The sequence below is a fragment of the Lytechinus pictus genome, chromosome 3 (assembly GCF_037042905.1).
Source record: "Lytechinus pictus isolate F3 Inbred chromosome 3, Lp3.0, whole genome shotgun sequence".
In the NCBI taxonomy this organism is placed as follows: Eukaryota; Metazoa; Echinodermata; class Echinoidea; order Temnopleuroida; family Toxopneustidae; genus Lytechinus; species Lytechinus pictus.
The window spans coordinates 6,227,140-6,371,318 of NC_087247.1; the positions used below are offsets into that span (position 1 = coordinate 6,227,140).

General features: G+C 36.4%; 5 protein-coding genes and 3 non-coding genes across 9 annotated transcripts in view; 5 read left to right on the forward strand and 3 right to left on the reverse strand.

Moving 5' to 3' along the window:
• The first annotated feature begins 20,205 nt into the window (after positions 1–20,205).
• LOC129255983 (small conductance calcium-activated potassium channel protein-like) lies at positions 20,206–34,525 on the forward strand. Its single transcript, XM_064097924.1, has 5 exons — positions 20,206–21,105; positions 21,717–21,918; positions 24,747–24,959; positions 30,220–30,434; positions 31,521–34,525. The coding sequence occupies exons 1-5, from the start codon at positions 20,206–20,208 to the stop codon at positions 31,815–31,817; spliced, it is 1,827 nt and encodes a 608-aa protein (XP_063953994.1). The 3' UTR covers positions 31,818–34,525.
• A 3,191-nt stretch (positions 34,526–37,716) lies between these two features.
• Positions 37,717–51,600, reverse strand: LOC129257935 (protein cereblon-like). 2 transcript variants are annotated; one of them, XM_054896376.2, is made up of 10 exons: positions 51,461–51,600; positions 49,850–49,965; positions 48,504–48,706; positions 47,810–47,977; positions 46,986–47,208; positions 46,263–46,350; positions 45,522–45,637; positions 44,318–44,379; positions 42,693–42,824; positions 37,717–41,195 (listed from the first exon to the last, which is right to left on the reverse strand). In XM_054896376.2, the coding sequence occupies exons 1-10, from the start codon at positions 51,561–51,563 to the stop codon at positions 41,048–41,050; spliced, it is 1,359 nt and encodes a 452-aa protein (XP_054752351.2). In that variant the 5' UTR covers positions 51,564–51,600; the 3' UTR covers positions 37,717–41,047. The 2 variants fall into 2 exon arrangements, with proteins under 2 accessions (XP_054752351.2, XP_063952293.1); XM_064096223.1 differs by having other exon boundaries at positions 40,168–41,387; positions 51,461–51,594.
• Positions 51,601–62,360: 10,760 nt separating this feature from the next.
• On the forward strand, positions 62,361–62,433 carry TRNAI-GAU (transfer RNA isoleucine (anticodon GAU)). Its single transcript has one exon. It is a non-coding gene; the product is annotated as a tRNA-Ile (tRNA).
• A 345-nt stretch (positions 62,434–62,778) lies between these two features.
• TRNAI-GAU (transfer RNA isoleucine (anticodon GAU)) lies at positions 62,779–62,851 on the forward strand. Its single transcript has one exon. It is a non-coding gene; the product is annotated as a tRNA-Ile (tRNA).
• A 1,298-nt stretch (positions 62,852–64,149) lies between these two features.
• On the forward strand, positions 64,150–64,222 carry TRNAI-GAU (transfer RNA isoleucine (anticodon GAU)). The gene has a single exon. It is a non-coding gene; the product is annotated as a tRNA-Ile (tRNA).
• Positions 64,223–65,218: 996 nt separating this feature from the next.
• On the forward strand, positions 65,219–80,226 carry LOC129257934 (ileal sodium/bile acid cotransporter-like). The gene is made up of 6 exons (XM_054896375.2): positions 65,219–66,145; positions 68,723–68,934; positions 75,116–75,320; positions 75,579–75,802; positions 77,378–77,571; positions 78,206–80,226. The coding sequence occupies exons 1-6, from the start codon at positions 65,666–65,668 to the stop codon at positions 78,322–78,324; spliced, it is 1,434 nt and encodes a 477-aa protein (XP_054752350.2). The 5' UTR covers positions 65,219–65,665; the 3' UTR covers positions 78,325–80,226.
• Positions 80,227–85,796: 5,570 nt separating this feature from the next.
• On the reverse strand, positions 85,797–101,858 carry LOC129257932 (daxx-like protein). Its single transcript, XM_054896373.2, has 6 exons — positions 101,747–101,858; positions 100,952–101,153; positions 99,140–99,388; positions 95,097–97,472; positions 94,544–94,611; positions 85,797–92,040 (listed from the first exon to the last, which is right to left on the reverse strand). The coding sequence occupies exons 3-6, from the start codon at positions 99,323–99,325 to the stop codon at positions 90,693–90,695; spliced, it is 3,978 nt and encodes a 1,325-aa protein (XP_054752348.2). The 5' UTR covers positions 99,326–99,388; positions 100,952–101,153; positions 101,747–101,858; the 3' UTR covers positions 85,797–90,692.
• Positions 101,859–108,896: 7,038 nt separating this feature from the next.
• LOC129257931 (putative uncharacterized protein DDB_G0271606) overlaps positions 108,897–144,179 on the reverse strand; it is a 42,228-nt gene continuing 6,945 nt past the window's right edge. The window contains exons 2-9 of the mRNA XM_054896371.2: positions 140,599–140,809; positions 131,739–131,886; positions 130,743–131,296; positions 127,030–127,278; positions 120,190–120,267; positions 114,412–114,771; positions 113,839–113,985; positions 108,897–113,289 (exon numbers count right to left, since the gene is read on the reverse strand). Of these exons, the coding sequence (XP_054752346.2) occupies positions 113,044–113,289; positions 113,839–113,985; positions 114,412–114,771; positions 120,190–120,267; positions 127,030–127,278; positions 130,743–131,296; positions 131,739–131,886; positions 140,599–140,809 (1,993 nt within the window). The 3' untranslated portion in view covers positions 108,897–113,043. The remainder of the gene's footprint in view (positions 113,290–113,838; positions 113,986–114,411; positions 114,772–120,189; positions 120,268–127,029; positions 127,279–130,742; positions 131,297–131,738; positions 131,887–140,598; positions 140,810–144,179) is intronic.

Genomic DNA, 144,179 nt, shown 5'->3' on the forward strand with positions numbered 1-144,179 from the left:
TTTTTGACATAAGCATTTAATTGCCATAAAATTAGTGTCATATGAAAGCCAAATAAATTTTCTACAATTTGGTACTATTTATAGGGGATAAGTAGGTCATTTGGCTGAGATTTTAAGTAAAAAACTGTATTTTTTTGTAATTTTTTCCCCAAAATTAAAAATTTTACAAATACATGATTTTACATAATTCTATGAAAAATTATTCAATTACCTTGAATGTTCCTGAAAACTTTATTGATATACTATTATCATGTGGATGAAATTCCAACTCTGTATCATTCTTTTTAGCAAATTTATAAGGTATCAAACTTGAATACTTCAATTTCAGAAATGTCGCTTTTTTTATGCATTTCCATAGATTATTACGTGTAACATGTATAATACATGTATGTATAATGTATTTGTTAAAACTTAAATGCAATTATGTCCGCTAGTTAATCACTTGCAGAGTTAAGAGTAGGCTTTTCTCTATCAGCTACATGAAACAAAATGTTGGCACATCGAAGCCTAACATTTTTAGGGGGTGGGGGTGTCGAAGTCCCCCCCCCCCTATGCTATGCTATATCATGTTGTTGTATATTGCCTATTTGTTAGAAAAATAACTGTTTTTTGGAGCACCCATTGAGGCAAAAGGCATTTCTGTTATACAGTACATCCACTTTAATTACTTTAAAACCACTTGGAGAGGAAAAGAGTAGGCTTTGTTCTACCAGCTACATAAAAATAAGTAGCACATCGAAGCCTACCCCTCTCGGGGGGGGGGGGGTGTGGAAGTCACCCCTCCCCCTTTTGCTTATTGCTAATTTATTTGGAAATTCACCATTTTGGACCCAACATTGCGGCAAAAAAGCGTTTGTGCTTTATTATTTATTTTATTGATTTGAAAGAGTAGAGTTCGTTCTACCAGCTACATAATAAGCGCTGGCACGTCGAACCCTAGCCCTCTCAGGGGCTGTCTAAGTCAACCCCCCCCCTCCTCTATATCATGTATATTGCCTATTTTATTGGATATTTCAATATTTTGGATCACCCATTGAGGCAAAAGTGCGTTTCTACTATATAGTACAGCCAATTTTATTTTCTTGCAATGACTCGGAGAAGAAAGAGTAGGCTTTGCTCTATCAGCTGTAAAGAAGTGTTGGCAAATCGAAGTCTATCCCCTTCAGAATGTTCGAGGGCTGTAGAATTTACCTCACCAATTTTCGGTATTTGACTATCTATTGGACATTCACAATTTTGGATCACTCATTAAGGCAAAAGGGCGTTTTTACTATACAGTGCGTCCCAGAAAAAACGAAACCGAGATTTAGCGATGATTTATCATAACTTAATCACAAATAAAACAGACAAATTACCTATCAATGTAAAGCTTAGAATCTCTTCTTTCATCTGATATTAATTAGATTATTTCTCCTTCACGCATGAGTGAGCAAAAACAATTTGAAGAGGGGATACCAAAAAGTCATTTGGCGGGTTGTATCTAGCTTTCAAAAGGAAAACCACATTTTTAAAAAGTTCAATATCTGCTCTTTAATTTGATACCTCAATTACAGAAAATGGTCAGTAGGGGCTCTTCATTTATAACCTTCAAATGGCTGTATAACGCCCGCCCCCCCGTTCAGTCACGTTCAATCACTGGAAGGGGGGAAATAAAAGAAATTTTATACAGGTGACAACGTATAATGAAATGAATGGAAACAATGAAATGCGTTATTTGCTGAATATAATGGAAAAATCTATCACATAATTAGAATTTAATTTTAATAGGCATTTTAAACAATTTTCCCACATTGCTATGTTTTGCCCCGTCAAAATATTTGGTTCATTACGCAACTGGGTTGAATAAATGTGTTGTGTAAAAGCTGTATTCTGTATATGACCGCGATTTGACTAACATTGCGGAAATCTGCGAGGTTTAAATGGCTTTGATATCCGAAGTTCCGGGGACCCCAAACGCACAGCACTGCGTATGGAAGAGTTGGGCCATGGCCCAAAAAGTTCTACAGACAAGAACAACATAAAAGGAAGAAAGAAAAGCAAAGGAAAATTGTAGGGTATGATTTTAATTACTGAATATAATGTCAAAAATAGCTCAGTTAGATTCTCATGAAAAGTTGATTTTTTTCTCGCTCGCTTCGCTCGCTCGTGACTTATATATAAAGCAGCTTTTTAGCACATGTGCTATACTGCGCCCCTCGTTGTTATTTTTTATTTGTTTTTTATTGTTTTTTTTTTTACTATTCACGCTACTGCCGCAAAGAATCCTTTTCACAGTGGCGTACAAGACCACCGTGACAAAAAAGGAGTCTAAAGAGAGAAAAGTTATATATATTATTCTCTGGATATTATGTCAAAATATATCACAAAACTGGATTTTTGTATTAAAAGGGTCAAAAATTTTGCTCGCTCGCTTCGCTCGCTCGCAACTTTTTTAAAGATAAATTCTGGCCTTCTCAAAATAGTCACCTCTTTACACCATTACGCCTGTTCATACCATGATATGACCGAGAAATTTTTGGCTCTTGCCCCCCCCCTGGCCACCGACCCCTGTTACGCCGCTGCACATAACAGACCATAGAGATCATAGAGATGTATTATACGGTGCGTATCAAAAAAATTGTACTCTTAGAAAAAATCCTGTATAATTATACATTTGTAATATCCTGAAGATTTTTCCATATTTCAACATTGGTACAGATCCATTTGAGCAAATGACGATATAACTGTCGAAAAATATTTCCGCTTGAGTGAGCACCGCTTACTTTTGAAAAGTTAGTTAAAAAATGATTTGCGCAGAACTGTGAAATATGCGAATAACAGTAGACCTTAATCATGAAGAACACATGGAATTTAGCTAGTAAAATTTATTTGAAGATATCTTTAACCTTTTTTTAACTTGTTTCCTTGCCCAAAACACTTCCAAGAGTGCATGGCGCCCCACTCCACTCCCCCACACACCGAGGCCATCGTGACGATATTTGCTTTACACTGAGCTGTGATTTACATGAAATGGCTAAGACTTGATTTTCATTTTGTTAATCATTGTCAAGCTTTGGAAAAGTGTGGAGAAACATGTATTAAATGAAAAATGAAATTTAAACCCACTTTAAATGATAAAAAGTTAGTGAAAAAATGCTTGAAATGTCTGATATAAACTTTAGTTCAGATTCAGTTATGTCCTCAGATCCAGCTGGCACAAAAAAGGTAAAGGTTGTGTTGAAATTTCAATTTGGGTGTCAAAATTTTTACAAAAATAATGCTTGAATGTATCCGCTTTATTGACTAATTGACTAAAAGTGGAAGGGAAATGTATGAGAAATGTTTCGCAGGGTAAGTTTGATTTCGCCCTTTCCCCTTGATATATGACACAGCGTGAAAGCGAGCATTCCTGCGCGAACAGATATCTGCTAGCTTTATAAAAATGGACAGTGCTCACACAAGTGTAACATTCTGTCAAAACTTTTACTTTCATTGGATAGAAGAGACCCAAACCCAAGAATACATGTGAACAAATTACCCACATGTTGTATATTTTTAAATTCCCATCAGGGCTTTTTCAAAGTGTAAACTTTTTTTATACGCACTGTATAGGCCAGGGGCGGCGATCGGAAGCCATATCTCGTATCAGTGCCAAATTTTGAAGCACTGAACTTTTTGAAGCACTAAAAACGCAAGAAAAATGTACCCTTACATATCAGGTGTTACCAAGTGCCCTTTTTCATAAGTGCATTTTCCCCAAAAATGCCCCCTCACAAACATTTTCTGTGCCCTTTTCACCTGAGAAGGACCCGTTTTATGTTGTGTGAGCAAGTGCCATATCTCGTATCGGTGCCAAATTTTGAAGCACTGAACTTTTTGTAGCACTGAAAACGCAAGAAAAATGCCCGCTCACGAAACGTGTATACTGTGCCCCTTTAATCGGAAGAGGACCCGTTTTAGGTGTTACCAAGTGCCCTTTTTTCATATAAGTGCCATTTTCCCCAAAAAATGCCCCCTCACAGACATGTTCTGTGCCCTTTTCACCTGAGAAGGACCCGTTTTATATGTGAGCAAGTGCCATATCTCGTATGAGTGCCAAAATTTACCAAAAAATGAGTCCCCCTCACAAACGTGTTCTGTGCCCCTTTCACCTGAGAAGGACCCGTTTTAGGTTGTTAGCAAGTGCTCCTTTGCCTTCTCGTTAGTGCCCTTTTTTACCCAAGAGAAGTGCCCCTCACGAACATGTCCTGTTTCCCCTGCACCTGAGAAGGATCCCTTTTATGCCATAAGTGCCCCTTTGTCTTCTTATACATGCCCTTTCTTGTATTAGTGCCCTTTTTTACCTAAGAAAAGTGTCCCCCATGAACATGTTCTAAGCCCCTGTGACCAGAAAATAACCTTGCTTATGTGTTAAAGAGTGCCCCTTTGCCTTCTCATAGGTGCCTGTTCTTCGTATCAGACAAGATGTCATGAAAAACCATTCTTTTTGTGCCCAATATATGAGCACCCGGTTCTTTATTTAGCGCCGTTCTGCTTCCTTCTGCAAGTGCATATTGAATGAATAAAACTTGTAAAAATAATCCAATGTGCCTCAAGTTTGAAGAGTCATGTGAGTGGGGTAGAAAAGTAATTTTGTCTTTGTTTAAGTTATGGCCGTATGCCAGGGGAGGGGCAGTTCCCCCCCCCCCCCGAAATTTTGAAAACTCACCTTTTTTTTTACTGCAGATTTTCACAAAATCCACCAATAGTATGCACAAAATCTATCAGTTTCACTCAACAAAATGCAAAAGCGCCTCAATGATAAGCTTTAAGATGTTTTTTTTTTCAAAAAAATTTACGCATGCAGCCCGCCCCCCCCCCCCCCCCGGCAAAAAAAAAATCTGCATACAGCCATGTTTAAGATAGTGCCCATTTCGAAAGAAAATGTGCCCTTTTTCCCCTTTCAACTTCGCTCAGCCGCCCCTGATATATATGCCTAACTTGTTACTTATAACTGTGTAACAGACATGCCTTGGTCCCTTGGTCACGTCCTTGGGCTACTGCATTTGACTGATATTTTGACGCCCTCTACGGTACGTTCGTTGTATGCGCTATGCCTGAAAAACGAATTTTGCACATTATTTCGTCGCGGAAAAAAGTAAGAAAAGCAAAAGGGAAAACAGCTGCTAAAACTAGCAAGTTTCTACAACAGTATTTCCAAAGAAGTATAATTTGGGAGGTGCAATTGGTGAGTAGCAATCCTAGGCTAAAGTTACTGGGTGTGAATTCTCAACATTAAATGTGCATAGAAATAGATTTGGAATAAGTTAGCCTAGGCCTAGGCCTAAGTTAAAATAAATAAAAGGTTTATCATGTTGCAAAAGTGACTTCTTGTAGTCTTGACTTACCGTACATGTAGCCTAGGCTAACGTTAGGCGGGGATCGGAGGGACATGAGTGACACTTTCTGATTTTTTTCAGATGTCATTAAACGTCAGTTTCTACGACTACGGTAACAAGTTAGATGGAGTAGATTTCTAGACACCAGGGCCTATAAAATATTGATCTATCCTAACTAAGTCTAAGACTAGTCTAGACTAGGTCTAACGTTGATCTAGACTAGCCTTACTCCTGCGGCAGCCGAAGACGTGTCGAGGTCCCGGGGGCGGGGCAATCCAAAGACTAGCGCTAGCCTAACATACCGTACCGTATACTGTAGCCGCCTAGCCCTGGCCTAGGCTAGGGCTAGGCTTAGGCTTAGCCCTTGCCCCGGGGACCTCGACGCGTCTTCATTAAGCCTAACGTTAGATTTAGCCCTAACAGTTAGATCTAACGTTAGATCTAATCTAGTCGGGCACCAGTAACCAGTGCCAGTGGCATTCCTCACTCAAGCAGTTTTCAAAATTTCTGGGAGGCATTTGCACCCCCCCCCCCCTCCGGCAGCGCTCCGCTGCTTACGAGTTACGGCCATGCTATTGCTAGTGCCTATACGTTCTCGGACGTTAGGTTGTATCATTCGACAGATAAAGTTAGTTGACTAAAATTAAAAGTAAGGTCTATTGCGTGTATGCCGTGTTGAATCTAGATCTAACGTTAGTTAGGGCCTACGTACGGGTGCAGAATGACACTGACAATGAATTTATTTGACCCATGACAGGTCACCCTGGTTCGGGTATTAGTATTAGAGCCACTTTCATGAAAACGTTACAATATTATCGTCTTTTGCATTTTGCTAAAATACAAAGTTTCAGACTAACAAATATCGTGTATGGCAGTGTATGTGTATCCTATTGCCGGACACCTTTATTTCAGTGCTTTAAAAATGACAACTAGAGGAAATACAATCAAGAAAAATTCACACTTGCTATTCCAAATATTATGAAAATTATTAATATGATAAAATTATTTTATATTTGCCAACCATTTACTTTGCATCGCACTTGCCGCATACCGGTACGGTACCCCTCCACGAAAAACAATTATTTTCGTGCGCGACAAATTACATCATGATTCCGGACGCGCGCCGGACGGGGAAAGATATCCTTGATTTAAAATCTATTTATTTTTTTTTATTTTTTTTTTTTTTTTCAAATTAGCAACTTTTTATTAGAAACTGGGAAAATCATTTTTTTATGACAATACATGAAATCTCAATGAGCGAGCAAATTCAGAGAGATGCAGGTTATTTGATTCACATCTGTTCATTGCATCCGTTTCGATACCAATCATATTAAGTATTGTTTCATTATTTTCGCTGATTTCAAATAAAGTATTATGGTGCCTGCATCTTTCAATTCTAACGAATGTCGTATAAATTTCACCGAATTTCGTTATGACTTTAATCAAAGACTCTCTCAGTTGCCGATTGCTGTTGTAAAAATATATACACTTTCGGGGGAATTCCATGTTCATTATTTCTCCTATAGTATGGTAATACCAGGTCGTTTTGGGGTATTCCATTGATGTCGGCTAATTGAAGAAGTTTGTTTCCTTGTGTTACATTTCATCTACATTTAGAACATCCCATCTGAAAGTGAAAGAGTTAGGGTATAGATGTATTCTTTTGCATTCTTTTTGTTGTTTTTCATTATTGTTTAGCTCAATTATTTCTAATGTATAATTCTATTTTATATAATATACAGTAACTGTTGTTATGTTATGTTATGTACAGTAACTGTTGTTACGTATTCTCTGGACCCCAGGGAAGAACAGTTTTGTTATATTAACAAAGCTGAGTGGGTTTATCCAGCCATCTCACTATACTTTTGATTTTATTATGTACATACATTTACCTTGTATTGTTTTTAACATTGTGATATGGAAAATAAATACCAATACCAATACCAATACCAAAAAAAGAGGAAACCAACTTTCCCCGGAAACCGTTCGGGATATGGACAAGATATCATTTCCGCTTTCTCAACATTCTCGGAGAATGAACATGAAATAACAATAATAGAAAGGACATCCTGGATCCTGCAAAAAATGTTTCAGGACTTTCAACTTGATTCCAATTTGATTGTTCAAACAGTAACTCAAGAGCTCACGAGAGGTTTGAATGGGAAACGCGAGCACGATTCATGAGACCTTTTGGAGGGATGGGGAACTGGGCAATAATTTGCGATAATACGAAATCAATAATCACATGATACTTTGAAATCAATGAATTTAATATTAAGATTGAATAGTAATATTAATGAAATAACAATAATAGAAAGGACATCCTGGATCCTGCAAAAAATGTTTCAGGACTTTCAACTTGATTCCAATTTGATTGTTCAAACAGTAACTCAAGAGCTCACGAGAGGTTTGAATGGGAAACGCGAGCACGATTCATGAGACCTTTTGGAGGGATGGGGAACTGGGCAATAATTTGCGATAATACGAAATCAATAATCACATGATACTTTGAAATCAATGAATTTAATATTAAGATTGAATAGTAATATTAATAATATTTCCCAACAAAACATCCTTTGTATCCTCGGGCTAAAAGCACTATATAAATCCAGCTATTGTTGTTATTGTTATTATAATACATTTACAAATCTTGAACTAATAGGGAAATAAGGCAACATGCTTTTATTATATCTAATTATTCTTTTACACATTTTTTTTTCTTTTATCGTCTTAATCGAGGTATTTATTCACAATAACATGTACATATATATACAAACATTTAAAAAAAATAATTCACTTCAATAATGCAATAATTTTTTGAATATCACATTTTTTCAAAATTCCGAACTTGCTTTTTTGTTTACATAAACTTTCTAAATAAATAATCATAGTAAGCTTGAATTCAATCCATAAAGAATTCGCATCATATCTTTTTCCTTTAAATATGCTTTTTATGTAATTTCGATAAATAACAAATTGAGCAATAACACAAAATAAATTACACATAACATTGCTGGAACTTTGCAGATCATAACCTATGATTAATGTTTTTTCATCTATAGAAATAGTAATCTTGAAAATATGAAATACCAACCTTTCTATAATTTTCCAAAAAAATCGAACATATTTACAATACAGTATGAAATGAAAAGTGGTATCAACTTCTCCGCAAATGTTACATGAGTTGTTTTCTACTACATGCCACTTAAATAAATTGTCTCTTGAGGGTAAAATCTTGTTCAAAAATTTAAAACTAAATTGTCTAATTCTATTATCCACAATTAAATGCAACTTAAAATAAAATACATGGTTCCAACTAAAGGAAACTGGTAATGAAAAAAGATTAGACCAAAAAGAAACAATGCCTGGTTTTTCCGATACCTCCGAACATAATAAAGAATATATCTTTCTTGTTGGTAAATAATCTAGAGTTATTTGTTCTCCACTTTTTAATGAAATTACGATTCGTTCACTTTTTTTTAATTTGAGTGGATAATTTTCCTTAAACAACTTATTCAACCAATAAACAGGAAAAGACTTTTTTAATTTAGCATATTCTAAATCAAATAAAAGCTGAGAAGAATAGACAGATTTATTTAAAATATTTGGTGCTAACCACTGACGATTTCTTATAACATCTTTTACCCTAATTATACCTGCATGCTTTCATTTCTTAAATACCAACATACGTTTATTAAAAGTAATATTGCTGTTATTCCAAATGATTTCATTTTCAATGTTTTTTACTCCAAATATACCAATATATATTGCCGGACACCTTTATTTCAGTGCTTTAAAAATTACAACTAGAGGAAATACAATCAAGAAAAATTCACACTTGCTATTCCAAATATTATGAAAATTATTAATATGATAAAATTATTTTATATTTGCCAACCATTTACTTTGCATCGCACTTGCCGCATACCGGTACCCCTCCACGAAAAACAATTATTTTCGTGCGCGACAAATTACATCATGATTCCGGACGCGCGCCGGACGGGGAAAGATATCCTTGATTTAAAATATAATGATGTAAGAACAAATTTGTGTGATTTTTTTCTTCTTATATCATATCATGAGTAAATTCTAAGTTTTCATTAGCTTTGTTATATCAAATCTGAGCAGATGTTGGTAATATATTTGTGTTTGATAACTTATTTTATTTTTCTTGTTAGCTGCATGTTCCATGACACCACTGGCGTAAATCCGTGTTGATGGGTGGGGGGGATGACTGACATATTTTGGCTTTTTTTTGCAGTCATGTTTTTAGATATGCAAGGAATTGTCTTGATATGTACCGTGGGTCACGGCATTGGGGAGGGGGCACCAGCAAAATGTTTGAATCACTGAGTGAGCGCGCTCAGTTGCCAGTTATTCTGACCTAATAGAGACATTTTCTGGACAATGTCATTAAACGGATATGCATCTCACTGATCAAATAATGCGAGCGCGAAGCGCGAGCTGAATTTTTTTATATTCACACCTAAAAAGAGACATTATAATCAAATTTGTGTAATCATGATATGTACCTGTCTCGCTAAACAATACGAGCGCGAAGCGCGAGCTGAAGTTTTCGTATATTTTTACCCCAAACAGCGAGATTTTGAGGAATATATTTTAGGAATCCATTAAGAGTATGCATATCTCACCATAGTCATCTAATGCGAGTGCCAAGCGCTTGCTGGTTTATAAGAATTACATCTGAACACATGAAACACTTTTTGTAGTCATTTCAATCATGATTATCACAGATACGCATCTCACTAATCAAATATTGCGAGCGCGAAGCGCGAGCTGAAAATTTAGATAATTCAGACCTGAAGTGGGGCATTCTAAGGTTTCTTTGTAGGAATTAACTAGGACCATCCGTAATTCAATATCCAAATGATGCGAGCGCGAAGCGCGAGCTGAAAATTTTTGATATTCAGATCAGAAGGGACATTTTAAGGACTGATTTTGGGAATTCATGAAGAGCAGACATATTTCACCAATCCACTAATGCGAACGTAATCACGGACAGGAAATGTTTCATATATAAGAAGACCTTAACATGGGGCAATCAATTTTTGAGTCATGAAAAAGAAGCATATGTCACTACATAAAACAATGATAACTCAAGTGCTAGGAAATATATTTTGTTTATATTGACTTGAAAACGGGATGTTTCAGTACAACAGGATTATATATCTCGTTAGCAGACAATACAAGCACCAGGAACAATGAAGACGTAGGCCCTGGGCAAATTATGTTTCATGAAGTTATGATAAAAAAATTTCTTATGTAATGCAACATAACATAATTATAATATAACATTATAATGAATAATATTTTCTTCTTTCCCACTATACGCTTCTCTTCCTTTCTCCCTCTTTTCTCCTTTCCCCCTTTTCCCCGTTTTTTTTTGGTCAGCCGATTGGGAGGGCACGTGCCCCCCATGCCCCCCCGTAGTTACGCCACTGTATGTCCATATGGCAAATACCCCTCCAATATTATCATCTTTTTTACCCCATGATGGTTTAATGGTTTTATTAGAGATTACATTAAAAACAAATTGACATTCCAACTTAATCCCTTCCCAAAGACACCAACATTGATGAATTGGAAGAAACGGGAGTTTCTCTTCAATGTTATGATAAGGACAGAAGTATTTCGTTTGGAAATGGTGAACTGGCTCTTTTTTTGCATGTTATGATTCAATAATATTGTTTTATTTGTTAAGCGGTATTTCAGGAAGAATTTTCACCAATAAAACAATTATCTCTTGTGATGTTTTTTTTTTCATTTCTTTCGTAAAAAGTGGGGGGGGGGGGATGTTTGTACAGGCCATCCCCCCTTCCTCGAAAAGTGGGGGGGATATTTACGCCAGTGCATGACACTTTCCAATAATAATATGCTCGCGTTCGTATCGTGACGCTCATCAAGTTCTATCGCCGATCGACGGCTCTACTCACGCTAAACCGCGCGCACGGGTACCTTGAGAACTAGCCGTCGACGATCACCCAAATACACCACACCTCATCATTCGATCGAAGGAGTGGACGAGATTGAAATTCGGCAAATCAGGCCCATATTTCCGTTAGAAAATATATCAATTGTTAATGCAAAACTACATGTATGTTATATGATATTTTAAGCATTTTCTGTCATTTTAGAGATAAATAAGGTAAATGTTTGATTTTTTCGCCTTGTTTTTGCAATCTTGTTCTATGTATTGCTCTGTGAAATTGAATTGCGGAAGTCATACGGTACGAAATTGTTTTCGAACGCAGTAATATGCGCGTCCGGAATCATAATAGTGTCCGGTAATACAATAAGTGACTATATCATATGTCTAGATCTATTTATGTACTGGAAAACGAAAGAAGAAAAAACGGAGAAGAAAAGGAAGAATGAGATAAAGAAGTAGGTCTAGATCTAGAACTAGTAGAAGATGATGATGATGAAGAAGAAGACCCAAAAAATAAGACAACAAGGGCACCGATATATCTGAATACGTAACAAATATATACCGTAAATATTTTCTAAAAGGCCCAAAAAAAATAGAAACGCAAGAAAAGTTAGTTTGATTATCTTAAATACCGGTAACGTATTTACGTTAATGAATCAAGTCGACAGACAGGTGAAATATTTCCATGAAATATGAAAACAAAAAGGTTTTAAATAGCGAAGATACGCAACGACAAACAACAAATTTAAACCTGAAAAATACAAAAACAAAAAGTAAGTCCCCCTTAAATAAACATCCATAATTTCCGAACCACTGGGAGTAAACAAATTTCTACATGAGCGTGTAGGCAATTTTATAAGCTACCCTCTGAGTGAATGTTACGGACGTATTTGCCATGATTCAGTGAGCACCACCAGAAGGCAAAATTTTACATTTTTTTTAAAGTCACAAACCAAATATCATGACTTTGATTCCATTTAATTGGAACTAATTCCACATTCTCATCATGAAAAATCGTCAGAAGGCTTGTAAAAGTTACTTTCTAAAAGACGATACATTTTTTGGCTAAATTTCACGGTTGAATAAACACAAGTCAAAGTTTTCTCAAATTTGATTCTTTACACATCGATAAAAATGATCGAATATGATGACAGTTATTTTTAGGAAGAGTATCGTTAACAATAGTCATCATTACACGGTTCAATGAACATTTAATGAAAACAAAACAAACGATTTTCAAATATCATAGGCAAGTATTGTTTCATTTTGGGACCTGAAATTATCCTATCAACCTTTTTTCGTTATTTTTATTACCAATTTACATGCTTCGATGATTCAAAGGCGTTTAATTAAACACTCACGCTTGAATGAACATGTGAAATGTGAAAAGCTCCTTTTTACGTTATTGAAAAAAAAACCGCAATATCTACGGTAACTAAAAATATCTGTCAAAAACCTTGCATAGTTCATTTTATTTTTATGAAAATCCCGATGTCTGATGCTTCAGTGAGCACACAATATTCGAAAATTAGGCAAATGAGAAGAAAGTTCAAAGCCTTGGCCCCACTCTGCCGTATCGAATGATTATTTTAGTGTGCGTGCCTTTTGGATAGTGTCACTCTGAAGCCATGTGCGAAGTTTCATGAAAAACTGCTGGCAGAAGCAACAAAAACCGTCCTTAAAACGAACCTTCATTTCACTTTTGATAAAATTTTGATTTCCTCTCTCATAGACATTGTGTACGCTATGGATGCGTAAGAATAAGTAACCCCTATGTCGTGGAACTTTTTTTCGAAACTGTCTTTAGCAATGTCATTAGGCAGTTATGTTTATCAACCTATATTTGGAGAATTCTGTGCAAAAAAGTAATCGATTTGGTTATTCATTTGTTGATGAGTGAGCACGCATCAAAGGGAGAAAACTGGCATTTTCAATGTCACAGACTCATTTTGAGGGGTTATTAAGTTAATAATGGGGGCAAATTCAGTTTCAAATGTGACTTAGTTGCTGGTGTTTTTATCATCCATCATTTTATTACCTCACACTTTCCGGACTTTTTACACTTTCATGGTTGAGCGAGCACACTTGAAAACTTAGGAATCAATAAATGCATTATTTTCCTAACAATTTCTCAGGATCAGTTGAATTTATGGAGAAATCAGTGGTGGATCCAGAATTTGAAGAAAAAAAAAATTCATACTTTTGCCCCAATGGGCAAGTTTATTTACAAAAAAAGAACACGTTTACAGAAGTCAAATTATAAACATTATTCAAACAAATGTTTCAACATACTCCATTTCAAATTAAAATCTTTCCTTTTTCCATTCAGATCATAAATGTAACATTCATCTAAATAATAATTTTGTATTACCTTCTTAATCTTCTTAAAATCAGGTCTTGTTCAACCTCGAGAAATATAATTGTTGTTTTACTAAAATGATAATACAATTCAGGGCATCATTTCGCTTTTCTTTATATCCAAACAAAATATTCTGTGGAGTAAATGTAAGAATAAACATAGGAGATGATATCCACGTTTCTATTTTACTCCAAATATTTCTACTAAAATTACAGAAGTAAAAGAAGTGTTCAATTGTTTCCTTTACAGTATAACAAAATGTACAGCACTCAGTATTGGTGATATTTAGTTTGAATAAAATATCATTTAAAAACACAATTCTATTGAAAACTTTGTATTGGAAATACTTTATCCGAATGTCAGTTGTAAATCTGAAAATCATCCTATTAAATTCCGGTATTTTAGTGTGATCCAAAAGAATATTTGAATTTTTTCCCCATTTTGCTGCAATAGTTTTGGCTGAATCTTTATTTCCTATCAAAAGTTTATATATACTTTTACACCCTTTTTTATCACTCATTATAGGAGAAATATAAGGCATAACAAATGGTTCACATATTCTATGGTCTAGATTTTGAAATTTTCGATTAAACACACATCTTAGAGCCTGAGAAATTGAAAAATATTCCAAAACAGTGACTTTTAAACCAAACTTAGATTCACATTCAGTTAAAGATATAATATTTCCTTCTCGATCTATTAAATCATTAATAAATCTTATACCCTTTTCTTGCCAGTATTTAAAATAAACAGACTTTCCATCTATTTGTATTTTACTATTTTTCCATAAAGGTTGCGCTAACCAATTGATATTTTCAGATTTTTGAAATATCGAAAATAGCATGGCAAAAAACTCTTTCCAAAATGGATTACTAATCTTTTCCGATATGTTATAAAAATATTAATCTCCATAAAACAGATGGAAAGGCTGTCCTAAAGAAAATCCTAATAGACTTTCTACGTCATCACATTTTCTCAATAGAATTCTTCTCAACCATGTCAATTTTAATGCTTTGTTCAAACAATCTATATCTATCATTTTCAATCCCCCTTCTTCGTATGAACCAAGTATTTGTTCCCTACTAATTTTGTCTGGTTTTCCATTCCATACAAATTGAAAAAATTTAACTTTAATATTTTTCATTAGTTGAGCCGATGGACTGGGGATTGAAAGAAAAAGGTGATTGAATTGAGGCAATAAAAGGGATTTGGCCACTGTAATTCTACCCAAAGGTGTAATATTTATCTTCGACCATGAAATCATCTGTCTTTTCAATTTATCAAAAATCCTATCGTAATTGAAATCTGGGATCTTGTTAATATTCACATGAAAATCTGTACCAAGATAGCAAAAATAAGTATCCTTTATCAAGTTTACTTCTAATTCAATGTCTAAACTTGTCTTTTTCAGGTTACCCAAAAAAATAATTTGCGTCTTTTGTGAATTGAGTTTAAGTCCAGTAAATTGAGTAAAAAAAGAAATCATCTCCAACACTTTTTGAAAAGACTTATTTGAGCCAGAAATGAATAAAGCCGTATCATCGGCATATTGAAGTATTTTGAATTCTCTTTTGTTTACGCTGATTCCCTCAAACTGGTTTGAATTTCTTATCCACAATGCAAGAATTTCCACGCACATAATGAAAAGGTAAGGAGAAATTGGATCCCCTTGTTTACAGCCTCTTTGGATATTAAATCTGTGTGACAATTGAGAATTGCTTGAGTAAGCATTACTGTGCAAGACATCCACCCATCTCTGAAATGACGGACCCACCCCAAAAAACGAAAGAACCTTTTGAATGAATTCATGGGAAATACTATCGAACGCCTTTTCGAAATCTAATAGCATTAAAGTACAAGGTAAATTTTGCTTTTCCGCTAAAGCAATGATATCGTATATTATTATAATATTTTCCCCAATAAAACGACCAGGTAAAAATCCTTTCTGATCTGTGTGAATGACTACTGATAATACCTTTCGTAACCTATTTGCAAGACATGTAGATAAAATTTTGTATACAACATTAAGAAGAGATATCGGTCTCCAATTTTTAATAAAATGACGGGGCTTATTACCTTTAGGAATTAAAGTTATAATACCTAAGTTTTGTGAAGGAGATAATTCACCAGTCAAATAAGCATTTTGACACTTCGCCACAAATAAATTCCTATATCATTAATAAAATACTTTAAAAATTCTGCTGGAAAGCCGTCTTGACCGGGCGATTTACCAATTTTAATCTGTTTAACTGCATCAAGTATTTCTGAATAACGTATATCCCCTTCTAAAACCTCACTTTCTTGTGGTGTAAATATCCTTACTTTATTCAAAGGAATCATAGCAAACAATCTTTCGGCCTCTGATACTGGTTGAAATGTATATAAATCCTTAAAATAAAGATATACTTCTTGTAAAATATCTTCTTGTTGATCAATTAAACAGTTGTTTTTATCGATCAATCTTATAATTGTCTTTTCCACTGATCTCTGTTTTTCTAAATTCAAAAAATATTTTGAAGGCTTTTCTCCAAATTGCATTTCTTGTATCCTGTTATACTTAATCGAATTATGCTGCTCATTTTCAATAATGCTTTCTAATTGTTCTTTCAAAATACGTATCTTTTCAATAGTTGAAGTTCTTTCCTCTGATATCATATTGGTTTCTAATTTAAAAATTTCCTTCTCAATCTTGTTTTTTTCTTCCTTATTCTCTCTTTTTCTTCTCACCGAATATAGAATAGTAGAACTTCTCAACTCCATGAGAAGAGTATAAAAAAACAACTGTTCATTGATAGAAAACAAAATATCTTCCTTTCTCATCTCTTCATATTCTTTACCTTGTATAGATTCTTCGTCTGCATATTGTAATACTACTTTTCTTATCTTTCTTTTAATAACGTCCACATATTCCTCATCTTTCAACAAAACATTGTTAAATTTCCAATAAGTAAAACATTTTTGGTACTTATCTAATTCAAATTCTAAGCTGATTATAGAATGATCAGATTTATATCCAAACAAATGTTCTGTTTTTGTGATTAAAGAAAAGAGATCTGGGGAAACCAAAAAATAATCAAGCCTACTCTGTTTTAATGGAGTAGGCTGTCTCCATGTATAACTTCGAATCCCTACATTATGTTCACGCCAAACGTCTACCAAATCCAAATCATTTTTCAATTCTATCACCTTCTTCCTTGCTTCTTTGTTGTTCAATCTAATGTAATTTAAAGTATCCAGATCAAAATCTTGCACCAGATTCCAATCCCCACAAATTATTATGTGCGGGTCATCAAACTCAATGGTATATCTTTTTAGATCATCAAAAAAACCAGGAGTATCGTCATTTGGACCATATAATGAAATTAATGTTACTTGCAACGTTCCAATACAAAGACTCAGTATAATAAAATTACCTTTCTCATCTATTTTTTCCTTTTTTACTTCTACAACAAAATTTTTGTCAAACATAACAGCTACTCCTCTCGAGCGAGAATTGTTACAGGAAAAATAACATTTACCCAACCACTCCCTCTTCACTGAAAGACGTATTTCAGGAACAAAATGAGTATCTTATAAACAATATATCTGTGCTCCTTTAGATTTTATATATGCAAGGATGTCTCTTCGTTTCGTAGCATTTCCTAGTCCACGGCAGTTAAAAGCTAATACTTTCACAGTCATAGAATCACTCGTAAATAGCTACAGTCAACAAATGACAACAACATTATGAAGACACCCATACAAAATCTATCATAAAAGAGAGTGGTTGGATAATTCATTTGATTCATTTTGAATTGAGTAAGGGAGCAAGGCATGTTAACACAGATGTTTCGCGGCTCCAAATATTTCAGAATGTCAATTTCACAAGGACTTTGCAAAACAAAGGCAGCTTTAATGTTCAACAACCAGGCAGGCATACCAGTGCATTGGAAATGGCTACAGCTAAACTTCATCACATAATGTAGGGATACACGTATTCCAATTGTAAATACTAGAACATGGTTGTGTACAGAAAAGTGTATGGTTATTCCTAGAGTCAAAATGTTCACTTCAAAATTTCCGTACAACTTAGAAAAATATATTGTTCTGGTTGTAATTTCACAAGCATACCTTTTTAAGTATACATTTTCTAATAAAAGGTTACTCTCAATCCTTTCAAAATAAAAAAAAATTCACATTTTGAAGAAAAACTTTGAATATTGCTTGAAGGCATGACTTCAATGAAAGCCTTGAAAAGTAATTTTGAAACTCCTCCATTATATTTGTTTCTGATTCCGAGCATAGAATATGACATTGAGATTTTGAACCCTGACTCTGAAAGAGTAATATCAACATTACTTGGAACCATGACTTTAAAAAATATCTGAAATGGCAGATGTGAGATTTCTCAATCTTCCTTGCTTTTAACTCCAAATATTGAACAAAACATTGACGTTCTGAAACCTGACTTGTAAAGTAAATTTGTACTAAGCTACTGTATTCCAGGTATAAATGAATAATTAGAGTACATGTATTACTATCCATTCCTTTGAAATAAAAACATTTAACATCATGAATCAATATTGTTTGGAAGTATAAATTAAAGAGATAGTATTGAGATATCTCTGTTGTTGCTGCTTGTAATAGCCACAATTGGATATAATATTGATCCTGACTTACATGTAACCATACTAACTGCAATGAGCAAATGTATCCATGAAAAAATATTGGAGACAATTGTTTGGAACATATGTATAAACTAACCTCAGCAACCTGTTCCATCAGAAAATCTTTATATGCATGTTTATCACATTTAACACATATGATATGGAAAAGAAATATCAAGATGTATAGAGCATGACTGCTTAACATAAAGACTTCATTCGAATCTTTCGAAATGTAGCTTGGTAAACGTGTTCTCTCGCCTGTCCTTTGGAGTATTTATAAATTGTCATGAAGGAAAGCAAAATGCAGTCTCACAGGCAAAATAAAATCTTTTAACGATGACATTTGACTCCCAATCAGCACATGTATTCATTGAGTTTCAACATATAATGCCATATAATTTTCATCCACATTTTATGGTGATGATTTTTCTACTCACTAATCCTTTTTACTCTCACTGAACTTGGGATGGCTCAGCATGAATCTCCGCTGTAATCCGGCGAGCGCTCGAAGTCGAAGGCTTCGTTTTGAAAGAATTTGAAAATGGGGAGGGGGCCACTAACATTTTCCAATTTTAACATGTTTTTTAAGCTATAGAGGATGCTACCATTAACCCCTATGACGATACGTCACAAAAAATTGTGCTCACTCAACCATGAACATACGTTATTAAAATTTTGTGTGGAGGGGCTTAAAACAGCATTAGCACCGTGACATTCATCAAAAAAAAAAATCTTCGTCCAACTTTGTATTTACACAATCTGAAAAACGACTCTTTGTGACTTTCAAAAAAATTATCATTTTTAATTCAATCTTTGATTACTCATGCATGACTCAACCTATCAATCTCATTTTTTTTTCTCAGGAGTTGCTTAATGAGTGAACCATCAACCATCTAAGAAATATATCTCAAAATTATTCCGTTCAAAAGTTACAGCATTTTGATAAAGAGGGGACTAACTCTTTTGTTGTGTACAGTATACAGATATTCATTATGAAAAAAATCCGACTCAAAATGGTAGGGAATTATTTATTTTCAGGCATGACATGTGACAGCCTCGAAATTCTCATCAAAATGCCCAAATTGTGAAGTGGCGCGCAGACTAGGGGCATCTTTTTTTTTTTTTGTTCAATCTGGAGATGACTGGCCGAGGTTTTTTCCAAGAAAATCATATAAATCTATTTCTTTCGATTTTTAATAAGAATTTTGGCACACTTGTTCATAAAATATATATTGAACATTATCAACTGATTTCATTTTCATCATACAGTAGATCTACATGTATATTTGATTTGATTTGATTTATTGTTTACTTCTGCATCCATGGAACATTCGTATAATACATTTTCCATAACATAATAAACATAATATGTTAGCATTTTTGGCATGAATCATAAATAAAGTGTACTAAAAAAAATAAAAATAATTCCAGACAAAAATGATTAACTACCAAATTATTATATGATATTCACAATTTGCAGGAGACAGATGTTCATTAAAAAAAAAATCCGACTCAAAATGGTGGGGAATTATTTATTTTCAGGCATGACATGTGACAGCCTCGAAATTCTCATCAAAATGCCCAAATTGTGAAGTGACGAGCAGACTAGGGGCATCATTTATATATTGCGATGTCTATTTTTATCTATAATTGCTGACTATCATATACTTGTATGACATATTTGTGTTTTTAACCTGTTGCATCAGAACCATGATAAAAAAAAATGTCTTACTGATTTTATCCTGTTTTTATCCTGTATAAAAGTTGACATACGCGGTCACGGATTACTCTCAATTCATTCTGCTTTTTTTATAGGTTTACAAGGAGAATCAACAAGATACGTTTATAACTGAAAGTGAAGAAATCACGCTTAAAACGCGCTATAAGCTCAAGATGCCTACCGAAGAAGCCACATTCAACGAAGGTCAGCACTTACCGGTTGGGAGCTATCAAACTCTTCGGAAACTTTCAACTGCAGCAGTGAAGTTCTCTCCATCGGTTCAAATCATTGAAAATGAAGATGACATATACAAGCTAGATGAGGTCGATTTAAACCCATCCTTCGAAACCTTGAAGAAGCGCAGGCTGACTGCCTTCCAGTCACAACTTGAGGATTTCAAAAAAGTGGAGATTGCCAAATCATCTGTGCGGAGAACCCTTGGTCGCCTATCAAGTCTTCTTTGCGGTCTCTCGATCTTGATTACTTTATTTACTATTTTTGATGTAGAAATGAGCTACAAGTGCGGCATGTCATTCAGAACAGGAGAAATGCTCAATACGACATGTTCTGCAATCCTGGCGATTAGATCCCCCATCTTCTTCAAATCTCTCATTTCACTGTGTTCGATCGGGATGTGCGTTGGTCTTTACGTTCACTATCACTTCCAGTGTCAGTATCTCATCGTAGTGCATCAGCTCCCTGTGAACTCGACAGTTCTGAGTTCTCCTCTCCGCAACAGTTTCCTGGCTGAACTGTTCCTCTGCTTCCTGCATATTCCACCATTGCTTGATAGGTTCCTTCCAACTGAGCTACAACTGATATCTGTTCTGCGTCTCTATCTTACCGGGCGGTATATGAAAGAACATAATGCCACCATGAGGAGTAGATCGACCCGATTCCTGGCATCAGTGCTAAAGATAGAACTGACATCCAGCTATCTTGTCAAGACATTCTTCTTAAGACATCCTTTGGTCATGATCGTCCTCTGCTATCTGCTCAATATGTTTGGTTCTGGTTACCTAGTATTTGCAATGGATCGGTACAACAATCCACTTCATCACAACACATTCGAGGTAAAACTGTTTTTCCCTTTCCTGAGTTAATACCTGTCGCCATGACCAGGTTCTCACGTTCCTTGTGTCATTTTCCTTTTCGCGATTATGAATTATACATGTATATGTAATCATATATGTATATAATTAGAACGATATCAATCCTTTATGTAGCTGTTAAACCAACAGAATCGATTCTGAACCGATTGATAATAGCTTTGATGTGTCTAGGATCCGTCCATTAGTTGGTATAACTGCGCAAAGTACTTTTTCATAACTGTGCAACTTTACTCTCGCTTTGACTGAGCACAAGTGCGTGCCTGCGCACTAATGCGTGAATTTCTGAAGTTCAAACGCTTTTAAATCTTCGTAAAATAAACATGTGTATCAGATAACATCAAATATACATAGAATTAGTTAAAAGTGATTGATTTAGTAAGAAGCAGTTTTATACTGTTTTTAATACCTGTGCCTCGTAACTATGAAGTGATACACCCTTAAAACGAAATAGGAATATAATGCCAAGTTGCCAACATAATGGAATTTCATATCATACCATCAGGCATTTCTTCCCTATTATATTGTACAGCAAATAATTCCATCATTTTCTCTGGCACATTTTTCCCGACAAGGACACATTATGGATGCAAGCAGTTACCATGACAACACTTGGCTTTGGTGATGTGACTCCCGACTCTTTGTTAGGTAGAGCCGTAGTGGCCTTTTCAGCAGTCTGTGGTATATTCCTTATGGCCCTCCTTATCAGCGTCATCCACGACGGATTGCATCTTACTCAACAAGAAAAACGGATAATGGCGTACGTGGAGAGAATAGGTATAGCTCACTGGTTTAAAGGGCTCCTGTAACCGAAAATTCAAGTTGATTTGATACATAGTGCTAAATAAAGCTGAAATGTTGCTATGCTATGTATATATCAAATTATAATAGATTTTTTTTTCATTAAATGTTTATCGAATTGATAAGGTCCAACCCTGAAGAAGAGCGTCAAATATTATTCGTGCAGTGACATCATTAGCCAATTGTTAGTGAGCTAACAAAAGGCTTTTGGAGTGTAGCTTTGCCAGACCTGGGGGCGTTTCATCAACATAGTCATGATTCCGAAATTTTCGCATTTACTACGGAGAAACTCTACAACGCACCAATTCCCTTGAACTGTTGAAAATGCCAGTCAAATCACAATGGAGAGCTGGGAGGCTTTTGTCGAATGTTGATGGACCGGGACAGCATCGGAATCTCTTGACTCTGGACAACGACATATGTGCAATTGTTCGTCCGGTGCATATCTTAGGATGATCTGCTGTCCCAGTCCACCAACTTTCGACAAAAGCCTCTCAGCTCTTCATTGTGATTTTACTTGTATTTTCAAAGGAATCGATGCGTTGTAGAGAGTTTCCCCGTAGTAAATGCGAAAACCGTCATCCGACAACTTGTCAGACCTGACTACTTTCTTTGATTTTGATTGACTGATAAGCAATGTCACTATCAGGGCCTGTGGAAGATTTTTTTTTCGACAGGGTGCTGGTTTATTTTGAGAAGCAAAACAAAAAGGTTTTCAATACAAAATGAAGGTCCTTTTGGTCACGAGAAATCTGACAAGCAAAACAAATTGAGGGGGGGGTTGCTACAAAATAAAGGGACTTTGGTCAAGGAAAAATTGGACAATCAACAAAATAAAAATGGTTCTCGGAAAAAAAAAAGTAGGTCACTTTTTTGTACATTTCTGCCATTTAGCATAAGTACTAGATTTGCAGGGGGTGCTGCCTATGGAAAGTACCCCCAAGGAAAATTTTGGGGATGCTTCAGCACAACAACCCCCGCTTCCCAGGGCATGTTTACTATGGGGACACTCAGTCGGATAAAACGTCCGACAAATTCTTTCATAAAACGCTCTCCAGGGCCCTGTCTCGTGTTAGACCAGACCACCTGTTAACAAGTATAACACTGAAAATTTCATCAGAATCGGATGTAATATAAGAAAGTTATTATATTTTTAAATTTTCGCTCAAGTTCACAAACAGTCATAGGCATATTCTGGGCGGGATGTGTAAATGAGATGATCGATAACATCACCCACTAACTTGTGTTTTATTAAATAAAATATGAAATACTCTAATTTCCTCTTCGCCAGGTTAAACACAATTTCATTCCTCCTTGAACATGTACATGTTTCGATCAAGAGGGTCCTTAATTATTGTCAAATTTGAAATATTGTATATGTAATTCAAACAGAAGATATAGTGAGCACTGGTGAGTGAGTGGCATCACCAACTCTCTTATTTGCAGATCACCGAGTTGTGCAAAGGCCCCCTATAACTGCTTCGTAACAAATAATTTATTATTTATTCACAATTGTTTAAAAAAAACAGGGTTGTCCCGCGTTCGAGCCAATTGGCCTGCTTTTCAAGGGCGCCCTGTCGAATGAAAGTACATATAAAATGAGAAAACAATGATGAATAGTGGTAAAGGTGTTTATAGAAAAATCATGTGAACTAAGTATGAAAATTTAAAAATTATATGGTATTTGATACAAAGACAAAAACGTATTGGACAAAATTCATTACTACAAATAAAGAAAAATAGAACACAAAGTACATGATAAGACGGGTCATTTATATGGTTAAAAGCGAAACTTTAGAATGTCCTAATTTCCTATTACATCTGATTTTGATGAAATTTTATTTATTCAAACGATATTATTTTGAGGTGGACTTGACCTTAAATGAGAACATGCATGGTTATTCCATGTGTTGTTAATCAATGGGATTCAAATTGAATTTTGATTGCAGGCCAGGTATATCTTTAAAGAAAGGGTGGGTGCATTGGCTCTTCAATTTTCCTATTGATGTTAGAAGCTATCCTTTATCAAGAGGTAACTAATCAAGTGTTGAGCTGGTAGTAAAAAATATGTTTTTATGGATTTTCACCAAACCATCTCCGAGAAGTTTCTTTCCCTCAGCTTTATTTTGATAAAATATCTTGACGCCAATGTGAATGTCCCCTTTTACATTTAATTGCATATGAGAGGACTCGCATCGCAGCATAACATGTCAAAGAGCACTCGGCGGGCATCGATTTTCAGGAAGTTAATGTGATTATTCGGAAGTGATTATCATAAAATCAAGGGTGCATATTCCAACAGTATTTTTCTGTATTTTTATATTTTATACATGAACATTAAGAGGGATAATTAGTGTGTTTTTTTTATTAGATCCTAGACGGAGCAGCAGTTGGTTCAAGACATATATATCTCTATGGTTCAAGTTAGTAATAGTAGTAGCCCAGGAAACCCAGCTAAAAGCCCATCACTGATGTTAAGACTAATAACTCTGCATGTCGTACAAGCAGATGATCTGAAGTCAAACGATGCATTTCATGTTAATATAGGTAGTTGAAATATTTTTTTCCAAACCACTTGAGACCGATGATAGCGTGGAACGAAAGCGTGTAAGGTCATCATGGTCACAAGAGTCACCATGAGAGTCATACTACATGGGCAGAAGGTATGCAGTCTATTGTTCTAGTATATATCCGAACATTTATCCCTCTTAATGCATCTCTTCTTTTCTATTCGTATTATCACCCCCACCCCCTCCCCGTCCTCTCTCTTCCCCTCCCATCCTTTTTTTTTTAAATTCCTCTAGACCACAGCAAACGATATAAAGAAATGGCTGCTCGATGTATCCAGGCGACCTGGCGTTTGTATCGTTGGCATAGATACGACGACAAAGCTACCCTTACCAAGTTTCAGTTTTGCCTTTCAAAGCTAGGTCTCGTTCATCCTAAAACACACCTCACCAACCAACTCTACGCGGCTCTGTTCCACTGGCGAGAGATCAAAAAAAGCAAGACACCGGGTACGGAAAAAAAGAAATATGTCTGATAATCTTGTCAATGAATATCTTAATTCAATGTTTTCTCTACTCACAGTCAAGACTGGACATGATGCTCCACCCTGTTCTGGACATATTGAACATGATTAAGATGCAATGACGAGTCATGTTCATGATTCCAACTCTTACGATGTGTAAATCCTACTTTGTCGATATCAACATTCTACATGTACAGTACTAGTTTTAGCTTGAAGACTCTGAATTTCATACCCGGATTTCCTAATCTGAAATAGCATTTTTGTTTTCAGAGCGTTGTAGTTCTTGAATAGTGATTGATATAAGAGTTTTCTTTTAACATGTTTAATTATCCATTATTATTTTGTTTATTCCTAGGCAACTTGTTTTAGCTAGGCATGCTTATCATAGACTGATTTATGATGACTTCATTGACAAATATTTAACCTACTTGGCAGGATTCAAATCACTATATCGAAATGTCATCGGAAATTTGATCCTCTGGTGATTGGTGAAAAAAATGTTCAGAAAATGGTACAAGCATGAAAATCGGCACAAAGGTAGAGTAAGTTATTCTAAACATTTTTATCAGGGGGTGCCAACGTGAGTTCACCAAACATAGCAACGGTTGCTAGGTAACATATTTACCTTAGTAACTGAGCTTAATTGGGCTTAAGTTACATTTTCACAGGCGATATGTCATACAAATTTTAATCTAAAGCATGTTCCTTTGTATCACAATAGTTTTGATCCATTTATTCATAACAACGGTTGCTAAGTGACCCTCTTCCGTAGCAACAAATTCTTTGTCTTAGTTCACTTCATTATAATTTACTCAGAATAGCTCAGAAATTAAATCTGGCCCATAGATTCCTCATGTGATGAATGTTTCCAGAGGTAGACAAAATGAGCACCATAGCAACCGATGCTAAGTAACATTTTCCACGGTAACCATTTATTAAAGGGTATCTTTTTTATGATTATAATTTCTATGAATCGCATCTTTTTTATCAGCGCATTAATACATTAATCACAACAACCCAAGAACAATTATACCATGTATACAAGCCCATGCGAAGTACCAGTTGGTAAGTAATGTTTTTTGTAGCAACCAATGGTTAAAGGCCGTAAGGTAAGATTATTGATGTGTGTAAATCATAGAGGTACTAATAGATGCTTAAAAAGTAAAACCTTGCACAACTTCCAAAGACGATGTCTATGGGTTCCATATTATTGGTATAATAATATCTATTGCATGTGAAAAGAACCTCACCCATATTTATCCATTTGGAAACCATATTTATTCTAGATTAATATAAACATTATGTAAAAGATCGACCCTAGGAAATAATTCCACAATATCAACATTTAGCAAGAGGCCACTCTTGTAGAAGAACGGTTACAAGAGCTCCCCAGGAGGTCATGGCTACTTACAACCTAAATATCTCTGATCTTGGAGAGATTAAAGAATGACCACCAAAAATTGATTGAGTCAACTAAGTTTAGAATTATTTCAAACACCAAAAACTTGCCAGAAGTTAATTTTCAATTGAGTTTTAGAATACCACTTTATCCTTTGCTAACAGTAGTCGGCCTCTTGAAAGCCAACACATTTTGCCTTGGTTTACCCACTCCCTTCCGTACCCTGCGATGAAGATCATATTAGTTCTCCATGCCGTTCCCAAACCGGATGCCACGAGCAGGAGTTCATTTTGACCAGGCGTTTTCACTTAGATCAATCCTGCGCAGCTGCGGGATCTATCATGACGTGAAAGATCTGTTAGAATCGACTGGGACCATTCAGTGCCATTCCTTGCCTGTTGGCCTGGTTACTGCAGCTACATGATCTATCATGACTTCTGCAGAAGTTGATTTGGACCTGTTAGTTCAGACTCCATGGTGTTTTGACCTGGAACAATCCTGCAGCTCCAAGTACGATCTATCATGACGTGACAGATCTTGCTAGAGTTGATTTGGACCCGTCAGTTCCGTTTCTATATATTATATAGGCATGCTGGCTTGGATTCTGGAGCTAAATGACTTGTTCCTGCTGAAGTGGATTTGGACCTGTCCGTTCTTTTTCCAGGTGTTTTGACATGGAACAATCCTGCAGCTCTAGGATTTGTCATCACGTGAAACATTTTACAACAGTTGATTTGGACTAGCAAGTTCTGTTTTCAGGCGTGTTGGCCTGTATCCTGCAGCTCGGGGATTTATCATGACTTGAAAGCTTGTGCAGAAGTTGATTTGGACTTGTCCGTTATTTTTCTAGGTGTTTTGACCTGGATCAATCCTGCAGCTCCAGGACTTAGCATCACTTGAAAGATCTGTTAGATTCGATTTAAACCATTCATTTCCGTTTTCAGGCATGTCGGTCTGGATCCTGCAGCTACATGATCCATTGTGACTTCTGCAGAGGTTGATTTGGACCTGTCAGTTCCTATTCAAAGTGTTTTGACCTGGATTAGTAATGTAGCTCTGGGATCTATCATGACGTGAAAGATCTTGCTAGAGTTGATTTGGACCTGTCAGTTCCGTTTCTAGGCATGCTGGCCTGGATCCTGCAGCTATGTCATTGATCTAACATGACTCGATCCTGCAGAAGTTGATTTGGACCTGTCCATTCTGTTTCCAGGTGTTTTGACCTGGATCAATCATGCAGCTCCAGGATACATGACTTGAAAGCTCGTGCAGAAGTTGACTTGACCTGTTAATTCCAATTGCAGGTATTTCGGCCAGGATCCTGCAGCTTCAAGATCGATCATGACTTGATAGATCTATGCGCATCTGACTTTCTCACCTACGTATGTGAAGCACTTGTGATATCAGGTTGACTGGACGCGATCCATACTCGGCCACAGAACAGTAGCATTAAGTTCTGATATGCTTCTTCCTTCCATATACCTCCAATACTTCTTGGCATGTCCAACTCAGATGGAAATGATTCTGCTGATGGCACTACCACCTTGTCTCGCAATATAATTTCCTTATGGAGAGAAATGTTTCTTACACTTTGATTGATGAACAATTAATTGTCCCACCGAAGAGGATGATGACTGTAACTTTGTTGATGTATTCCTCTGTTGCCTCTGATATTCTTTGTCGGGCATACTGCATGCTTCACAGTAGTCTTGCTTTCCCGTATTTATGATTAACCCAGTCTTAACTTAAATTTTGGAATAAATATATGCCCTACTTTCAGAAGGCATGTGCGACACATAAAATGTACGTTCGATTAATTCGCTAGAATTGTACCCAAGCTATTGGAAACTTACAGTGTAAATACAAATCATTTATTTTCCTTCATCATCTAGAAACTGTTGCAAAATATCATGTAAATGATATAAATGACTCAAGTGCCCAGCTTTATGATCATATAAAAGAGATACATACAGTGGCAATTGCTTCTAGTAAACTTGGGATTAGAATAATTAGTCTTTTTTAAAAGATGCTCAAATATAATGGGCAAGAATGATGAAAGAAGTCATTTCAAGCAGGTTGCAAAGCTCTGTAACAACACCTTTACATTGCTTTCCATTTTCCAACCTTACTTTTGGATGACCTGGTTCAACATACAATATCTTGCATTTTACCGCTTCATCTTCATGATTTGTAGGATGCGGCGTTAATGATTAGTGTCAATTACAGAGATAACAATTTCTCTTAAAAGATTTTGATGTATAATCGACAAATGTACTGCTTCGTGACATATTCACAAGTGGTACATGTACAGTCGATGCTTGAAGCTGTTTCAGGTCTACTGCAGTGCCTATGCTATACAGTGAACATACAGTCAATGATGCTTGAGACTGTTTCAGGTCTACTGTACATGCTATTCAAGTCAGACAATGATATCAAAACTTTACTGACAAGTAAGTGTGTGGGCATTATTCGCCATTGCTTCCCAATGAAGCTTTGTCATTTGGGAGCGATTAGTCTAATTATCAATCAAATTTTAGCTTCCCCTAAAATTTCAGTGTCTTTCCCAGTGTTCTATGTACATCCACCAGAATACCCTGTCACATTTTCATAACAGGCGAGATGCTAATAATTATTAGCACAGTAAGCACATTTAATGACCCAGTGATGAGTTTGTCGGTGTGTTAGCTTTGTCATGTATGAATAAAAAGTATGAAGAAATATAATCAAATACTGTAGATCAAAATTAGGTTTATTACCTAGATACGATTATTATGCAGATATTATAATTATTTGGACTGCTTCTGATTTTTTCAGGCTTATAAGATAGTTTTTACTCCCAGGTTTCATACTTTGACCAATTTTCTAACAATTTTCATTCAAATATTATGACCAGATGTGGTATTCAGGATTATTATCTGTAGTTGCTATGGAAAACGTGTTGCTTAGCAACTGTTGCTGTACATGGTTGGAACGTTGCTTGATATGTGATTGTAAATTTGGCGCTTAGAAGTCAAAATATAGTTTTTAAATTGAAGATAACACCCCCAAATGATGGTTGCTAGGGTAAATATGTTACCTAGCATCTGTTGCTATACGAAGAGAGATCAGGTTGGCACCCCTTGCTAAAAATGTTCAGCACTGTTTACTCTACCTGTTAGCCAAATTTCATACTTGTACCATAATCTGAACAATTCTTGCTATTTTTTGCATCGATCATCCAGACTACTTGGTCTTAGCTCAACTCTCTTTTTTTAGAAATTTATTTGCCATAAGTTATAAATAATTGTAACGCAGATCTAACTGCAGAAATTGAACTTGGCATGCTTGGGGTATGTCGGCAAAGACTCGGTAGTATTCTTCACTTTATACAGGTACATGTACACAATAAAAATGTAGGGCAACAAATCTGTCCACTGTGTTGGGTACTTGGTAAAAATATATATTCTGGGCAATCATCAAAATGAGCAAATTTATTACCCAATTATTAGTTTTTATTACCCTATTTGGGCAGATTTTAACTATAGCTGGGTTGGTTAAAGGTTGGGCATTTTTTGCCCAACTATTTAAAGAGTGCAGGTACATGTAGGAAAGCACAAGACATGAGGAAACGACCAGGAATGAAGTTTCACATGAAATTAGTAAAGTCCATCAACGAATAAAAGAGTAATGGATTATCACATTTCTATATTGTGACGTCTGATGCATTTTGTCCTCACCAACAAAAAAAAGGATATTTCATAAATCCATCAGTGATAAATGCCATCACTCACCTTGAACCAGTAATTGATCTTAGTGGCATTCATATTAATGCATGATATTCGGGGCATCTTTTCTCATCCTATCTTAGATGAAACGTGGGTGAAGGATTTTGTAGCCGACAATACCGCTCTCATGTTGACCGATGTACTCAGGAAAATGGATAATATTGAGGACATGTTGATGGATCCTTCATCGGAGGAGAAGCCGAACGAAGATTATCAGGATGATGACGATGATGATGATGATGGTGGTGGTGGGAACACCTTACAGGTATTCACCAATGATGATGATGACGAACCAGTTGTAAGTTATTTCACAATCAAATCAAACTAAATATTTTATAAGGTGTCAATGCATAGAAAAGTATATTCTGGTCCCCGTGTCATGAAGGCTTGCAACTACGGTAACTTTTTCATTATCGCAACTTTCATGGAATCCTGGATTGCGATTGCTAGCTGCTGAGTCCTGTCACCATGGTAGTTGCAATAGTTGTAAGTTGGTTAGGGCTTCCACCAGGAAATAGCGGACAAGGGGGTACCTTTTCCATGTGAAACAAAAAAAAAAGAGAAAAGGGGTAGGAAAGAATGATAGAATAGTGTACATTAAAAAGAGGGGTCTGGTTCGAATAACCCCATATTTACCATTGCATGTCAATTGAGGGGAAACAATGCCATTGCTTTGTGATCGTCACCCCCCCCCCCCCCCAAAAAAAAAAAAAAAAAAAAAAAAAAAACTTGCAGTCACACATATCTCCAAATAGTTACTGTTTAGAAGTAAAGCATTGCTTGAATTATGATAACATTCAAATTGAGTAATTTCCCGCGAAATTCCCTGATTATAGCATGGTTGTCTTGCAAATATTGTCTTGATTATATCTCCATTTCTTTTCACACAATGTACGAGAATTTTTTATAAGAGTAAACTTGACTTAAAAAGTAAGTTAGTTCGCTGACACAAGATTTAATCAATAAGCTAAGAACCTTGTTATGTTTACCAGAACTATGTCAATTTTCATACATTTATATTTGTACAATTAAGACGTTTGTTACTAAAATCATCTTTACAGGTTTTTTTCCTATTATTGTGTTTAATACTTTTTTCCCGAATCACAACCGTAGCGCTTTAAATGCACCTTAAATTAATCATGGTGACTTTGAAGCCTTAGTATCGATAAACCACAAGATTAAAATAGTAGCAAAATAACCATAAATTAAACTATTTGTTTTTCTATATCAAACATGCCCCAAGAAATTAATCACTTTTCCTGTCATAAGTTTCTCAAAGACATTGAGATAACTCCACCTTGAAATAAAATGATCGTGATCGGTAATTTGGTGAAAGAAATTCAGGTAACCCATTTGCTTTTTTGTTTTATTTATATCAATTCAGAAAAAGACTGGATCTGAAATATATGACGACACAGTAGACGTCCCGTCTTCTCGTAAGATAATAACTGCATGGGCAGAACCATCACCTTGTCCGCACCTACCCTACTCCCTCCCACACCCTGTCATCACTGTCCAAGGACCGGACGAACCATCTGAAACTGCACATCCTAGAGCAATGACCGGTTCAAAGACCACATCCTCAGCGGTTCTTCGCCGCATCACAGAAGCAGAACTGAAAGTAGACAAAATGTATCGGGATATGCGGAAAGAACTCTCAGATATAAAGACACTCCTTTAAAGAGCAGACGTTGTTCGCGTTGATGATGATAACGGTTGATACGATTGACTTGTCGTCCGATTGCCACCTATTGTTGGCGAATTATGTCTGAAAATGGTTTTAAATTTTATTCAGCTAATGCAAGCTAGTAGGCCTGTTGGATCTAAGTGTCCGATAACACTGTCGTCTAAAACTCGCATCCTGGGGAGCGTTTCATCAACATTTTCGTCCGACAAGTTGTCAGATCTGACATCTTTCCTGGAATCTGATTGGCTAAGAAGCACTGTTACTATGGTAACTGTCGGATAAAAATGGGACTTGTCGGATAAAACATCCGAAAAGTCCTTTCATGACACGCTCTCCTGTAATCAAATGCAGTAGGCCCTACCTCTACCATCAGGAATTGCATATGTTGTACTAATAAACTGCGAGGAATAAAAATTGTTCCGTCGACAGTTGTTTCAACCACAATAGGAGATTTCGTTCCGCACGACGGGTGCTTTTACGATGATGAAACTGACGATTGGGGACGAAGTATCTGTGCTTGCGTCAATCCTAAAGTTTCGGCCGTCCTCGGCGTCGTGCTGAAAATGACAACATGGCATAGAGATTTGTTACAAGATACCTTTTTCCAATACGTCAACGCGAGTACGTCATTTCCTAACAATCGAAATTATTAATTAGCTGGACGGAACACTATAACACCCAACTGGTCAGCCGTCGTCGTCGTCGCAGTATCCGTCGTCCAATATGAAAACTCTTGATTATACCGTTGCTCCGACGAAATATATCTTTAATCTTGACGTTTTCGTTATAGAGTGTTGGTTAACACGGGGGGGGGGGGGGAAATGATAATTGCCGTGTTTTCAGGTGTAAGTATCTTATACCTGAAGTTCGTCTTGGCATTTAGGGTGTAATCAATATAATGTCGAGATATAATACATAATCAGCATCGCATCGGGACCAGGAACTGTAACATGATATCATTAGATCAGGATATTTTTTAGCAACACAACCGTCTACCGAACGGGGGCGATTGGATTACCTTCGAACTCGGCCAATTCATCAGCATACTAGTTTGTGACGTCAGCACAATTTTCATGCTCAAGTCGCAATTCAATAATATGCCCCATCTATTCATTACCGCGTCTGTATTTTATTAAGACAAAAGGTTAATTAACATATTTCTTATTTGTTCATTATTTGCAAGGTTTTAAAAATCAGGGAAACGACTCCATGTGATCAAAATATAATCAAATTTTCTTTATTGAAATAGAATGAACTACTTCTATTGAAATCTCAGTTCTGTACTTCAAAGATTGCAAGCCTGTCTAAATGGTATTGCAGATTTGATATTCATTGACTTGTTAAAGCCAAATCAGATGCAGGGACTAAGTTTATAGGAGGTGAATATCATCGATTGTGCTTATGCAACGCTCGAAAGTTGTACTTTATAAAATGAATTCAAGTTTCAAACAATAATATTATCAATAAAAAAAATGTACTGTCCATTCTTTGTGTTACATTTCGGTTATTGTTATATTTTTTTCAAATTACCTTACAATGATATGAAATCTTGTTATCCATAGAATGAACCCAAAAAATGTTAATGTATTTCATCAATAATGTATTAAAATTGTAGGTTTTTGCACTGTAAAACAAAAAATGAAGAATCAATTGTATCAGTATATAAATTAACCGAGATGGAAGTCGGAACTAGTCAATACAAACAAGAAGGCAAAAAGAAATATAGGGAATGGGGGTCTGGTGGTAAATATGACACGACAGAGAGCTTCGGTCTGCGTTCGTTATCTTTTATTTGCGACTTTAGTTCCAGATATTAATCTGTCATTTGTATTCATAACCAAATGCTTATAACACATCTTTGTGGTCGACCACAGCGAATTGTCGAACCGCCATGATTCCCATTCTATTTTGGCGAATTTGTAGAAGAGCTATTTTGGGGTCACATGATATGACTCTTCCCTCATTTCGATAATCAAAAGCCCTCTTTCTCTCTCTCTCTCAAGGTTCTGTAATGATGTTTGGCATTCTTATTATCATTGCTAACGGGCATGGTTGCTCAGTGGTAGATCGTCCGGCTGCCTCATGAACGGTAGGTTGTGGGTTCGATCCCTGGCCAAGTCATACCAAAGACTAAATGAGACCTTCTTGCTAGGCGCTCAGCATTTAGATTGGAGAAGGGTGATAATTACATCTTAAGCCCGCTGGTAAAGCAGTTTTCTAACTGAAGTGGCTACCCTGGGTAAATAAAACGTTATCATTAATATTATTATTTGAGACCTTTCTCCGTAATTCAAAATATGCGACAGTGCTAAACATCTCTTCATCCACCCACTCTCCCTTCCCTTCTCTCTCTTTCTCCCCTTGTTTACCCGTCTTTTTGAAGAATAACACCATTTTGGGTAAAATAGTTGCATTTGTTCATTTATTAAGTCTTTTTAAATACAAAAGACAACTTCATCCTCGATCATAAATACCATGGTAGGAAGGACCTGTTGACCACATGATACATAAAAAAAAAAAAATTGAAACAAAATATACAAAGGTAGGCCCTTAATCATTGTCCGGGTTCTAAGAAAATCATAAACATTAATATTTTTGAAGAAATAAGACCTGTCCTGAAAATACGTACAACGCAGATCATATTGTTACCTAATCATCATAACATTTGTTGGAGCAATAAATCACCTTCTTTCGGTTCGAGAACGTTTTGTATTGGCTTCTTAAAAAGTAGTATTTTGTCTCTGTGTTGGTACATGATGGGTGTCAGGCGCGGATCCAGGATTTTTTGTAGGGGTGCTATCCCCCCCCCCAAAAAAAAAAGGGGGGGGGGGTCATCACTAAAAAATCGAGGGTATTTGGATTCAAGGCAAATATGACAAGCAAAAAAAAAAGGGCTGGTTATTTCTCATTTTCACGGGGTGCACCCACGTCTTTCACCCCCCCCCCCTCCCCGATCCGCGCATGAGTATAGACCAGCTTGTCCAATGGTGCAACTCCCAGTTGTTCTACATCTACTCCTGATGTCTTGAACCGAGATCTCGTGCTTTGCTGAGGCTTATTCCTAACGACAAGGGCTACCAACGGTTCGACAGTCATGATCATCAAGATATTTTCTCGTTTACGGAACTTAAAGGGGAATCCAGCCTTGGTCATAAAATGTTGTGTAAGAAAGGAGAAAATAAATAAAACAGAATGGTAAAAGTTTAAAGGAAATCAGACAAGCAATAAGAAATTTATGGCTCCTTTAAAATTGAGATCCCCAAGACTATGTAGATTTCAAATTGGCAACTGGGTAAGTAAATTATGACAAGGAGCAAGGACAACTTCCCATAGGCCATGTACTTAATTATCAGGGATTTGTGGTTTTCTCACAAGTACCCATTCACCTGGGGCAATAATCTAAATATAACGCAGGTAGTACTAGTTTATTGTTTTATGTCCTCATGAAAGAAAAAAATAGTTTGAAGTAAAAGGTATGAAAAAAAGAAATTTTAGCCATTTTATGTATTGGAGAACATGGAAGAGTATTCCTTGCCTTACATCACTATGACATCACATATGCGGCCAATTTGAACTCTCCATTGGTACACTGATTACCAATATTTACAACTTTTTAAAATTCATAACTTTCTTATCGTTTGTCCGATACTGTTCAAACTTTCAGCTATCAACTTGTCTGACTTTTCTTTTCCCTCTAAAAACAAGTTTTTATTTGCGTTGGATTCCCCTTTAAAGAATGGGAAATATATATATATTGAACGAACTGGCTTACAGATGGGCGGAGACTTCAGGTTTCCTCACAACCCCCTCCCCCCAAAAAAAGGAGAGAGGAGTGAAAAAAACAGAAAGAATGAAAATGGAAAGGGAAACGAAAATCAAGAAGGGAGAGAGAATCATAATGAAATCATAGCAATGCACGATTAGCTACGATTTTTAGCTAATTTGGCTACTGCTGCGAAATTAAGACTTGCGAGTATTCCATATGTTGAAATTACTATACTGATAGTTATCCTGAACCTCAAATACGATAATTCTACGTTTACATTAGAAAATGTTTTAAATGCAATTTCTTTCAAGATAGACCAGTAAGAAGCTGTGCAGTGGAATTTGCAGACAGATTTATGAGATAATTTTACTCATCAACTCGATCACAACAGAAAAAAAGGCTTTACACATTAAGTATAACATCAAAGCACATAGAAACATGCCTCATTTAATATACAATATCTATACAGTAATACATTCGAAATGACAAAATTATTGCAAAATATACTGTTACCTTAAGATAATTTTCACAACCTTTACTAACTTTCATCATACATTTGACAACCTTAGATATTTAGAAAATTGTCATGTTTCACCCCTTTCCTATTCTGATTTAACACTTCGGATATTAGAGTCTGGAGCGTATGTCTAAATTTCTTTAATAATTTGGTTCATTCATGTACATTCACCAGAGATTAAACCTTTCTTGCCTCTTTTTATATATCAATGAGCTTCATTTGTGTTAGTTTATCTATCAAATTATTTGTTATTAGCAAGAATACTAATAATAATAATAAAACTGATGATTATAATAATAATAATAATTAATAAAAATTATGAAATAAATGTAGAAAGAAAGAAGAACATAATTTGGGGAAAGTATGCTCGGTCAGCAGATTAGAACAACATGCTGATAACGCAAAGGTCATGAGTTCAAGCCTCAAATACTATACATAGTCAGTTATTCAGGCCATCACCACATGAGGCTCTAATAATACACGCCACTATCCTTCATGGTACCACATATTTACCTGGGTAGAGAGTGGCAAATTACAGTTAAGTTTATTTATGCTCTATGTGTATGTTATTTTATCAAGTTATGTATATGTATTTCTGCAATCGTATTCTTTAACTGGGAATAACCCCTTTCAAGCTCCTTGTAGCTTTTTGGTTTTTCCCATATTTCTCTTATAAGTTTTTTATAATCTCAAATTCATGTACCTGATTACTATATATGTAATTCAATTATTAACGTTTTATATTTTGAATGTATATATTTTGTATTGTTTTTTTATCATGAGAAATAAAATCACTCAATCAAATATCAATCAATGTCATAATTCCTTGGTCCCTGAATACAAGCACCTTATTCAGACATTGATTACATATATATACCCCTTCAAGCAATCAAACATGATCAGAGAGATGCCCTTTCTTCTATTGCTCCACACCTTTGGAACTCCCTCCCTTCTTCACTTCGTAAACTGACAGCATAGAACTCTTTAATCCGTCTCTCAAAACTCACTTATTTCGGCAGGTGGAGATCATTTTAGACTAACCTATCAGACAACCCGGAGCAAGGCCGGTGAACGTAGTTTTACTGTTGCTGCGGCAAAAGAATGGAACAAGCTTCCCACTAAATTAAGATCTGAAACTTCTCTTCTTAGATTTAAGAAACAGTTGAAAACGTACTTGTATCTAGGATAGATGTAGCTTTTTTAAGTGTTGTAAATTGATCTACAGTGTAAACGCTATGATATAGTGTACTATGTATAGCGTTCCTAAATGCCTTATTATTATTATTAGATGTGTAGAATTAACTCATTGGATGAGCCTGCGCCTATGAATGTTTTAAACAGATATATGGCGCAATATAAATGCTGTGGATCATCAGAGAAATCCCTTTAAGTTTCCAGTTGTTCAGAGCAGATCTCTATGGCAACAGGTCATGCTGTTATCCCGAGCTTAAACATTGGAACATCAAGGGAGCATCCACATGCCATACATTCAAAAGTCGCCTTAAAACTTGTTGGCTTAAAGCAGTAATTTGATTAAGAAACCTCTCGCTTGATTCCATCATTCCTCAGCGCATTGAGACACCAAGAATTCATATAATATGCTTTAAAAACACTTTTGTATCATTTTTATTGATATCTTGTCAAAGGACACTAGTAATTGGTGATTTCAAGTTCAGTGTTGACCTTATGGATGATGGTGTAGGTCAATTTTACACGAGCACAACACCAAACTCAAAATGCAGCTCGTCCTGGGATGAATCTCACTCGGTGTCAAGTCCTCTTCCTAATTACACCTCCTGCAAAATCAAGTCAATGGATGAATTCAAGTTGGTGTTGACCTTTTGGATGTTGGTGATAGGTCCATTGTTACACCAGCTGCCCACCAAATTCAAAATGAAGTTGGTCCTGGGCTGAATCTCATTAGGTGTTGAGCCATCAATAGTGTGATATGGATATTTGGGTAAAGTCAGATGAGGTGTTGGAGCTAGGGAAAGCTATCTCACTTGTCTTTCCAACATCTGGGTCTCGTTTCACAAAACTTTTAATAATAACAAATTTGCAACAAAAGATACTAGAATCGTTCAATTTGATTGGCTGATATTAAACTTGTTATAGAAGTTATAATGCATTTGTTATTATAACGAGTCTTTACGAAACGGGACCAAGCACAAAAACCAAAACCAAACTTACAAATCATCCAATGGGATGCCACTTGAACCCAGATTCTCAAGATTCACAGTCCAAGGAATTTACGCTTTACCAAATTTAGACGATACTGTCAAAATTTTCATCATATTATCGCCAAAATTTGACAGGTCATGTGTCAAGTTGCTGACAGAGTCTTTTCCTCAGCGTGCACTGCCAGTGCCTAACAGCTCAACACACAGTACAAGTATGTACTAGATGATCTGTTATCTTTCTGGAGTTAGATCACCATGTATTTTTCACTTTGATTTTCACTATTACCTGTTTCATCAGCAACTTGGTTCAGTTTTTTAGTCCGCCTTGTATTTTCTTTTGCAATAAGGTCACTCAACTGCAAATATGATGGTTCCACTTTGGTCAAATTCCAGTACTGGCAATGAACTGTGAAAAGCTGATGCTGTTGATTCCCAACCTGAGACCGATTTCATAAAACATGAATAGTAACTAATTTGCAATAACAGTTTTAAGCTACTGAAATCATTCAATTTGATTGGCTGACAGTAAATTTGCTATGAAACTGTGCATTTGTTATTATAACAAGTATTTATGAAACAGGACTAAGAAAATAAGCTGCAAAAACTATTTCTTGCTCCTCAATGTATAAAAGGCTCTGTTATTTTCAACAGATCAACAACACCTCTACAATAAACAGTTTCTGTTTAACTTCCCAGTAATCTACTTTTATATTTATTTAAATAGAAAAATCATATTACATATGATTTTGTCATAAATATATATTTTTTTAATTATTCAAACATTATCTGTTAAACAGCAGATAATTCATAGTTCTTTTTTCTGATAGAAATCAATTTGAATACAATTTTAGAAAGAAACAAACCCTACACATTGTTCATTCCGACATAACTTATACTTGTGTATTATTAGGGAAGCAGGTGGGGGAGGATACACAAATATACAAATTTATGATAAAAATACCAATAAGTGAAAACGGAACTTTCATCACTTTAAAATACAAGTTCTCAGCATTTCAAATTTATATTTATTAGGGTTCAAGAACCATGTATCACTGAACACCAATTCGGAGAGAAGTAGTGAAAACATGCAATTGTCTACAATACTTTGTTAATATTGCTTTTAAAAGGTGTAAATTTCAAATGTTTAAATTGAAAGTGGGACAATGTACTTGATAAAAGAAAGCTGTTAACCAATTGAATACTGAATTCTGTGATTCACATAGGCTTTGCACATGGTCCACCCATTTCCAGTAGGCAATGTGCTAATTTATGAAACAGAAATCAAACAAAAGCTGATGTTAAGAAGTTTTAATTATTTTCTAAGTAGCCAAACTCTGTGCAAAGTTTGGTGAAAATGATATGGATGATATGGACTGTAGAACACCCTTTAAGTACTTTCCTAGCTCATACACTTACTCAGAGCTGCCAAGTTGTATTTTGCATTTTCAGTATTCTTATTTCCCAAAATCAGTATTTTGACAAAAAAATCAGTATTTTTACCGTGTGAGATAAATATTTTGTATTTTTCCCTAAAAAAGTGTATTTCATAATAAAATGCTTGGCGCACTCGCCCATCACGGCGCTCAAGCTGCATGCAAGCTAAAATGTGCACTGCTCTTGCAGATGAAAAAAAAAAACATTGAAACTTGTGTATATCTCACTCTGGTTTTTACAAAATGATTGAAAAAAAAAACAAGTTACCTGAAATTACATTGATCTAATAACCATATTTGTGTACGTTTCATGAAATAGAGACATATAGAGATGATTTTTTTTTTTTTTACTAAATACGGAAAAATCGTACTACTTGGCAGCTCTGCTTACTTGTAAGATGTCCACAAATCAATATGTAGCTGGCATCAGGTTGAACTTAAAATTAGAAGTATCATGATTTCACATATATTTAATAGGAAATATAAAAAAGCCACTACCAAGCAAGTAAAGCTGTACTATACCATGAAATGTAATGAAACCTGTGAAGATTAATTCACTCTTAGTTTACATTGCATTTCATAATGAAATTGTACCTTCTTGATTTTCATTTGGCTGATGTACAGTTTGATACCAACCAAATGCCAAAATTTAAAAAGGTGATTTCACTTGTAGTATGGTACAAAAACTATGCAGATTTATTGTACATAATTACACTTATATAATCATGCACACTAACAAACATCCCAATTGTAAATGCACATTTTTGGCAAAGGGAGCAACATCCATGCTTGAATGAAGCACAATAATGCAAGAAACCGGCAAAGTCCACGGTTTTGTCCTATATATTTAAGAATTCAGGGAAATGAGTTGAATATATCATTACAGTATTTTCGTCAATGTATTCTTGGCATAAAAATAGACTACTTCCGACAGCCAAAATATCATGAAATATCACTGATTAACTGAAAATGCAGTAAGTTAAATGAAAAGAGAATGTCTGGATTTCAGACCACACATCATCAGAGAGTCACAGAAAGATGCAGAGTTGTCCTCATATTGCATGCTTTTCGATATCATCTGCATTACCAGCACATTTTGCATAGCATCCGGCTACTTAAGATCCTCGCATCTGATTGGCTCAGAGCAAATTTGTCTGCGAAAATCACTCACAACTTGCTTCATGAAACAGTCTCAAAGCTCCAACGGAAATTTTCATGTGAAGCACTTTGAAGCATTCTTTCTGTTTAGCTCTTCTCAAAAGCAAAAACTCACTGGCAAGCGAGAAATCCATTCTTGATCTTTGCAAGACGTCCAGTGAGCGGATGTTTCATTCTTCATCGGTCTGTAGACCGGTCTTTAGAGCGGACCGGGTCAGTCCCCAGAACTTTTCAGGTTTGAAATTCTTCTCCGTGGCGGTGAATTTCCATCCCATGTGACTGGTACACCTACGACACTGGAGTATCGTCCATGCATACCTTTCAAAGGACAAAGCATATTTAATAAATCCATGGAGATGATTATTCACCGAGTCAACAAACGCAAATTAGGAATCAAAACTCTGAACTCAAGAGGATTTACAAAAATCCATATTTAGACGGAATCATCCGTCTCCATCAGGCGGTAGAATTACTAGGTCTGCGCTGGGTTTGGGAGATGTCTGTGAAGCCCTGGGTGGAAAAATTCGTGAGTAGACCCAAGTGTAAGATAAATTGAAATGAAGTCCACCTTTTTTTATCAAATTAGGGATTTACTGCTCTTTATAGATTGATCTCTTCCATTTCTATATTAAACCACTTTGCCTCTGTCTAAAAATATTACATTTTTTCATATTACCTGATGAAGATGAATGTTTTAATCGATATGTCATGGATTTTTTCTAATAACTTTCTGGGTTTTTTTTTTTACAAAACATATTACACTTGTGGATGCAGAATGGCTATCAGAGCTTAGAGTACGGTTGAGTTAGAAGAAAGCTGTCAAATGAATGAGACTAGAATCATAGACTAGGCAACGAAGCTATGCATGATATAAAAAAATACATGTCTTTAATCAACGACAAAATTGTTGCTGCTACCTCATACATATCAATACTTGAAGAAAATGATCAGTTCATCAATGCCATATACTCCAGATTATTTTTCAAAAACATATCAATTCTGAAAATTCATATCTCTGCATCCACAAATCCTAATTTCAATTATGGGTGAATTACAAATGAAGTCATATGCTTCATGCTCCACAAAAAAAACACATATTCAAAAATTAAGTAGGAGACTCCCAGTTATCAACTCTCAACCTTTCTGATTTTCTCTCGCCTGTTTCTATTTCTTTATTTTTAAAACTACCCATTTAGCTGGTCATTTCACAGTACTTATATACCGTGTGAGAAAAAAAATCCCCATTTAAGCAAAACATATGTCATAATTACATCATTATTTTATATGGCTGGAAAGAGTATTTTCTCCAAAATAATTTGACACCATATTTATGTGGAATGCCTTCACACTTGGATAATCAGTAGGTATTCTTTGCAGTGATGTAAATTTTTATCTGCACTAAAGTAATTAACTTGAGAATTGATACTAAAATGAATTTATTAAACAATTATAATGTAAATTACTGAAAAGGTCATTTGATATGGATTTTAATTCAACCCTTGTAGGATTATGATATCATTGACATCTAGATTCATTCATTGCCTCGCTTTGACGCAAAGCAAAATTTACATAACTGCAAAGAATACCTCCTGATCATCCAAGCTTTAAAACATACTACATATAAATGGTATCAAATTATTTGGGAGAACACACTCTTACAGGCAATATGTAATAATTATGTGTTCATGATATATTTTTTCCTTAATATGGGGATTTGTGAGGTGTCAAGTTTGTTTTTTTAATCTCACGGTATAACTTTGTCTTAAATCTTCTGGAGAAAGGACCTTACTAGAAGAAAGTAATGGTATAACCTACCCTGGGAACCAGCTATTTTCTTTTGAAGGTCTCCCAATCAGGTTAAGATTCTGAGCTCTGTAGACGGTCAAGGTTTCATGGACGTAGCCTCCGGGATTCACATATGCAGCCATGGGCCCATCTAGGGACATACTGATTATATCAAACACACAAAGACATATAATCACAAACAAAAATTCTGATTGGTGACTGGGATGTTTCAATGTATGCATAAACATCTATGACTGTGACAATGGGTCAGGCTTTTGCTTGTTTCTGTATGCATACAAATTAGCTAGCAAATGCTTTTGCCAGTAAGCTCAAGCAATTGCTAACTGCGTGGTAGCATTTGCTTGACAATTAAACTACTGCTAAAATATATGCATAAAGCAAACATTTTACTTTGCATTTAAGCTTTTGCTTGGATTCTTCAAGCTCTGTCAGAGCAGCTTCAGCATTTGCCTGATCAGGGTATTCGCGTTTTATTATCATGTTATGTACCTGAGGGAAAACACAGAGGTGTAGCCTCTATATATATATATATATATATATATATATATATTAATTAGAAACAAGTTTGACACCACGTCTAATGTTACATGAGAGAAGTGGTATTGTGCACTGCAACACTTCTGCATCCAAATCCAGCCTTTGTTCTGTGAGTTGTGTTCGCACCAGCATGATATCAATTTGTTCAAACCACTAGCAATTACTTGGCTAGCAGTTGCTTGTGCTAAAAGCAATTGCTTTCCAGCAAATGCTACTTTTTATGCATCTGACCCAATGATCTTGATTTTAGTTTAGCTCTATTTTTAAGAGAAATGTAATCCCTCTTCTTTCCATAATGAAGTCACTTCTAATGTGGAATATAAAGCAAATAATCACGTTTTTATTCCAGTGGCTATGACAATTTCTCTTTTCCTCAGTGGTATGAATATAGGCACAGCCTTTATTTTAGCGTTGCTTTGCAAAGATAGCTATTTCCAAATTGCTTTGGATTTGTCTTATTGACTTTTTTTACTATGATTTTCCACAGAAAAGCCGAACAAGTTCACTAATGCTAATTACATGCTTTCAATTCATTCAGATAAAATGCCGTCTTTGGACATAACTTTTCACCCATACTTTTCAGAGAGTCCACGATGAAACACACATAATAATACATTACTTTTCCATAGACATATGTACAAAAATACCATAAACTTGCAAAGATGAGTGTAGTACACTGTAAAAACAAGGGCCAGTTAACACAAAGCTTAGCGCTTGATTGTAGCACTGACTTTTACTCCTGGGGGCCATTTCATAAAGCTGTTCATAAGTTAAGAGCGACTTTAAGAACGACTGGTGATCCTTCCTTACCTGCTAAACCATTGCCAATCAATATATCATTCACCACAAGAAAGGATCACCAGTCATTCTTAAAGTTGCTCTTTACTTACAAACAGCTTTATGAAACACTCACACCGGATGGCATTGATCATTATGTGCAATCAAGCATACAAACCAACTGTACAATAGATCACTAAGTTTCATGTTACGAGCCCAACTGGCTTCTCTTTCTATCATGGAATTTGTAGAGGATGTCATTGGTTGATGGGCAAGGGTACAATTAATCTCTAGTAATAATAAGATTGATGGAAACTCACCAAAATACATCACTTTTGTTTGCAATCTGAGTACTGCATTCTCTACAGCACAGTACAGTGCACTGTTTAGGAGAGATAAAGAGATTGATGTTAAACAACATGTCAGATCTACTTATTTCCAAAGAAAATTTGCGGAATTTTTCATGTTATCTACATGCTCATGTGTACCAGTATATTATTTCTAATTGTGATCCTCATTTACTTATTCACTACTGAAAAAAAGATAGATGAATTGCATGTGTGCATCAATGTACATTTCTAACTGATGCCCTCAAACAATTCATTATGCTGTATAAGAACAACAGCTAATAGCTACTTTTTTAATTCAATCAAACCCTATCAGGGTTTGGTTGTAAAGCGAATCAAGTTTCATGCATGGCAATACATGTTCAGAATTTGCCTTTTTGCATGCCAGGTGAAAAAATTTGTGATTGCAAATTGTGCAATACAATAAACATCCAATATCAGAAAACAAAACTCTTTATATCACTTGACATAGAAAAGAGAAAGAGTTGTGACAAAGATTGAGTAATAATATTGCTTGAGGGAAGATGACTAAAATAAAAATAAAATTTAAATTAGTACATCATTCACAAGTAAACTTGTGTTGAATTAGAGAATTAGAATTAGAGAAAAGATGGCTATAAACTGAGACATATATAGAGGAAAACCAGACATAGTGGTCCACCTGCACCCCCCCCCCAAAAAAAAAAAAGTTTACTAGGAGAAGAGACCCACTGGTCACAGTGATTCATTTCATCTTTCCCCCTCCCAGGCACCAGTGATGCCAAAAAAATTATGTTACTGTTATGAGCAACAAAGTAATAATAATAATAATCGGCATTTATATGGTGCAATCTATTTCAACGTGCACAAGAAAAAGAAAGAATGAGAGAGTTTGGATGAGTGTCAAATTGCCATGAACTAATACTGTTAGAAAAGATAAGAATTCAGTTTAGATTTGAAAATCTCTAGTGATGATATAATTCTTAGATTCTCTGGCAAATTATTCCAAAGTAATACGTGTCAGAATTCTACAAACTGATTTAGTACTAATAACAAACATGTATCATGAAACTACAACATTGAAAACTTTGACATTGATGGCAACCTAACAGCCAATGTTACCAGTTACCATGGGAGTTGAAATTGATTGCACAGTTTAGAATGAATAATGAGTTTATGCCAAGGATCCCATGAATACCTTTTGTAGGAGTTCTAACTCTCTCCTTAGTCTCTGTACAGCAGAGTCAATCTTTAAAAGGCCTATTCTTCCAGCGTCATCAAGAGGCATGTTACTCGCCACCCAGAATGAGAAATCTGCAATGAAAAGAAGAAATAAATCCCAATGTATCGAACCAAAGAAATTCCAATGTATCGAACCAAAGAAATTACCAATCCATTGTAGATCAGACCCTAAAAATATTTACCTCTTTTGTGAATAAAAAAAATTTGAGAGCATTACATAATTTCATATGAATCAGAAAGCAAAGAAAGATAAATTTGAGAAGGCCCTGTATATAGGAGGGTCAGATGTACATACTTTATGGAATATGAAATAACCATCCTCAAACATTATGTGGAATGTCTTAATTAAAACTCATATATAGTCTTGGAAACCACGGTTGTCACCTGGGATTTCTAGTGGTTAGAATTTTATCACCTGATACCTTGCTACAGGCCAGGGGGACAAAAACTTTTCTTTTTTGTCACCTGGCTATACATGAAGCTCTGTACCCATCAAATTCTTAAAAGGGTATCACAACATTATTATGGAAACATTTTATAAAATACTGATTTTTCACTGAATATTGTAATAAGCTACTAAAATTCTTCGCTTGATAAAAAAACACTCCCCATTGTGAAATTTGGACAGCGATGATGACAACTAATCACTATGGGAATTGTTTTTCCTACTTACTTTCTTGAACAAATGTCTACTCACCAGAAGGCGTAGCGGGCATCTGCTTCAGTTGCAAGGAGTTTTCATACCAGCCTCTCAGCTCATTTTTAATTTTCACCATCAGAGCATCCTACAACAAGAAATATGGTATAAAAGATCAAACAATAAGTGTGGTTCTGAAAATGAGATATATGACATAAAGGTACAACCACACAAGCATTGGCAATGTGGGATATAGAGGATATGTGCTCAGGTAAAATATATGATCATAAAACAAAAGCAAACCTCAGATTTTTTGACATAGTCCTTACAATTTACACATCAGTATTGACTATAATATACAGTTGCTGCTGAAAACTGCAAAAAAAATGACAAGTGAAAGTTTTCAAACCTATTAATTAATAAGTGGCTACTGTTTTGCTACACTATATTGCTTCAAGGAGGTTAAAGGGAAAGTTTATACATTATAATCACCGTCATCATCTTCATCATCACCATTCTCATTATTATCATCATCATCTTCTTCGTCATAATTATCACCATTATCAAATTATTCTCATCATCATCGCCACAAGAAGAAGTAGTAGTAGTAGAATAAGTAGTAGAGAAGCAGTAGTAGTAGAAGAAATAGTAGAAGAGGTATTAGAAGAAGTAGTAGAAGAAGTAGTAGTAGAAGTAGTAGTAGTGGTAGGAGTAGTAGTAGGCAGCATATTAATCATCATCAGTCTGCTAGCCACACTGAGAACCTAGTTTAAACCAACTTACTTCATCATACATCTCATAGACCCATGGTGGCCACCAGGTGAGATCAGCTTCAGACAGGTGTCGTTTCCTTCTCTCCTTCAGCCACTGCATGCCACCATCCTTAGCGGAGGGTGAGATATGATGGGGAACCATTCTTCTCCTACCGAGGGACCGTCTCCTTGCTGTACAGAGCACATCTGGGAGACACCTCTCTGGGAGGATCATCACTTGGCCAATCAGAATACTGGAATCAAAAGAAAATTGAGAGGACAATAATATTACATGATTTTGGTCTTGTCTATTAAAAAACCATAGCTAAGCTACGTACTGGGCAGCAAGGTCCCATTGCCAGAGTGCGGCATGGTCGCCAAGCCGCCATTACCCTAATAGCGAGCGAAGCTTGCGTGGATATGTAATGCTGCATATGTGTGCATGCCACGTTGCAGTGTAGTACTGTATAGGCACTCAACGTGCTATGAACCTTTCCACTTGCAGCAACGACGTTTAAAATTATTAAGATTTTGAGGCAAACCGTCTGCTGTCAGTTGTGTCGGATAGGAATAGCACACTGCCAGTTGCTTGATCTACAGTAAGCACTTGTGCAAAAGAGATGAACAGAGTGCTGAAAGACGTAATATGCATGATTAACCACAGAAAATAAGCAAAACTAATGAAGTGAAATACAAGGAAAGCGGAGTGCTCTACTTGTTGGCAGATCTACAATCTTAAAAAAGGAGAAACTCTGAGAAAAAGAGAAGTTGGCAAGCCTGACATCCAAAAGAGCTTAGAGATATAATGCATGCTATATGAAAGTGAAACATTATTAACTAACTCCTATCACTTACCCATCAGCTTGTCTTCTTGTTTCCATCACTTTAAACCTTTGTCTTCCCATCGCTTTCATCCTCATCGTCTCTATACCTCCATCATCCTCCTCCTTGGCGCTGAAGATCTCTGCTGTCGTCCCAAGGTCCGGGACGGAGATCTCACGTCTTGACGATGGTCTTTCCTGACTAAAAGGTACAAAGCACAAATGTGTTATGATTAGGAATACACGAACAGGGGCCATTGGCAGTTTTGAAAGAGGGGGGGGGCTAAGCCAAAAGTGGAGGGGGAGGGCTGACCATGCCAAAAAAAAATCACAATCAGATGGTCATTTTTTACGATTTTGTACATGGTTTTGGAAAAAGTAGGGGGGGCTGAAGCCCACCCAGCACCCCCCCCCCTCCCCATTCCATGGCCCCTGATTAAAAAAAAGAATTCAGTGTTTTTAGAACCACAAGGATGGAGGATTGAACTTTTTGGGGCACCGTGGCTTATAAAATGACAAATCAAAAATGTGTTCTGCTCTGCTGGCATCACTCTCCTAAATACTCTAGCTGGTAAATGCTACCCTCTAAGGTTGAATAACATCAAACAATTCTGGAAGGGTATGTCATCCAATCCATCCCCACAATAAATCACTCTGACTCATAATGAATGCTGCCCTCACCGGTCAAACAATGAACATATAGTTAGTTCTAGCATAAACACACTAACCTATCATAGAGCATGCCAAACGTCCGGTTGTTCTGTAGAATGTGTTTCATCATACTGATGATCCTAGGATTGAAGAAATGCAGGGGGATGGTCTCGCCCGGGACCAGGACTACCCCTGGTAGCTGGACCAAAGGAAGGGATATGGAGCACTCATCGTCCAACACTGTGCGTCCGCTGTAGTCTTCCAAGTCTGTGCCTAAATACTGCAGAACAGGAAAAATGATAAATAAATTTTTTTTCTTAAGAATGAAAATGACAGAAAATATCGTATAATGAGTTTGAAGGTGGTAGGTCATGGTTCTTGCATTGTCCTTCTGTGACAGGTGAGACATTCCAAGGGGCTAGATGCTGCATAGCAGCAAAAAAGCTTGAAACAAAATATTCTTTTAAAAATATGAATATGACAGACAATGAGTATGAAGGCAATATTAGTAATATAACTTAAAGTTATAAATGGCTATTGCATCGATATGACTACAGAAGAAAAGAACAAGATATTATCAGGAATATAATAAATGACCTCTGTAAGCTCTTTGCACTTTGAACTTGTGACCCAAGATAAAACACCGAGGACCCTATCTATCTGTTATCATTAGTAAACTCCAAACAATGATTGTGACTGGTGGATACTGGGTAGGTTGTACAATATGTGCATGCAACTGCAAATTTAATTGGTCAATAATTGATCATAGCAAATTTGTGACACAATCATTCCAATCATAAATTGATTTGCCAAATCATGTCAAAATTAAGTTATAAACAGGATAAACAGTATAAAAAATCGATGAAAATAGGTTTTCTTCCCAAATTAAGAGTTGGTATAAACCATAACATATTACGGTACCAAGAAGGGATGATGAATTAATAAACTAAATCTAAGTGCACTGTTTAGTAAGAGAATTTGAAAGTAAAATGTCGAATGAATGAATGATTGAGTGAATGAATGAATGGGTGGGTGGGCGAATGAGTGAGTGAATGGAGGAGTGGGTAGATGAAAGAATGAATGAACAAATGAATGAACGAAAGAATAAATGAATTAATATGAAAGAAAGACTAAATGAACGGCAAGGATTCAGGTGGTGATGAAAGTGCAATGAAAAAATAAATGCATAAAGTAATTAATCAACTAATGGATGAGTATTAATGAATGTATGAATGAGTTAAAACGTGACTAATTAATTAATGACGGAGTGAGTGAGTGGATGAATACATGCTAAGGGCACCAGACTAAAATGAATTGTGATGCTTTCCTATGAGTAATAGTAACCCAAATGTTTTCGCTATAATACTTCGATAGCATGAATTTAAATTTCATGAAAACTTGTTTCAATGCATATAATACTCACTGCATGTGTTGTGGGAAGAGCGGGATCATAAGTTATTTTTTCAGGTCTTTTTATATCTTTATCCTGGTCTATCCTTCCTCTGAACTGAAGTCGTAGCCTCTCTAAGATGCCTATTTCTATGATAAAAAAAAACAAAGCACATTGACATAATTAACACATAGAATGCACAGAACAAGTTAGCTGTATTATTTGATTGGAAAAAATGAGAGATAAACCAACATGAAGACACAAATTTGTAAAATGTCAAAATTTATTACAAAATCTGAAATTCTTCATAGAACAGTTTTTTATTTTTCTCTCAGTAATATTCTGCAGTATTTTCTCTTAATATGCAGGTAGATCTGGGGGATTTTGTAATCCCTTGGCCATGAAGCTTTTTCTTAGCTTCACAAGATGGATGTACAAGGTGCTCAAACTAAGCATAAACTTTAGTCTTTAGCATGCATGTTCAATAATTTGCAATTGCAATTAATCTGTTCAAATTTTAAAATCTCAGTAGCACTAGACCCTATAGTATACACTCAATACATTGACAAGCACATGGTATGATTATATCCTAGTGATGGAGTGTTAATTTTATTCCACTACTACACAAATTAAATTTGGATAATACCTACTTAAACACATGTAGAAAAATCACATCGTTCATTTACTATCACTCACTATTCCATTGCCTGTGCCATTCCTAAAATACACTTAATCTCGATTCCTATTTTTTCTTCTTACTTTTAAACCCCCACCTTTCATTCCATATATTCTAACATTAAGAGTTAAAACATGTCAGTTTTTTGTTTGCTTCCTTTTTACTTGATGCATATTCAGTGATAAGATGACCAACTGATGCGGTATGTCTTCTGCTTGGTTTTTTACTCCCAAATTAAATTTATTTGTACTGTATAATACATTGTCTAATGTTTTAACAATCATTCATCAATTTTGAATGTTTTTATGACAGAGCCCCAAGAAAGACCAGCTTTTCATGTTTGTATTTTGCTTATTTAGATATTCATCTTGCCATTTGTATCTTGTTACATGAACTTAAATATTTATTATTCTATTTTTTCTTATTTTTTTTTCTGTAGTGTAGATATCTATCTCATATTCATAACGTCCTGTTACACTGTTCATATATTGTATGTTTTCAAGCTGATCAGGCCACCCTATTTAAATATTCGAGATTAAATAAATGAATTAAAAATAAAATAATTTTCAGGTGCGACTACAAATAGTACAAAACCACAAAGTCAAAGACAAGCCACTGAAATTAGAATAATTTTCGTAATTTATAAAAAATTTTGATCTAGGCCTATCTAATTTGTAATTTGGTCCCCTAGACGTTGATTCATAATTTATCATTGCTATCCAACAGAAGTAATCCTCAATATAAATGTCGCATTTTGTGTCTAACAGTTAACGAGTTAGTTTACGAATACGAGTTTCATTCACATGGACATTATTTGAATGATTGGAGCTAACACAAAAATGAACAGATGGGACTATTATAAGTATAAATTGGGATGAATATTAACTTCACGAAGAGCGCTCATAACAACAGCGGGTACGTTAAGAAGAAATAATGTTATGTTTTCTTCATGTTCTTGTGAAACTTACCATCATCGTCGTCATCATCCACGTCGTCTCCTTCTTCATCGTTGTACTCGTCCGGGTGTTCTATTTCTTCGTTTTCAAGAAGTTCGTCCTCCTCATCCGCCATGTTGATTGTTTACAATTTTCCGCCTGTCTGCGCTGCCCCCCCCCCCCCTAGGCCTAGCTCCCCATCCCATGGCCCTAGCCCTCTTAATTTTAACACAGTTCGGAGGAATGATGGGGGCGGGGTATGATAATCCTTGGGCTACTCGTGTAATAAACATGACGGCGGCCAACAAGAACAATTAAGTAGCCATTTCTTACTCTTCTTTCTCTTTTTCCCCCTTTTTTCTCCCTTAATTCTAAGATAAGATTTTATTAAACTCTATCGACCCCCGATCGGGAGTATGAGAGTCTCAATAAAACATATTTACAATAATGAATATGCGTATAAAAATGAACATGAATATGTGTATAAAAATGAACATATTTACAATGATGAATACATTTGTTTGCATTGTAAAAATATATGCTGCAAAACGGTCAACAACATCAACAAAACCTAAACTAATATTTTGCGGTGTTAACACAATTATACAGTGCGTATCAAAAAAAGAGTTTACACTTTGAAAAAGCCCTGGGAATTAATTAATATACAACATGTGCTTAATTTTTTCACATATATTCTTGGGTTTGAGTCTCATCTATCCAATGAAAGTAAAAGTTTTGACAGAATGTTACACTTGGGGGAGCATGCACTGTCCATTTTCGTAAAGCTCGCAGAAATCTGTTTGCGCATGCAGAAATGCTCGTTTTCACGCTGTGTCAAGGGGAAAGGGTGAAATCAAACTACCTGCGAAACATTTCTCATACATTTCCCTTGCACTTTTAGTCAATTGAAATAAAACGGATACATTCAAGCATTTTGTAACAATTTTACCACCCAAATTGAAATTTCAACACTTAGTAAACACAACCTTTACCCTTTTTGTGCCAGCTGGATCTGAGGACATAACTGAATCTGAACAAAGGTTTATATCAGACATCTCCAGCATTTTTTCACTAAGTTTTTATTATTCAAAGAGGGTTTACATGTTTCTCCACACTTTTCCCAAGCTTGACAATGATTAACAAAATGAAAATCAAGCCTAAGCCATATTTCATATAAATCACAGCTCAGTGAAAAAAGCAAATATCGCCACGATGGCCTCGGCGTGTGGGGGAGTGGGGTGGGGCGCAATGCACTCTTTGAAGTGTTTTGGGTAAGGAAACAAGTCAAAAAAGGTAAAAGATATATCTGTGCAAATCATTTTCACTAACTTTTCAAAAGTAAGTGGTGCTCACTCAAGCGGAAATATTTTTTGACAGTTATATCGTCATTTGCTTAAATGGATCTGTACCGATGTTAAAATGTGGAAAAATCTTCAGGATATTATTTATGTATAGTTTTACATGATTTTTTTTTGATACGCACTGTATTGTATAACGCACTGGTTGTTTAACCACCCTGCTACTTCTAGTAGTTACCTTCACTCTGGTAATAACTGTTATTATCAAAAAGCCTTTCATCAATAAATGATTTAGAGAAGTACAACATTACTATTCTAATGAGTTTTACAAGTTTTTTCAAATGGCACCTCATTTTATCTACACTAAACAATCTCCCATTTGGTAAGCACATGGTCTTGTAAAATATTCTTTGGGTATGTACATCTGTCTTTCTTTACTAAAGAAAGGACACACAAATAAATAATGGAACTCATCTCCAACTTCCTTCAGCAAGCATAATGTACATAAATCATCATTCACTGATTTTGGAGAAAATCGATTGTTATTGACGGGTAACCTATGAGTCCTGCAACTGAATTTACACAATGTAGTTGCATCATTGTCCCTTAAAATTAGGAGATATGTATCAAATCCCAATTCTTTTTTCATCATCTTACAAATACGATTACAGACCATGTTGCTTCATGCCAATCTTGTTCGGACATATCCTTTAAACGCAACTTCAAGGCTTTTAGAAACCAATCAGTCCCAATTCCCTTCCCTTGTGATAAGAATATGTTACCAAAACCTGCTTTCTGTAGTATATCTTCAGTGCAACTAATTCATTTTGACGTGAACTGCATAGTTTGATCTTGGTACATATTAAAAACCAAGCTATATATCAAGAAAGTGTACTTGTCCTCCTCACCTGTGACAATTCTGAGCCAAAATCTAATCATTCTACAACTGATATGACTTAATAAAGTGGAGCGCCCAGTTTCTCCATATGCCATGGCATCTGGAGTAAACTTATTTACCCGTAAAATTGTTCTCAAGAACTTTCTGTACCATTATACTTAAATCTAACTCCCAAATAATAGATAAAATCATCTGCAACCTCAAAAACATCACCACTAAAGTTGAAAATTTGTATTTTTCTCGCCTTCCCTCGAGAAAATATAACTAATAATTCAGTAACAAAATGGAATAACCCAATCAAAAATTGAATAGCTCAAATAAAAATAGAAGTAATTTAACAATAAAAAACAAAATGGAATAACCCAAAGAAAATGGAATAGCCCAAATAAAAAAGGGACTTAACTAATAATTCAGTAACAAAATGGAATAACCCAACCAAAAATTGAATAGCTCAAATAAAAATAGAATTAATTTAACAATAAAAAACAAAATTTAATAACCAAACTAAAATGGAATAGCCGAAATAAAAAAAAAAGAACTTAACTAATAAATTAAGCAACAAAATAGAATAACCCAACTAAAATGGAATAGCCCAAATAAAAATAAAAGTTATATAATGATAAAAAGCAAAGGGATTTACCCAAACAAAATGGAATAGCCCAAATATAAAAGAACCAATTTTATAATTAAAAAAAATGGAATAACCCTACGAAAATGGAATAGCCGAAATAGAAAAAGAACTTAAGTAACATTTAAGTAGCAAAATGGTAAATAGCAAAAATAAAAAAAGAAGTAACTTAATGATATAAAACAATAACCCAACTAAAATGGAAGAGCCCAAATAAAAGGAACTAATTTCATAATAAAAAACAAAATGGAATAACCCAAAGAAAATGGAATAGCCCAAATAAAAAAAAAAGGGACTTAACTAATAATTCAGTAACAAAATGGAATAACCAAATCAAAAATTGAATAGCTCAAATAAAAATAGAAGTAATTTAACAATAAAAAACAAAATGGAATAACCTAACTAAAAATGGAATAGCCCAAAAAGAAAAAAGAACTAAACTAATAATAAAAAACACAATGGACCCCCAACGAAAATGGAATAGCCCAAATAAAAAGGGACTAAAGTAATGATAAAAGACAAAATGGAATAACCCAACTTAAATGGAATAGCCCAATTAAAAAAAGAACTAATTCTATATTAAAAAACAAAATGGAATACCCAAACTAAAATGGAATAGCCCAAATAAAAAAAAGAACTTACCTAAAATAATTAAGCAACAAAATAGAATAACCCAACTAAAATGGAATAGCCCAAATAAAAATAAAACTTATTTTATAATAAAAAACAAAATGGAATAACCCAACTAAAATGGAATAGCTCAAATAAAAAGGGACTAAAGTAATGATAAAAAACAAAATGGATTAACCCAACTAAAATGGAATAGCCCAAATAAAAAGGGACTAAAGTAATGATAAAACCAAAATGGAATAACCCAACTAAAATGGAATAGCCCAATAAAAAAGTACTAATTTTATAATAAAAACCAAAATGGAATAACCCAAACAAAATGGAATAGCCCAAATAAAAAAGAACTTAATTAATAATTAAGTAACAAAATGGAATAACCCAACTAAAATAGAAGTTATTTAGTGATAAAAAACAAAATGGAATAACCCAACTAAAATGGAATAGCCCAATTAAAAAAAAGTTATTTAATGATAAAAAACAAAATGGAATCACCCAACTAAAATGGAATAACTCAAATAAAAAGGGACTAAAGAAATGATAAAAAGCAAAATGGATTAACTCAACTGAAATGGAATAGCCCAAATAAAAAGGGACTTTAGTAATGATAAAAACCAAAATGGAACGACCCAACTTAAATGGAATAGCCCAATAAAAAAAGAGCTAATTTTCTAATAAAAAACAAAATGGAATAACCAAACTAAAATGGAATAGCCCAAATAAAAATAGAAGTTATTCAATTATAAAAAACAAAATGGAATAGCCCAAATAAAAATAGAACTTATTCAATTATAAAAAAACAAAATAGAATAACCCAACTAAAATGGAATAGCTCAAATAATAAGGGACTAAATTAGTGATAAAAAACAAAATGGATTAACCCAACTAAAATGGAATAGCTGAAATAAAAAGGGACTAAAGTAATGATAAAAAACAAAATGGATTAACCCAACTAAAATGGAATAGCCCAAATAAAAAGGGACTAAAGTAATGATAAAAACCAAAATGGAATAACCCAACTTAAATGGAATAGCCCAAATAAAAAAAGAACTTAATTAATAATTAAGTAACAAAATGGAATAACCCAACTAAAATAGAAGTTATTTAGTGATTTAAAAAAAATGGAATAACCCAACTAAAATGGAATAGCCCAAATAAAAAAAAGTTATTTAATGATAAAAAACAAAATGGAATCACCCAACTAAAATGGAATAGCTGAAATAAAAAGGGACTAAAGTAATGATAAAAAACAAAATGGATTAACCCAACTAAAATGGAATAGCCCAAATAAAAAGGGACTAAAGTAATGATAAAAACCAAAATGGAATAACCCAACTTAAATGGAATAGCCCAAATAAAAAAAAGAACTTAATTAATAATTAAGTAACAAAATGGAATAACCCAACTAAAATGGAATAGCCCAAATAAAAAAAAGTTATTTAATGATAAAAAACAAAATGGAATCACCCAACTAAAATGGAATAACTCAAATAAAAAGGGACTAAAGTAATGATAAAATGCAAAATGGAGCAACCCAACTGAAATGGAAAAGCCCAAAATAAAATGGGACTTAAGTAATGATAAAAACCAAAATGGAACAACCCAACTTAAATGGAATAACCCAATTAAAAAAGAGCTAATTTTATAATAAAAAACAAAATGGAATAACCCAACTAAAATGGAATAGCTCAAATAAAAAGGGACTAAATTAATGATAAAAACAAAATGGATTAACCCAACTAAAATGGAATAGCTCAAATAAAAAGGGACTAAAGTAATGATAAAAACAAAATGAAATAACCCAGCTTTATAGCTCAAATGAAAAGGGACTAAAGTAATGATAAAAACAAAATGAAATAACCCAGCTTTATAGCTCAAATGAAAAGGGACTAAAGTAATGATAAAAAAACAAAATGGATTAACCCAACTGAAATGGAATAGCCCAAATGAAAAGGGACTAAAGTAATGATAAAAACAAAATTGAATTACCCAACTATAAAGAATTAGTTTCTCAAAATAATTAGAATGGTTTTTGTTGTACCTTCGATAGGTATAATATAGGTCCTACCAAAATGCAAACCATTTCACACCGGCTCCTGAAAGAATAAATAAAAGAAATATAGAAATCTCACGCATAGTGTGAGAAGTTCATACAGGTTCAAATGTATTTTCCCCTATGAAACCGGGTCGGGGTTCTGATTTTAATCGATTTATATTTTGTTAGAAAATAGGGTGAGATAGTGGTGTTGATTACTGTAGATTAAATTCTGATAATTTTCAAAACCTCCCACCATTTATAGACGAATATTTTAATTTAAAATGTTGTATTAGCAGTATTTTTAAAAGCAATTTTGGGGGGTAGGTTCCATGTATGTACAGACTTAAGAGTGGAAGATGACTTCAGCGTGTGGAGGAGCAAGACGTGGTCCAGCGGAACAACCGACGAGCAGAGACTAAGCTTTCGGTCTATAAGTTTAGACCTTTCATAGGATCGATTCTAGACGTCACCCCCTGTCCCCATACCGCACGCTGCCCCTATACATGCCCGACTAATCGGGCCGATGACAATAGGGGAAGAGGGGATAGGTATTACTCAACAAATACAAACATTTTAGGGGGCCTATAAGGGCCTACCCCATGACATAATCATCGGCCCTTACAGAATAGGGGCAAAGATGATGATCAACACCACTTTTTTAATAGGTATAGGTTTTTCGTCTTATCATTTTCTTCCCCATTTCCTTTCTCCTTTTCCCCTCCCCCCATTATTGTTTGTTTTGTAGTGATCTTTAATATACAAAAAGAAGATAATCGATAGGGCGGCGACCGCCCCCTTTAGCGCTGCTCGACACTTTAGGATCGTGGGTCCCTATACATAAAATCCCCACTGGACCAACCACTAGCCTGTTCAGACCGGCAGAGATAGCGCGATCTAGCGCGCGCTAGATCGCGCTATCTCTGCGGTGTGGAAGGTACATTAACGTCGTTTCGGTCCGCCCAACAGCGAGCCACGGCGAGCCAAAACGGCGTGCCACTGGAGCACCTCTTGGGGGTGGTCCACGAGAGATAGCGCGGTCTAGCGCGCGCTAGATCGCGCTTTCTCTGCCGGTGTGAACCCGAGCTACGATAGCACGCCGGAAGTCATCGTTCTACAACGCCATGAAATAAACGTAGGCCGGCTAGCATAATAGGCACAGCGATGTCGAGCTCTCAACTAACTAGTACGGGTTCGTAATAGCGCGCGAAATCTTTGACCGCTCTGACCTCATGACGTCACGCGTCATGGCAACAGGACCTCTCAAAAAAGGGGGTGCTACGATAGACCGCGCTATCTCACTGCGGTGTGAATCCGGCGAATGCCAATGGGCGGACCGTGGATCGCGCTACGATAGCGCGATCCACGGTCCGCCCACGGTCCCCCCTTGCGGTGTTCACACCGCCCGTGGGCGGACCGTGGATCGCGCTATCGTAGCGCGATCCACGGTCCGCCCATTGGCATTCGCCGGATTCACACCGCAGTGAGATAGTATACAAATAATGAATGTGTATGCGTGCAATGGGAAGAATATTTTCATGAGATGAAAGATGTAAAGTTCCATTCAACGAGGCGTTAGCCGAGTTGAATGGAACTTTTAATCTTTCATCGAATGTAAATATTCTTCCATTGCACAAATATTTGCATTCATTATTTGTTTTATATAACTCATATAAGTTACAAAGTTTTTTAAAATGTAAAAAAAGGAATAACAAGATAAAGATTAGGTTGGCCTATTTCCAGCAACTAATTTTTCTCTGATAATTGCTAGTCGGTGGATAACACCATGTATCGACAGCTCATCAGCCCTTTGCTTTCATGTTTGTGACGCGCATTGCTTCATGGATCTGAGTCGAGTGCGCACAGTCAGTTTGATCTGCGCTAACTTCATGCGCGCGAACACACACACACACATACACAATAAGTAGACATACAAGGATTATACTGAGCGAGCGCTAGCGCGCGTACCGTGCAATGGAAAAATAAAAAATGCACGGTCACCGTGCAATGGAAAATTACAAAATGCACGCAGTAAAAAATGGACCAAATATTGAACACCTTTCAACCAATCAGATGGCAAGAATCTTCGTTTGAGTTATATAACGCGGTCTATCGTAGCACCCCCTTTTTTGAGAGGTCCTGTTGCCATGACGCGTGACGTCATGAGGTCAGAGCGGTCAAAGATTTCGCGCGCTATTACGAACCCGTACTAGTTAGTTGAGAGCTCGACATCGCTGTGCCTATTATGCTAGCCGGCCTACGTTTATTTCATGGCGTTGTATACATTGTGCAAAATAGAATGAGTATAAAATTCCCCGCGTGTAGAACGATGACTTCCTGCGTGCTATCGTAGCTCGGGTTCACACCGGCAGAGATAGCGCGATCTAGCGCGCGCTAGACCGCGCTATCTCTCGTGGACCACCCCCAAGAGGTGCTCCAGTGGCACGCCGTTTTGGCTCGCCGTGGCTCGCTGTTGGGCGGACCGAAACGACGTTGTACCTTCCACACCGCAGAGATAGCGCGATCTAGCGCGCGCTAGATCGCGCTATCTCTGCCGGTCTGAACAGGCTAGAGAAAGAGAGGAAAAATGGAATTTCTTTTCAGTCAGCAAGTCACTTATATCTTTTTTTAAATGACAAGTCCACCCCAACAAAAGGTTGATTTGAATAAGAAGAGAAAAATCAAATAGGCATAACACTGAAAACTTCATGAAAATCGAAAGTAAAATAAGAAAGTTATGACATTTTAAATTTTCGCTTAATTTCTCACAACAGTTATATGCACATCCTGGTCAGTAGGGGAAGGCGGGGTAAGTTGTGACACTTTTTGCATTTTGCATGTTAGAATTGATATGACTAATGATATTGTAGAAATAGGTACCTTTCCTTTAAATTTGATTCTTGGGAAATATTTTTCACCTATAGATAACTTTCTATCCCCACACTGAAATTCATTGTGACCTTTGAAAAACCGATGTCAAATGGCTCAACTTGCCCCATCTGTGGGGTAAGATGTGCCTCCTTGTGGGGTAAGTTGAGCCACAAAAACTATGTACAAAATGTATGTGGGAAGAACCAGCATGTCAATTTTTTATTTCAAGTCTTTTCACTTGCTAATTCTCTATAAATACTAACATCCTCTAAAAGTAAAAGAACTGTCATGTAAATTTGCACCTTTCTGCCTGCATATCAATGGCTATTCAAGGTTTGTTTCTTTTTTATTATACATTACCATACGAATTACCATGGCTCAACTTGCCCCATGTTGGCTGGCTCAAAGTACCCCAGTCCTAACTTAATGCGATATTTTCACATCCACACATTTCTTATGCATCCATCATGCAAAAGACTATGACAAGAACGAAGATCCATACCTGGACTAACAACATTGTTCTTATTTCTTTATTATATTTAAAGACGTGTGTGGGTAAAAAACACTGATCTATTTTACACCCTTTTTTACTTTTTTGGCTAAAATTTGTATTTTTCCCTCTGAAAAAGTACTGTTTGTTTCAAAGTCGAAAACAATGTGGTGGGGTAAATGGTTATGTAATGGGTCATCAATATATGACACCACCACAATGTCTGACTCATTCATTATTGGCCTGGGGATGGTGGCTCAACTTGCCCCTATGCTCAACTTACCCCGCCTTCCCCTATACAAAATGAGGTGATTGATGACGTCACCCACTCACTATTTCTTTTGTATATAAAATAGGAAATATTCTAATTTTCTCTTCATTATCCTGTGAAACAAAGCCTTTTTCCTCCCTGAACATGTAGAATTACTATTATTCAACATTTTATGGTTCAGTCAATTTTGTCCTTATTGTCACATCGGTAAAAATTGAAATATTGTATAACTCAAAAAATGAGAAACAAAAGAAATGGTGAGTGAGGGACATCATAGACTCTCTCATTTGCGTATCACTGAGTTGTGCATATAACTGTTTTTTTAATAAGCGAAACCTTAAAATGCCATTGTTACTTTCTTATTTTACATCCGATTTTGATGAAATTTTATTTTCTCTATTTACTCAAATCAACATTTTTCTGGGGTTGGCTTGACCTTTAACTGCATGTTACCCGACAAAATACTATAATTTGTCATGTTGATTATTGATTGATAAGGGTTTTACTTTCTCTCCTTTTCTCTCCGCTCGCTCAATAATTATCAAATAAAAATACCCCCTTCCCACTCCAATGTTGTAACCAACTATACGCTACGGACAATCACCCCGGAAAATAAACCCCCACCCCCCCCCCCCCAAAAAAAAGGGGGGTGGTTACCCTAAAGCTAACATGTTGTCTGGAGATATTGGTCCTGGGTATATCATCAAAGGGGACGGACGGAGTGTCTTAGCTCTTAGGAAAAGTTTTCCTGCATGGGCCCATGGTAATTATTGAAGTAGTTTTCTGATGTTTAGCATGAGCAAAAAAAATAATGCCTGGAGGAATAGGGAAACTGTCCTTCGTTGGGGGTAATTACACTGGGGTTATAGCTGATGTATAGAGAGGTTTATTTCCAATTCGTCTAATGCCATTTCGTCTAATCGCCTACTCGTCTACTATTATTCGGTCTATCATCAGATCGTCTACTCACCACATGGTCTACTTTCATTTAGTCTTTTATGCCATTCTGTCTAATAACTAATTGGTCCAATAGCCATTTAGTCCATATACCATTTGGTCTAATTAAACTAAAGCTTTAATTGTGCAAAATAAATGAAAACAAAATGGGTATTAGACCAACCGGTTATTAGACGAAATGGTAATAGACGTAATGGTGATTAGACGAAGTATTGATTGGACCAAATGGTTATTGGACCAAATGGTTGTTAGACGAAATGCTGATGGACGGAATGGCATTAGACTAAAGGAAGGTAGACCATTGTGGTGAGTGGACGAGTGAGCAGTGGACGAATTGGCAATTTACCTATAGAGAGAGGTTTCCTGGTTGCCCAGGGACCGGACACGATGGTGGTTGTCCTTAAGAATGGGACCAATGTCATCTATTTCAGTGTTTGTTATCAAAATTGCAGACATGGTAAAGGGAAACGAAATGACAAGAATGAAATTATGTCCAAAATTTCAGTTGCAACAAATTGAGACTTTTTATCTTTACTGTGCTATGTAACCATCCAAGGGGTATCGGAACAGTTTTGAAAGTGGGAGAAGGGGCCCGAGGAAGGAAGAGGAGGCTGAGCAGAAAGTGAGGGGCTATACACAGTGCAAAAAGGGGCCCAAAAGACAACCACAATCAGATGGGGTTTTAAGTTTTTGTACACCTTTATTTAAAAAAAAAGTGGGGGAGAGGCTGGTCGGATCCTTAACCCCCCCCCCCCCTCACCAGATCTCCTGTCGGCGCATAAACCATTTTTTCCGTTTCGAATGCGTGCAAAAGAGCTTAACTTGGCGTATAAATTGGTCCAACAAACATGCAGCTAAGGTCTGTTAGCTCAGTCGGCAGAGCGTCGTGCTGATAACGCGAAGGTCATGAGTTCGAGCCTCATATAGACCAAAAGCTACTTATTTTAATCATATCTTCTCGTCTGTACCAATTCCGACTTAATACAAAAAAGGAGAAAAAAAACATGATCTGACAGCTAGATTTAGCAGATTTTTAAATTTTATTTTCATATTTTTATTTTCTGTACAGTTTTCAATCTATCAGCTTGAACATTTCACAAGGGTCTCGTTTAACCGTTTACGATATCATTCAACATGATTTTATAACTATATTGCATAACATAAATTATCAGTGTATGATATAATAAGAACGTTGATAGAACATTGAATTTCGTTTGGTACGCACAAAAATGAAATTAAATCTAAGGAAAACAAGGTCCATCAAACGTCCAGTTAAGGTCTGTTAGCTCAGTCGGCAGAGCGTCGTGCTGATAACGCGAAGGTCATGAGTTCGAGCCTCATATAGACCAAAAGCTACTTGTTTTAATGATTTTTTAACCCTCTGTAAAATTTCAGACTTAAAAAGAAAATCTGAAAAAATCAAAAAGCTACTTATTTTAATTAATCATTGTTTTCCCCTTTTTAAAAAGTTTCAGATTTGAAAACAAACAATACGATCTGAAAAAGACCCCCAAAAAATGTGCTGAGATCCTCGGAAGATTTCTTTTTTATTATTTTTTTTTTTCATTTATATTTTTCAATCTATCAGCTTAAAAATTACACAAGGTTCTTGCTTTTCCATTTATATATCATTCACCAAAAATTTCACTCCATAAAAAGTGTTAAATCGAAAAAAATAGGAAGAACCATAGGCAGAGCCACACCACCCTCAACAACTCAAGAATGAGCGAGATAAGCCCGTGAAGGAAGTTTTACCACCTGGATGTTCGTGATCATGCACGACACAGTGTTCATATAGTTTACCAATTATGATTTCTCTTTATATGTTATGTGATTTATGCCACTTTATATTGATGATATTCATTGTCTTTTAAATTGTCAGTTTTACCTTTTATTTATTGATTTTACCAACTTTGATTTTTAGTTATGTGTTTGAAGTCAATTTTCTTGAAGTAAATAATATTCATTGTCTTTTAAATTGTGTTTTGATCTAGGTTTTTAATTAGTTTCAATTCATTCAATGTGATAGCATTGATTTGTTATATTATTTTGTTTGTGTATTGTTTTTTGCTTTATATCAATTGTAATTCATTTATTTGTACTATGTCTACAGGGCTCTTTTGTAAAGCATGCAGGCCTTTGGGCTCTGAAAGGATTACCCTGTTTTTTAATAGAACTGAATGAATAAAATAAATTAAGAAAGAAAGAAAGAAATATAAATGAATTAATTAATAATTTAATAAATAAATAAATAAGTGTTCCGACAGGGGGTGGAGCCACAGAGTCATCAGGGGTGACGACCCCCTATAGGATTTTTCAAGTGATGGTAAATGAAAAAGAGGAAAAAATTCGGTAGAAGGATGAGGGGTATTTAGAGTAGGACGAAAAATAAATTATGCTGAGTAGCGCTGCTAATGGGTCTCGCCCCTTTTCATCAAAATATCAGGCACCCTCCTAAATAATTGTATAAATCTATTGCAAATCATAACTGGATAAGAGCCCCAATAGAAGATTATACGTTTTCACGATGACAATAATCAAAGTATCAGTGTATGACATTAAATACTGAATTTCGTTTGGTACGCACAGATTCAAAATGACACTTAACTAAAATGAAGGATAACAAGGCCCATCAATATGCAGCTAAGGTCTGTTAGCTCAGTCGGCAGAGCGTCGTGCTGATAACGCGAAGGTCATGAGTTCGCGCCTCATATAGACCAATAGCTTTTTTTTTTATCAATTCCATCTATACCAATTTATAAACTTTCACCAACAAACACAACCTGACATAGAAGTGTTGGTATGTTGTTTTTGTTTTAATTAACTTAATTGTACTGAAAAAATTATACCGCCTTCATTTACTGGCTCTCATCATTGACTGAAGACATTAGACATATAAAACGTAAAATGGGAGAAAAATAAAAACTATAATCCGGGTGTAATGAACTAAAACTTTTTGGGCCAAACATGTCGTATGAGGTATATTTTCTAAAGAGCTGCCCCCCATCTGCACGCCAGTGACAAGGACAGCGAAAGTTAGTAAAGAATTGATTTGGAGGGGAAGAGGGTGCGTTTTGCGACAACAAAATATGAAGGACTTCAAAGGCTTCAATCATTACGAACAAAAAGCAACCGATTAGAGGTTGCTATCTACGAAAGCGTCTTGAATATAGATTTACGAACAAGAGTGAGTGAGCAATAATAACAAAAAGTATTGAGAACAACCTGTACAATCGAAGTTTTATTTTTAAAAGGGAAAAGAAGACAAAATAAACATAAGATTCCCCCAAAACATTAAACAAAATAAAAATAAACACGACTCAATCGATATTTATGGAGAAATTTCCCGACAAAGTTACACCGCTGTCAACAACGCCATCGTACTTGGAATTGAGTCAATAAGTGTTAGCTTTTGTATTAAAAAAAATGACATCATAACTTTATGCATCAAGCGGTTTTTGCATAAGTGAAGGAGGAGAAACAATTAACATGATATAAGGTTGAACAGTCCAAGCTCGTAAAAAAATATAATAGGCTGATCACGAGATGAAGGGTCTGAAGAAGAAGGTCGTTATGTCGTATTAGCTTTACACGCAGCCAGCGCCCTTCTGACATGTCTGACATAAAAAACGATCATTGATAATGGGCCTGTATACCAGGATGTTTTGTATCTTCTACATACCTCTATAAGAACATGATATTTATAAGAAATTATCCTGGTAGCCCTACATGCAAACATTTATCAGGTCAATCTTGTAATCGAGGCATTGCTAAATGAAATAATAATTGGGCGTTGTTCATAAGCTTGTGTAAAGCGCATTCTTCTTCAAGAAAAAAATGTTAGCCCTATACTGCGAAAAAAAAACCTCTGAAGATATCGTCTAAGAGAAAGTGTGTTTGTAGTTGATTTCATGAATTCAAATCTCCTCAATATTACAAGACTTGGTTTGAAGCCGCCACCGTGAGAATTACGTTCTTATTTTTTAACTGTTTGAGTTTTGCGGAACTGTCTTTGGGAGAGTCATTATTCAACGGCGATCAGAACTGTCGAAGGAACAGAATCTATCTCGAAGTTCTACATAATTGCTTTGGTAAGACCAAAGTAACTTGAAGTACAGAAGAGCAGCTCTATTATCCTTTAAGGATCATCCAAGTTTAAAACAATGGCTTTTCATGATGATAAAGAGGCGAAACACTTCTTGCCCAATTCATCCGACGTCCATGATGTCACAAAGTCAGGTTGGGATTTGATGACGACACCGGGGGCGACACCAGCTTTCAACAGCGGTCATCATGACGATGGTCATCTCATGAACCACACGATGACCAACATGACCACGGCAACGATCTCGGCTTTGAATGAATCAATGGCATGGAATCTCAAAACGACAACCACGGCGGTAGTGGATCACATGACGACCACCATGGCCATGACGGCGGAGGAGAATGCGACGGGGATGATTGCGGATGTGATGTCGATGGTGTACGGCATGCAGAACGAAACAATTTCGGTGTTGATACCGAGTACCAACCCGATGGCCATAACGATGGGAGAGCTCCACTACGTTCGTACGATAACGACGATCATGATGACCGTCGCTTTTGCGATGGTAAATCTGGCCATGGGTGCGTCTATTGGAAAGGTATGATTACAAAATATGATATCTCAAGTCACTCTTTTGTTCAAAGCAACGTACAAGATAAAAAAAAAAATCAGTAATCGAAGATAACATCATTTCAAAACAATTAACGACGGGGCCAGGTGAGCTTAGGGCAAACGCGCCCCTATGATTTGTCAATGCGTGAAATAATTGGAAAAAAATAAGTTATGTCCAACAAGAAAAGGAGAAGAGTATCTAAAAGAGAAGCATCTGCCTACACATTTTTCAAGGATACAGAATGCAGAATTCACATAGTTTGAATCATTGATCTGGGTGTTTTGAATGGAAATATACACTGCAAAATCTCTGGTGTTGATTTAACACCAGCCCGGAATCTATATAGGTCCACACCAGAGAAATGTTAAACAACACCAGTGTCGTTTTGGTCTAACACCAGATAGGTACTTATACAACACCAATTAGTATTAAAACAGCATCGTTTTTATTCCAATCTGGTGTTGTTTCAATACTTCTCTGGTGTGGACATATATAGTTTCCGGGCTGGTGTTATATCAACACCGGAGTTTTTGCAGTGTACGGTGGCAAACCCTGGATAGCTTCTCTATTTGTTCATTTTTTATCATCATTATTATTTTCCCCTTTTTTTTAGGGGGGGGGGGTGGCACCTGAACCAACAAAATTGTTCTACACTGTTAAAAATACTAGTAATTTTACAAAGTAAATTTACAGGATGTTTACCATTTAATAACAGACGACACAATGATTTAACAAACCAAACATATATATATATGCAAGAATATACAGTGCGTCCCAGAAAAAACGAAACCGAGATTAAGCGATGATTTATCATAACTTAATCACAAATACAATAGACAAATGACCTACCAATGTAAAGCTTAGAATCTCCTCTTTCATCTGATATTACTTAGATTATTCCTCATTCACGCATGAGTGAGCAAAAACAATTTGAAGAAAGGATACCAAAAACTAATTTGGCGGGGGGTATCTAAATTTCAAAAAGAAAATCACATGCCTAAAAAGTTCAATATCTGCTCTTTTATTTGATACCTTAATCACAAAAAATGGTCAAGAAGTAAAAAAGTTATGTTCCCTCGAAACAATGCTTGTATTTCCATAATTTCATCAAATAAACGTGTTTTCACCGGTTCCCCACATAAGCTATCTCCCGGTTAACAAAAGACTTAACGCATGGCTGATCGTCAACAAAACGGAGTGTCGAGTGAGTTTGAACGCTAGCCTGTAAAACCTCTTCATTTTATGAAATTATTGAAATTCAAGCCTTATTTCAAATAACCAGAACTTTGTTATTTCTGGACCATTTTCTGTAATTGAGGTATCAAATTAAAGAGCAGATATTGAACTTTTTAAAAATGTGGTTTTCCTTTTGAAACCCAGATACAGCCCGCCAAATGACTTTTTGGTATCCCCTCTTCAAATTGTTTTTGCTCACTCATGCGTGAATGAAAAATAATCTTAGTAATTTCAGATGAAAGAGGAGATTCTAAGCGTTACAATGGTAGGTCATTTGTCTATTGTATTTGTGATTAAATTATGATAAATCATCGATAAATCTCGGTTTCGTTTTTTGTGGGACGCACTGTATAACGTAGAATTCTACAAGTTAAATTTAAAACAAAGTAAAATGTAATAATCTTTGTAATAAATACCACCGAACTATCGTGTTTTTACGTTGATTACAGTGCATCTATCGCATTAATATTGTTCTTATTTGTAAATTAACGGCAATTTTCATGTTAAATGAATGTTTAAAATGGTGGTGGGGGTTACAGTTATTCAGTATTTTTGCATTTTTTACAGCCCATTGTAATTAAACAGTTCCTACTGTTTGTGAGTCCCAGCTACCAGTCATAATTACTGCTTTTTACAGTTTTATGTTTAACAGAGTATATGTTCGAGAACGAGTCGTAACCCCACAGGTGCCGATATGAGTGGTTTATATAATAAAAGGCATTTATTCCCGCCTTTTATTAACGTATCGTGCTATACACAGTCACATCAACAAAACTGACTCTAAATCGACCAATACCAATAATAATGCATTTCGAAATAACGTAGCTTTGAGCGGTCTCAAGTCGGTTTCGTTGGTGTGACCGGGAAGCATTAGTATTCCTTTCCATCAGGTTTTCCATCGATTTCATTTCCTTTGGCTTTTTTAGGGGGTAGGGGGTGGGTTGTACCTCTGTTTCTGTTTCCTGTTTATGGCAACTCCCTTACAGCCGTAGGAACTCGGCAGGACAGCTTTTTGCTGGTAAACGCCAAGCTGGAATAACCAATTGCCTAGCAAACATTTTACGTCTAGGTTATGCAGTCATAGTGGCTGACGTTATAGACGACAGATATTACTCTCGGGTCTGTTATCAAAGTGGAGACAATGGCAGAGTGGGGATTCGAACTCACAACCTTGCGATTACGAGTCTCATGCTCTAACCACTGGACCACACAACCCGTCTAGTCAGTACTTAGGTCTGCAATATTTAAATAAAAAGATCTGTTTCATAAATGTTCACATAAATTGTTTTAAAATGAAATAAAAATCTGGCTTTATCCCTTGACCAGGTTGAATTGGCTCGTCAATGGCGGGTCCCTGGTGCCGTGTTGGTTGGATGTCTGGTGCAGTTCTTGGTGTTTCCTGTGGTTGCCTTTGCCATAGTCAGCATGTTCAAGCTACCCACACCCTACGTCACCGGGATGCTGCTGGTCGCGATCTGCCCCGGGGGCGCTATGGCCGACGTCGTCACCTTCTTCATTGACGGTAACATCTCAGTTTGGTAAGGCTCGTGTCCTATGGTGGTGTGAATGATGTCGTTGATGATGAAAAAATAAATCCAGTACATTTGGTTCTTCAATCCAATTTAATACCAAAAACACATCTCGATTGCTTCTTTCCCTCGCTTACATGTTTCCTCGAAAATATTTCAGCTTCTTCACCAACCCCAAGAGGACATTGCTGGCACCAGAATCCTTCATGTTCACAGTTCACCCAGTATTATGGTTGTCTTGAATTGAAAAACTATACACCTATATCAAAATCATATATATATTGGCATATTTTGTATATGTTCCGACTCTGCTTACATTCATGGGCGGAAATCCCAGGGGGGACAGGGGGGACGTGTCCCCCCTACTCAAAATAGTAGGGGGGGACATAATATCAAATGTCCCCCCTATACTATTTTTTGTCTTTTATGATGGTAAGAAATACATCATTCTAAATCGAAATAAAACATGTATTTTGGGACGAGATGACCGTACTTTTGGGATGATAACCTTTTTCTTGCTTGTCAAATTGTCCCGCCCCTTGTCCCCATAGGCGGATCCAGGGGGGCCGAGGGCCCCCCCCCCCCCTATTGGCGGAGCAAAAAAAGAAAAAAGGGAAAGAAAAAAGGAAAATGAAAAAAGGAGGGAAAAGAGAGGAGAAAAAGAAGAGAAGGACGACGAGTGCATAAAATAAGATGAGGGGAAGACTTGGAATATAAAAAGAATCTTTCGTGCCACTATATAAAATTTTCGCTCGCGCTTCGCGCTCGCATTGCCTGTTAGATGATTTACATATCTTGTTCAATATGGAGCTCAAATATCAAGCAGTCAGTCCGCAAGCCCCTGTGTTAATGAGCAAATGAGCAAGATTTATCCAAATCCGATAGACCCCCTATTACTCATCCTTTTCATGATTTACAAAACATTGATTTTGATTGATTTATTTTATTTAAACACGGTAAAAAGCCCTCGATCAGCCTATGGCTGTTTACAAAACATGAACAGAGTGGCCCATTTTTGTCTCGCCTGCATAGCAGAGCGAGACTATAGGCGCCGCTTTTCCGACGGCGGCGGCGGCGGCGGCGGCGGCGTCAACATCAAATCTTAACCTAAGGTTAAGTTTTTGAAATGACATCATAACTTAGAAAGTATATAGACCTAGTTCATGAAACTTAGACATAAGGTTAATCAAGTATTACTGAACATCCTGCCTGTGTTTCAGGTCACATGACCAAGGTCAAAGGTCATTTAGGGTCAATGAACTTAGACCATGTTGGGAAAATTATTTTCAAAATCTTAACCGAAGGTTAAGTTTTTGAAATGACATCATAACTTAGAAAGCATATGGACCTAGTTCATGAAACTTGGGCATAAGGTTAATCAAGTATTAGTGAACATCCTGCTCGAGTTTCAGGTCATGTGACCAAGGTCAAAGGTCATTTAGGGTCAATGAACTTTGGTCAAGTTGGGGGTATTTGTTGAATTACTATCATAACTTTGAAAATATATGGATCTAGTCCATGAAACTTGGACATAAGGTTAATCAAGTATTAGTGAACATCCTGATCGAGTTTCAGGTCACGTGACCAAGGTCAAAGGTCATTTAGGGTCAATGAACTTTGGCCAAGTTGGGGGTATTTGTTGAATTACCATCATAACTTTGAAAATTTATGGATCTAGTTTATGAAACTTGGACATTAGGTTAATCAAGTACCAATGAATATCCTGTGCGAGTTTCAGGTCACATGACCATGGTCAATGGTCATTTAAGGTCAATGAACTTTGGCCGTGTTGGGGGTATTTGTTAAATTACCATCCTAACTCTGAAAGTTTATGGATCTAGTTCATAAAACTTGGACATAAGAGTAATCAAGTATCACTGAACATCCTGTAAGAGTTTCAGGTCACATGACAATGGTCAAAGGTCATTAAAGGTCAATGAACTTTGGCCGTGTTGGGGGTATTTGTTGAATTACCATCCTAACTCTGAAAGTTTATAGATCTAGTTCATAAAACTTGGGATATAAGAGTAATCAAGCATCACTGAACATCCCCTGTGAGTTTCAGGTCACAAAACCAAGTCAAAGGTCAGTTAAGGTCAATAAACTTAGGCCATGTTGGGGTAATTGTTGAAGTGCCATCATAACTTTGAAAGTTTATGGATAGAGTGAATGAAATGTGGACATGGGTGTAGTTGACAGTCTTAAGTCTCTGTTCAAATGTCATTTATGGTCAATGAACGTGGTATTATGTCATTATATGAATGATGTTTTTGTGAATGATTATTTTATAGTAGTTTTCAAAGTTAGCACTGCTGCTATATTAAATTGCGTAATGCAGGCGAGACTGCCAGAGGCGTTCCACTTGTTAGGTCTAAATCTCGATTTTTTTTCTGCTCGCGCTTCGCGCTCGCATCAATTGTTGAATTATATAGCTATCCTATTCACGATTACAAAAATTGATTAAAATTTTCCATTCCTTCTTTAGAAATTTTCAAAAATTTTCAGCTCGCGCTTCGCGCTCGTATTTTTTTATTGTTGAAATATGTAACGCCTTCATGGCTAAGTGCATGCAGTCCTTAACACTTAACAGGTACCAGTTCAAAACGTATATAAAAAATTTCTGCTCGCGCTTTGCGCTCGCATGATTAATACTCATCCTTTTCATGATTTACAAAACATGAATAGAGTGTCATGTTCAGTAAATATTATAAGACTAAATCTCGAAATTTTCCGCTCGCGCTTCGCGTTCGCATCAATTGTCTACTTATATAAATATTTTGCTTGAGAGTCAGTTACAAAAAGTGCTTAGAATTTCCATTCTTTAGGTGAAAATGTATTTAAAAAAAATCAGCTCGCGCTTCGCGCTCGCATTATTTGATTGTTAAATGCTAACTGCATGCAGGTATCTTTTCCATCAGTTCATTTCTGCTCGCGCTTTGCGTTCGTAGTAATTATTAAGTTGCATACACATTTTTTTCAGGATAACAAACATTGCCCAGAATGTTCAAATTTTAGGAAAAAATACATAATATTTCCAAAAAATTAGCTCGCGCTCGCATCATATAAATAAGGATTATGATATTATATATGAATTTATAAGAATAAAGCTAAGAAGTGACTAATGAGGACTACCCCTTCAAAGAAACAAACACAAATCATCTTCGAGCTGCCGATCGGGGAAAATATGGATGAAACAAATTTCCGCCCGCCCCCCCCCCCCCCTATTGGCGAAGGCTGGATCCGCCCATGTGTCCCCCCTACCTTTTGTTGGGAGAGATTTCCGCCCCTGCTTACATTATGATAACTATTTCCCCCACTCCCACTATTCTTACTGTGTTGACGAAAACTGTTTTCTATCGATGTTTGCAAATATAGTTTATTTCTATTTTTTCCTCATACAGCATAATTAAAAGTTACCTTTAAAATCTTTTTAACATAATATATACTTTTTAATGTCATCTCGTGAACAAAAGTGAAATACACTTTCCGAGAACTAATTTTTCATTTTATATAATTTTATAAAATCAAGATTATGAATGACTTTTTCATGTCAAATATTCTTTCTTATGGGACATTACTGATTGTAAGGAAAACCACGAACAAAAAATGAATATACGTTATTGTTTACGAGTGTTATGGGGTGTTGCAAAAAACTTGCGATCAATTGCAAGTCTATTTTGGGTCCCCAAATCAATCATATGTCTCGCAATTGATTGCAAGTTTGCATTTGATTGCCAATCTGTTCCTTGAAACAATTAGTGTTTTGCTACAGCTAAAATCGATCTATCAATTGTAAAATTGCAACCGAATATTTGCAATTAATTGCAAATATAATAGTCTTACATGATAATGAAGTACATATTTCAAACATAAATGTATTTTGACATAAAACAGAAATAACACAAATAAGCCTACGCAATAATCACCGATTTGAGTAACTATTTTTATTACGAACTCCCCACCCTTCCCTACCCCCATCCCCTGCCCCTGACCGTCCGTTCCTTCGTACCTCCTTGACGAACCAAGCCACCCATTAACCGATAAATTATGATGTATATCGAGTGGTACTGGTACTTTTGTCCCTTGAATACAAAACTGAAAAATACATTTTTATTGTTTGATACGGCATCCAATATTATCATCATAAAAAAGAATGCAGGCTATATTCTATGACATTTCGTTCTACAATAGTCCTATACCGTCTACTTACACCCTTAAGATGTTGGGCAACACACTGTCCACTGTGTTGGGTAATGTATGTTCGTAAAAAAATGTATATATTCTGGGCAATTATTATCCAGTTGAGCAAACTTATTACCCAGTTATTAGTTTTTATTAGCCAATTTGGAGAGATTTTAACCAATAGTTGTGTGGACAGTATGTTGCCCATGTAGTGATTGTTAAAAATCGGGCCTTTTTTACCCAACCTTTTTAAGAGTGTACTCTGTCATGTCTGTTGTTTTCTTTACCCCCACCTCTCTGTGTCTGTCTATTTCTCTGTCTATCCCCCTCTCCTTCACTCTCACCTCCGCTTCTCTTTATTATTTTTTTTCAAGCCAAATTAGTACAAGTCCATCTTCGTGACCAACATCACCCTGGTTTATCAAAATGTGCCTTCACAGGTCATACAACAGTCGGGAAGATATCCGCAGATTTGTTTGAATTGAAACACTGGATTGCTAGTTAAGAGAGTCAAAAGGGTTATAGGGTTGTTTCACTTTCATAAGAATAGTAACTTGATTTCTGTGAAGAAATTGCACTTGTGCGGTTGAATTTCATTTATTAAAAAATATCATGATCAACTTATGATGTTTATTGGATCCTTATTCTGTTACACGGATATGCCCGCATGTGTGGAAAAGGTGTTATTACTTCCCGGTTTATATGACAATACAGACTTTATATAACTCGAACCTTCCAAAAGTCAATTAATCGTTTAAGTCGAAGCATTTTGTCAGACCAGGGGCCCGTAACACAAAGCTTAGCAATGATTGTAGAACATTTTTCTACGATTGATTGCATAGACTACAATGTACAATCAATCGCAAAAATCAAGCGTACGATTAATCGCTAACCTTTGTATTACGGGACCCAGATTAAAGTCGCGGTAGTCGAATTTCGCGTCGTTCAGATTTATGGGGGACGCCCCAAGGGACTGGACTGTGGCCAGAAGCGGATCTAGAGGGGGGGTTGGGGGGGTTGCAACCCCCCCAAAAAAAATCCGGGGACCATTTTTTTAAATCTTATCTTTCTTTTTAAACTTGTAATTTTATTTTATTCTATTTCTATGTATTTATTTCATTTATTATTATTATTATTATTTCTTTTTGGGGGGAGGGGGGGGGGGGGGTTGGGCGAACAAATGTCACAGAGTCCCTTGCCCCCCCCCCCCCATCAGCTTTTTTGAGGACACGGGCCACCGCCGAAGTGACAAGCTAGGCCAGCGTTGCCGATTCTCATCCCCAAAATCCCCACATTAAAAAAAAAAAAAAAAATTGGGGGATTGTTGAAGTCTTTGGGGATGAAAAATAAATATTTGGGAATGAAAATAATATTGAGTTTTATGAAAAACGAATTTGGGGATTTTCTGTCCCCAATTCTTTGTATCTGTGTTGTTAACTGGCCTTACATTGCAGGAAAATGCAACTTAATTTTACAAATTTTCATGGGGGTTAATTTGGCAACGACCTCTATACCAAAAAGAGTGGTGTTTTAGATGCAAGAAAACGCCATTTTCACACACAGATTTTCAAAAATTTTCCCTACTGTGGGAGGGGGGACACCCCCCTCCCACACCCTCCCCCCTCGCTCGCTCCGCTCGCTTGGACTCGGTCGCTACGCTCCCTCGCATACCACCCCAACCCCCCCCCCCTTTATAAAAAGCTGGATCCGCCCCTGGTGGCAGATTCACCTACAATACATACAAACTCTTATTCATGTTTATTAAATCCTGGCATGCCTGGGGAGCGTTTTATCAACATTTTTGTTGTCAGATCTGACATCTTTCCTTGATTTTGACGGTAAAAGTCGGATAAAATGGGAATTGTCGGATAAAACGTCCGACAAGTCCCTTTAAACGCTCTCATTGTTGTTATGTTCGCATGTATGGGTGAAATAATACTGATATATAAATCAAGTCTATGTCCAAGATTATTTTTACTTTTCATATCATGCCCCCCTTCTTTTTCAGCGTGAGCATGGTGCTCATCTCGACGGTGATATCAATGGGCTACGTCCCCGTCATGCTCCTCATCATCTCTGGTGGAGCAGTGTCGGCCTCTGTCGCAGTCTCCATGTGGGCCATCGGAGTGGCCATCTTCATCATCGCCGTACCTCTGGCGGTCGGTGTCCTTATCAGATCCTGCAAGGAGAGCTGGGCTCACGTCGTTACTGTGGTATACCAGAATTTACTATTTTAGTCATTAGTTGTTGGGAGTCGGGAGGTGAATAAAAAAGGGGGATTTTTTAAGAAAGTGCATGCACACTCTAAAAAACGATCGAATAAAATTCGAATGAAAATAAATAAATGAATGAATAAATAAATAAATAATTAATCAATTAATTAAATAATAAATAATAAATAAATAAATAAAACAGGTCAAGGTTCTCAGAATCCTCACTCTTCAACTTGTCTTCTCCCCTCTTCATTCTAGCTTGGCATTACCGGCGGTCTCCTGGTGTACCTTGCCAACTCCCTCGTCCACCTCATCATCCATACACAGATCTTCCATGCTCCTTGCAGGGTGTACATCGCCGTCATCATCGTCGTCATCATCGGTTTCCTCCTGACGCTGTTCATCGGTTACCTCTTTGGACAGCATCCCATTTCCCGCCACACCCTGGCCACCCACGCCATCTTCCACAATACGTCACTGACGTAAGTATTTTAGCCCTATATAACAGGATGGAAAATAATTTGTGTTGAATCGTTCTCTATATTGGATAGTGTATTTGGATGCATGGATTTGCAGCTGATTCGGTTCCGACACCCAAACCGAGTTTTCCCGAATAGATTCGGACATATTCTGCCGGAATATGGCCTGTGATTCGGATGGATTAGGTGGTTTTGGAACCTATTCGTCTCTGATTCGGGGAGCTCCCCGAATGGGTCCGGAATAGGTCCCGATTTAGCGCAGAATCGCCAAGAATTGACCCGAATCAATTTTGGCCATCCCGAATGAAGCATAATGCCACCTGAATAGTGGCAAGAATCGAGCCGAATGTGACCCGATTGCTCCTATACAGCTGAGTGACGACACGAATGTTGACCCGAATCGGAACGAATATGGCCAAATACGCCAATGGATCTCGGACCGTTACGCCCCGAATTATACGAAAAGGTCCGAATTTGCCCTGAACACTCCGAATGCCTCGCCTAATCCAACCGAATGTCATCCGAACACATTCTAAATCTGGCCCAAATAAAATCTGTTGTTGTCACATTCGGGAGTATTTTGGAGGGTATCCGGCTGGTTTTGAACATTTCAAAACGAGCCGAATTCCTCCGCAAATGTACCCAAATCCCTTCCGAATTTTCTTGCATTCGCGGATGGAGAACTATGGAAGCTTAAAAGTGCCACCCAGATGTTCATATAATCATCTCGTCATGACTACATCTCTTAGGGAAAAAGATAAGATGACGAGATCTCGGATCTCGTCATGTCTACACCCCGTGTGTGAGATGATCAGGTGACAAGATCTTAGATCTCGTCATGTCTACATCGTATGTTAGAGATGATCAGATGACAAGATCTTGGATTTCGACATGTCTACATCTTATGCAAGAGATAATCAGATGGCAAGATCTCGGATCTCGTCATCTCTCCCACAGGATGTAGACATTACGAGATTCAAGATCTTGCAATCTGATCATCTCTTCTAAAAGATGTAGACATGACGAGATCCAAGATCTTGCCATCTGATCAACTCTTTTTAAAGATGTAGACATGACGAGCTCCAAGATTTTGTCATCTCTCACATGGGATGTAAACATGACGAGGTTCGAGATCTCGACATCTTATCCTTTTCCCTAAGAGATGTAGACATGACGAGCTGATTATAATTATGCACCATATGGGTGGCCCTTTTAAGCTTCCATAGAAAACAGAATACTCCCGAAACCACCAGAATACGTGTATTCGGATGAATTCGCAGCTGATTCGGTTTCGGTGTAACCCTAGCTTAATAGAGAGTAAAACGACTTAGATCTCCCTTTTTGATAATTTTCTCCCTTCTTTTCCTTTCATCTTTTTTTCTTTTTTCCCCTTCTTTTTCTTCATCACTTGAAAAATCATCTATGCGGTAATCCTCTGTACCCAGTAGCGCCATCCCGGGCTAAGCAATGCAGAATTTTTGAAGCAATTATGGTGTTGACGAGTAGGGCCTATATGTGCAAACTTGATTAATGTCTTTGCTTTTGATTTTGTTTCCGAATTTCCTCAATTAAATCCAGTATGATCATCCTGAGTACCGTATTTTTCGCTGATCCTCATTGGCGACAACTCATCGTCGTCCCTTCGATCTACGGGCCGATCACGGGCATGTTTGGCATCATCTACATCATCGTCTACCTGACGACGTCGACGGTCACCAGCGACGGCAACCAACATCCCGAGGCTTACCAACCCATCAATGAGGAGCCACAGGGTAGGACTGTTTACCCTGACTAAATCCGGGTTATTTCGGTAGAAGATACAGCTGGGATGGGGAGGGAGAGGGGGTGCTGATAGGGCCTTCTCGAGATCCCAGCCGCGGAACGCGCATTTGCGCCAAAAATCGGCACGCACTGTCTCCCGCCAATATCATATATATAAATTGCATCCATAATTTTCGAAATATTTGATTTGATTTATTAAGCTGATCATTGTGTATGATCACTTTTCTTTAAAAATCAGTCCACGATCATGCGCTAATTATGTTGCCTGCCCTGATATTATTTTTTTTCAGGAATGAAGCTTAGTAAGTCGAAAAAATATTCTTTTTAAAAATACTTTAAAGATCTACGTAACATGATATTGAAATACTCAATTAGGAACATAAAAATTTCATTCAGCACTGTGCAACAATAATTGGAATCAATTCAATTTGGGCTGCAGGGGTCTAAGTCACCATTTTAACATCGCCGCCTTTTGGTGTAGTGTATAGATCTTGCCCCGAGCCTCAATCTGTTTGAGTGATGTATATGTATACACCTAACCGAACATAATTGAGTTTAAAACAATGTGAACACGCGCACAACAATAGATAAGTTCCATATTTGTAATTTTCTTTTTCTTTTTAGGTAATGGCGAGTACATGACGCTAGAAGATGGCGATAACAATACGAATGTGAGGATGGGCGGATTCCGGCTGAAAATGAAAGATTATGAAGAAGTCAACGGAACAGTGACTGCCTACTGATTATAATTACTTCTTATCATTATCTTTGTCATTTTCGCTTTGTTTTGGGGAAGTTACAAGGTATCTCCTGCTGTAATTCACATTGAGATTTATGAAAAAAATATCTTGGATATTGAATAAGAAGGGGAGGAGGGAATTATGTGATAATTTGAAGAATTTCACTTCAACTTGTAAAAATAAAATTATGGAAAGTTTGGAAAAGAATGTAAAAAAAATCACTAATTTATTGTTCTCATAAGACGTCATAAACTACAGCTGTGTCAATGTGATTTCTTTTGATGTTAGTATCGTGGCAATGTTGAATATATCAACGCGTTCACTATACTTGGACAACAGAAATAGGAGGGGAAATTAAAATGAAATAGGGTGGGTGTAGAAACACTAATAACAAAATCTTTAACATCAGATGTTTAATTCGTCTATCCGAGATGTTTTTTTAATACTAATACTATTTGAATGAATTCAAATCATATCAAATGAAAATTTTGATACCTTGAATTTGATAAATTAGTATTAATTTGCAATAATTACTTGGATATTTATAATATGCAGTGGGGGTACCTTGAAGATAGAACATAATTATTTAGGGAAATGCATAACTCCAAGTTTTAAACGGCAGTGTGTAAATATATGTATATTAATTGAAAATTATTATAATTATTCCTTGCTATTATGCCTCTAAGCTTCATGTATTTTCGTGTAGGATATACATATTTTGTGATTTGAAAAGAAGGCCAAGATATAACAGTATTTTTTGGGTCCGGAATAATTTTTGCATGATGCAGTATGTTTTTAATGTATCATTATAGTCAAATCATTGCATTTATTTGTGTAAGTGGCATTGTATAGGCCTACTGTATATAAAGGTGAAAATAAATATAATGAAAATATTTATCTTTTATGTCGAAAGATGAAAGAAACCAGGGCTCCGGTACCCAAAGTGTTACAATTAAATGCAACTCGAAATAGTTATTAAACGCAACCCGATTTCCAACGTATTAGAAGCGCCATCAGCGATTTGCACTTTTTTTAAAGGTTGTGTTTAAACACTGATCGTTATATGAACAATAAATTATCAACGTTATATCTTTGTTGCAAACCATCTACATATAATGATTGCTGTACCGTCTGGTCGGGAAGATCTGAAATCAATCACAGTAAGTTAGAGAGATTACATAAGAGGACAGCATACATGGTGTCTAATTTCTCTTGGGAAACTCCATCTGAACAAATTTTTTAAATATTATCTTGGCCAAAAATACACAATGTATTTTTTAGAGCATCTTGCTTAATAGTTCATAAATGTTTACACAAAGCTGCTCCTCAGGTGCTTTGTGATAAGTTTATTTATATAGAAGAAGTATCCTCTCGAACAACTAGGAGCACAAATAAGATGATAATCAGGGTGCCATATGCTCGTACAACCTTTTACCAGAAATCATTTTTTGTCACAGGCCCATTGCATTGGAATGAATTACCCGAACACCTCCGATTCATAGAAGACATTAAACATTTTAAACGGGAAATGGCAAAATGGGAAAAAACATTTGATACGTAATAGGGACTAATGGTGGAATCTATTCTATTCTTTCTCCTCATTTTGTACATATCTTATCTTTTTCATGTGTATATATAATTTTCGTTTACTTTTAGGTAACATTTGTACAGTATCATATTTTATCTATTTTTGTTATTTTCCATAGTTAATTATGATTATTTCATTATTTAATTTTCAATTTTTCAATATTAGTATTTATGCTCTATTCTTTGTTTATATTCGAATGTGTCACCATGTTTTATATTTGTGTTTGTTTACGAAGGGCCCCAACGAAAACCAGCTTGTTGCTGATTGGGCTACCCTTCTTTTAAATATTTGAAATAAATAAATAAAGTTCAAAGTGATATTGTGAATGTTAATTGTTTCTCTTCGTTTACACCTGTACACCACCTTAATTTCATATCTTCTTCAGATTTCTTTTTATGCGGTTCCTTTTCTTTGATTTTCTTCTTGAGAAGTGTGTATTTGATCATGAAGAATTCAAAGATAATATCTGAATCCTTCTAACTTATACGAGAACGGTGCAAAAGTGGGGGTATCAAAAATGACCCCAGTGGTTTTCCTTAGACAACCCATAGTGTTCGGGTGTATTCAACTCTATGTTACAACCACAGTTGTTGTGATAACACCAAAATTATTTGTTAATATCGGAGCTAAACGTTTGGTGTGTTCCTCTATATACACCAATCAACACCGCAGTTTTTCTTGTGTAGTGTTTGGTAAACAGATAATTTACCTGTGAAACATTGGACACAAGTCATGTTTGATCTACTGAACACATTTTTTTTTTCATTATGTAACTTTAGAATGAGATTATACGGCATTCCGTGACAAAAGTGGACTTAATGATTGTTACTGTTCGACAAGAAAACCATCATCGACTAATAAGCATCTGCTAGAGACCACCGTTTCCGTTTCTACAATGTCATTTCCGCTGTCTTTTGTTTTCTAAACACTGTATTCCGTGTGTTCGGTGACAATTATATACAAAGCATATAATATGCCAACTGTAAATAGTGAAAATCTTAGAAATGATTTTCACTTTGCATATTTAACTTCGGTCGGTATGCACATTGCTCAACAAGGCGAATAGATTGGTAGCTCTTTAACTTATTTTTTTCGGGGGGTGAGATGTTAACCCCCTCTTCCTGAAAATCGTAGTAGCTCCCTTTACCAGTTTATTCATAATTATGAATGTGAATGTCTTAAAACTATGGTGTGGATGATATCATGTTTGTATGAATAAATCTATTTGGTCGGAATTCCGACAGAAATTCAAATAATCACGTATTGTTTCTTGTTAGTGTATACTTAAAAACAAACACACATAACTGAGAGAAGGCGCTAAATATCCTGAAATTTAAATTCAATAAATAGTCATTTTGAACCAATCACTTCACTTGTCTTCTGTACGGTTGGAATGTTAGGTGATAGTCCAACATCAGTCATACTATCGATTTTTTACAAAGATTTTAGACATTCTTTGATTTCATTATGAATGAAATTTATTCATTTCAGGGTCTGGTGTCATTCCACGAGTATGGGCAGAGTAAGAAAAGATATGTTCATTGAAAACAAATGATATGTACATTGAAAACAAAAGATTTAAAAAAAACACCAGTTGTCATTTTAAAATGTACTTTATAAAACTTTTAAAAAGTAGGGGAAGGCGGGGTAAGTTGTGACACTTTTTGCATTTTGCATGTTAGAATTGATATGACTAGTAATATTGTAGAAATAAGTACCTTGCCTTTAAATTTGATTCTTGGGAAATACTTTTCACCTATATATAATTTTCTACCCCCACACTGAAAGTCATCGTGACCTTTGAAAAAAACGATGTCAAATGGCTCAACTTGCCCCATCTGTGGGGTAAGTTGTGCCACCGTCTGGGGTAAGTTGAGCCACAAAAACTATGTACAAAATGTATGCGGGAAGAACCAGGATGTCAATTTTTCATTTAAAGTCTTTTCACTTGCTAATTCTCTATAAATACTAACACCTTCTAAAAGTAAAAGAACTGTCATGTGAATTTGCTCCTTTATGCCTGCATATCAATGGCTTTTTACGTTTTTTAATTTTTTATTATACATCACCATAAGAATTACCATGGTTCAACTTGCCCCATGTTGATTTGGCTTAAATTACCCCAGTCCGAACTTATTGCGACATTTTCACATCCACACATTTCTTATGCATTCATCATGTAAAAGACTTTGACAGGAATGAGAATCCATACCTGGACTAACAATATTGTTCTTATTTCTATAATATATTTAAAGACGTGTGTGGGTAAAAAGCACTTATCTATTTCACACCCTTTTTACTTTTTTGGCTGAAATCTGTATTTTCCCCTCTAAAAATGTACTTTTTGTTACAAAGTTGAAAACAAAGTGGTGGGGTTAAGGGTTATGCAATGGGTCATCAATACATGACACCACCACAATGTCTACCTCATTCATTATTAGCCTGGGGGTGGTGGCTCAACTTACCCCGCCTTCCCCTACACATTTCTTTTATACCATATTTGCAATTCACTATTAGCAGAACGATGAAAAATATTAACTCGAATGTAATAAAATTGGCGCTCGAAATATTTGAACCACAAGTTCAAGAACCCACCCCCCCCCAAAAAAAAAAAAGAATGTTTGATTAGTTCATATCGTCGTGTGAAAATCGCCCCGTTCTCTCTTTCCCTATTTATATACATCTTTCTCTCTATATCCCGATCTATCTGCATTTTTCTATCCCTTCTGAAAGTCCTCCCCCTCCAAATATCAATTTTATTCTTGGCTTGTGAATTCTTTAGATTGCTTTTTTATATTGAGAAAAAATAGGTTGACTAGAATGAAAACAATTATTTGCATATCTAATATAATACTTAGACGTTTGACCATGAAACAAGCGAGGAGTGGGGGAGGGTACCTCTCTATTAGAAAATTGAAAAGAGTCACTATCAATTCATAAATACAGTTTTCAGGACAATCAAAATGTGAGATATGGATCTTATAATTCACATCGATATTACTTATTTCTCTAAATTACCACTCATTTTCCATGATGGGGTCGCTGTTAATAATATGAAATGGGGGGTCCGTACTGATAATTATGATGAAAATATCAAGATAATGATGATAAAAATATCAAAGATTTATTTAGTCTTTCCGTTGACAATTTTCATTTTTATGAAGATGAGCCCTTATGATCATTATGATTCAGAAACCTGACATTGATATTCATAGGTATTCATAAAAGATCAAATCTCTACTGTGACAAAGTAACAGTTTCCTCGGATTTTGAAGAGAAGAGAAAAAAAAAATCAATTCGCTCTTGACTTTTTATAATTTCCCACCATGTTATGACTTCTCAAAATCTAGCTGAGGCAGGTGTAACTATTCTCAGATATCTTGAGCCCTGCTCAAGATATCATAATTAATGGGTACTTTCAGAGGCGTAATGAGCTAAAAAAAAAAAAAAAAATGAGAAGGCATGACACAGCATTGTTCTTGTAGTTATTATCATGAAACAAGACATTCATATTCCTGTTTTCTTGGTCCATATCATTCAAAAGTTCTTGGACTTTGCCTCCACACTACAAAATCACTGCGAAAGTTCTAATTATTTTGATACAGTATAAACTGATCTATAGGTATTTTCTCACAAGAATTTTACAAGATATTTGCCTTAATGGTGGTAAAATGCCAGGCTTTTTTTTGTGATTCGACGAGTGTGAAAGCAGCTTCCATGCCAAGTCATCACTACAAACAAACGAACACAAACGAAAACAAATCACAATACACCTTTAGATAGATTGTAAATAATGGTATTAATTTCTTATTTCTTCATCACAGTGGTAATAATAACAAAGAATTACAATAAAAGTCAAGTACTTCTTGCAACATATTAATCAGTGCTAAACAAATCATCTTTAAAAAAAAAAGAGAATCAAAATTAGATAATTTTTCGGGTGACATTTGGTTGGTATTATTATTCACATTCTTTCATTATATAAACAGCACAAAATATTTACTTTGTATAATGCCTTTTTAATATCTATAATATTTATTTTCTGTAAGCTTTTGACTTAATGATTCCACACTTAAATTGATATAGAGTAGACCAGGTCAACTTTGGTATATTCATTCCTTATGTGACTTTTTGCATGTATTCAACTATGCTATCAAGTCAACAAAACAATGAAACTGAACATTCATTTCAATATTTAACAGGGAAGGAATATGGCATTGTTTACTATAGATTTAAAAATAAATAGCATACAGAATATTGAGCAATGGCATACTCCTTAGTATATACATGCATTAGATTTGTTTAATTTAAGAGGAAAAGCATGCTCTGTACCATACATACATCTTAGGAGAGATTTAATATCATATTACATTTTTAATTCAAATGCAATTTTATTCTGGACAAAAGGGAGAAGCTCTTGGATACAGTATACAGTTTTGTTATCAGAAAGGCCCCCTCCCCCCCTTTCCCATAAGTCTTCACTTGTCTGCAACAGTTAGTTATCAACATTAAATAAAGAAAAAAATATAAAATCTGTTGTAAAGTTTCTTCATAAACTGTTTTATGCAATTAAATTCTGATTTTTGGAGACAATTCCAAAAAGTTAACTTTAGCTGGATCAGTACAAATAAAGAAAGAAAAAAAAAAGCTTTATCTGTTTACAACAAAGGACAAAATGTGTTTCCAATCTATATTACTAAATATCTTCGGATATTGAATCTTAGTAATTAAACATGACAAATCTGAAAGAGATGTTTCAATCCATTTACAACGCACTACAATTACCAATATTTAGAAAAATTTTCAATTTCATATTATGAATGAGCAATGTGCCAAACTGCAAATTGGCAATCCTTTTCAATTTATTGTGCAATCATAAAAAAAAAGGATATTTAAATTGCACCCCTTCTTTTTAAAAATATATATTGATGCCCATTCAAGAAGTGAAAGCCGATGAACGCAGACCTCAGCAATATATTTATATGGGATAAAGCATGTTTATTACATGAAACATGTATTGTACAAACCCGATGTTGAAACTGATAAACTTGGATTTCACAAAAATGTTTTTTTATTTTATTTTTTTTCTGATAGCACTATATGAATATCCTTCACCCAACTACAAACAAAAACACAGAGAAAAAAAAAGGATATCGCATTTATGGGGAATCTAATGAAATTTCAAATTCGTGCTGTGAGTAAACAGAAGAGCATTTGGTAGTCAAATTTACTGAATGCATTATTATTTTCTTGAGTATGAAAAATGGGTGGGATACAGGTAATAATCTCTTAATCACAATTTTGCTAAACATTTATTATACCAATTAATGTATTGATGGTTACACTGATACATGTCAAAATACTTGGTTATTTTCATGTCAAATGCATTGCATTGCTTAAATATGTGCATATCAGAACCTGATATATTATTATATCAAGTTAACAATTAAAGATTATTTCAATTTCCAAAAAAAGTTTAGTTTGTATACGTATATAATAAGAATCGAAAGTAAATAATTTGTTAAAGAGAGGTATGTAAAAGAGAGGAGTCACACATTTTCTTACTGTGACCCCCTTGGTCCAATTTTATGATTTGAAAATACGAGGGGCCTTTCAACAGAGTTACCAAGATATTTTGTTGCTGCAAGTCACTCATGTGTTGAATCTGATGTGCTTTAATTGTTTGGCTCCAGTATTAAACTGGTGATCAAATGAAAAATCGTCTCTGATATAAAAGAATTTTAGAACATAAGAGCAATTCAAATCATATGACATTTCCAAATGAAAATTAAATTCAATTGTTCTGAATGAAACAATAGTGGAATGGGGATGAAATATTATTATGCCATTTTTACAGTGGGTCTACTTCTACACTCATTTGTGGAGACTTATTATTTCCATGTGAACAGATAAATACAAATGCATTATATACATCCCACAACATTACTCATAACACTGTGGGGACAAACGGGAAAACCTAAGCTAGTTGGGGTGTAGTACTGCACAAAATAATCATGTTTACTTTCTCAGTCATGCCAAAAGTCAGCAACAAAAGACCTGTGTACTTTTACCATTTATCATAATGTCAAAAGAAAATATAACTTGAAAATTCATCAAAAATTGTTGTGATCATTGTATATTATATTCAAGAGTGCTTTGTACATTGAAAAGAAAAGAAATAATATATGCCCATACATAGATATACAATGAAGGTATACGACTATATCAAATTAGATCATAAATAAGCAACAAAAAAGGTGGTATATGCAACAAAATATTTCTAAATTAGATAAACAGACAGCAATATTACATGAAAGCAAATGGTACAAAGAAAAAAATATAGGAAATGTGATCACTTCTCCCCTATGACAGCATTGGAGTTTACTTTATGTTAATATCATAATTAGTCAAATTAATATCAAATAGTCAAATTATAGCCTGTTGCCACAATGCCAACACAAAATCATGAATCTTTTGTATATAAAAGCTTACTTACGAGGCACGGGTGAATGTCACAAAGGGATATCTTGTTTAAAAAATAATTTCTCTTTCGTTTTCTCAATCTTAACATTATGCAAATTATTACAAGACATGCAAATCATAAACATATTCCAAATCCTATATAGAATATATCGACGAGAAACTGAAATGAAAATAGGATAAAACCGACCTGATGAGTTTGTATTTTATATTCAGCTCCGCCTATGGTAGCAGGAATGAGCAAATAAAATTGAAAACATTTCTCCAATTATGTCTGTCTGATTTCATAATATATCTGCGTCAGGGGAGGAAGGTGTATCACAACATAGTTCATGCAAAAAACAAAGAAAAGTAAATGATGTAAAAGAAAATACTGAATACATTCTTACGACAGTCTTTATACTAACAAGAGCGTTCTATCTTTTTTTTTTAAATGTTATCTTCCCAGAAAAAAAATTTTCTTTTAAAATCCTCGACAGAAGGCTGGAAGAAGCATGTATATGACAGGTTTACACCAAATCTGGACCATGTAACATAAGAAATGATACGATCAATAACTGTAACTGTCAGTATATGACAAACCATGTACAAAACGTTCCAATCGATTGTATATGAATTGAATCTCTCAATGTCACAGAACCCAGAAGCGGGAAACAGGTATTTCAGAAACTTGAACAAAATTTGTTGGTACTTAGATGAGCAGAATAATCGTCTGACTTGTTTTTTGTTTTTCTATTCTGATATTGTGAATCTTCATTGAAAATAAAAGCTGCTATCTGAAAAGCAAAGCCAATGCCTTACACAATGCTACAAGAAATTTTCTTCTTTTTCAGTTTAACATCAAATCATCACTATGCACTCCACTAGACACAACATTTCAAAGTGTTGGATTATAGAATAGTGAATGGATGTGCCAACAGGGCCCCTGTTTCATAAAACTTGTAATCGATTGCAGGTAACAGGCTGTTATAAGCTACTGAAATCATGGAATCTGATATAACTTCTGAAGGTTTCCATGGCGAAGAAGAATAGTGTAGTAGATTTCACGGTACACCATGTATCTTTCTTGGGCAGATGTTGGTCCTGAAAAGGACCACCCAATCTCATGGAATCTGATTTGTAAAGAGCAATTTGCCATAGATTTCTATGACTTTATTTTTTTTACTGATATTAAGTATTATGAAACAAGGTTAGGAAGTGAGTCATGTGATTATGTGCTGGTGAAAGTTTCTGACCAAAAACCAAGATGAAACAGTGCCATAAAAAGTGATCTGAAATGGGGGATCTTGAAAAATATAAAGAGTACCAGGGAGATGAATTCCATTTATTCAAATTATTAGAGATAATCAAAATCAATCCATGTACCAATTTCACTTTTTCCACAACTAAGCAAGTTTTAAATATATATTACAGTGATTTTAATCCTTACAAATGGAAGCCAACAATTTCAAGCATTAAAAAGTTTTCGAGTTGGTTATCAATCTAAGCATACTCAATAAAATGCATTTTTCTTTTTAGAACTAATACCTAACATTTACTGGACGTACATCTGAATTTTTTTTTGTAAATGTCAATATGTTCTTTATGATATTCTAAATTTTAGAATATATTAGTTTTTTCTCACACATGGCCAAGGCTAAGCAGTGGCCGACGCTCTCTCACGCACTGCTCATAACGCAGCATTTATACACATTTTCATATACGCAGTAATGATAAACATTGATAACACAAATTGAAGTCCCACTAAACAACAACAAAACTATATATATATGGCCATACAATTGTTGCTTTATATACAAAATGTACAAATTCATCATGTCAAATTCATTGAGCTAATAACGGACTATATCAGTGTGTATGTGTGCATGCTAGAGTTTGCAAGAGGGGTGGAATGGATGGTTTGTTATCAAGGATCTTACAGAGATTCTGCAAGCCAGTCATCTGCAGATACAGTCTACTATATTCTACGAGAAATGTCTGGTGTAAGCCTATCGAACCAGTCTCATCTAATTGCAGCTACCAACATTGGTCTCCCTTTTTTCCAAGTCAGTGGGATTATAAGACCTTGTATCTCAAACTTTCATTCTGGGTCCCGTCTCAAATAGACTTACGGCTGTTTCAAATCAATTCAAATTCAAAATGATCTTAACTCCTTTACCTTCAGTATTGAAGTTGAGAACTTCAGGTTGGTAACAAGTCTTTATTTGATAATTAAAGCCCAGAAAAGCAAACAGATATGGCTACCATGCAGCCTCACAAAACGCTTACCAAAAATAAGGTAAAATTTCACGATAGGGCATGAAGGAAGCTTTCTCCCGTCATCACTCATATCAGATGAACCTCTCCGATGGTTGCTACCTATCATGGTCACCACCAGCTTATAGTGTTTTATTGATTTCGTCTTTGATATTTGACAAGCAATATTCAGATGAAAAGATCTAGGTCCTAGCTACAAAAGGACTCAAAGATTGAATTTTGATCAAAATGCCGAGTTACAATTCTTATAACCCCCACAGCAATGCAGTCTTATTGAGACGAAATGGGACAAATTATCCTTTAATTTCCAACACTCCTGAACAATGGAAGATTTCAAGTTCAGCGTTGCTGCTGGTGTCAGCGTTGGAGGAAGCACAATTTAGATTGCTTTCCATCGCTCCAACAACTTAAATCTGAATTAACAAAAATTTGTCTAAATCACATTATGGATAGCTCAATACCAAGCGAGACTTGTCCCCAAAACAAGTCTTATTTTTACTTTGCTGCTGTGCTGATGTTAATATCCCCCAAACACCAACACCAGGAGCTCAACACCAATCTTAGAATTACCCAATGTCCCACAGGTCGACCAGTCGATAGCATGCATACAAGGCATTTTCTTTTGGAAAACATTGGTGTTGACTACACTAGAAGGTATTTCTCTAAACAAAATATCACAAAATTTGACAGAATATGGAATGATATTTATTGTGACTTATGGGGCTTATAGTTGTAAAAAAAAAATGACTGGCTGACTGACTGACTTGAGATTGTGTATCTGACTTCTAGTTATTCTTATCCTCATGGGGAATCCTAGAACCCACACTCCTAGATGGTGAATATATTTCACACTGGGCTTGCCACATACCAACGTCTGCCAATGACTTCTAATGCACAACAGAGATACTCTTGCATAAAGAATATTTACAGATCCTGGGGGTGGTGGTGGTGGTGGTGGTACAAATATTTAGGCTTCGCTTTCATTTCTTAGAAATATATTGACACGAGTGAGATACACTTACACACAACACCAAAGCACCTAGTAAAGTGATATATGGAAGCTGCAACCTGGGTGTGTTAAAGGCTGTTTCACCTTCCATTTCTCAAAGCCTGCCTCACACTCTCCTCCTCCTCTTCTCCGTCTTCCTACCGTCGCCATTCTTTCATTGACCACGAGGCTGCTTCCATGCAGCATATCCCGAACGAAATATAAGGCAGTTTACATGAAATCAATAACTACACTACAGACTTCTCGGGGGAGCGTTTCATGAAAGGACTTGTCGGACGTTTTATCCGACAAGTCCCATTTTATCCGACAGCTACCATAGTAACAGTGCCTCTCAGCCAATCAGAATCAAGGCAAGTAGTCAGATCTGACAACTTGTCGGACCAAAATGTTGATGAAACACTCCCCAGGTCTACAGTCTTCCTTCTCTACAAATCCTAAACCATTTTTCAATCATAAATTAGCTACTCACACACATAAGCATTTCATGCCAATTAGTTCATTATTCATAACAAAGGTTTTGATGAAGCTCGACACTTGGAGGGAATGCAAAAGAAACTGTGACATCTGAGTTGGTGATATGTCGCAACAAAAAATAGACTTACGATCAGAACTGGTGTGAAAGAGAAATTATTCCACAGCATTCAAGTGCGAACAGCACTTCCACTCTTTTTCCAATACACATACGTTAATTCAAATTTTTTTTTATAGCTAATTTGTGCTTTGTTGTATTACTTGAATTCAGAAATCTTTAAATAGAATAAGACCAGGATAATTACTGCTACATAAAAATAATAGTGAAGCAGTTCACCTAGGTGTGATATAGATGTAATCTTGGCTGTGACCACTCTACTAACTAAGCAGCATACATATATATATATATATATGTATGAAAGCACTGTGCAATAGGTTACTAATTTGTTGCTAGTGATATTTTCCTCAACTTTGGAGTATTAGATTATTGATGTTTTGTACTTTTTTGTGTGTAAATATCTATTTTTTTAACTGTATGTCACAATTTCTAGTGCACAAGTTGAATCCTCATGTCTTGGGAACATCAGCTTTGGTAGTTCCAGATGGTTGCCTTGCCGCACTGGCCTGCAAGTCATGCTGCTGTTGGGCACGTTTCAAGTCATTCAGACTAACTTTCCTTTCGTCCAAAGCAGGTCTTGTCGTTGGTTTACTCAAGTCCGCAAGATTCTTGAACTTGTCATCAGCAAAAGTCCCTTTTCGCTTTCCTGCATTTTGCTGTTGCTGCTGTTGCAGGGATGCCGATGTCTGAAGCTGTGCTGCTACATTTTGGTCAGTAGGAATCACATTTGTATTATAATCAGCTGGCCTGTTGGGGTCTGTTGTCGGGTGATCAACTGCAACCCTATTTTCACTCTGTCCATGCAGTTCCACATTTTCACTTTGGTTATTTGACTGGTTTAGACCACCAGGCCTGGCTTCCTCTAGTCTCCTTTCCACCTGACTCGGGTCTGTCCGAGCTTGGTAACCTTTCGAAGTGACTACTTCACTTGCCTCACTATTCATTGGTATCACTCTCTTGGTCAAGTCTATTTTCTCTGTACCAGAGCCTGTCCTTACATGGGATGGATGTGAATGAACATGCTGCGTAGGAAATGCTACACCTGTATTGTCTACCCCACGAGGGAGCTGTTCAGGAGATCTGTTGATTCCATTCTGCATTGACTGCTGATCCTTCATGTCCACGATCTGAACTCCAGATGCAGGATTCATCCACACAGCTCCAGGTCTTGGCATGAATGCCTCAGGATTAGGCGTTCCCATTGCCTGGTTGGGATTGGAGAAAAACGCCGGTTGAAACGCAGCAGCGTTGGCTTGCGGAACAACCGATTGGTAACTGACACTCCTTTTGAGTCCTTGATTGCCAGCATAGGACTGCTGCTGGATCATCTCATTGCTGCCAGAGAAATGGGGGTGCATGGTGGTAGGCACTTGATACTGGGCACCTGTCATGGCAGGAGCAGCACCTGGCATGGCTCCCTGGCCAGGCATCTCCACACTAGCAACAGGTCTGTATGTTACGATCCCTCCGGGTCCCTGCACAGGGACTCCTATGGAAGACATGCCTGGTACAGTAGGTGGGCTGGTGTTGCTCTGACGGAATCCCCCAAATGCGGAGCCCGGTCCATGCGAGAAAGGAACCCCCTGGAAGTGGTTGAAGGGAATAGGAATGCTACTTGGATGCCACATGCCTTGGGGAGCAAAGTTTTCTTGCATGGGGAAGGGTACCATGCTGTACATGTTTGGTTGATAGAGAAGCAATGGGCTCTGGGGTGGTGTTGTCTGTGGGTACTGAGCTATGAATTCTTGCATCTCACTGTGTTGTTTCTGAAGTATCTTATTCCTCTCCTCCTCTTGTCTACGGTGAGAAAATGAAAATAAAAACATATATATTTATATTATAATAACTGTCAAAAACATCTTGCAGAGGATGCATGAATCTTATTCTTTAAAAAAAATCTAAATCTATCAAAACTATTGCAAGGTGAAGGGAATTGCCCAATCTCACAATGACCATAACCAGAGCTGCCAACCTTGTGCAAGCAAAAAAAGGAATCATTATGGCCAAAAAAAGGAATTTCCAACAAAAAAAAAGGAATGTGTTAAAATGAACCTTAAAACCACACGCGACAAACATCCAATGCAAAAAGTATGTATGCAGTGAACAATTTAAAAAAAGTTAATCTCTAGGCCTAGTCTGGGCTAAGTAACGGAGTGTTACAAATTGGACCCTTAGTCTTGGGCCGTTTGATATAATCTACCAACTTTAATTAAGTCAGTAGCAGGGCTTGAATTAAGAATTGAGAGGGGCAAGGCCATTTTTAAATGGGCACTTTCAGCTTGGGGCGACCGGCAAAGTGGCCTTGAATGCCCCAAAATTTCAAGGGGTATCAAGGCCATTCTAAAGGGCATGAAGGCCACTTTTTTCTAGTCAAATGGGCACCTAGGCAAATTTTTCTAAAAATGATAAGTAGCTAGGCCTTTCATTTTGTAGTGCAACCTACTCCGGCACTTATCAAAGTGAAGATCTGTCGAGAAAAATTCTTTCAGGGGCACCAAAATCAGTTCTGGTGAACATTTTTAGGGCTCCATTTTTCTGGGGCTTCCTTTCCACTTCTAAAATAATTCATTGTTTTATGTTGAGTTTCCTGACAAAACTACCAAATTGTAGACTAAGAGAAAAAAAAAAAAAAGTTGACATCAATTCAGACTTCTCTTCCCAAGTAACATTGTTTTTGCCAAACAGTACCCTTTAAAATTAAAGTGTCATAAAATGGAAGTGTACATGTAACATTCCACAAATATAGAAAAATTATTCATAAATCAATCTAATCTAAAATTCAAATAGATCTATAGATAAGATTAAGAAGTTGAAATCATTCCACAAAAGTCCCATCGTAAATCACTTCACGATGTGCACAGCTCAGCCTCAATCACACTGCACGCACACTCAATCATCCCCAGCAGTGACAGCACTATAGAGCAGACATCTAGGCCGCCAGAACCGGGGAAGAAATCTTCCCATTCCTGCTAAACTGAATGCTAAAGTGCCGACTTTTTTAATGAATTCCAAAGGCAGTAGGACATCTCTCTAGTATAAATCATGTGAAACTATCAATAAATGTTGAATATCACCCAGAATTATTACTTCAGGGGACAATGAAGAGCTTTCCAGGTCTTTTCAAAGCCGAATTCATCGTATTTGTGTGATACGAGTTGATGAAAATTAACCAGACAGTACCGTTATCCGAAGGGAATTGATATTAATCAATTCAAGAAAATAGCCTCAAAATTTCATTTCTTTATCACTACAATTAATTTTAAAGTATATGAAAAATATCTTTTGATGATTCAATCTTTAATATATATGATGAGTATTTTTGTAAAATTTTGCAAATGGAATAATAATTTCCCTCAAACCTCCAAATCCCCTCCATTACAAATGGACTCTTCTCTGACTACATTTGGGGAATTACCCTACCCAATTCATCGTACTCCTCGCTCTGCGCTGCAAGAACAAACGTTGGCTCCACTCACCTGAAGAGTGTTGGCCCGTGCGTAAAGACAACGTATTAGCAGTAACGTTAGATCTAACATTCGGCGGAAATCTGATTTTCGGATCGTTTTTTTTGTACATAAAACATCACTTTATAGGAAAGAAATTACATGCAAATTTAAGATAAAATATACAAAATTCAGAAATATCGTACCTTAGACCGCAGTTACTGTTCCTTTCAAATGATGATCAAAACATAATCATCCTCGATCATTTCGTTTGTCATCGTAAGTTGCCATCTTGGATGACGTCATCATCCTTACAGACGTATTTACCAGTCGCTATACATCGCGATTCGTACCATGCATGCCGCTCGCATATTCAACTAACGTATATGTACATGCACGCTATCAAATTATTAAAATGCGTTGGAAAACTGGCCGGCAAGCGACTACGCACGCGCAAGTACCAGGCTCATCTCGGGCTCAACACGCACTCCACATACATACAATTATGTACACACATTATCAAAATTGTCAAAAAACGTAATTTGAAAAGAAAAACCATAATGCCGTAATTTGAATGAAAAAACGTAATGATTACGGCAAAAACGTAATGGTTGGCAGCTCTGCATAACTATTTGAAATATCACAACTAGAAATGTTGAAACCAATGAGGTACAGATGAAGAAATAGAATTACCAAATTTTTAAAGGTTTTGAAATATATCAGGTAAACATCAGGAATATGAATGACTGATTGCCACTGCTAAAGCAACAGGAAGATTTAGTCTAACACTGAAACCTATGGGGGAAAGGAGCCTTATATTTCCAATATCATTCAAAGTTATTTGAATAAAGTCTTACCGCTTGAGCAGTTCCTGGAGATCCCTAACTGCTTCAGCTTGAGGAGGCTGGACAGGACCAAGATCAGTCTGTTATACAATGAAAGAATGAAATGTTCTTACAAATTTTGTCAAGTTAGTCTTTTCTAAAAAAAATTCAACAACAAAGAGCACATATTTTGAATCTATCCACTTTCAACTCAAAAAGAAATTCCTCATTTTTAAATATATAAACAAAATCCAAGATATTCTAACAAATGTCAATTATCTCAAACTATTCTATGATCCTATACACCTAATATTTTGAGTGTCTAATGCAAGTCCTTTCATGGAGTTTTAGAGCTTCTTAAAGACCAGATAATCAATCTCATATGATCCAAATCTGATATGATAAAACTAATAAAATGCATCCAGTTACTTAATGACCAGGGCACTGTTTTAGGAATTGTCTACATTGAATTTTTATATTTGTCAACATGGTTCTGATTCTTTGATACACTTCACAAGCAGTTATTGTCAATGCTTAGCTTAATGAGACATGAAAAATGGTATAAAAGATCAAAATTGTTACTCACCGCGGCAAGGAGTCCTGGAGAGGCTGATCCAACATCTGATAAAGGGGGTGTACTCTGTGATTCAGGCTTGGAAAACACACCCTGGACTGGTTGAAAAGATTGACCAAGAAGACTTCCTGATGGCTGCAAAGTAGGACCTTCTGGTGGCAATGGAGGAAGCGAGCTTCCATCAGATGCAATACTGTCTGGAGTATCCCTTTCACTGCCAATCAGGCTGCTCTTACGTTCAGGTCTGATGGCTGGTCCAATGGGTATATCAAGAACGGGATCATTTCCTCGCTGAGGGGATGGCTCCCGATCTGCCTCCTTCATCACAAGTGATGCAGTGGCTGACTGTGGTGGCAGCTGCTCTGCCTCTTGTTTCTCATTCTCCATTTCGACAGGTGTAGGATCATCCTTACTGGATTGAGCCGGAACCGTTTCAGGAACAGACTGTTGGAAAGATGGTTTTTCTTCCATGACTGGAGCCTTGTCTGAAACCTTGTTGACTTGAAAACGGCCAAGCTTTGCTGGAGCAGCTGCAGACGGTTTCACGGTATTTGCCACACCCCCTCCTTCCTTGTCAATATTCTTTTCAGTTTGAGTTACCAAATGTGAGACCACATCTTTCACTTCCTTTGCCTGCATTGCTGTCTCCCCAGATTTTACCTGGTCGTTTTGTACGGCATCTTTCACAGTACTTGGAGTTGGCGCTACTGTAAATCTACCTTTCTTCTTTTCCTCCTTTTGTACAGGTGCTTGGTCTTTGGCAGACCCAACAATAGTTTCTTTGGAAGACTTATCTTCAACTGTATCCTTTTGGTTCCCTGTTTCTCCTTCACTGGTCTCTTCTTTTGGTTTTTCCTCAGTAACAGCTGCCGCATCTTTCTTCTCTTCTACGGATGACACAAGAAAACGAGACTTCTTTGTTGGGCTAGATGGTGGCTTTGGGGACACAGGTCTTACTGGTTGTTCATTTTGAATTTGATATTCATCTGCTTTCTCAGTGACAATATAAGTTTCTTGTTGAGAATCTACAACAGGTGTTGGCATATCTGGAACAGGTTCACTTGCTGGACGCGGCAAGAAGCTATGAATGGGTAGACTCTGAGTTTCCATCAACGATGCTTTCCTTTCATCTTGGATTGGGTGAAAGACGGGTGCTAACATATTTGGAACAGGTTGAGGAGTCAAGACAATGTTTGCAGAGCTCTGGCTATTGCTTTGCGTGGTCTGCTGGGCAACACTAACACTAACTTGATTGTGATATGGTATATTTGTCTGCCCAGCTAATCCTTGTCCATGCAATACTTGCTGCTGAAGTGATGTCGGTGGTTGCCCTTGTGAAGTTGCAGCTTTAGCTGGTTGGGTAGGCTTTTTGTGTAACTGGGATATATTGGAAAGTTTTTCAGCAAGATCTTGAATAGTCACCCTTGCATGCTTACCTTGAGACTGTTGCGGCTGGGTCCCTCCTGGGACACTTTGGATAGGTGCAACATTTGAAGGAGCAGCTGTAGTTTGTGACTGTTGAGGTTGTGTGAGGGTCTGACCTTGCAGAGATGTTGCTACTTGCTGACCAGGTTGTGGTGGTTGGACTTGTTGCAACTGCTGGGATGGTATCTGAGCTTGCTGTCCTCCTTGCTGAGTCAGTTGAGTCGATTGCTGTTGCACCTGTGGTAGAACTTGGTCCTGGCTAGAGGGTGGAGGCTGCTGTTGCTGTTGTTGTTGTATAGGAATTTGCTGTTGCATCATAGGAGGTATCTGTTGAAGTTGCTGCATTGCAGGCTGTTGCTGCTGCATCATTGGCTGTTGCTGTTGCTGAAATGGAGGTTGTTGCTGGAGCTGTTGTTGCTGGAGCGGTTGTTGCTGGAGCTGTTGCTGGAGCGGTTGCTGCATGGGCATTTGTTGCTGCATGAACACTTGCGTAGCCTGCTGGTGCATGTACATCCCAGGAGCACCCGCCTGTGTTGCCACAGGCATGAAAACAACATTCCCTTGCGATGTGTACATAGGCATCATACCGTAGGTACCTATCATGGGCATACCCTGCATCATCCCTTGATCAGGGACACCCGTTTGGTTTGGATAGATGGGTTGCGGTGTTCTTAGCTCCATCGGAAGTTGCTGACCTTGCTGCACGGGCACTTGGCTTGACACAGCCTCTACAGCTGCTTGTGCCGGTGCTGGAGGAGACTGGTTGGGTTTGGGATGAGTCTGGTCAACACTGTCCTCATCAACATTCTGCTGAGGCTGAGTGACAGTTAGAGGACTACTACTCTTCCTACTGAGGGGTTGGTGCTGGTTATCGACAGGTCTCAGCTGCTGCTGCTCACTCGGCTGTGTCTCTGCACTGAGTTGTTTACTAACCACCATCTCAAAGCTTTGTTGGGGGGCATTCTAATGAGGAAATAAATAAGAAAGAAAGAAAGATCAAAATAGCATCTTAAAATGGAGAACAAATGATATTCATAATATTGTTCGTAGTCATTTATTTTGAAAAACACAAAAGAAATTCCATGCAGTTATTCAAATAACACTTCAATGCAAACTGTCATCAACCCCTGTACATGTTGCATTAATTTAATAATGTTATTCCTCAATCTATACAGAAGAAATAAAGCAGTAATATCAGTACCTCTACGGAAATTCTAGTTCTATAATGACATCATGCTTTTGTGTATATGAATAAAGATATCAAAATTTCACATACAAACATTACTCACGTTTCCTCAAAGTGGGAACCACTAAAAGTATCTACTTTAAATTGGAAATTCTACAGATTCACACATTGCAGGCATATTAATTTTTCTACTTGTTTAGAGTACCTTGCCAAAATGCTCAGTTTGAATTCAAGGAGGGAATAACATTAAAATTAATCCCCAAAAAGGATTTAAAAAAAAAAACCTCTTTACACCATTTTATTATCTTGCTTTAATTGAAAAAGTACTTAATTCATTCAGTTTGTATAAAACAGTGTATAGGGGGGGGGGGGGGGGGGAAGAAGTCCCCTCTGAAAAATTGCCAGTCACTAAATGTCTTAAAAAAATCTTCTTTATCTCACAATTTCAGTATTTTAGCAACCAATGGGTCCATAAGTTCTGCCCTATTCAATTACATTCTGAGAAAATAAAAACATTGTGTGGATTTACTGGGTTTCCATTGGGGGAAAAAAATGGAAGTAAAATATATTTTGAAAAGGATTACACGGAAATGTCAATGAAAGTTCTTGTATGGAGCAAAGTCCTAATCAATGAGCTGAATAACCTTGTGTACCAAAGAAATCCCTGGAGGTAATGAGATTCTTCAGAGAAAAGATGCTGCTATTGTTATCAATTGGCTTTCTCCATGTGAGACAGAATTGAATAGATCAATTTGAAATAACTTTAAAATGACCTTTTCTGGGTATTTAAACCAACAATAGGGTAATTGTGTTCAGTCTTTGACAAGCAAAGCAGTATCCCGATGCTAATAACCAATGCCTCAGTCACATCGGCGAAGCAGACTCCAAACTGACCAAATCTATTACCTTATTACCAATGATATATCATCAGTCGGTTTGGAGTCGGTTTCATTGGTGTGACGGCAGCATGTCCTACTTTCCACTGAACTATACGATGTCATATATGACCCACATTCCTTATCATAGGGAAAGCACTAAGAAAAACTGGGAGGATATTACATGGAGCATGTCATATCAACTATATCCTAAGAGGTTAGGAATGTAATAGGTGGAAAGAGAGGATTAGGAAAGAGGGGGAGGGGGATTGAGAGATGATGATGTCATCAAACTTATCAGGCTGCTAATTGTACATTCAAACTTAAATGGGTGGAAGGGGGGTGGGGAAGGGAAGATAAGAGGGAAGGGGGTGGTTTTCACTCCAAGGCCAGCTACCACAGCAGTCCATTTTGCACATAGCAAGGAAGAAAAAAACTCAAAACTTGAGTGTGAGAGAGAGAGCCAGTCCCACCAAACCCACCAAAGAGGGCCAAGAAAGGGGGCTGAGCCTTGGGCTTGAAGGATCAGATAGTGGTGAAGCAGGTGAGTTGAGAGCTGGGGACCATACCAATTGCTGCTGGGACTCGTCCCCGCTGGGAGGGGAGGCATCCGACGAGTTCACCGCCTTGCTGGGGCTCGGGGGAACCACCCCTTCCTGGAGGTGCTGGCTGGGCATGGTATCGTCTCCGTTGGTAGACAACGTTGGACCCGGCTGGAGGTGGGAGCCTGGTCCCAAACGTTTGGCATCCTCCATCACCTTCAGAAGCTGCTCCTTGAAGAGGCCTGCATGCTGCTCATGGACCCACTTGGCTACCGTCTACAAATCAAACAAAATCAAATCAAATTCATTTATAGGAGACCTTTACTTTTCTAATTAGAAACAAACATGAAAAAAAAGTTTTACCATGTAAAAATAACGAAAGCTTAACCCTAACAGTTCTGGGGCATTATCAAGGCAATAATCTTCTGCATAAAATTAGATTTTGGCTGTAAATCTCTATATATATCCACAGAACTGCACATTTCTTGTTAAGGTGGGGATTTTTTATCAATTGTACATTAAAAAATCTGAATTAAAGTGTTTTCTTACATGTATTTAACAATTTTTATAATTTCTTAGGTATTGCATATTTTCCCAAATCTGTTTTTTTTTTATTGTTTCGATGGAAATCATTAGCAATACAATACTATTTCAATCATAAACAACATCAAATTAATTGATTTTAATTAGCAAATTTTTTTTTTATCAATTTGAACTTTTGGCTAGACACATAATTTACATTAGATCTGTAAAAAAATGTTTTCAAGCAATTTTGGGTTCAACTTGCATTTACATAAATGTTTGTATAACTACTGCTCTACATAAATGGGCTTTGTAAATTTGTCTCAAACTATAAGAAAAGTTTAAAAAAGTTATCACGAGAGCTTCTCACATTACAAATTCACTGCAAAGGTTATGGCTCATTCCACTGTACATATAATATTTACATAACATGCAAATATACAGAGGCCCCAACTTACACTGAAAAAGAAATCCTTTCCTGTTTTAGGATTGTGATTAGAAACCCTCCTTTTAAACAAATACTATCTCATTATAAAAACATTGACACTTTATTTGATTTTAAATGCATTAATATTGAAACAGGAAGTAGTGATTGCTTGTACTAGCCTACAGATATTGTATTGACCCGATATAAAAATGCTATAGGTAAACATGGCATTATATTACTTGTTTTGACTGTCCTTAAACAATTCTATTCCATCTCCTGGTACTTTGGTGACATAGTTTATACTACAAACATAGCATATACAATATAAACTCAAACAATATTTTGTTCAGGGCTCCACTTTCTTTCCCTTCAAGAAAGATCACATGCTCTTTTTTTTAGCTCAATTTTTTTCCTCTTTAGATGCCTGAATGCGTTTACAAACAGGAAAAGACTCAATTTCATGGATATTTTCCTCCATAATTGTTGAAATAATAAAATATTGAAATTAATGTTCTGAAACCTTAAGTTATTTTAAAGATGAAATATATTCATGGGGTGGCTAGTTTTTTATTCCAATGTTATGTGATATCTAATATTCACAATAGAATACATACGACACACAAAGGTTTTCAATAACTGCATCTTTCAAACAGAGCAGGTGATTGGTTTATAGTGAGTATTGTGAATAATCTGCACATACAACAGTGAACATGATTGGCCATTACTATTTTGTGATTGCAAACCTTTTTGATACAGGGTCAAGAACTCTTCACTGTTTGACACTACCCGTTTAATTAGAAGTTGCTGAAACTTACAATAAAAACTAGTTGTAAGAACTGAATTCATCTGGTAGTTAACACACATTTCAAATCAAATAAACTATTTCGTACCAGATTGGAGACGATACCATCCAGCTGATCATCTTCGCTGAACTTGAAGACGATAGTGTCTCCCCTATGCGTCTCCAAAGAGCATTCAATGACTTGCTCCTCATCCACAGATATGATGCTAAGCTTTGGCCTCTTCTTGCTTGTTTTACTATGCTTCTTCTTACCCTGCCTCTTCTCGACATTCTGACTGCCTTCCGCTCCACTGCAACAAATCACCAAATATGCATATGAACAAAAAGGGCATCTTATAAGCTTACTATTAATTGGTACATTATACATGTACGTTCAGGAATCATGATTTTAGTCAAAAGCAAAAGTTTTTATTTACTTGAAAATGACTTAATCAGTTTATAACTTCTGTAAGATTGACAAGAACATCATTTTAACTTTGGTGAAGATGACTTGGGGAAGGTGTCCCCTAACTTAAGGCCAACTTTGACAAAGTTTTAAGTTAGGTGAGGATGACTTTAGCAAAGTGTGGACTTGTGTGAGGTTGAATAAGACAAATTTTTTACTAAAGTGCGGTCGACAAAGTTGTAACTTGGGAGAGGATGACATTAGGAAAGTTCCGACTTAAGTGAGGTGACTTAATAAAGACAAGATTCAACTTGAATGAAGATTGAACTTTGAACTAAGATGAGATTGACTTTGCCAAAGTTTTGACTTCATAGGAGAGCTTGACTTCAAACAAAGTTTGACTAAGGAGAGGAAGACTTTGCCAAAGATTTTGCCAAAGATTTTACTAAGGCACGGCATGGTTGATGCTTGTTGGATGGAAAGGAGGTAAGAACTTACCTTTCTTCTCCAGTACCAGAGGGACAAGCACTGGTACCATCGGCGTTTGTGACATCCCTCCTTTCAAGACCAGGCGAACTCCATGCCTGACCATCTCCAGACACCTGCTGCAATGAAAATAAGGGGGAGTGAAGATTTCTAAAACTATCAGTTTGATCATTTTGAAAAGTTCATACATTAAAGACATTCAAGACAATTTGTGGAGAGAATTGTAAACAGTGCAAGATGGATTTGTTGTGATAAATAGCAAATTTTGTCCCTCACCCTTATTTACAAAAAGGTAGGAATTTATCCCCCAATGTTCCTGTGACAATAGCTCCTTTGGAAAATCCAAAATTAAGCCAAATGCAAACCCTAACCTCGAAAACAGCTCTTATTCTATTGCTAATCATCACATCATTCTAGACCAAAATTATATCAAACCCCTGACCCTATATCTTCAGGGAAAGTAGAGGGGGAAGCAAATGTTGCATTACTGTTGTATCATTGGCCTTCTTCTCTTGACCATTATCTTTCTCCTCTCTTAAAATCTCATTGGCACTAAAATCCAAACAACCCTTTCTCTTTATTTTCCTTCCTACTTACTTTATTTTCACATTTTCTATCAATATATTCCAATATATTTATCTCATTACAAATAAGTATCAGTGCACATCATAAGTTAAAATTTGATATCTTCAAAATGCATTTCTTGCATTTTTTTGTTCAAAGACTTGTTAAAGAAGTCAACCTTGAGCAGGAAGACAAAAAAAAAATCTGGAAAAAAAATCATCTCAGCTTTTAAATGCAGAAAGCAATCGATAGCATAAGGCCAAGAATTATTTTCTAGATCAAAGACTTTGTTCAGAAATGACCAGATGGCCAGATGACCTGGAAACAATAGATCCATGGGAAATATCTATGACTAAGAATGAAAGGTAAATAGCAGGCAAGTTGATGCTGTATATCTGACCTTATTCCTAATTACCACGTAAAACTCTTCCATTGATTTAACTCCAAGTTAATCACAAATGTAAATTGTACTACAACTTCCTCTCTATGTTATTTAAGTGAAGGGTCATTTCTATATAAAATTTTTGCACATATAGGGTATTTGAGATATTAACATGTATTTGCTGAAGAAATTAGGAAATAATAACTAGTTCTCTTTAGACAAGGATCTGTAAAATTCGCTGACCACTACAGTAAAAAGTTAAGAGGGTTTACTTCTGCTATTGACAAAATAAATTCTAAAACATTTACTTAAGTTCAAGTTATATTAGTTTGAGTGTATCAGTATTAATTATATTTAAAACAAAAATAAAACCAAAACCATCAAATATCAAGGACAGCTTTTTAAAATGATGAAAATAAGTTGAGTAACTCTTAATAATCATCAAATAGAGGGAAAATAAAACAAATCATGTTTGTCCTTAAATTTGATATCTCATTGTTTATCTTTTCTTTTTTTTCAATGAAACTGCGTTGAATGACTGAGCACAACTGTTGTTCTTGTAGAACATGATACATCACTATGATTAACTGTACCACACATTTATAATGATGAGAAAGCATTTTGAGTTGGTGATTCAACATCATACCAAGATAAAGCCTACAGGTGCAATGGAAATTTACAACATTAGAAAAAAAAACATATCATGTAAATCCAACATGTAAAAGTAACTAAGAGAACACAACAAACATTTGCCTAATTGTTCACTACAGCTGGTACGGGAACACAGAACGACACCTGCTTATGTGAAACAGAAAAATTTGACTGGGATAAGGGGAAGGTAACATAAGGCATAGCAATCAATCACGGGGCTGGGTTTTACGATTGATCATACACAATAATCAATGGGATAAATCATAGCAATAATCCCAACGATCAATCACTCAGCTTCATGTAACAAGGCCCTGAAAGAATTCAATTTCGGCCTATATGTGAAGTGGGCTGAAATGTATATGAAGCAAAGAATAAGAGTGAGAAAGCTCCGACTGTGATCCATACATGTGACAGGGAGGGGGGGTCTAGAGAAGTTCTATTGTGAATCGGGGTCTATTTGACTTGGAAACATCAAATGTGAAATGGGTCTTCTCATCTCGTAGCAAGGGATCGAACATGAAAAACACCAAACTTGTTCCCGCCAGGTATGTGTAAGCCCTTCCTCAGAGGCGTTGATGGAAGCACATTTCTGGTTCTAAATCTAAATTTGGAGGTGTAACAAGAAAGAAAAAAGGGCCCACAAAGTCTTCAAATTTGAGTTGAGAAACATGTGGCACCTGTTTGCGCATGTAACACTGTGTGTGGAGGAAATCGGTCTACTCCCTTGATAGGGAGGATAAACACTTGAGAGTGGAATACACCCTCTCAAACACAGATCAAACGGCTTAGGAAAAGTATCGAGAATATTGATATGTTTGAGGCAATTGTTAGGAAAGAATTAAGGGTACCCATGTTGGCAAAAAAGCTACAAAAATGTCGCTGTGAGTCAACAAGCTGGGAGGGGTTCAAGGAGAGGCCAATGCTCTTGTACATGACTTCAACATGAAGAGTTTACTAAGAGACAATATCAAAATTATGAAGCCCTATACTTTCAAGCTTTATAGGAAATACTGCTTCTGTCAACCTTGTCCCGAAATGAAAGAAAAGGGAAAGAAATGGGGGGACATCGCTGCCCAGTGGGATATTTTATAGAGCCGTTAATTCTAGACTTACTATTAATTGGTGTAGTAGTGGCGAATCCAGGTGAGGTGCAAGGGACCAAACCCCCTCTATATAGGACATAAGCCTAGGTGTTTATGTAGCTATATGTAAGAAAATTGTTTTCTACACCCCCTTTCATTCCAAATCCTTGATCTGCATCTACAGGCTATACACTTCAAATAGCTTGAGGGCCCAAGGTCTTCTCAATGCAATAAGATATGTAATTATCATTAAAATAAGTCATGACAAATCCTACGCTTTGAATTCAGGTTTTGCTGATGTTATTGGAAATGATTAAGAATCCCAAACATATTCATGTTATATACTTCTATGCAACAAACTCCAAATTTATCTCTGCCTAACCAAAAGTATTATATCGTTGCAAATTTCTACTTCTCAAATTTGTTTTGCATTTAGGATGTTTGGGAAATATTTGAAAATAACATCTTTAAAGTCTTATGCAAGAACCTGAGCACTACAGAAAATACAGTTTGTGTAGTATCAAATACAAAACACAAACTGTGATGTGGTGGTACCAGGTAAATGATTTCCTGACAGTATTTGAAGCCTTACAAATGAGAACAGAACAAAAACATCAAACATCATGGATATATGCCTATATATAGACAATATCAACCAGGAAATTGTATCAACGTAATGAATCAGGTTTAAAGATATTTGCATCCCTGTTACAAACCAATATTATGGCTAATTTTGGTAAGAAAACATAAAAAAGAATGTTTATCAACACTTCCTGTTCTCTTCATAGGAATATAAAATTTCCTCAAGAAACAGGATAAGCAAACAAGGAACACTTGCAATGCTGGGTACTTGGTGTGATTATAAGCAAATAGCATAAATGTTGCAACATACTGAAAGAATGCATAATTGTATTCATGCTATTTGCATTCCATTTCGTTTTCATTGTCAGAGTGATCTGATGAATACAAACTTTTACAATCAAATGGATGTAATTTAGACTCTGTACCTTGGCAGTGGCCCCTTAATACGTCATTCCAATGATACAGGCATTAATATCTACTGATCCATAGGCTAACAGTATGTGGGAGAAAATTCAAATCCAAATACAATGTTTCACAATACTCATTTATTTTAATGGTGCTCTGCTATGGGCAAAATGGAGCATTGGAGAAATACCACATGTGCACTGTAGCTGCTTGTTATGTGGCATTCTAAAAAGAGAAACAGAAAATTGAACTATGGGAATCTCAAAGGATTTATGGCTGTGTTTAATGCATACACATTTTTAACCATTGTATTTATAATGGATTTTGTCTACTGTTTTGTTGGAAATGAGAAAAAATAAAACTGAAACCATAGAAATGCCATTTTCAAATATCTTTACTTCATACCAAGGTTACATTCTACTGATTTTTCTCTTGGTTGTAAAAATTAATGTCTTTGGAAACATAAACAAGAAATGGTTAAAAAACGACAAATGGTTCAAAATTGCTTGAATGCAAGGATGCAAGTAGGTTTTGCTGACTGGTCCAAAAAAGAAGCCAGAACACATCAAGTCCCCTATGTGTTGTATAATATAAATTATAAAGCCTGAGAAATACTGAGATGGGAAGCTTTCGGGGCCTGAAACCAGGCATAAGACTGTAACCTGAGCCCCATAACACAAAGCTGTGCAATCATCATAGAATAATATCTTTACGATTGATTGCATTGACCACAATCAATCTTTAAAATCAAGTGAAAGATCAATCACTAAACCTTGTGTTATTGGACCCTGAATGTAAGAGATCTCAAACACGATTTTCATGACGGACGTTCTTTCGGTTTGGACATGGATCGTATACACCTCCAAGTTGTTCTCTACTTCCTGAGTCAGGTGACTTGACTTGAAAAAGAAAGAACTATACTTCAATGAACCATTGCTTGAATTGCCTTCAGTGGCCACGTTATGTTGGAAGCATAGACGCACTCTTATTTATTCATCCTTGAAAGCTTCTCAATATTAAAGGAGCATGATATATATCGGATTACTTGTGCAATATTCTGGTCCTCCTTATATCCGTGTACCAGCAATGTCTACTAATTGCCGAGTTCTTAGAATAAAATTATTAAAACTTGGCAACAAATGTGTCACAGCACTGGGAAACAGGGTAAACACAACTGTTTCATTTTTTTAAAAAGGAAAGCTAAATCTAAAATGCAGGGCCGCTAACAACATTTATTCTACTTTTAATATGATTGGGGGGGGGGGGGGCTGCTTCACAAAACTTATGTTTGAGTTTTTGATCCTTTAGAACTGTCATGTGCTTTTATTACATGTGAAAGAAATTGTAATGATGGGGGGAAGGGTACTTGAATTATAAAATGATACCTATGTGCCGCACAAAAAAAACAAAAATCGGGGGCTCTGGAACTAAAATTTGGTCTTAAAACGGGGTCTCCGGAACTGATAAAAAATTGCTAAAAATTAAATGCTCTGCATGGAACGGCATATATTCTATGTTTGAGAGAGTTGCATGAATATAAATGAAATTGGTCGTGACGTTTCTGCACGATGAACCAATCAGAGGCCTCCAAATCGCTCTGCAGAACTTTCACCAGGGTGCTACATAAGCACTTGCCGATTGCCCGGGGCAAGTAAAAGTTAGAGTCGTAAAGTAAAGAAAAGACCAAAACTACTTGCCCGAATCGGGCAAGCAAAATTCTCACAGTAGAATGACCAAAACAGGGTCGATATAATATGATATTGACCCTAATTTTGGTCATGGCAGGCAAGATAAAATCACTTTGGAAAAAGAAATGCAATAACAAGGTAGATCGACTCATGTCAAAAGAGAGAAAAGGGTCAATGGTTTATAAAACCGCAAAACTTTCTTTTTGAGAGGTAAAACTTTTTTTCAAGGATTTTCGGGCAAGTGAAATAGATTTTTTGGCAAGTTTATTCCAACCATTTAAAAATTTACTTGCTCGACTGGGCAAGTGCTTCTAAAAAGTTATGTAGCACCCTGCTTTCACTGTCGTTGAACGCAGTCAATAGCAATTTGCCACTGTGCTAGGCTGAGCACCCTCCCTAGAAACCACACATTTGAGGGTCTCCGGAACAGGGGGAAAATAGGAATTCTATGGCTTTCTAAATTGGTGATGCGCGCTCTTGAATGGAAATATAGGCTGAAAATGGGCGTCTCCAACACGGCACATACGTATCACACATTAATACTAAATGACCTCCCCCCCCCCCCCCCCTTAACGGAAATTTAAGCTGAAATTGGGGGGTCTCAACCACGGCACATACGTATCATACATTTATACTAAGAAACCCCCAACATTATAGTCAACACAAAGCTCCCATGACTTCTGCGGGGAGCCTTCAAAATCAAATGTGCACATGGATTGCACTTTATATGTACATGTATATTCAGGGCAACAGTAATATATGGTTCTTAATTAAAATGGCTTTGTACAAGATATTACAAGACTCAATGTATGAATTTTCTATATTCTAGCTATTTCTAAACCAATTTTACTCAAAAATAAATGTTACCTGTGGTTGTAATCTAGGATCTAACATCAAAATATGTAGTGATTTTCATTCTAACTGATTAGTAGTTAAATAACCGAAATGCCACTTTTCCTACCATTGAACAATATGCTTAAGTCTATATATCATAATGTGGCGTTGGAGAGAGAATGTAAATCTCATGGGTAGCAAAGACAGGCTGGCGTTCTTAATATAATGTGAGAGCTGCCTTATTTTGCACGCTCCTAGATCTTTAGTAGACAAAGCTTGAGCGTCATGGGTATCGAGGCACAGTCAGAATGAATGGGACTCCACTGAAGGAAGGAAATTAAAATGGCATGCATCAATACACGAGTAATCCAATAATGTCATGCATCATTAGAATAGTTTTGGCATAGCCGCTCTGTGGTGAAAATGCACCAAGCCAAATGATCCAACACAAAAAACATGTCCATGACCTTGTGTATTACATCATTCTTTATATCGACCACGCTAATTGGTGTCTGCCTTATTTTCTAAAACTCTGAAAAGGAGGACATGAAATTTTATTTTTAACATGAAACATGATCTGACAGGGTATGCAAACAATCTTTTTACTCTCACTCGAAGCAGACTTTAATACTTAATAACTCCCATGTTAATCTTGGTCCCGTTCATAACCTTCTACGTCATGTTCCACTATGCTCCATCCAGTAATTTGATCATGTTTTCTGATCAGACTGATAACGGTAAGTTCTTCATTAAATGACAGGATGCAAATTTACACTTTTAATTGCGACATCAACCCTCATAAGCACTAGAAAGATACAAAACCACTCAAGTGCACCTATTAGGTTGTCAAACTTGCCAAGACCTTCTTTTCTCGACCTCTCCCTCTAGAAAATGATAAGTAAAATAAATTTACCAAAATAAAATAAAAAAGAAATCTACATTCAAACAGTTTTTTACTTTCTTTTTTTCAAATGCACTTCCTATTCAAACTAAAATCCATAACATGACATCAAAATATATGATTTTTAATGTACTCATCATAAATTTCCAAGCAAAAGTAGTTTATTTACATTAAAAAAATTGTCAGCTGGAAATTGAATGTTCTAATTTTAAAAAAGACAAAGCTCAATATTTTATGTTATGAGCATCCCTTAAAATAGAATTCATCTTTCAACCCACACTTATTCTGTCTGTACCTTCGGGTATGAAATGAGTCATACCTTGTTTTAATAACACCCTCTCCCTTTTCCGCTATCGTTCACCTTCATCTTAAATTGAGTCCATTGATGCCTGTTATCAAAATCTAAGTTAAGATCTTCATTGATATTTGAACATGCATATATGTCTTACTTGAAATTACTTAATTTCTACTTTATTGTTACAACATTTTTTGTAATCTATTCTTTGGCTTCGGCTACTTTATCTACAGAATTATTGTTTTGTTTGGATTTCTAATTCAAAAGAAATATAAATAGTTCTTCTTTCAATTTCTTCCCTAAGATTCATCATCTCATATATCAATCTTTTAAGAGTTATCAATAATTTCCATTTCCTGTCAATTTCTAGAGCTTCTATCTTGTCCTGCTTAAAATCTCTTCTTCACATTTCTCACCCTCCCTCATTACCCCCCTCCCCCCCCCCCCCCCCCCCGCCTCCATTTTCTTCTTCCTCCCTTTTCTATTCCTTATGTTTTTCCCACTCTCCCTCTTAAGCAGGTTTTGTGGTGAATGACAAGGCAGTCTTCTTTGTCTTTTGAGTCTCTTGGCACACAAGAACTATCTTCTCTCTTAATCTCATGTCTTATGCATAACCGTGACATTTTATCTCTGTCAAAACTTCCAATGCAACTGGCACGTACATCATGTTCCGGAATTGCACTTTCCCTTTTTTTTTTGGATCGTTTTATGTCAGCTTGAGGGACCTGTCAGGACTAAAATGTCCTGTAATTGACATTGTTTTGATTGGAGTTTGATTTACTACTTATCAGGGGGGGGGGGGGTGAAGGGTATAATGGTGGGTATCCGTTGCAGTTGGAATGGAGCCCTCGTTGATGCAAGAAGAGTAAGGTCAGGAAGAGGGCAGTGAGGGAGCCAACAGTCGGCACATGCCAGAGATCTGGTGGCGGTCAGATTATCTGCATGATTGGGCTGAGCACATGGAACATTTGTGAGCAATAACATTCGCACAGCATGGCCACACCTGCCTCAAGCCCGTCTGCATTGGCTGGCCAGCAAATCGACCTTATCTCTGGCCCACAGTAGTGCCTGAACAGCCAACAATGCATGCAATGTTAGTCAGAAAAGTCTACTTCATGCGTTGCAGTCTGGACTATTCTGAGGTGTTGGATGACATGGAGTAACAGGCTCAAATACTTCATCTCTGCATGAAACTTAGTCTCTGCTACAACTGTCACATATAAATTCCTAGCACCCCCTCCCCTATTCAGTCCCCCAAAAGGTAGCATAAAACCGATATGCATGTGTTTATGAATTGCGTAATGTGCTTGGAGTCTTGGTACCCTAGCTTGCTTGATACCAACTGCGTCAACAATTGGTGTGTGTTTTTTTTTTTAATTCGATCACTCAGATTTCTCATCCAGATTTTTAAACGAAAACAGTAGCACTATTTGACATTTCTTGATTACAAACCACTGACATCTCCAGAGAATACATCTATAGACATTGGTTAACACTTTATTAAGCACACATCAATAAGTAGAATGTTGGTAATTCTCTTATATACTTAGAGAGAGAAAAAAAAAGGTTGAAGTTCCCCAACTTAAAAAAGCAATCAACATTGATCCAAAGGATTAGAGTGGGGGACCATCACCAAGTCATTACTCATTCAATACATCCGTATTTAAACATGTGCAAAAATGAAATGAGGGAGAAGGTTTTGCGGGTCCACATACATATAAAGGCAACATTACCCACATGAGAGAAGTCCCTGAAACATTACATGACCACAAAGGATTAAGACAGGTATCACGGGGGAGGTCTACCATTCTGGGTTTCGTGCTACAGCCTCCAGGCTCTACCTTAAAGAGGACAATAACCAGTGAGTGAATAGCCTTAGGGATGAATTGTAGAAGAGAGTTGGATGGACTGTCTGCTATGTCACATTACACTGATTCACGATTTCCTGCCTGATCCTCCCTCATAGTCTACCCTCCCCCGTGATGGAACTTTCCATGAACGTTGCGCTCACTCGCTCGCTATCTCGTAATAAGCCTCTCTTGTTCATTTTTTTCATTTCTAAGTTGAGGAATTTTGGCTTAATTGTAGGCTCCGTAAAGCTCTCTTAGTATCTGTTGTGTTGTACATAAATATACACTGACATGACATAGTATGACACCCAATCAAACTGCAATAAGAGAAGATAGTATTAGGGAAGTGTGCATTGTCTTGTTGCATCATGCACTGTTTTGATTTGATGTGTTACGATACATTACATCGAGAGCATGAGCCAATGACCCTTGCAATACATAGGTCACTCTAGTCATGTTTTTAAACTATTCTAATTTCAAAAGGAAGGGAAGCAAAGACATAGATTGTGGGTTGAGTTCTGATAATTTCCTGCATTTCGAATCCAGCTTGGTCCTGCCGGGGGAATCGTTAATTTGAACTGTCAGCCAGGATCATGCAAATATGAATTCAAGAGTTATGAGAGGCAGATGTGCTAAATCCAGAGGAAGGCCTTTGGGGACCAAGATTTCCTCTGCTCATCATTAAACTCCTATACTAATCAACACTGCTCTCTATTGAAAATTAAGCAGTCATTACTGTCAATTACCAATTACAAAGCCCAAATTGTCATCTTCCTGATAGGGTTGTGTCTTTCCAACAGGAGATCCTCCAAGTATTACCATGTCATATTGTCCATTTGGGCTAAACCGCCATCTGAAATGCCCCCATGCCAAGAAATTTCCATGTCTTACAGGATACTTTGCATCAAAGAGATATTTTGTGTGGTCAGCATGCTCCGTATATCTTGAAAGGCAGATTACACTTCGACATTGAAATCCGTTATTGGCACTGGACACAGATTCCTTTTCTGAAGTGGGGCAAGCGCTTCCGCTCCAAACCTAGATACTAAAACAGGCTTATAAGGATAGACACAGAATCCTTTCAACACAGAACAAGAACTTCCCCAACAAATCAAAAGGGAACATTCACCCATTTTTTTTTTCAAATTTGACAGATGTTTGATCACATACTGTATCTCGAGAACAAAAGCACAATTTGAGAAACCTCAATTTTGTTTTTAAATGATCTGATAAGGCAGTAAACAGGAGGCCACCCATATGACTATCCCAAGAACTAATAATACACACAAAGAAAGATGATGCCTGGATGTGATAATTCCCATGGCAATGGGGTATGGTGACAACATACAGCACACAGGCGATGGCTCCAAACACGGATGCTATAAATAGACACTAGGGGTACGTCACACACAGAAAGCACTATGCTAAAGCTCTGACCTAGTCAGAGGCAACATTGTGTACGATACAGTAGAAACAAAATGCAGGAAAAAGTCAGAGTGATTGAGAGAGGGATAAGGGAAGGGGAAAGAGGCGAGAGCAAAAAAGCTCTGTTGTGGTGAAAACTGTATATTTTGTGTGACAACGGAAGAGTGGGGGAATAAATGGTTCAGCCAAATAAAACTAATTCAAATAGAAATTGTACAGAGGTTATATATAGGGAAGGGCTGGCATTCTCTGAGAACGAGTGAGAGTGACTGAGAGCAATTTGAGCAGGAGAGGCAGCCATGATACTCAAATTAGTCAAATCATCCCGAGACTTGGGCAGACTCGTCTTTATAGGAGGGGCTTGGAAAAAGAAATGAAGATAATCACCTTGTTCCAGGGAAGACCACACACAATATACAAGGATGCCACTTTTCAGATAAAATCGTCTGAATACCAGCTTTTTCTGTCCATTTTTTTTTCATTCCTTTTAAAGTGTTGCAGTTGTCCCGAAATGGTACCATCTGACTCTTTAATTGTGTGTAAAGTCATAATTTGGTGGCATCTGGGGTAGGTAAACGTTATGAAAATTTGTCACATCAGCTTTCTTGTGCATTCTTGCTTTATACAGCAATTATCAACAAATATACAAATCAAGACATTACCTTAGATGCATCCACCGTCTGTGGCCTGTTGTCCTGGGGGGGTTGCTGTCCGGACATGGACCCTACTGGGGCAGCCGTAGAGGTGATGGTTGTAGACAGGTTTGGGGTGGAGCCCTGTGGCTGAAGCGAGACCGGCACTGCAGTCGCAACGGCCGCTGCTGAGGACGCAGCAATGGATACGGTGGATCCTGTAGGCTGGGGAAGGGCGGTACTGGTTTGGATGGGATGTTGAGGCTGTAGGAGTAAATAAAGAAACCTCTCATTAAAAACGTGGATCTCCCTTCATAAACCTTATTTGGTATACTACAGGAAAGCAGAGAGTCTACCAAGTATGTATTCAAGAGGGAAATGTTTTATACAGGTGAGCCTGCCTAGAATGTCTTGTGACCATAGAAAGCCGTGAGATTCTACTGAAGAGGTTAAGAACACAAGCTTTGCACCGTCTGATCTGGAAAAATTGACTTGGGCAATTATTCAACCTGGAGAAGGTTGACATATGTACACTTAACTGTATTTCTATTACTTGGAAAATAACACAAAAAACTACTTATTAATTAATTTCCTTTCATAATAATCAAATAACAAAGAGCATGTTGCACCCATCCTTTCACTCTTGATTAAATGGCATTCATAAACAATGCATCATACTCTGTTTTCAGTTTATATCAAAATTGTTACTCGTATGCTTGATGATGTTTTCGCAAGTTGCAGAACAGAACTTGTAGGGTTTAATGGCACGGCACCCGGTCAAAGCTGTTGAGGAGTAAATGAAGATTTACTTACTTGCTGCTGCTGCTGCTGTTGTTGCTGCTGCTGTTGTGGTGGTGGTGGTTGCTGTGGTTGCCCTTGGGTGACTTGTTGAATTTGCTGTTGTTGGGTTTGTTGTATGCTGTTCTGATTCACTTGAGGGGCATGGGATGGCTGTCCAGACTTTAAAAAAAACAGAAAGAAAAAAGAACACAACGCAGAGTAAGTTTTATAACCAATACACATGAACAAATATTGCGCAATATTACCCATTCAAAGGTATAAGTTCATGTATATTACACAAATAAAAAAGAACTTTACATTTACAACGCCATTGTTTCTGAAAGAATACTGAAAGTTGAAAATGGTTGGTTATAAGAAAATACTTGAGCTCATAAAAATTGCCAAAACAGATGAAAAACTACATTATCTAATCTTAGCAAAGGTTTCTAATGTTAGCACATACTTTTGTTTGTGTGCTTCTTCAGTTAAAACTCATCTCCATGTACCTTATCTGTGTTTGTTTGAATAAAAAAAAATCATCACAAATACTATGTATTCAGGTTCAAGAAATGAATCTTGAACGAAACATGGAATAGACTGACATACTTGTTGAATAGCAGGAATACTCTGCTGCAGTACAGATGTTGTTTTGGTGACCGTCACATGTTGCTGCTGCTGGGCCGACATCGGCGGCAACTGTTGCATCTGCGACTGAGGCTGAGTTGCTTGTGGTTGTTGTTGTGGTGGTGGAGGCGGTTGCTGGTTGCCACCAGACACGGTCCTCTGGATCTTGGCATGTTGATCAGAAGTTGTCCTCTGAGGGGTGCTAGGGACTTGTGCAGGTTGCTGCAACGGCTGCTGTATGGGTTGCTGTATAGGTTGCTGCGGGAGCTGTCCCTGGCTAACGGGTTGTTGAAAGGCTTGGCCTTGGGAGAATTGTGAATAGTTGGTTGTCTGCTGCACAAACTAAATGAAAAAAAAAATTTATGTGTTAAACATTGCAGCATGTTATTGATTTTAAAAACAAAAAATCAGTTAGTATAATATTTTAAATGAATTGTTACTTTGGCTAGTTTGCCATGCAAGTATTAATCATTACAAATATAATCCAATATTTTCAAGGAAGCCACATACTTAAAAAAACTTCTGAAGAATTAGGATCTACCATGATTCACAACTGAATCTATATGTATTCATGTACCATTTCAAAGTATCTTTAAAAAATTTCCTTTATAAAAAAAAAGAATAAAAGAACTTTCATATAACACTGACTTCAGAATAAAATGAAACATAGATCCTGAAGTTTTTGGGCGTATTATTTGAAGTGATATTAGAGAAAAACGTTGCAAGTTGTGAATGAATAAAAGTGAGCTATTGTCTAACTTATAGTCTCAGAAGGGAGGAGAACTAAAAATTAATGAGAGAAGTGAAACAATACCAAATGATAATGCTTCCTACCGACACATATAAACACAAAGATGTTGTTAAGTACATGATGTTATAATTACAGAACCAATGATTTTGTTAGAATTCATCTGCCACAAGTAATTATGACAAAGATGGAAAAGTAATTAACATGTATTACAAGGAATAAATATAAGCATATCTGTTCTAATTACTATCATCCCTGATAAAATAGTTACAATGTATTATGTCCTGGTATTAAGTGCTGGTAGTATCCCTTGCCGAGGAAGGAATCTTTAAAATGAAGTTTATTTCTTTGAAGTGGTGTACTCTTACACATACATGCAGGTTTGTTTAATAACCAGTAAAGTCTTTCATGGAAAACTTTGGAGAACTATGGAATCACATGTTTATGTTGATTACACATCATCATCAGATTACCTTCCTTGAAATCAATTACTATCGATCACTTATGCTCCTTACCTTGTTGAATTCAGATGTATTCCTACATTCTTTTCTAACTTTAAAGTGCTTCTTAAAATTTATATATTTCCATATTTTGTTTGTATTTTTTCTTGTTTTTACTTTTCAAAGTTTAGCATAAAGAAATCATAGTATTTTCCTTGCCTTTGAATAGATAAACTTGCAATCACACTATCAAAATATGCAGTGTATTTCTCTCATCTTAATTGATATAGGAAGGAGCCACACACATACATTTATGAAGGAATGAAGTCATATTGCCAATATTGGGCTCTGTTTGACAATCGAATTCCATAACATGCGATAGCAAGTTACTTCACTATAATCTATTTGTTGTGGTACAGGATAAGATCACAATTTTACAGGATAAAAATTGTCACATCACCCCAAAGTCTTCTTTCATTTGTGGTAACTGATAATTTTAATCTAACACCTGCATAGCAACTTCAAGGCTGTCTCCAAAAAGCTTGTTCAGGGGAGGGGTTTACCACACTAACATTTAATCATTGTCATGGCAAAGCTGTTATGGCATTTTCAATGCTGTACTAAATAGATTTTTTTTTTGCCTTTTTGTTGTTGTTGTCTCTGCTTCATGATACCTTATCTGTCAGGTTGGGCAACAGTGACAAAGAGGCACAAGTACAGGAAGGCTGCTTCTTAAACGCTAAACCACAAGTTCCACAACCCCCAAACTTTCAACAGAGATCAGCTTTCTATCGACTAAAAAGCCTAGAGTCTGAGAGCTTGCCAAATGTAACTGAAGCATTCTACAGAGAAATTCAAGCTTGAATATGGCTTTTGTATCATTACTACTGTATGAATATACCAGAAGTCTTAGACTTGTTTCTAATATAATCTAGGCTTTCAAAAATAAAAATATTAGAAGTATTAATGAATACCACTGAACAGTTACTACTTACTGATACTTTCATATTTTGATAGGAATAAACGTATTCTAAAATTGTGAGAGTGAACTAATTAATTTCATTTTTTGCACAATAAGGTGATGGTTCCTTAGAAACCACAATGAAAAGGAATGACCTTCAGCTTTTGCAAAGTCAGCTCTATGATCCTTTCCCCCTTTTTTTTTACTTAAAGCATGATGCAACTTCTATTTCAAGATCCGAGATATGAATGTTGCTCTTCGAATCATCGGAACCTTCAGTATTGCCTCCCTGTCTCTCACCTTACCGCACAGCCCACACACTCTTCAAAACAGAGGTGTGCTGAGGCGACAACTCCCAAAATGCCAGGTCCCGTGAGAGGGGGGCAAACGACATGTTAACTCATGTGCATGTGCTGTTGAGCAAATAGTCATATCTGCGGAGAGGAAATGTCTACATTGCCGAGACTGACATGCTCAAACTGAGCCTCAGTCAACACTTGTTCATGTACAACCAGGGATGGTTCTGGTGTTGAGAAGGGGTGGTACGTGCACACCGATAATCGGATCCCCCAATGACACAAAACTTAGCAACTAATCATACAATCTGATTTACGAATGATTATGCAATGCATTCAATGTAATCATGCACAGAAATTGGTCCTATGATCGATCACTGTAAAGTTTGTGTCACCAGGACCATTGAGTCCTCAAATATGCCCGGTGTGATTCAAACACCTTCTCACAACTGTTCACTATTCACTTCAAACCGAAACAAACATATTCAACGTTTCCGTTTTACTTTTAGGTACCTTCACTACGGTATGATAAATGTTTTTGGATGATCCCTTATTTTCTAAGATTTACTTTTTTTCTGGCAACACCTCTCTATGAAGGAACCTATTAATTCTATGCTTGATATAAGCCACTGATCGTCTCCTTATGTTACTGACTAAAGACCACATGAAAATGTGATGACAGTACGAAATGTCACCAGACGAAAGCTACATGTAGCACGTTTCCCCTTTTCAAAATATTTCATGTAATCTTGTTTCTATTTTATATTCATCATGTCAAAAAGAGAGAGGAGTGCCATAATATCAATATCAGTTACTAAATTATTTGACTTCTTGATTGTTTCTTTCCATCTTTGTTTTGCATTTTGAATAAAAATGCGTTCAAGAAAAGTGTTCTGATCAGTATAAACCAAACAGTAACAAACATCACAGATGTTCATGTACCTCCTCTAGAATATAGGCCTGCTTTTAAAACAATGCTACCCTCATTCTGCCCTAGGGATATGATCTGATTTGGGATATATAGAGCAAGGTCTCGTTTCATTATACCGGTTTTCAAAAACAATCGTTAAATTCAATGACAAATTTGTTTTTCACTTATTATATGTGCTATGAGTGAGGGAGCTCATAAAAATAACATAATTGGTTTATAACACTATCTCAAATGTCTTATGTTTCTCTTAAGTATGCCACCCAAACAGGATAGTAGAAAGATTTTCTAAAATTTCCTAAAATGAAACTTAAAATTGAACCCATGAAACTGTCAATACATAATTTCTGATTTCCACTACTTCTTCATCTTCCTTAGATTTCATTCCATCAAAAATCAGGTGTGGATCTAGATGGGGGCAGAGGGAAAAGCCCTCTTTTACCAAATAGCTGACAAATTCCCCCCCCCCCCTTCTCAAAAAGCACCCTCACTTTACATTACTGAGGACCAAGTCCACTTTTTTGAGTGCTTGGGTGGTAGTAGGTTATCTTGCTAGAAATTATGAGCATTTCTTTACCCCCCCCCCCCTTCCATAAACTCCTGAATCTGACATTGCACATGTTAACTACATATTTCTGCAAGAAATTCATCACTTACATGAAACATTTGTAGGTGGGTGAACATGAAAAGTATTGGGTTAAAAAACCAAACTGATTATTTGAAGATACAAGGATGAGTACACCCCAAGACAAGAGTATAATTGAACTCTACGGCATTAATCAGTACGGACCAACACCAAAAAGCATTAAACAATGCAAATGTTATAGAATCCCCAAAGCTGCATATAAATTGAAAATGCAGAACATTCTCTAGCACAAGCAGCCAAAAGAAGGAATGAAATAAACATGCAATGCGAAATGTTCATGCAGTAAAATAGAGTGAAGATACCATTCAAGAAGTCAAATGATTACATGAGTAAAGGAGCTGATGAAAAAAAAATGTGTATTTGTATGTAACCTTCATTGTATAATACAAAGTACTATCACAAATGAAATGTCAATTGCTGACATGAGCACTGGTTTTCAAAATTGACTATTACTGGGGCAGCAAATAGGTCTATGTACACTACACAGAGTATGAGTGAAATGCGATAACAAGTTGTCTATCTGCTGTCTGAAAAGAGTCTAGAATCTTCCTGTTGTTTTCTGACTACTGACCCTACAAAAAGCATTAAACTAGCCAAGGTTTCCTGTAAACACTGAAACTATGACATCAGTGTTGTCCTACTAAGTCCATTTGGAGTTGGCAATTTGTATTTGACTCAATAAAACTTCTGACCTATTCAACAAGAAAATAAATGATCAACATTTCTATGTATTATCCTAAAGAAACTGTATTGGCATGAGAGAGTGAACAATGATCTCAGATCAAGTTTTAAAAAGAAAAGAATTGGAGAGGGGGCAGGGGTGTAGAAAAACAGACATAAAGCTCATAAAGAATTCCAAGGATATCGGAAAAAAGGGGAAAAGTTATAGAGGGGAGAGAAAGAAATAAGAGAGTATGAAAGAAGGTGTAAAGAGACAGAGACAGTGAGGGGGAAATGGAGAAAAGGTAAACATGAAGTTGAATCGAGTAATAACAAAGATACCAAAAATGAAGACAGAGTGACAAAACTAAAGAAAGGGGCAAGATATGGGCGGGGCAGGAATATAGAACAGGTAGGATAGAGAGGGAGAGGCAGAGACAGTGAGAGAAGGGATAAAGAAAAGGGTAGACAAGAAAGCTACATTGAGCATTAGAATAAAAAATAAATGAAAGACATAGCAAGAAAGTTTATCGATGGAGAGAGAGAGAGGGAGAAAATAAAAGGAAGTTAAAGGCGATGAGAAAGGTGCATAGAGTTGGAACAGTTGGAAAGAGAAAGAAAGAGGGAGGGAGAGGGTTTAGAAAATGTTCAAATGAAGTCACATTGAATGTAAACAAAAATAAAGAGGAATGAAATAAATGGATACTGCAAGTCAGAAAGATAGAAAATGAAAGAGGGGGAGAAAGAGCCAGACAGGGCGAGAGAGGGCAAGAGGGGGGGGGGGGTGAAGAGCATAGAATGAAAAAAAATATTAGTCAGTATTCATGTTAAATAAATTACCCTGTAAAATATGGCATATGTTATGTATGTACATGTATGGGTGATAAACAACGTATTCATAATGTAATTCAAACTTTGTTTTGATAAGTTCTGAAGAAAAACAAATAATAGATGCAATTAGAATAACTTAGGTAAAGTGTAAAATTGTGATAAATATTTTGAATTAGAGACAACATGAGTTATGCCTGTAGCTAATAAACTATATATGTAGTTGGATCAAATCTTTAAAAAGGTAAGAAACCTGGGGTTGCTGATAAAACACAGGAGGAGACATCGGAATAAACCACGACATGGATGAATGTTGACCATTCGAGGGGCTCTGAAAAACATTTCATACAATCAAAAAAAGTAATTCAGTATTCAGTATAAAATTTATATAAATATATGCATGTACATCTATAGCTAAAGATTGATTTAATCAAAATATTTAATCATTCATAATTTACTGGATATGAGCTAATTCTTGTGATTACACTAATTAGATTCGATTTCATACACTGTTATCGTTTTCTGATAATTATCACAAATGAAAACCAAAACTAACCAAGATACAAATGGAATTCAGTGATCAATGTATTTCAAGGGCAAACACAACACCAAGTCAATTATTAATACTCCACTTCCCTTGTATGTACTATGATTATGATAGTACAATGTTCTATCATTATGATAGTACATTGTACATTGTTTACTTCGATGAAATCCTGACTTTTTTAAAACCGAAAACAGTATTCTCTTCTTTTTAATGCAGCAGCATTTCTGAATTGGAGTGACAGTTATGAATATTTCAAAGGACACAATGCATTATTACAATTCTGTGAAAAATGTCATAATACAACAGAGAAATACAAATTGATGGTTTTGAATTGGTGATATATTTGCGTAGGAATACCAGAGTGGAAGTGATGTGTGACCCAAACAATGACCCAGCATCTGGTCAGTAAAACTAAGGTGTATTCAAGCAATTTTGTTCAATAGAATCACAATTATTATTCTTAGATCAAAGCATGGTTGTTGTAGGTAAGCATAGTATTCAAGCAAGTTTTCATTGGGTGACATGTGGGTGTCTCAGAATAAAAAATAAAAACTCAAAAGCGAAAACTGGGGCAGTAAAGTTGTTCATCTTTAAGTTGGAAACTGGATACTCTGATCTTTCACAAACACATAAGGATCTTTAACAAGAACCCGCTGTATTTCTGAGGCCAGAGACAAGATACCCCAAACAATAGTTGCACCAAAGGAATGCATGCCTCGGGAACACTTTTGATGATTAATTTTGGACTGAGAGGCACATCACAATAGAGTGACATGGCTATAAACACTAAATTATACTCAAGGCATTTGTATAATTCTAATCCATACTAAAGGCTGTATATTTGCTATGACGACAATTGCTCCCATTGAACATTAAGCATATATATAACACTTGTGCTTTTTTCCTACAAACACTCTCACATCACATGTAAAGCCCACAATACAATTAAATCTTTGGAACATAAATGTTCATGATTCTGAAAGACTAGGGGGGTGTTTCCTAAAGCTGTTCGAAAGTTAAAAGCGAATTTCAGAACATCTGGTGAACCTTTCCTACACGCTAAGCCATCGCCAATGAACGTTTTTGTGTATACCATTTACCACAAGAAAGGATCACCAATCGTTCTTAGAGTCACTCTTAACTTAGCTTTATGAAACACCCACCTTGTATCAACTACCTTGCCCTCCCCAGTGCTCAAAGGTATAACTGTCGTTCAACATGTCACTTACAATTTCATGAAAAGTGTCATCTCTGATACACTTCAAGATATATTTCATGAAGATTTTAATATTCTGTTGGCTTGATTGATGTTTGGGCAGGAGATACTGAAAAAACCCCATCTTTGACAAACTAGTCCATAAACCTTTAAATGGTCTTATGGTGTAGTACTGCTGACCTTCAGACTTCAGAACATATTTGGTAGCATGATAATCCACTCATTCATTCCACAAAAGATCGGTCAAGGAGAGGAAGACTAATTTTCTACCTGGGCGCAGGCAGGTATGAGGGACAGTATCAATATTGTCTTTACCTAGATTCATGCTTGCTAAACACCCCATTACCTGATAAACCTGTGGCTGGATCAGAGCCAGATGGGGTTCAATGTTAAACCACATTGTTTCATAATCTCTGTATCAATAATGCATGCCTTATATGGGATAGGCTTGGCACCATCAGTAACATTAGTAGGGAAAGTGAGTCGTCAGTACAAACTTTCTGTATTAGTAAACTATGATTTATGCAATGGGTGTATGGAAAATAAAATTTCTGAAATAGATAGAAATGCCCTATTGTAAAAGAGTAGGCCTGCACAACATAAAACAAATATTTTAACATTTGCTGATTATCTTGATAAAAATCAACACAATGAAGGTCCTGTGTATGGCTTTATCGAAGTCATGCAAAACTTGGAAATTGGCCTTTCTGCCTAGAGCTCAGTAGTTTTCACAATTCTTGCAGGTAACTACTATTTACTGAATCTGTTATTCTTTCATATGCATTATTACAATTTTATTTACAACACGACAGGCAATCAAAATAATTGAATGAGTGATAAAACTTGGAAATTTCAATTCCTCTTGTGGCACTATTTTCAAGTTTTTCAATATTACGGGCCATAAAATCACCCAAATAAACATACCATACCCTCCAGGTAAATAAATAAACAAATGAATAAGTAATAAAAAAAGACTAGATATATTCACCAGATGTGTAATTTAACTCACCTTCCATGGTTTATGATACACAGCACATGTGTAAAGTTCAAATGTAAACATGTAAATCATTTTGCTTACTCCAGCATGATCACCATCACAAAACGTCACCTATGAGCCATACTCGAGGGTTCCTTCAACAAAACTTTTGAGCTTGAGGTGTTCTTCATCCGGTCTTTATACCTCCACGCCTGCACCAGGTGCCCGAGAACACCAATTTACAGAAGAGACGCGCGTTAACTATTAAATCGCAACCCCTGGTAACCCACGGAGCTGCTGTTTTGTGGTGAACCTTGGAAACAAACAGTTCCTGGCAAAACTATCTACGCCGATATCGACTTCCCTTCAATGAAAGGTGTTTCGGCTGATACTGTGGACACCAGCTAGTGGAAATCCATTTGACTTGGTAAAACATCGGACTGGTAGCGCACTTGAAGAAGATCACGTGGTACTGACTCCTCGAGTACAGAACATGTTCTCCGATAGGTGGTCTAACGGTATGTTGATACAGGTAGTTGATATGTCCTGGATGCAGTGTTTACTATTGTCTTTGCAAGTGTTGCAGGTTTCCTCTCTCACATCCGCCAGCCAGTAACGGGAAGTTTTTCTGTCAAATTGGCCAAGTGCAGCTGGAGGGGTCTGGGGTCCCTGCCACCCTGATCTACATCTACCATGTTTCCTACATACACCGCTCTATATTATGGCACATCGATTAACCTTAAACTTTATGAACCCTCCGAAGAGTGCCGGATCCGTTTCATGAAGCGGAATTTATATTTTAACACAGTGTAATGATGTTGCAGTCTGTAATCGACACAAGACAGTCCTTATCAGATAATATCCCTAAGAATCCCATTATCTATTCATGTTCAAGAATGTTCAAATCCACCGGAAATGAAATCTCTTCAAATCTGGGTAGTTTCAACAATTTGACACTTTTATCAAAACTTTCGATCTTTCTACAAGACGACTTTTATAGTCCTTCACTCTGACCATTGTCAAATATTGTTATGAATGATTTCACATAAGCTTGATTACTGTTCATGTCTCTTATCTTTTTGTTATTCTTTTATGCTTTGTTTAATGTTAAATGCTGGTAATTTTCTCTCACCTTTCAACAATTACTGTATTTGGTAACAATTTAAATGTCTCCAAAGAGAAACATCAATTCCAAATGACGGTGAAATTGTTACATTGTATAGTCTTTTATCAATACAGAAGAAGGAGCTCAACATATGATCACAAGAAACGGGAAGGTCAGTAAAGCAGTCCCACAGGCAAATTTTCACACTAAAGTTAAAGTAAAAACAGTACCGTAGTATAACACAAAGAGTTTTCACGCATGAGTAAAAAAAATCTGATCACATTGCCAAGTAAGCCTACACACAATTTTTTTTTCCAGTTCAGCGTTCAAGACTACTCGTAGAGTTTGTCTTTTCTAGACACCCTGTTCAAACTCACATGTAGGCCTACATGCTTCTTATTTTTATTAAAATGACCTAAAAGATGGGTTGGGTGTGGCAATCCATCAAAAATATGAAAATACATATGAAAATACATAAATAAAAAATGAATAAATTAATTAAATAATAAATAAATAAATAAACAAATAAATAAATAAATACATACATACACTTTGTAGGCCCTGTGTATGGCTTTATCAAAGTAATGCAAAACTTGGAAATTAAAGCCGGGGTAATAATAATAGCAGGGCCCGATGGGAGAACAGTTTTCAGAAAAGAAGTGGCTTCCCTGGGTAAATATACCTATATTATTATTATTATTATTATTATAAATAAATAAATAAAATCATTCATATGGAATCAAAACATGATTTTGAAAATAACTTGAAAATAACTCTTAACCAACATTATGTCTCCACAGACATGTGCAAACACACAAGCAGCAAAGATACCTTCATCAATGCAATTGATGACTATAATATCAGTTTAAATTCATATTTAGCCCTTGTGTGAAAATAACCACAGTTGTTTCCCAAACAGTAGCTTTGGGGACTCATTGACATCACCCCAAACAAATTTGACACAACCAGTACACCACCCTACAAAATGAAGGTCACATAGCACATGTACTATCATCCTCTTGCCAGGGTTCCGCTGAGTATCATCATGATCACTCATAAAAGTACACTAACCCTAAAGTTCATACACAGGTTAACTACATGTAAAATAACATTGTCTCTTTTTTTAATCCCTGCCCTTAAAATACAATCCAACTTGGAGTTGCCAGTTTGGTTCTCCCTCCCCTTCCCCCAACTGCGTAGAAACAATTTTAGACACAAGACTACCTTAGCCTGGAGAGGAGTCAGTGACTGATTGTTATTTTCTCAAGGGAGTCTAAACTTTATTGCCTCTTTCGAAAACAAAATGAGATGGGCAGTTGCAAAGGAGATTTTTACTTTTGTTGTGGTAACCAGTATCAGATTCAAATTATAAATAAGACATTACATTTTTCTAAAGATAATCATCTCAGTCTGAAAGTCAATTTAAAAACGACTTATTTTAAATGAGCAAATTAAGGCTTTCCATTTTTCTCATTTGGAATACTTCTCCTTTCTTTATTATAGAAATATAATTCAAGTCATATTTGGGTCAAGCTATATTGTCATTTCAGATCAATGCAGTCAATTCACAATGAAACAGCATGGCTTCTCCAGTCTCGTTTACATTAACCCCAAGTTCGATGATATCTTCATTTGTTTCTTTGACTTTTCACGTACATGAAGGGGGCGTGGCATCTGTCTTGTTATTACAGCATGGCACTATGGCAAAACAACGCTTGTTATGTATCCTGTTAACATTCTACTGATAAGCTGCTTCTAATCTCAAATAATGATCCTGATGATGTTATCTCCTCTTATCATTTTATTTCACAGGATGAATGTACTTTCAAACTTTTCCGCTCTTTGTGATGTTACTACAGGTGTTCTTCTTCATGTCTAGTAGCTGGATTGTATGTAGTGTGTAAGCCTCACAGTGGGGTTCTATGGGTATAGACATGTATGTATAAACTTCATATTTTGTTTCATGTTATCCCCACCATCCCTCCCTACAACCCTCCACACCATAACCACTCCGGTACCATATACATTTACTCTGACCAACTGACATCCACCCCTCCCCAAAAAGGAAAGAAAAGGCTTTCTCTAGATAATGAAATTTGTGTTGTTTTATAATCACTACATCTGTATTAAAAGTTTGTAAGCATCAAAATGGCTACACCCTTGAGCACCTTCTAAGTGGAAAGATATATATATTTCTTTTTTTTTTGGGGGGGAGGGGTGTCTTCATTTCATCATAACAATTTTTGTTAAAGAATAAATACCTCAAGATCATGGTACTACCAATTCAATTTCTATCTTTATGTAGTTCAATACCAACTTACCAATGATGAAGACATTGAAAAAAAATGGCATACCAACCACATGTAAATGGCATGAAGACATTGACAAGAAAAATGGTATATCAATCCACAAAAATACCCAAGCCACCGTATCCATGATTTCCAGGAGTCTATTTTACCCTGTATGTCTATTCCTGTTTCTCGGATTGTCCCTCTTCGATTCCTATTAGTTTTGGGCATCACACTGTGTATATTGAGTTTGAAGGATTAGCCAGACTTTGAAATCAAGTTTGGCGACTGTCAACTTCAATTGAACAACCTTCAGACCACCAAGAGAAACAAAGTGAGTGCTCTGCACAAACAACTGTCTTAATCCCTAAATGTTGCTATGTCATACCTTGAAATATCATCTCTCTTTGAGCCTGTCAAAAAGAGCACTTGAAAACAACAAGAGGGGAGTTCAATTTGAGCTTCAAAACATTTTTCTCAAATCATAACACACCATGACTCTCCTGGCTTGTTCATTTCTATGCGAAGTTTTGTTTCTTTGACACTTGTTACCAACTTACAACCACACGTACACAAAATGAATGAATACATAATTTAGGTAATTCAAGGGGATAAATGAATGAAATATAAGCAAAACAAATAGACTGCAATTAAGAACTATTGAAACGGCAAGTAAGGGGGAGGGGGGTGTACATCTAATTATATCTACCATTTCCAAAGATTCTCATTGCCATGTGTGGGTAGTTAAACCGTGAAGACCATCTGTAAGACCTTTGTAATTCTAACTTCTTGGGACAGCCAATAAATGGCTTTGTGAGAAGAACCCAATGTTTTTAACCCATAAATATAAAAGAAGTAAGGGTTCATACCCATGCAATTCATGCAACCACAGCATTGAACAATCAAAGAAATAAATGGAAAGGAGGAAATCAGTCTTCTTAAAATATAGAAACTATAATACCTGCTGTGTTTGAGCTTGTTGCTGCTGCTGTTGTTGTGGGGGCGGTAGGGAGAGAGGCAACTGGGTTGGCTGTTGCACCTGGGTCTGGGTTTGTACTGGTTGCTGAACAGGTTGCTGTTGTTGTTGCTGCTGTAACTGAGATTGGCTTGATTGTGGTGGCTGCTGCTGCTGCTGCTGCTGTGGTGGCTGTTGCTGCTGCTGGGGCTGCTGTTGCTGTGGAGGCTGTTGCTGTATTTGTTGAGGCTGAGTCTGTAAAGAAAAAGAATTAAAAAAAATAATAATGAATAAAAAATAATTTAAAATAAAATAAAAATGACAAAATGATGAGCTCAAAGGTAACTGAAAGAAAAAGGATTTCTTAAACTCCCACAGAAATTGACTTACAATTGATATAAACAACTTTCAAAAATTTCATTTTTAGGTACCAAGCTATTATATTTAAATGAAACTTACTGCTAAAACAAAATTTGATATAATTTCAAAAACATAACTTAATTGATAAGAAAAATACAAGAAATTTATACAGAATGGAATTAATGATTTCATTTCAGCAACTCGCTGAATGCTTCAAGTTAATCTTACATTCCCTTAGTGATGTCCCTAGATGTGCATGCTATGTAAGTGAACATTAGTCGAAACGCAAGCCAATACAAACAAACTGATAGGAAAATACAAGAAATTTATACCAAGCTATTATATTTAAATGAAACTAAAACAAATTGATAAATTGATAAGAAAAATACAAGAAATTTATACAGAATGGAATTTACGATTACAGTACATTTCAGCAACTCAATGAATGCTTTAAGTTACTCTTACATTCCCTTAGTGATGTCCCTAAATGTGCAAAGTATGTTAGTTAACATTAGGCGAAACGTAAGCTAATACAAACACACCTTGCGTCTGTCTCACACTTTACTTGCCGACTCTGCAACATCCATATGGTGGGGAAAGAAAACAAACACCGTGCCTGCACTTTTTCTTTAAATGATTTTTCATCTCCCAAACACACATCAATGTAAAGTCTAGACCAGTGTTTGGACTCTTCCAACTGTCCCATTGGACACTGTGTGCATGGAGAGTAAATTAGAACAGTGCAGTCCACACAAACTGTGTGCTGTGGATAAACATCCAGAGGTTTAATGTGTAAATGGAAATCTTCTTTCTTTTTTATCATGCAATTCATTTCACTCTGCTAGAAAAAAAATTGTACAAAGACACTAAGTTTGTACACACTATAAAACAATGTTGGCTGAAGAGCTTTATGTCAATGTGAAAACATTAACAAGTGCCTCCCCTGATGAGCGGTGCATAAACAATACAAACGGGAAGATTGAAAACTGTACAGTGCAGAAAACTTGGACTTAAAAGAATAGAAAAGTAAAAAAAGAAAGCTTCAAAAATAGCCCATAATTGATGACAATTATACTTTTTTTTCAAATTGAAACACTTTATATCTACTGAAATATGTTGATACCATACCGTATTTAAAACCTTCCCCCAACCCCTCAGAACTTCAAAACTTTAAAAGATTTTCATCATAATCAAAATTCTAATATATATGAGAAAATTGTTCATTTAAAGATCTTGATTTTTCATTCCTTTTATTTTTTAAACGTTAATCAATAATCTATATTATAGCCTATCATAACATATCTTATTCAGAAAATATATAGGCTGTTCCAGATAACAAATTACACTTGATACATGTTCATCCATATATCAAATGAAAAAACAGCATCCAAATAATTCAAGTCTGCATCTGCAACGAATTGTATCAATGGAGCTTCGAAACACCTCCAAATGAGTCCAGCAAGACTTGATCTGTCTAATCTACATTTTCTCTGAATTGCACCCACAGCTAATGAGCAAATGTTGTTCTTTAGAAATTAAATGTGAATATTGCTTCAGCCTACATCATCCTCAACTGAGTCTGTAAGCCCCCAGATTATTTCCCATAATGGCTTTCATGTGTTCACTTGTGCACCTCATTATTTTCATTTCTAGGGACTGTCTGGGGCACTGCAGAGAGTATTGGCTAAAAACGTCTCTGCCATGAAACCCTGGAACTTTTCATTTAATTCTTTTGAATGTTGTTAAAGTAACGCATAGGTAGTCGACACCACGTTGTATGATTTTTTTTTTAAAGTTTGGTGTTGGAAGCACAACTTCAGGTTGCCTTCCCTGGCTTGAACACAAACTGTGACTTGACACACATGACACAAATGATCCACATCACACTATTGATAAGGTAGCTCAACACCTACAGAGATTCATCCCATGAGCAACTTCATTTTAAGTTTGGTACTGTGCTGATTCATAAACACCTTAATAAGGTCAACACCGAATGTGAAATCACCCATTACACCCATAAATCCCATACAGATGCAATTTATCTGGCATGTTATGAGTTCAAAGCATTTTTATGATCTGCTTGAAGCCACTCCCTTGTACATCCAGGGTTTGATTTTAAACTCTGGCTAGTACGTCTCCTGTGGTAACATGACAGGGTAGGTACGCCTATCGGGTTCTCCTCCAAGAGGAAGTGACCCTTTACATCTAGGAACATTAATCATCCTAAACCGCATCTCAAATATGCAAGACATTAGTCTACACCTACGTACGAGATCAGGACCACTTCCCCTGTAAACTACCAATGCCTTTGCTTGACGAGGAAATACTGCTTTCCATTTCTCGCCGCTTGATTAAGAGCCAAAACGAAGGTCGCATAGATAGCAACATCATTTGTCTTTTTGAATCTTTAAATAAACATGGACTTCAAATATCATACAGTTCAGCATAACATGCTAATGCCATGTGCATCATCGCAGAGTACAGGAGGAGACAATCTGTCATGTCTGCAACCACACATTGCAATATACAAATGTGCATTGATCAATGGGGATTGAATCAAAGGCATAAACTGAAACAAGTGTATGTTATGATTCTGGAGGTAAAACGTAAACCCAGACATAAAGCAATATGACATAAAGGGCTTAGTTCCAAGGCAGGCAGATTTGTCAATATATGAGTCACGATGCAAGTATGCACGTCTATCTCAAGAACGGGACTGGATTATATGATCAGTCTCGAAATAGATCGAACTGACACAATGCTATAGTACTTAGTGCCATCTCACCGCCATACCAACCTTTCCTAGGAGAATAATACTATTAAAAAAAACCTAGAGCTACAACACTCATAAAAAGCTTTCCAAAACCTCTAATGATTTGGTTAAAGCATCAAAGATCATCTATACACACAGCACTTTCTCGGTATGTTTTGAAATGCAGCATATAAAATATCACACACACACACTTGTACACACAGATAGATGGGAAGATGAGTGGGAGGCACACATTATTCTCTTGAGGGCATGAATGCTCGATGGCAATACAGTAGACAATACAAATAATAAAACTGTTTACCCACTGAAAACTGTGAAGTGGGTCAGTTATGAATCCATACAATAGATGGGCCAATATCCCTATTGATTATACATCATGGCGTTAGTGGACTGAAAATGTCCATCAAGTGTGCGGTACGCAGCTGTGTAAAAAAAAAACAGGCGGTAGATTTCTCAATGTGTATGGGAAGCTTTTATTCAAGAACTAAATATATTCAGAGCTGTCAAGCCTGTCATGGTGTGATTATAAAAAAAATTAAAGACAGAAACATTAAAACATTAAAGTTTCATAAAGTGGGTTATTTACCTGTTGTTGGGCTGGAATTGCTGGCTGTTGTTGTTGTTGCTGTACATTGGAAATAGGAGGTTGCTGAGCAGATTGCTGCATGGACTGTTGCTGAGGTTGATCCTGCTGTGGTAGAACATTAGTTGTAGACGGTTGCTGATTGGGCTGAGAAACGAGTTGGGGTTGTGAATGGACCTGCGGTGGTAACGGCTGCTGGACAGATTGAGGTGGCTGCGACACGGGTTGCTGTTGAACTTGCTGCGGTTGCTGCTGTTGCTGGGGAGGCTGCGGCTGCTGTGGTTGGCCCTGCTGCTGCTGTTGTTGTTGCTGGACTTGTGGAGTTGCTACGGACTGTTGAGAAGAGGGTTGTTGAGTTTGTTGTGGATGAGACGGCACCTGTTGTGGCTGAACGTGAGATTGGCTGTGTGGTTGTTGACCGTGAGGCTGCTGGCTGATGATGGGCAGTTGCGACGATGACAAGTTCTGACTCGATACCAGTCTTGTAGAGCCTTCAGAAGCATTGGACACTCCTGTCATACTCACACCACTGTCTATGGTCGACGTTCCAGCATCTGCTGTTCAAAACAAAAAGCAAGTCAGAATATGAATCAAAACATTCATGTTCCTTCCCATTTTAAGTCATATGCAGGAACAAATAATTCTCAAGACCCTAACCTTCCAAATTTCATGGAAGGTTTTTTTTTTCATACTAGACGTGGGGTATACTAAGAAAAGAAATATGTAAATTTTTCTTTGATAGTATTTCAATGCACATGTGCACAAAATGAGTCAGGTCAGTCATTACATTTTGGAGATTTTAAATGTTCACAGTTTAATAAAATACATCACCTTACCATAACCATCCCCCCCCCCCTCCCGCCTCACCTTTTTTTAATCTATCAAGCTATATACCTCTGCATTTTCAACTACTCAACTGGATTTAACAAACTAATTTTCACCCAATGAAAAAAAAAATTCTTAGAAGGTAAAAACTTTTATTCGTGTGACTCTATGTACCTTTGCCATCTTTGTCTTCCTCTTGTTTGCCCTTCTCCTGCCTCTCCTTTTCTCTCTTCTCTCTGTTCTTAACTACAGTACCGATGCGGTCTCGAATCACCTTGGTAACAGCCTTCGAGTCCTCTTCACTGACAAAGCCAATCCGTACCTGGATACACAAAGACAAATCAAAAGACTTGCATCAACCACTTCAAATTCACAAACCACCATCCACAATATATTTATAATCAAGGTTTTTGGAGTAGTTGGACTGTATTAAACAAGTTTCCATGCAAAGTATAAAGCCTTGAACACGATTCATAAACAGGTGTTTTCATTCATTGTCACATCAAATTTATTAAGAATTATCAATCATACTGACTTTTTCATCTTCTTTATGAAAACCTTTTCATGTTCATATATTGCTGTTTTATGCATACCTCAACGAAAATCAAATCCTTTGTTCCTCTCTTTAGTCTCTTATGCATTAAAATTATGCAATGCATTAAAATTAATCGAATCGTAAACAGTTTTCATCTTCACCTTTGCACCAGAGAAACTATAAATAACTGGAGTGCTAGAATGATCCCTATATTTAATTAGCGGTACCAACTCTGCATTTAAATGAAAAAAAATCAATAGTTTTCTAGGACTTTGGGGGCATTTCAGGGGATGAATTAGTCCTGAACATCTCATTTAATTTCTCCTGCCTATCGGGAACTGTAGGATCATTTTCTCATCAAAATATATTACATATTCAAAGCAAAATACCATTTAATGCCATTGTTGTTCATAGTAATATGAGAACTGCTTGGGCAATTATTTTCAATTCAATAATCTTAACAATTAGATTTCAGTGCTTGACATTATGACTCGCAATTTTTTTGTTGAAAGATCAGTTGTACATGTATTACTACATAACCTATAAAGTTATCTACTGAAAAGAGGCGTCGTGTATAGAAGATTGTACAAGTAAAATATATAATCTACAGATTGGCAATTTACGTGTCAGGTATAACCGGCATTTTCCACCCATCTACGCGACACTTCTGCGAAGGTGAATCATCACATACATGTATCCCTTTAAATCGTTCGAACACCCAGACGGAATAATTCATGCAGTAAAGCTACTACAATATTCATTTCAAAGACATAACTCGTCTCGTGACATGTATGATTAATGTGTCCTTTAGGGGCCAATGTATGGTCGGTATTCTGCCACCCAATAGCATACAGGATTACATACACTATTTAAGGAAATTGGAAATGAAGGTGGGGATTAACGGGAGAAAAACATGAGATTACCGATATGTTGCCCACTAATTTGTATTTCTCACTACCTATGTGCGAGGTTCTTGATGAGTACATTTCCAACTCAATTGGAGTAAATTTAAACAAATGGCTGAATGAGACACTCAGCATACAATAGTTCCCCCATGAATCCATGGGTACACTACAGAGTTTAATTGCCAATAGGGCATCATCTGTATGAATAATGATCTAGTCAATTATGCACTATAATACATAATATGCTCCAAAACATACTACATTTAAAAAGTGCAGTTCAGGAAAGAGGGATACACCTACACAAGGGATAATTTAATATTTGGAGAACATATATTCCAGAGATGGGATAGACACATACTATGTTCTTAAATTTGACTCCTCAGACTGATATGCACTAAATAAACATACAACAGCAAAGAAATCATTGGAAAATCATGTGAAAATATTTTTTTGGTCACAAAACATTTAGAATCTTGTTTTATCCCATATAAAGGCCTTCTGCTATTTTACTCTGGCAGCAATCAGAAACAAGTTCAGAATCTCAGACAAGACTTAATGTCATCATGCGCAAATGCCCCTAAAACCCCATTGAAAACTTTTTTTTACATAAAAATCCAAATAAAAGCCCTTGAAATCTGAAATCCCCGTAGTAAAAATGAACTGTAAGCAATCTCGGCTGCTAAGCTAAAATAAAAAAAAATTAAAAAGTAGCCCCACAAAAAAAGATATGATCTTTTGTTCTTATACAGACATGTCATTTTTGTATCAATACATTGTGCATGTTTAAATTTAGGAGGTCAAAAGGTAATTTAGATTACATTCTACTTCTCATGTATTTAAAGCAGACAGGCAACAGAATATTATTATGGACAAGAAATTCTCAGGCTACGAAATGGTGACAATGAATCAAAACACAGGCATCCATGTAGTCCTTTCCTAGCAAAAAATCTATTGTTTACAGTATTACAGAAAGCATGTAGGAAAAGAGACACACAATAATAAAATTGTAACATATGCTAGAATTCACGTTTCAACACAACACACCTCAATGACGAATTCCAGCCTATTTATAACCCCAGTCATTTGGAGAAAACCCACATATGATTACCACTTTATCATTCCCTATGAATCCTTTCGTTCTTTGCTGTATATTGGGGTGGTAATACCGGGGAGATTTACTGCCCTGGTTTGTTTAAATTGAATTCATCAGGGCCCATCCAGAGATGTCAATTGTCTGAAGATCTCTACACAACCAGGGGGCCTTTACAGACTTCAGAGTTTTTCGGCCTCATTCTAATGACGCACATTTGAATGTTGATATACATCGTACATGTGTTTTTGTTTGTGTGAAGTGCATTGCAATGATACGATGCTAATCCGACTTGCGCAATTCAAATATTGGTTTAGGTGTTTTCAAGGAATGTCATTCTAAAGTTACAGTGAAAATGCATGAAGCTTATGCAACCTAAAGCAAATTTCTAACCACTTTTGCCAAAACGAATTTTCCTTGGAAGTTGGAACTTTCCTGCACCAGCACTGTGCATTTCCCTGTCATGACAATAGAAGTTGTCCTAATGGGCTGACAACCAACATGTAACTTGTAGGAAGCATGAAATAGGATACTGCTCTTCAATGTACAGAGTATTCATGAATCCTTTTTATTACTTTATTTTCATACACTAATTCCCAATCAAGTACGCAAATTAAACCAGGCAAACAACTTAGAAAGAAGAGATTAATTGTGTGATAATTCATTTTTCAATTGTCCTGTCAAAATTTGTCATGCCTACAAACATTCACATGAAGTGAATTAATAGCTAGGCAATTATGTTGTCATCTTCCCCAGACAGCTCCATGAATTATTCAAAATAATTTTGGTTGAGTATTCTTAGTTTTGTTTCCTAATTCAAAGGGTCTTTTTTATTATTATTTCCCTCTAAAGGTTGAGTGTTATTTTTATGATATTGTGAGAATTTTATGCAAACATGAATGACATTTTGGGGGACAAAAGGAATATTTGGATATTGTTTTCGATTGGAGGCAGGAACAAATTCTCATATGATTTCTTAACAGAAGATCACATTTCGAGTTGACATTCAAGTTGTCATATCTGGATCACATCTCTGTATCGGCAAGAGTTATTATGCTTTGGGCATAAATGAATTAACAGGCATACATATCCTGTTCTGGCTAATGGATAGGGTGGGGATCATCCTCATTCACTGGAAGAAGCATCCCCCTCCCTCCGTACCTTTCCTAAATCAAATAGTCCAACCAACCCACGAAACCCTGTAGCTATTGGGCCTAATGCATAAGAAAATTGTGTACTTTCCATTCCCTTTCATAAAAGAAATGAGTTTATAACATAGTTTTTAAACTTATAATAAAAGTCTGCAGGAAGGATGTTTGACTCTGTCTCTGGTGGAGAGAAGCGTTCTAGCACATGCTAAATTTTTTGGCACCACCGTTGCTGATAAACCACAAGCAAGAGTTAATGCTTGTCCAATCCAAACAAAAGGACAGATAGATAAATCCGAGATCCATAAAAAAGGAAATATTAATTTTAATACTAACCCTTTGTTTGCCTTGAGTTAGCATTTGCTTTTGGTTTTGACAATTGTAGTCACACTGGCACCAAACAGAGGCAAAGGTGAAGACATCTTACCCTGGTTAACAAAAGCTTTTTAAGCGAAGGCAACCAGAGTAATTGCTTTTTGTTTCGTGCATTTGGCCCATTGACTTGACAGCGATCTACATGTATATACATCTTTGCCAATAAGATGACGTGTGGATCATTACCGAGTATAATCACTGCCCGTCCACAATACTTTCCTGTACACTTTCATAAAACATTTTTAGCTGGTAGAAACATCCTCCTCGAGCCTGACATTTAACGATGGTTTGTAAATCATTTGAAGCTCAGTAGATTAGTTACTCTGTGCTGTATGAACGCAGGATTATAAGCTCTGTGTATTAGATTCAGTAAATACAGGAATTTATCCTCAGGAATACATTTCAGAACAAATAACATTCCATTCTGCATTTGTAAAACTGAATACAACACCTGGTTTTAACGTTTCCTTGAATTCTAGTCTTATCAAACCATATTTGTGCCCTGAGATGAGACTTTTGCTCTTTCCTTCAGATAGAATTCACTCAAAATAAATGGCACTTTGACACTGCCCCTATTTTCTAAAATCTAAATGCTACTCTATCAAGGAAGCCCCTAGTCATAATCATTTACCTTTTTAACTTATTAAGCATAATAACCAATTTTCATGTGCAGCGATGGTGGCATGGTTTACGATCATTTTCATTTAAATTAGAATTCAGTCCACACATTTCGCAGGTAAATGCATACATCGCATGTGTGCGTTAAGATGTAATTGCATATCATACTGCAAAACGGTGGTTGTTATTTAGTTTCAAAGAACTGGCTGGCTTTGGTTGTAAAATTATACTGAATAATGATTTTGCAAGACCACATGTTTGCTTGCTTGACCAGTGTACAAGGAACTTCAAATGATCCACTTGAAACTGCGTATCCTGCCATCTTTCATTTCACAAGACAAGTTTGCACGTTTCACCCCTTATATAGGGAATTACACAGGATTAAGTTGAAAATATAATTCCTGAATCGACAGCCTTGTCATGCAGACTGGTTTGTGTTCAAGCAACCATTTTTTAACCTATCACATTTTTAAAAGATTTTTACCTTTAATAGTTTGAAACACGGATGCGTTCAAGCAATTTTCATCATTCATTATTAAAACAACTGCAAACAGGACAGCTGCAATAAGTTGCATTTCATTACATGATTCTGTAGGACATCAGTCACTAAAAATTGTGTGAATGCAACCAAGATCCAAATGATGATTCTATGGTGGCATTAAAGAAGGAGTTCTTCTGATTTGAAAATTACGTACACCCTTTTAAATTCACTTTATATAATTGTCATATCAAACTGGGCAGTATGGTGCGCATTGGGCATATCTTGCATTGAGAAGAATCAGCATTAAGGGAAAATCAGTTGAATGCTCACCAGCAGTATTACCATTTTTATTTGCGTTTGTCAATGTAAATCTAGCTTTAAAAAAGTTGTTTCAACGCACCCTTGGCTACATCCAGATAAGAAGTATAAATTGCATTAATTAAAGACTTCCACTGCAAGGTCAACGATGTTCATGCCAGATCATACTTGTGTAGGAAATCCTACAAGCATAATTTTCATACCGATAATCATTTTTATTTCTATTTCCCCTTCTCTCACTGATATTGAGTCTACGTGAAGATTAAAAAGTTGATGCTCAGAGGATTTCTGGGATGCAACCTACACTCCAAACGACCTCGTATCAAGATGGGAATTTGAAGGATCGTGGCTTTTACAATTCCCATTCTTATTACCAGAGACAAATTGTCTTTATTCACCAACAGGATTTCCGATTGTTTTATTTATCAAATAAAAAAAAATCAACCCAATCAACATCATGATAGAGCAAACCATTATCCAACCTATTTATATCTTTTTAGTGAAAAAATAATAACATTAAGTATGTTTCCCAAGTAATTCTTCTAAGAGAAGACAAGTGATGAGTCTGTGTTAAAACTTCTCAATGGAAAAATTTCTTGCTTGATATTTCATCTTGAATGTCTGTATCAAATTGTTCTTTGATGTTTCTGTTTTCTGTTGTTGTTTTGTTTTAGGTTGGTGGGTGGGGAGGGGGCTGATTTTGTTTCCATTTGTTTGAGTTTCTTCCCATTTTCTAAGGGATATGAGTTTCGTTGGAGGCAGGCTAAGAGTAGGGTATGTCTTCATCATGCTTCATGAAGAAACTTCATGTCACAGGCCTATCCTTCTGTACTTCCCCTTTCTTCACCCCTCTCCCACTCTCAAATCCCCATCTTCTTCATTCACAATTTCTTCTTCCCACTGTGCCCAGGAAAAAAAGAAAACAAGGTGATGACAATGTTCCTCCCATTCGGACCCAGGGGGTGGGGGGGGGGGGTACTGCTGCTGAAAGAGTTGTAATCATAGACACCATTCTCACTACCTTCCTGACACTAGTTTACTGGAAACTAGGAGGCTGTTCTCACTACGTTCCTAAAACTAGTTTACTGGGAACCGGTTCAGAAAGCCAGTTTGGAAGATCGCTTTGCTAGCGTTCTCACTTGATCACACGAAAGTGGTTTTCAAAATCACTTCACGTAAAGCGCTCTTGTTGCTATGGAAATGCTCTCAGTGGGGTGACATGTTTCGCGCGAAATTCGAAACCGCAGCATAGGCATTCTACACGTGTCATGTGGAGTAGCGCGCTCAAAATGTGCGAAGATCGCTTCCCGAAGAACGGTTGTGTCCTCACTTACGCTAAAACCAGTTTAACGAGGCAAAGCGATCTTGAAAACTACATCACGAGGTGGTTTTCCAAACTGGTTTGGAAGATCGCTACCAAGACCGCTTCGACCGTTCTCACTACGCGTTAAACTAGTTTCCACTAAACTAGTTTCCAGTAAACTAGTTTTAGGAACGTAGTGAAAACAGCCTCTCATTTAACGTGTAATGAGAACGGTTAAAGCGATCTTGGAAGCGATCTTCCAAACCGGCTCATAAAACCACCTCGCAATGTAGTTTTCAGATCGCTTTGCCATGTTAAACTGGTTTTAGTACAAGTGAGGACACAACTGTTCTTCGGGAAGCGATCTTCGCACATTTTGAGCGCGCTACTCCACACACTGTGTGGAGTAGCGCCCTACTGAGAGCGTTTCGATAGCAACAAGATCGCTTTACGTGAAGTTTGAAAACCACTTTCCGGTGATCAAATGGGAACGCTAGCAAAAGATCTTCCAAACTGGTTTCCTGAACCGGTTTCCAATAAACTAGTTTTAGAAAGCGTAATGAGAACGGGGTCATACACATCTCCAAAAATCAAATATTACTGGATTTTCATCTAATCTCAAGTGTGCATTTAGGACTTGCATCTGATTTCTGTAACTCTTTCTCCAACGGGCCCCAGGAAATGACACAAGAATGCAGCTCTTTCTTATTTTGTCAGCTACTATATGAGAGAAACACAAAGGGACTCTTGCTCAGCATCCATCACCTTAGTATAAACTTAGGAACTGGGTATGCTGCCTACCCTTTTAGGAACCCCAGTATCCTGATTTTTCTCATTTTTTACCTAGCTAAAAATAGTGGCGAGGTGAAACCATTTAAGAGCGCAAAGCAGCTGCACTGTAAACATATCAGATGGGAGGAATTTCAGGCACTGAGCAGAGTGTCAATCTTTTCCTTAATCTTTTCTTCTTTTTTTTTCAATTGAAACGCATCTATTGAACTTCATCTCTTTGAGTTACTCCCAGTGAGTTATTCCTATTTCATTCTTCTCCTGGATTCTATTTCTAGGCAAACACCAACTGACCCCGCTTGTGTTGACATGTAAGCACTGACCGCCAGATGACCTTCCACGAGACACAAGGGGAGCAAGAATGGACTATTTTGCCATCCTGCATCTTTCCCTAGTGCATGTTGTATCAGGGTCAGGTCAAGTGCTACCACTGCAAAAAAAAAATAACTGGAGCTCGACTGTTCATCAATAGATATGTTCATCTATGTGCATGCAGATGTTCAGTAAATTTTTCGGATGTACAATCGGTATGGGCTTCATACATGTAAGATATTTTCTTTGTAGAATTTCCCAATTGCATTAAAATGAATTTAAAAAACATCAAAAAGATTAATATTCATGGGAACAGTTCTCTATTTTTCAAGTTTCCCTTTAATGCACATGTAATATTGGGAGATTTGTTAAATGGTAAGAAATGAACTTAAAATTCATATCTATCATTATCCATAGTGTGAGGGGCTGTCGAGCAAGACGTTGCTTCCGAGTTGGGTATATCTTCTTAGTAGTTTTCTTGTGGGTGGTAATATTTTCAGTAACTTTTAAGGGCCATTTTCTTTCTTGTCATACTGTATCAGTGAAAATGAGTTTGCTATTCGATTTATTGGGCTTGTGCTTATCTTTACTTCAATATACTTAAACTCTTATTCAGGAGATTTATTTGTGTTTCAACTTTAAATCAGAAAAAAAGTACGAAACAGAAGAACTTTTGGTATAGCAGGTATACAGTGGGTCACTTTCTCTACATTCCTCTTCCTTGTAGTAACCATTTAGTAACTGAGATGAAATCGGATTGCGATGGAATTGACGCATTCTGAATTAACTCTAGAATCCATAACTAGGTCAGAAAGGTAAGTTCTGCCCGAAGGTGCTGAGAATATCTAAGTCGAAATTGTATTTTTAAAATCTAAGCAAAATTTATACTGCGACATGTATCTCCCGTTTCCTGAAATGAATTTCTGCATTATTATCAGAATGGTAAATTATGTTACTTTCCTACAAATATGATTTATTTCAACATCTTGTTTCTTCAATTATTGGCCCAATTTGGCAATGTCTGAATTATCTTGTGTTGGTATATAAAAAGAAATAAATTAATTGAACTGGAGAGAATTAATTCAAAAGATTTTTAACATCTATTGTCAGTATACCACAATCATCAATGCCAGAATCAATCAAAGTTTAATTCCAATTACCATTTCTTTAGCAACTTGGTCCGGTTCATCCTTGCTCAAGTCAATCTCAAACTGTAGAGCTTCATTGTCTCTGTGCCTCTCCCTTCTCTTCTTGGGGTCTTCCACACGCAGCTGGAGCTGTATCTGATCCTTGTTGTCGTCATTGACGATGTCAACGCGAAAAGCAGTATCCTCAAAGAATGTATGCTTCAACAGCTCCTGGATAAGATACCTGGAAAAGAGAAACAGGAAAGGGAAACCAATCATTTCTCAAGTAAAGGATACAGGGCCCAATATCACAACATGGACAAGACACATGTTATAGTCTGTAACTGATCTCATCGTCGGGCATACATGTACATCCGTGCAAAGCATTCACTCCATTTTCATAACGGTCAGGTCAACCCCAACACTAATCATTACTTCGATATCAATGTTCTTGATGTGAAATAATAAAATAGGACAGTATGATTAATCATGATTTTCACACATTGTAGAAATACCCAAGTCCTGCGAAAGTTCATGTCATCCTGAAAAGCACCAACTTAAATTAGCTAATATTTTCTACTGGGGATATTACAAATAATTTTCCTACAAAAACGACCAAAATATCTGGTATTTTCTGATAGGGGTATGATCAAGTAGGATTTCTATGTAATACCAGGTATTCAGTCTTCAAGTCTGTAAGAAAGATTGTATTGTGAATAGAGGCACGATTCACGGGAGATTAAACACAGAGATATGAATGCAAACAGGAAGGGTATGCATTGATCAATCTATATAACGAGTCCCATTAATCCTGCTGAGACTGGAGGAGTTAATGAGGAGGAGACCATAGGCAGGTGTCTCTCGAAATGAAGATCATCACTCAGACTTTGACAGAATAGTGATATCAATAATTCACCGAGGTGAGCTTGAATAAATCTTGCCCTTGATAAAGGGAAGGGGTGTGGATGGGGACAAGAGTAGAAAGGAATAAGGAAGCTAATCACACTAATTATTCATTATATCACACATCATGGGATTTTTGTACATGATATATTATCATACAGAAACAAACTGTCACACAAGTAATATGTGGCAGACTTAACAACAGCAATTATTTGGTCTTCAAGTCTCATTATGTTTGGGGATTTTCTTCTTCATATAATCCAATGTAACATATTATCAGGACTAAAAACTCTAAAGCAAAGCAATTAAAGCCCAACTTAGATGAAAATGAAATTGCATGGAATAACTTATATTCTCTAAGTTCTGTTTCAAACTAAATTTATTTTCCTTACACCAGAGTCTGAATTAAGAATTTATACAATTAGAGAAATAGGTGATTAGTTCAAGAGAAATAAACAAACTCACATAGAAAACAAACTAATCTGAGAGTGCAGCGGAATTATCTAATCAATGTTTTTTCACATACTTTCCATTTCCATAAACATTGATGACAAATCAAACAATGTGAAGGATAAACATAGTGCAGTACACCCTATTCACAATTTCATCAATAGATATCAGACTGCACAGGAAATTGTTTTGGAGGGATGGGGGGGGGGTAAATAGATTACAATTGATTTCCGGAAAATAAGCACATCCAGTCAATGGATGTTTGCCAATTTAAATGTGATAAAAAAAGAGGATGATCTATAGGCAGGTTTACATGTAACATACTATGTCATATACTATATTTGGTAACACCACTCCTGAAACTAACAAAAATTACTCATTGTATCGCTTTTATTTCAAAATGATATTCCCAATATTTCATTCTGTAAACAACATATTTTAAGTTTTTATTTGACTTGCAATTCCACTTTATAACACAGAGCAAAGAATGCACACATTTTCAATATACATTTACATTTACAAAAAAATTGTCAGTGAAAAGCTTGAACAACTGTTCTGAGATGTGTATTCAGTCAACATAAATGCAAAAATAGTTCTTTTTATCATAAGCTTCTTGCACTTATAGATACTAACTAAAAATAAATAATGTACATAATCTTGAAAGCCAACAGCACTTCACTGCATAAGAATGCAGTAATAATGAAAAAATATTAACATTATCATACATGTAGCTTTCTCATTAGATACAAAGGATTGCTTTATTTGAGCCCATAGAGATTGCCTCTCTAATGACCTTCTCTTCACATAAGCATCGCAGAATGAGTTGCATCATACGTTTCCTAGGTAACAAGAAATTATCAGGCCTACTGAAGATATGTCTCCTGAATCATCATATCTGAATAAAATCTCAAAAGATGTGCACTTTTTCTTTGAATAGTTGATCTCCTTGTAGGAGCTAGATCATCAACTACATGAATCATTATTGCTTATCCTTTTAAAAGAAATTTAAACGTGTTATAAGATTTTCTGTTGGGTCATCAAAGCAACAACAAAAAACTATTTCAAATGACCTGGAAATATGTCCGGATAGATTACCTAGAATCTTATATTTCACTTTAGCTCCAATTATTGCTACCTGGGAATTTTAATTCTGTGGACCCACAATAATGATATGGCACACTCTTTTTATTGTCCATGTAAAACTTGAAAAAGCTTAGAAGAGCAAAGTTCATCAAGTGAATGATGCTCTTCCCCCCCCCAAAAAAAAAAAAAATACAAAGGTAATTTGTAAGTGTAATTTGCATACTGTAGTGCAGTGAGCAACATTTCTCGGCAATCTTTCCAAGCCTTGCTCGGGTTAAGAGTGTAATAATATCTGAACGTTGCCTCCAGGGGGCGGCCCCAATGACTACATCATGAAAGCAGTGACCACTCAGACTGGATATAAGATTTAAAGTCATTCCCTTGAGCTGCAAAAACTGAAAGCTGTTACTCGTTACGTGAGAATAAGAAGGTAGAAGTGTAGGGTTTACGTTTTGACATTGAATCAGGTCTTAGGAATTTATGTTTAATAATATTTACAAGAATAACAGATCGACTATAAGAGAGAAATGCAAATCTCCAATTGTGAGAGATTTTAAGAGATGAAATATGGAATAATGATTTTCTTTCAAAGTTAGCATATTTCTAGAAAAATATGCATGTCGCCATTTGTGCCATTATAAAAAAGCACACAAATTATGTGCGGACAGGGTTGTGTGTATCAGTCTATGTAAAATTAGTATGTGCATACACCATCTTTACTGAACTACTTCTTTGATAGTCATTTGCCTACTTTCTTCACTGGAATAGGAAAAAAAAAAGATTATTTTTTCAAACAAAAGTTTACAATAATAATCATCACGAGAGATGAGTGTAGTAAAGACATAAGCCAAAATGGACTAGACTGCGAGACGGTTGCATATTAAATCAGGGAGGTTGGGAAGACCGATCACGTTAAATGTTGAGCTCAAGATGGGATGTATCGCCCTCCCACTCTCCATCCTCTTCTCTCTTTCTCTCTCTCTCCCTTTCTCACCCACTTTCTCATTTTTTTCTCTCCAAAATGAAGCAGACCAGTGCATTGATTGCCCTAGCGTATGTGACCTGCATTGCCAAAATGCAATGTACCTCATCAATAACTTGGCCTGACACCTTTCTCTCCTCACAGTAGGAGCTATCATACCTTCCAATTACAGAAAATATCTGCTCTTTTTTCTGAT

Bases quoted from the DNA above. Each gene is read 5' to 3' on its own strand.
- LOC129255983 (XM_064097924.1), top strand. From the start codon at position 20,206: ATGCCTACCGAAGAAGCCACATTCAACGAAGGTCAGCACTTACCGGTT. The intron at 21,106-21,716 runs GTAAAACTGTTT...TTTCCCGACAAG, and splicing joins TTCATCACAACACATTCGAG to GACACATTATGGATGCAAGC. The intron at 21,919-24,746 runs GTATAGCTCACT...AAATTCCTCTAG, and splicing joins GGCGTACGTGGAGAGAATAG to ACCACAGCAAACGATATAAA.
- LOC129257932 (XM_054896373.2), bottom strand. From the start codon at position 99,325: ATGGAGGATGCCAAACGTTTGGGACCAGGCTCCCACCTCCAGCCGGGT. The intron at 97,473-99,139 runs GTATGGTCCCCA...TTTCCTCATTAG, and splicing joins ACGAGTCCCAGCAGCAATTG to AATGCCCCCCAACAAAGCTT. The intron at 94,612-95,096 runs GTGAGTAACAAT...ATTGTATAACAG, and splicing joins CTCCAGGACTCCTTGCCGCG to ACTGATCTTGGTCCTGTCCA.
- LOC129257935 (XM_054896376.2), bottom strand. From the start codon at position 51,563: ATGGCGGATGAGGAGGACGAACTTCTTGAAAACGAAGAAATAGAACAC. The intron at 45,638-46,262 runs GTGAGTAGACAT...TTTTCATTGCAG, and splicing joins GATGCCCGCTACGCCTTCTG to ATTTCTCATTCTGGGTGGCG. The intron at 44,380-45,521 runs GTATTCATGGGA...TCTCCTAAACAG, and splicing joins AGTTAGAACTCCTACAAAAG to TGCACTGTACTGTGCTGTAG.
- LOC129257934 (XM_054896375.2), top strand. From the start codon at position 65,666: ATGGCTTTTCATGATGATAAAGAGGCGAAACACTTCTTGCCCAATTCA. The intron at 75,321-75,578 runs GTATACCAGAAT...TCTTCATTCTAG, and splicing joins GGGCTCACGTCGTTACTGTG to CTTGGCATTACCGGCGGTCT. The intron at 75,803-77,377 runs GTAAGTATTTTA...AATTAAATCCAG, and splicing joins TTCCACAATACGTCACTGAC to TATGATCATCCTGAGTACCG.